This window comes from Medicago truncatula, chromosome 5 (assembly GCF_003473485.1).
Source record: "Medicago truncatula cultivar Jemalong A17 chromosome 5, MtrunA17r5.0-ANR, whole genome shotgun sequence".
In the NCBI taxonomy this organism is placed as follows: Eukaryota; Viridiplantae; Streptophyta; class Magnoliopsida; order Fabales; family Fabaceae; genus Medicago; species Medicago truncatula.
The window spans coordinates 17089796-17233974 of NC_053046.1; the positions used below are offsets into that span (position 1 = coordinate 17089796).

Below are 144179 nucleotides of genomic sequence, written 5' to 3' on the forward strand. Positions count from 1 at the left end.
TTGAAAAAGTGATAATCGAGAAACATATAAGTGAGAGGATCTAAAAATCTAATGCGGTAAATACTTAAGTAAAGATATATATGGTGTTCGACAAACTTGTGTGATTGTTCTTGACCCAATGTGATGATCTTTGAGCTCTCCTTATGACCAGCAAGTTGGAGTACTCATGATAATTACATATATATATGGTTATATCAAATATTCAAGCATGTTTTGGAGCAAATTAAAAAAATGATGTAAGAAGCTTTTTTTTTTTTTTCTTTTTTCTTCAGGTATCCTAGTGGCTAAAATTCATCTTTTTCAAAGTGTGGGTGTCTGGGTTCGAACTCCAGCTCCTATATATAACAATGCATGTCCCTGTCAACTGAGCTATGCTAACGGAGACATGGAAGAAGCATTCTATAAGGGAAAAAAAGTAATACAAGACAGTGACTAGATTCATTTGTGATAGCCCTTGTTATTTGATGATGTGATGGTCCTCCATACTCTGAAAATAACACATCACCAAAGAAAATTAATTACCAAGGTGTAAATAATACATATTTTTATATATATTTATATAACTTCAGATTATTAAAAAAAAAAAAAACTTTAATTATAACTATTTTTTTAAATCATACGTGATTAATGTGAATTGTTGACATATAAATTATATATTGAGGAAGTATATTATATACATATCTGCATGAACACTCACATGAGGAAAAAGTTTACACTTTACACTATTATTACTATTATACTTATATTATTACTAGAAGGTATGACGTAGGGAGCTAGAGTGCAATTTTGACTAATAGATTTCAGCAGTTTATATATTGGATAAGCTAGCTTCAATGTAATGTTGACCAATTTGTCATCATTGCCATAAAATCTATATAAGGGAAAAAGAAAGTGTACAAGAAAAGAGGTGAACAAAAGTGGAGGTGAAAATGAAATTAGATGAATGCAAGAGAGAGTGGGTGACAGTGATCTCACATGAAGGTGACCCTAAAATTGGTGTATAGTGAAATGAGTACTCTGCTCAAGTGCTCATCACACTAAATAAGTGGGTACGGCCAATTTTGGCTTGATATAACATAAAATATCTTTATTTACTATTTATCATAATTTAGTACACTATGTACCATGCAAGAATTTCAAAAATTATATCACATTAAAAAGTAAACATTTGAAATTAAGATAAAATTTATATCTTAAGATAATTGTGTTTTTTCTCATCAAGAATTTAAAGTCAAGAGACATAGAGTAATTCTCTATAACTCACTTAAAGAGATGACTTCTTAATTTAGAAATTAAATAATTGACATTTTTTTATAAAGTAACCTAATGACTAGATATTTAACTATTAAGGTGAAAAAATCGGGAATTTAGGATTTGAACTATGACCTGTATATTGCAATGTTCATGTCGATTGAGCTATATTCACGGAGACATAATTAACATTTTTTTAAGGAAAATTAAATAATTGACCTTGTTTTGTCAACAATATTTTTTTTTTTTTGACATTGTAATCACTCATGATTTATCCATTAATGATCGATATTATTCACTATATTCTTATAATTGAATTGCTCATTTACGGAAACTTTATCCTTCTAATGATTTTTTTTTTTTGAGAAAATATCTTTTAATGCTTGTTCTTCTATATATAAGAGTTTGAAATTAAATTATAACCACATGGATAAAGATTTGATTTGATATGTTTATAATTGAAAGTAGCTTTATTTTTTGACAATAATTGAAAGTGACTTCTACAATTATATAGTACATATTTAATATGTATCCGTTTATAATAGTAAGTACCTGAAAAAATTAATTTCATACGGTACACTTTCTTTTCTAGTTTTGTCATGAACAACAAAATCGACAATGTCTCATTCACGAGAAATGACCATTTCCAACTTTTTTTGTTTTCTTCCACTCATCCATATGTTTGTCTTCTTCTTCTCTTGGAATGTGTGTTTGATTCTCTTTCTTTTTTTATACAATATTTGTTAAGTCGTATAGATTATGTTCATTGTTGGTACTGATTGATGAAATCAGCAAAAATCATTAGAGGGTCTTTCTTCAAAGCAATATCAAACATTTTTACTATACATACGATTAATTAATACAAAGGTATGTTTCCAAAGCAAGCTTAAATAAATGGTTTAAGCAATGTAAGAAGAGAATCTACCCTTATTTTAGTGAACCATATAGTACTATATTAAGCATGGTTTTTTTTTTCTAATTCCATATTAATTAATTCAGCATGATAACTTCACTCAAAGTTGCATGAACTTTATATATATTAATCAAATTAGGTAATTCAAAAAAGGAAAAAGAAAGTGACTAGCCCTTTATTCATTCATATGAAAAAAATTAAACTCGACAAAAATAAAGAACGGATGTCACTGCTCAATGGTGCAACATCGGTAAAGATTTTAATCAAAAGAATTTTTTTTTTATCTCTTTAAGATTAATGGTCTTTACAACGGTTGCACCATAAAGTAGATGCAACGGATTCAAGTTGATCATAAAATTTCTATTAGATAAAATCTATTTTATACATGAATTTAAACTTTTCCAAAACAAGGCTTTCAATTAAATAACTCATAAAATATTGTGACAGATTAACACCCTTTTGATTTCACATTAAACAAAAAAACAACATTCAAATTTTAATTTAAATTAATTAATTAACTCTCCTTTTGATTCAATTGAAATGTTGTTGCTCCAACCATGGCCAAAATCCAGCTTGATCATCCATACCACAAAACATGTTGCTTAAACTTTCTTCTTTGACCATTTGATCAATCTTTTGGCATTGAATTTCTGGCCTTGAAGAAGTTTGGAAAAGCTGAGCAATTCCACTAGAAGGCCTAGCAGATGGTGGAAAGAAAGTTCTGCTTGTTGTATGTTGATGTGTAGAAAGAGGACTATCACTTGCTGGTGTTCTTGACATATCCAACTTGATTTCTGAACTGTTCTCACTTCTATTGCTGCTTGATCCTTCTGTTTCTTTGTTCAGGTTGATTGATTCTGTTGGTTCTCTATTTTTCAATGCCAATATCTGTAACAAATTTAAATTATCTAATTATTGGTTCGGTTCTAATTTCGCGGCAAGAAACTGCGCGCGGCTGATACGATCACAATTACAGTTGCGATGTCGTTGCAAAGACCTCAAAAACAATTATATTGAGGCCAAAATTGGAATTGTGATAATTTTATAAAATAAAATGTCTAGAAACTATATATACAATATGGTGAGATGAGACATTTTTATGTGGAAAACTAGTAACCTATTTAAGAGAAAGATGTCATTGAAGTGAAAATAAAATCATTGGATCTTGATTAAGTTACTTTTAGTTGATTGGAAAAAGCAGCTTTTGATAAAGTTGTTGTTAGAGAATAGGTGAAAGGAAAGGTTCTGAAAACTATGCAGATAGTCAAAAAAGCATAACTACATCAAAAAGAAGTATCATCATTACCAAATAGTATTATTTCTACAAAATTTGTAAAATAAAATCAAGCAAGGCTTTAGTTCTAGATCATTTATTTCTTTTTTCAATTGTTATGAAAAATAATAAATTAAGCAAAAAATAAAATGAAAGCAAGCAACTAAACTACAATATATATGATTGGAAATTGTGTTATTATGAGGACAATTTTGAATTTTGGTTAATTTTTTTTAATTGGAAAGTTTGTTAATAATTAAGTCTTTGCACATGACGAAGAAAGAACGGTAAACTTCGGTTAATTACGCTGCAAACTTTTACATTACAGCAAAATAAACGCAATTGCGGTTGTGATGCCGTTGCATAAACCTTTAAAATCCTAATATATTAAAACTATGATTATGAGTTAAGAGAAAACTACAAACCTCAGCTTGAAGTTTTTGGTTCTGAGCTTGAAGTGCATCATTATCTAACTTAATAGCATCATATTGTCTTTTAAGAACATCATAGTCTTTTTCCAACTGCTTTGTCTTCCATCTTGCCCTTCTATTTTGAAACCATATAGCAACTTGTCTAGGTTGCAAGTTAAGAGCTCTTGCAAGCTGCATTTTCCTCTCAGGCTCAAGCTTATTACCAAGTTCAAAACTCTTCTCAAGTGTCTTCACTTGTTCCATATTAAGCCTCCTCTTCTTCTCTCCAGCTTGTGATCCATCATCAGATAAATCTTCCTCAGGTATATTTGCTTCTTCTCCAAGTTCAATCCCCGATGAAAATGACATACATCTCTTCCCTAGAAATGATGGTCCCCCTACATTAGAAACCAGGAATAAGAGTTACAGTTTATGAAGCACTTGCACAAGACACATAGAGATTGGAAATGTTTTTAATCTCTGATACTGGTCTCTGTTCGCCTTGAGCAGGGATCATGTTTTTAATAAATTTTTCCGTTAAAAAAAAAACTGGAAATGTTTTTAATATGATGTGTTGATGCAACATAGGTTAGAGAGAATATGCATACCATGATAATCTTGAGGTAGAATTGAGTTCAGTGAAGATGGTTGATGATGATCATCATGGTGATGAGGAGTTTGTAGCATGAAATTTGCTTGGAAAAAAGCCATCTCATGCATTGTTGCTTATCTAAGCCTGCCACAAATCTTCAAGACTAGCTATCTGATATCATACATAAATCTATGATCACTACTTTGAATGCATAAATGAAGATTTAATATGCTCAAAAGTTAAAATAAATTAAACCAAGATATTAATTTTCAAAGAACAAGTGAGAAAGACAATAAGGCTTACTTCACAACATCTTGTAATAAATACTTATGAGAAAATTAAATTAGTCCTTCAAATTGAATAAGATGGAGAGTTTTAGGTAGAGCTTTTTTTTTCTTATGTAAATATTTGGAAAGGAAAAGAAAGTTCTAAGAGAGAGAGAGAGGTGGTGAGAGATGCTTGAATCTATAGGTCTATACATCAACTTCCATATATATCACTTTTTTTTCTTTTTTTCTTTATTTATGTAACCTATACTAGTGTCAAATAAAATAAAGAAAGCAAATATATTTTATGTGCATAAATAAAAAGAAAAAAGCATTTGTAGAAAAAATTGAGGTAATTAGATGTTAAAATGACGTTTAGTGTAAGGGGATGGAATAAAGAAAAAAAAAATTAATTGTGTTTGCGTCTATGCCTCAACTTGTCTAATATTCCAATGAATATGAAGTGTGTTTGCATGTGCAAACTATTAAGTCATAATTTTTTTTTTCCTTATGATATAAACTAGTTTCTTAGTCAGGAGACAAGTAGAGGGGTTCTTCTTTACAGAGACAGTTGTCTTTAATTATAATGATGGAATTGTTAATTTGGCTTTGTGGCTAGACCTTTTTCATGTCATCAATTCCATATTGTTAAAGGCTAGCAAGAGATGGAGATTCAGATATTATAATTTTTTTATTTTTTTGTGTGAGGTGGGTGACTTTCATAAAGGAAATAGTTTATGATGATGAATTTTTTTTATTAATAAAGTGATAAATGAAAGTCATCAGATGGGGCAAAGTGTTCACCTATTGAGAGGGAAAGATGGAGAGAAGCTTTTTTAGGTAGGGGAAAAAAACTTCTTTATGGTAAGGTGTTTTTCCTATTTTTTGGGAAATGGAAATGGATTCTATATATGTAATATGATTTTATTTAGTTGAAAATCTCGGCAGTTAGATAATGATCACGCACTCTACTTGCACCATGATTATAAGTAATGGAATATATCTCCTTACTGCATGTTGTGAGAAAGAATTTTGACACAGATCAAATATTGATTCCACCAGACCCGAGATCTCTCGATAGTGGTGTTGAATAGTCTTTAAAAGTCGAAAGTAGGACTTTCGTCAACAACCATCTTCTTGGACCGCGATGGAGAGTACCTGAAAGACACTCCAACACTCGAGTTAGTATAAGTGCCGTGGATCTATTAGGTAATTTAGTACTGAACCTCTACCTGAACAGTTGTCCCCGAGGGACAACTGTAAGGAGATTGTGAGAAGCTATCATTGGATCTAGATTGGATGGCCTAGATTGTTCCCAAGGGTCATTATTCCCCTGAGAACAAGGGATGTGTCCATGTCATGGTCCTTCTGGACTTGTGATGAGGGAAGTCCAGACTTGTCCATAGTTTGGGCCTTGGTCTTCTTCCAAAGATTTCTTCCATAGATTTTAGAGTGTGATGTTCGGCTTGTTCAAGTGGTCCAAATGTCGTTCGGTTCTTCTAGCCTTCAGACCTTGCGCTGTGACCTTGGGGTCGCCGGTCAATCTGCTAAGAGTTGATGACGTGAGATCCGGCCTTAAGCGCTCAAGCATAACTGGCTTCGTGACGAGTCGTAATTTGTTTAGGAGACTGTAAGAGATCGACTTGTCTTTCCACGGATCACCAGCCTGTAAGGATAGTTTTTTTATATGCTATGTCATGTTCGCATGTGTCCAGGTTCAGATATGTCATATTTACCCTTTGTTGCGCCTTAGTCGGATGATCGTTGAACCATGTTGGGGACTCAGTGCTGGCTGATGCATAAGATCTTTTGCTTTTTTGTCTTTTAAGTTTGTCGACAACGTCTCCATGTTGAGACCGATGTCGTAGATCATGGAGAAGCAGATTTATTAAGGCCTTTACTAGGAGTATGGAGCTTAAGCCATAGAAGGATGATGTAGGAATTTGAGCCGGACCTTTGACCTGTGTTAGACTTTGTTGCACCCACCCACCACATGTTATTCACACTTGTGTCAGGTCTTGGTAATTGATTCTTTGATCGTTTCTTCTTGAATTTTGATGTATATATGACTTTATTAAAGTCGAGGCGAATTATGTGCTCACCATTAATGTATTAAATGTTTCTTCACTCCTTTATTGCATTGACATTGTTATTATCGAGGGGAACTCTTTTTCTATAAACTAGGACTTCCCCTTCACATTCACTACATCATTTTTCCTCTTCGTTTCCTTTTTGTATGTATTCCCGAGTTTCTTTTTCTTCAACCCTCAATGGGTTTTCCATCAAATGGGTAAGGGTGGTGAATTATTTATGATGGGCCAATATTGATTAGACTTGTTATTCTTGTTTCCCTTTAATGTGAGTTCACATAATTACATGGTAATCGGTGATAGATATGTGGTGGATTCAAGATCAAAGACAATTGTTGTCTTCCTACTTCACAATGGGGGCCTTTGTTGTTGAACAAGGTGAAGGAAATTGATCTTGGTGCCTAACTTCGTAGGCACGAATTTGGTGTAAGATGACTTCCATTATCCACCATAGTGGTTATAATGGTTTTCGTTTTTTTTTGCTTGCGAAGGAGGCGAGTCGTTGTACTTTGATAGATTTAAGCGAGCTTCATTCCGTGATTGTTCACTGATCTTGTTAGAAAATATAGTGGAGTTAAAGCATCTCCGCCCTCCCTACCAGAGCTTCAAAAATTGGTTAATTGACCTTCACTTCATGGCATTGTGTTAACCAAGATATGCATAAGGACTTTGGTAATTCTTGGCTCATCCTTCTAGATAATGACCTTCATATCTCATGGCCGGATTTAGACAAGTGTACTAAATCATTTACCAAATAATAAAGTGATAAGTAGAGTATCGTATCTACAGGGATTGTCGTTTCAACCAAACAATTCACGTTACGTATTTGGGAATAAATAAAAATAAAGGTGATAAGTGTTTAAAGTTTTGCAAAGTTAATATGTATACAAAAGAGCAAGTTTAACTATTTGATTGCAGAATGTCAGCGACGGTTAAGATTCTTCGAATCCTCTATGTTTAATTGTTGGAATTACGTAACAGTCAATTCTTATTCATGTTATTAATTGTTCTCTATCCAAGTGATGAGTTTGTTGGATTTTACTACCTATCAGCTGTCAAGTTTAAAAACCAATTATTTTTCATCCCTCTTTGCTTTAAAATACCAGCCTTTGTAAAACTTCCAAACCATATAATATGATTATGGTTTCAAAAACCATTTTAATCTACGGTTTCAAAAATCGTTTTTATGGTCATCATCCGACATATTTATCCAGCATTTAACCATAGAGATTAAATCACCATTTTCCAAACATTAGAGGCTTCTCAAAGGCTAAAACTTTTCAGTTTCAACAACAATTTTTATTTTTAAATATGGCTTAAAAACCATTTCATGTACGGGGTATGTTTCTCTGATAGCATTTTTTTATGCATATAAAGTGTGGAATCACGCTAAACTTGAAGATTCACGTCAAGTTCACCAATTTGTTTACACTAATTTTTGGTAACGTAAACTTCATTATCCATCAATGGTTTAGGACCAGATAATGTCTTTTTAAAGTGGTTCGTTCAAGCCTCACGGTTTATGATATCACTTCATGCATTCTTTACGAACAAAATTATCGTTCTTTTTTATGTTAGAATTGCATCCGACATTGAAGAATGAGGTGGTATTCTGGTATGCCCACACAACGTGGAGAAGATGATCGACCCAATTTTCTTTTGCCTTGTCCAATCTTCTTCTAAGGTCTCAAAGTAGGACTCTATTATCGGATTCTTCTTGTCCATTGGTTTGTTGGTGTTCACTAGAAGTAAACTGATTTTTGATGTGCAGATCCTCCATGAGTCCCTGGAATCGCTTGTCCGTACACTGTGTTCCGTTATCTAAGGTCAAAGATTGTGGTACACTGAATCTTGCTACGATGTTTTTATTAAAACACTTCAGTTGTTGGTTGATGTAAGTTTGGATAGAGATTTGACCTCGACCCACTTAGTAAAATATTCCATTACCACAATCAAATACTTCAATCATCATAGTAACTTAGGAAAAGTTATGATAATGTCCACATGGTCAGTTAGAGAGGCCACATGTATATCCTTGTATTGTTGGTGTCTAGATTAATCATGAGCTAATAATATCTGGTCCTTAAGGCTTCCCTCGCTAAGGGTTGCGCCCCTAGGTGTTATCCGATGATTCCTTCGTGAATTTATGAGGACATTATTGCCTTCTGTTTGGTATAACCTATTAGTAATGTACTGTAACTTCCTGTTTGGTAAAGTTTTCCTTCGATCAAGTAAAAAGAACATGTATGGCGTCTAACATGAGAGGCTTCATTCTTGTTTATGGGTAAAGTATAGTTTAAGAGGAAGACTACTATCAGGGTCATCCAACTGGTGGGTGTCTTAATTATTGTTTTGAGGAGATCCTTTAGACAGGTCTCGACACTAGGATTTGATAGAGTCTTGTGTATAATTGTCTTCTTATTGCCTTTTCTCTTAGAACTTGCTAGTTTAGAGAGTTCATCGGCCTTGAGGTTCTTTTCTCAAGGGATGTGCTTGAACTATACTTCCTAGGATTTGCTAGCGTCCACTCTTACAAGGTTGTAGTATTTCTGTATCATGGTTCCCTTTGTCTTGTACTTGTCGTTGAGTTGTGAAATTACCACCTCTGTGTTGGATCTCAGTAATAACACCACTAGGCCCTTGTTTTTATGGCCATACAAAGTCCATATAAGCCTATTTTGTATTCATACTAGTTGTTGGTGGTCAAAAAACTGAACTAGAGAGACTTAGATTTTTAGGCCTTCTTTGTTCCCCAAATGGATGTTGTTACCACACCCATTGAAGTTTGATTTCCTGTTGATGTTGACTGCCTATTTATGGGATTTTTATGGTTCACAGACGCCATCTTTGTCACGAAGTTTGTAGCACCTGCACCTTTCGGCCCGTTCTTGACTCATGCCCCACATGAATTCATATAACTCGATTATCCATTTTCTCAACCTCTTGGCTAGACCTGGAAGTGGTTGATCAATCCAAAATAACATTTAGTGCTTAGTAAAGTATTGGTTGAGCTTCCCGGATGCATTGACTAGCGCTATAGAGAACTTTTCAATTTGTCGGTAGCGTGTCTTTAGTTCTTGAAGGAATTCTCTATTTAAACTCGCGTGCAAAAGTCACTAGTAACTTCACAAATCCCAAGGGTTATCATGATAATATGTCGAAACCCAGAGGTTTGAGGCCCTCATAAGGGATAAGGTCCATATTCGTAAACCATCGAGGGAAAAATAAATTGGTGTATAAAACGTCACATGAAGCCCCTTGATCGAAAATGACTCAATGAACGTCATATTTAGCCATTAAGACTTAGAATAATAATAGGATATGACCATTAGGTGTCGCGTTTAATATATTTTCATCACAAAAGGATAAGGATGCGCCTTTTCCTTTGCCTGCGGGAATTGTGGTGTCGTACTATGTTGAGGATAACATTTGGTTTAGCTTTATTTCGGGGAGTTCATCGAAGGACATCCGGATTAGAGGTAACCATCGGTGATGAAAATGAAGACTAGGGTTTTCCTTATCTTTGGGATGGTAACCGTTAGAGGGTCTTGTAAGTTTAGGAGATTGGATGATTTTCCTGCTCAGGTTACGCTGAGATTTTTCATTGGTTCCACTATGAAATTCACTTGATTGAGCAATGATTGTACGAGGAACAAATGATATGGAGGTGGAATCATGGCAACATGATGAACGCCTGGTGGGGGATTACGGATATTTCGGCGACGAATAGGGAAGAGCGGCGTAGTTGGATTACCATTGTGTTACCAAGATTTTTGAGATTCATGACACATATAGAAAAGGTCGTGATGGTTATGTCCTTTAGATTGTTCTTTCTTGTGGACGGCTATTGAATGGAGACGTGTTAACTATCAGATCTTGTTTGAAAAGGAATGGAGAGGTTATTTTAAGGAAAGGTCTACAACGGAGTTTCAATTGATTCTATCAACCTGAGATATCTGGATGGTAGTGTTGAATGACTTTTGAGTGTAGGAACTTCATCATCAACCTTCTTCTTAGATTGTTGGGGTGGTACTTGAGAAGACACTTGTACGCTCAAGTCAGTAAGCATCATGGATTTATTAAGTAGTTTAATGTAAAATGTGTGCGTACTTTGACCAATGTTGTTGAGTTAGTATTTATAGTCTAAGTTAAGGGTTTTAGTCTTTTGTCAAAAACAAAATATATCAAGGATCACAACACAACTGCAACCCCACTTTAAAATTTATTAGAGAGTCTTGAGAAGTCAGGAGTATCAACGAGTCAAATTCTTCGAAATCATACGATAGAGAGATACCACATCTCCATCTAAAATATTAAGACATTAGATATATGAATTGTCTTACATTTTCAACATCTTACTTATTAATAGATGTTGTGGAAGTTAATCACTCACACTTAAAATTCAACAAAATGTTGGTCATGTTAATATTTTTTTAAAGGAAGAGATTGCTTAAGAAAAAAGAGAAGTGAGTTGGCTAAAACAAAAATGGGTTATGTTTTTCTATGTGAATGGGAAGGAGAGAGAGAAAAAGGAGTAAAGGGGCAGGAATCTAGGGGGATGGGTCCAATGAGGAGGGGCAGGGTTTGTTACCTAACCTACCAACACCTATCGTGCGATTAGGACGAAGGCCTTTCGCATCAACCATTATCCTTTTGCTTGCATCAATTTCCTGCCCAATTAACCCTTATCAAATGGCTATATATGCATGAGAATTGTTTGTGATGATGGATGGTGGCTGAAAACGCAACCTATGTCCTGTTCTTGCTACCCTACCATTCCTTTGTCCTTTTCCCAACCATATATATGTTCATTTCTACGTGTGCCACACATTCTCACTAGTCACTACTACTTTCTCACCTTAACTCTTCCATAGTTACATGCATTTATACGTTATAAATCTTCTTCCAACTATCCATCTTATTTCCAATACAATCACATAGTATAAAAGAATTGTGTTTGTATAATGGTGTACAAGTAAGACAAATCTTGCATCATGTTAGCTCGATAAATCACATCTTATAATTAAATAAAATATGATGTGATTTAATTTATTGATGCAATGATGGAAAAAAAACATTTATACATGATATTATTACAAGACTATTTTACGTGTACATATCAGACAAAACCGTCTAAAGTTATTAGAAGTTCTAGAAACTTTGTAAATTGTATAAACTACACTATTATATTATCTCTTACAACAAAAATCAAGCATCTTTGTGTGCATTTTTAATTTGCAAATTCTTTAGGTATGTGTGAATTGTGATTAATCAATTAACGTTTTACTATTCAAGTCATCCATTATTCTATTTGATATTCTCTCACACACACATCTAACAACTTAGAAACTGTGTTATTGAGAGACTCCTATGCAACTTAAATACTCATCCTCAAACCTAGTGTGGGTCATGAGGCAAATTCTCACATTATCATCCTTATCCAGTTTGATATAATGTTAACAATGAAGAGAAAGAAGGATAGGGTTCAATAGTGTGAATAACAAAAGTGAATAGTAGGAGACATACAAAGAGTATATATAATAGATGCTAAAAGGACCAAACTACTCTTAATATATAGGGATCAAATACCATTGTGCCGGAATTTGGTCACCAAATTATTGGGTTATTCGGTTCAAGCACTCTTCGTTGCCATGTTCTTTGCAATAGATCCCAAAATCAGACCAAGCTATTTAATACCATGTTATATGGGCATATATCTCACTCCCTAAAGCCAACTTAAAGGATGAGTTGGATGTCTTAGCCTATATATATGTTTAATATATGTTTACCCCTATAATATTAACGGTTTTTAGTTTATCCTCCAGTAAAAAAATAGATTTTAACCATGTAATTTGAAGATATTTTGGTTTGAGAAATGCTATGAACACTCTCTTTCTAGCACTCTCTCTAACACTCACTTTCCTATTAGGTGAAACTTATGTGGGTCTCACCACTTTATGTGGGATCCATTTCTAATGTGTGGTACCCGCATGAATTTCACCCAACAAGAGAAAGAGAGTGTTAGAAAGAAAGTGTACATAGCACTTCTCTTTTGGTGTTAGACCTTCATGAATTTTGACTGTACAAAATCGATGATATGACAGAGTGTTAATCAAAATTCGCTCTAATTACAAGGGGTGAAAGTACCTTAAATTTTAAAATTTGATGTATCTAAAACTAAATAAATAGGGTTGGGATCTAAACAAGAAATCTTACACAGGATAAAACTGAAACCGCTAATATTACAGGAAGTAAACATATATTAACCCCTATATATACACACACAAACGCAACCTTGACAATGTGAAACTTCAATACAATTTTTATAGTGCAATTAGCAATTTGGACAATTAATCAAAGATAAAAAAAGTTGAATGTATGATTTGTTAAAAGCAAAAAATTGAAGCCTTTCTAACAGTTTACATGACACAAACTACGGTGACTAAGTAAAAAAAATTGACGGCAGAGAATTCAGACAAACAAAGTGTACATTATTTGGATACCCTTTTGGCATAGTATCTACTTTGGCATATTAGAAGGCAATTCATGATACATGTAAGTGAAGAGGGGACAGAAATATAGGCACCAGCAAATTACTGCCCTATTTCAAGCTGCACCATCTTTTATTATAAACTGCCAGAGAGGTTCAGTTATACAGTCCTGAATTTAATTTTGGAATTGAGGTTTCCACATCAACAGGTGAAAAGTACCTGTTCTATTTTTTTTGGGAGAACAGAACGTGTACAATTTTGCTCTAGGGTATTGTTTAATTTGCTAGTTTACACAGGGATGAATTTTTTCCCCCCAACAACACATATCATACTTGAAGCACGCAAGTGGTAATATCGTGAGAAATGTACCTTCATCTTCAAATGATTAAAACTACATAATTAGTTGAATGAATCTAAATGATTCATTTTTACTTATATTAGTGATCGAATTATGTATTTAATATTAGGGTGAGTTCAAGAACATTAGGTGAGTCACCCTAATTTTGCAAATCCAATACAGTGTAGCATATGCAAAATTACTCTCAATCATCGTGATTCTGGTAAATTCATTGTTAAGATTTTATGCATTTTTACAAGTAAAAAATAGCAAAATCAAATTATTTTATTTGATATATCACTTTAGAATATCAACGAAGTATTAATATTGAGTTTTAAACTCTTCTCCTAACTATTTGTTAATCTCTCTTTTCGTCTTTGCATGTTACTTATAAATGAGGTTAGTACATTTTATTAAAAGTATAACTTAAATCGTAAAAGATTGTAAAGATATTTCATATACCGAAAAGCAAGTTAAAACGCGTTAATATTCTCTATATTTTCCAAAAATTAATGTGTGTGTTTCGTTGTTAAATTATTTGAAAGATAAAATAATAAAGAAAACAATAAATGAGATTAAAATAGATAATATTTTTGAAAAATACGTTATAATTTTTATAATACATTTTTTTAATTTGTAAATTATTCATATTGCCCAACGGATAAAGTATCTTCCATTACTTTTATTTTTTTAGGGAATCTTCCATTATTTTTTGTTATTATCACTCTTTGCATGTTATTAGGGAAGTTATTGCTGACATATAGGAGCCAATAAGAAGAATTACATTTCTAACATATGGTCCCAAATTAGTTTGATCGGTCACCAACATGCACGACCACTTGTTCCTGCTTTGAGTTAATGGCTTTTTTGAGTCTGTCTTCCAGATCCATCAATTGATTTTATCATTCAACATTGATGGTATGATTATGACTTCAATAACTTACGCGTACGGAGTGGTGGAGTCAGAAATTTTATAAAGCCCGGTAAAAAACTTATTGCAAAAAGTTATTACTTCCTTCTGCAAATAATTTCATATTTTTGCAGATAATTTCACATTTTCTGCGAATATATCTTTCCTGCGGATCCTAAAATCCAATGGTATTACCTCATCTGGGAACCTAAATCCTTGACAAAATCTGCAGGAAATGTATTTCCTGCGGAATTGACACAAAAATCCGCCGGTAAATCCGCAGGAAGAGCTAAAAGTTCTAGTAATGGCTGAGCTTGCTACAAAGAAAGTTGGAGCTGAGCCTGGGCAGCTGAGGGGTGGCTCCGCCCCTGCACGTACGAGTGTATTTTAAGAAAATCTAATTATGTTATAAAAAGTGATTGATATGAATGTGAGATATGAATTTGGGTGGATGTGGAATTTTAAGTAGACAAGCGATATTTTTGTGAGGGATCTTGTAATTTGGGACCAGCATTGCTATATATAGTGCGATAAATTGTTTTTTGAAAATTCACGAATGCATATGTGTTTATTTTGCATTGGTGTAAAGTCCGCTTTTATCGAAATACAGAAGGTTGTGGTGCTATTTTTTTTTTTTTTTTGTATCAACAAGCCAATTGCATCGTGATTTTATCACTATACACTTTTTTTAGAGTCTGTTTTTTTTTAATGTGTGAATTTTTGAGTTTGGAGCAATGATTCTTCTAGTATTTATTCGGTGAAATCAACTTATAGGTTCCTTCATATGAAAGTTAGTGAGGTGAATGCGAAGTCAGAGAAATTGTGCAGTTTCTTTCAAGGGTGTGAGAGTGTTTGTCTTCTCTCAAGGTGAAGATTTTCTCATGGCCGCTGCTTCAGGATAATATTCTGACTCGCCATAATCTCTTTTCTAGAAGAATTATAGTTGACCCTCGAGGTATTTCTTGTGTTTTCTAAAATGAGTATGTAGAGCCGACTTGTAATTTTTTTGTTAGATGTCCATTTAAAACCAAGTGTGGTCAGTGGCGTTGCTAGGACCCTAGATCAGGGGGTTCAAACTTTTGACCTTTAATTAATAATTATAATAATATATAAAAATAATACATATTCAAAAAATTATATTGTATTAAAAAAATTACATACATTCTCTACAATCATCCTTTACGTGGTTTTCTGTTCTGGAATCATTAAATAATCAATTTATTATTACTATGTTAAACACATTTGATTATGCAATTTAGTCTTCGCAATCTTAATAGCAGAAAGTAATTTTTCAACTGTGGGGGCAACATGTAAAATCCCTTCACAAGTTGATAGACTAATAACGTATAAACGTACGCCTTTAAGTTTCAACTAATTTTTTTTTTTGTTGGAAAGATTACTTATACTTGTCAAATATGCAAATTCAACACTCACACGCACACATATAAATGATGTAAGTCGTAAGTTTATTAACAAGTATCGCCAACATAGTTGGACAAAATTCATTTGGATAGAACTTTGCAAATTCAATCGGATATGCCTTATCAAAAGCAGATAACAAAAGTTGGTTTGAAAACAAGCCATACAGATGAACAACTAACAATTTTCTCGTTAAAATGATTTATAAGTTCTTCAAGATCAAGATGCATGTTTGAAAATATAATTATATTATTACATTAAAATATTATGATTTTTTTAATCAGCTAAACTAGTTCACTTAAATTGACATTGGAGATAATCAAACTCGAGATTTTGAGAAGGAACATATTTTTAAAGTCTCAAACCATCATCATCACACCAATCTAATTCAGTTAAAAAAACATTATGAAGTATAAAGTAATACGTAATAAATAACCAAAACCTCGTAAATAAAATTATTAATTAATTAAAATCACATGTTTTTTTAGCAAGGAAAAAAACACACAAAATTTTGATTTTACATATTATAATTCTTGTATCTAAACCAATCCCATAGAACGTTGGTACACAATTTTATAGGTCAAAGTGTACAATCAATTCAGCAGTCATCGTGGTCTTCACTTTACAAAAGCAATAGAGGGTGCAACACTTAATTTCCAGGCATTCAATAACACAAAAGTATAATATGGTAGATGGAATTCTCATATTTTGAAGGGGTTCATGTGTATCCTCCGACTTTAATGTGCCTCCGCCACTGAGTGTCAGAGTATGGTATCATGTACTTAGGTGGCTGATCGGGGTAGGAGTATGATTTACCTTTAAATTTTACGAGTCTTATTAATATTCGGTCATATTTAGGTGAGGCAAAAAAGGAGATTGTTGAATTTTGACACAAAATTTAATGTTTGTGTTTCCGCAAAATCTTTATGCAATTTTGGAATCATGGTGTGATTTTGGTTCAGCTTTGGAGTTTCATTTTTTGAAATATCGTGGCACGAATGAAGGAATCGTAAGCTGCTAGCAGTAAGAACCGGAGGAAAAAGGCTAAACAAATTGCTAATCTGACAATTCTGTTATGAATTCTGCTGCTCTTTACCCAATAAAAATTGATCGATCTCAATTGAAAAGACTAAAATACCCCTATGTGAGTTAAGTCACGCACCTGTGGCCGGTGGTCTGAACTCAAGAACACATTTTTTGGATGGTGGTCAAGTGATTTTAATTGGTTTTAGACGTTTTTTTATATTGTTTTTTTCACGTTCTCTTCCTTAAAAGGTGCAAATCACTACCGATAAAGCTGATTTTGCATAATACATGTTGTTTTGAAAGGGGCTTACAAATCACTCCCTAATTTTTGAAAGGAACAATAAAACTTCTGGGTGAATGCTTGAGAGTTGTTGTTTAATAGGTTTGACCTTATCCAATTTCAAAGGTAAGACAATTGTTGTAGTTGGAAGATGCATTCCCTACCTAATCACGATCTTCTGGCGGAATCAAATTGTTGATAATATCTTTAGTTGATCTCAGCAACGTGACAAAAACATATCGATAAACGGAACCATGATGTGCTGCCAAAAAATGGAGAACATGCTCCTCACGTCGTCGTTCTTTAATTCTAGCCAACTGAACATTATTTTCTCGTCGTCCAACGTTTGACGTTCATACCTAATGTATTTCACCCTCCTTGTGTCTCCGGGGTTTAGTCCTTGGTTGATTTCATCCAGTTGATTCTTGAAAAATTTTAACGTGACATTAATATACCAGACCTTGAACATCTGAGGATTTCCACTATTGAAGCGTACTTGAGTGGTGAAAAAATCGGCCATTGTTTCAGATCTACACCATAAAAAATTACATTTTATCAAACACTTCGAGTGCAAAATATATAATCCTTAAAACTCATAACTATGACATAAACATGCAAATATTTTAATAAAATTAATCAACTTACATCTACGCTAAAAATAAATCATATACTCTTACTTGTAAATCTAGTGAAAAATTAAAATTAAAAAAAAAACACTAAAATTTAAATTAACCTAAAAATCATAACTATAACATGCAAACATCATAACAAAAAAGCAATATAAGTCATTTACATGTAACATTGTATCATTTCATGCATAAAAAATCAAAATTTAAACAAAACCATAAAACTAAAAAAATCTAATTTAAGAGAAAAAATAAAACATAACAACATAAATAGGTTAATGGTATTTGGTTATGAAAATTTACTTATTATTAAAGTGTTATTTGATTTGAACTTGAAAGATTTTCGAATTTGAGAGAAATTTTGGAATTTTATATTGGAAATGAAGAAATGAGGTTCTGCTTGGCCTTAAAATAGCACGCAGCGTGAGTTAACTCACGCATGGGAGCTAACTCACGCATGGGAATGAGTAAAAAGTGTTGGGTAAACGGCAGAATTCTTCTGTTATAATTTTACAATCCATGTGAAGTTTTCCCTCCTTTCTTCATTGGATCCCATGTCATTAGAGGTTTTCAAGATACTGGTTATTAGCTATTTCCAACAAATTGCTCAAAACAGATGGATTATGTGAGAGGTAGACTCGAATGACCTAGAGAAAACTCTCCATAAATTGTTGGAACCTCTATTGAATCAAACGTGACTCCTCTTGATCCAAACATGATTCATCCCTAGTAAAAGAACAACTAATTTTTAATATTAGGAGTCATTTTTAATATTAGAACCGAGCCTCTAATTTTATTGGGACGGCCCTGCGAAGGGAATTACTCGTACTTTTAAGTATTTAGATACAGGTTGATGATGCTTGGTCCCTTTATCTATAACACTCGTTGTGATATCAATCACTTATTTATAACTAGTCCACCTTCCCAACCTGCATAATCTAAATATGTAGCAGCACCTACCATAACCATATATAAACCATCCTCACCTCTTGATACTAATTCCATCAAAGTTTGCTAGCCAACAAGTAGAGTGTGACAAAGTGAGACATTCTTAAATTTTGATTTTGACATCAAAAAGGAAACTTTCCAAAACATTGATCATACAAAGTAATTAGACTCAATTCAGTTTAAAACAAAGTTCAAGGAATAAAGGGATTGTGTGTTTGTATTACATGTTCCTTGTTTCCTTTCATCAATGCAAATACATGCATGATTGAGGAAGTTAGGAGGATATATTATGCATAGTTCAGTGTAATGGCTTTTATACTTTGAAAGGGAAAAAACAAGTGCTCCTTAGTTTACGAAGAAAAAGGGGATGAATCTGGTTTTAAGAAAATCCGAAGGACCCACGAATGATCTAAGAGTAGGTAATTATGGGATGTTATTAGGACCCATATTAATAATATCAAAAGATCACTATTAAGTATTTTTCAAAGCTTAAATAATTTTGTCCCCCTATTTTTCCAAAATTGTAATTTTGTTCCACCATTTTATAAATTTGCAATTTTGATTTCTCTATCAATTTTGACATCCAATATTTTTATATTTTTTTATAAGGCAAGAGCAAATTGACATAAAAAAGAGTGGTTCCAACTAAGTCGGTACCCTACTCTAATCTTATGTCAAATTCTCATAAATATTATTAAAAAAAGGAAAAAGTATATAAAAATTGAGGGGACATGAACCTAACCTAGTAAAATCACACAAAAGTGTAAGTCGACCCGAAACAAATGATACAAAAATTAAAGGTCTTTGATATGGTGATTGAACCCTCAGTCAAACACACTGAGGACGGTTCATGTACCTCAACTCCTTGCAACAATGACAACAAGTTTAACGACCCTTTCGAGCCCCATAGTCCAAACCAAACGAAGTGAATGACGAATCTTAAGCTGACGTATGAATCGTCTGCCAACATAGAAACAATCCAAGATCCATCAACTCCCTGCAAAACAACAACAAGCTATAACAATTAACAGCCATTTCTAGCCCAACAATCTGAATTCAATCACTATGGACCGAACTGGATTTCACGACGAGGACGGCCACCAAACATCAATGTTGTGGCAACAAACCAAACCAGGAAAATTGCAAATCGCAACAGATCTAGAAGAATCAGAAATCAACAGGTGGTGCATCAACATGACGATGTGTTTGCGGCGGCATAACAATACACATTCAAACTCACTAAACAACAAGTCGTTGACAGCGCTGTTGTTGAAGGAGACGAACCCACCATAGCAAACCAATCTCGGTGTCGACCAATGAAACCACCACCGAATGAAAGAACATGAGCATACCTGTGAACTGTCGCCGAAAACAGAGGTTGCGCTGGTCAACTTTGAAAGAAAAACCACGAGGACCAAAAGCTTCCTGAGAATTTTGGAAACCGCAGATAATGTAATCACTTCATGAGAATTTCGAAAACCGTAGAAAATTGAACGAAATCCGCAGGAATTAGAGTCGGAAATGAGTCGATTCCATTTGAGTTTGGCTCGTTTAAAGTTCACAAACAACTCGGTTCAGCTCGTTAGGTTCATCTCATTAACTTGAAACAAATAATTTAAATAAAAGTAAATTTTGTTTTTTTTTTGGAAAAAAAAATACAATAGTAACTCAACTTTTTTGGCATCAAATCCTCTTAAATGGATTAAAGATTAAACTCTATGCACATAGAACTCAATCAACTCCCATGTATTTGTATCGTAAATATGTTTCACGTTCTTTGTTTTATAGTCTTATATGATTTATGGTATTTCTTATTTTGTTCAAAAAAACTCCACTAGAAGCAATTGCATATCTGTTAACTCACCAAAAGACTGGATAGGCATCCTAATAATGTTGACCAAAATAAGGCTGCATACCATGTAGAAGCTTATTAGTTTCTGATTTCCCCCTAATTTAGTAGCACTCTATGTTTTGTAGATTTTGCTCTTGATAAAAGTTTTACCTGTTAGTGAACTGAAAATTAACGGAGATATGATGTTGACGGCGGAAGTGATTCCTGAGAGACATCCTTGAACCATTCCCTAAATCAAAAACTGAACTTCTAAGCACATGGAGATGAAATTGTTCAAAGTTTTCTGATTAGTTTTCAACATTGTAATCCGAACTTTCCGAGCCAGTCTTGTATTCTCTAACATACTCTTTCAACATATTTCTATCATTAGATAAAATTCAAAAATAGATCCCTGTCATTAGGTCCAAATTGTTTGGATGCAATGCTGGTTAGCTGTGGCAATGGAAATGTGAGAGATTAGAGTACGATTCCGAAGTATTAAAACAATAACAAATATGAAAATATGATAGAGGGAGTAATAACAGATGTAAATCAATAAGAAACTTATAGATGGCCGCATTATAACACATTTATGGATACGGCTAAGCATAAGTTTCCTATCTCTTAATTGACTTGCTTCCACCTTCAACCACAACAATGCTAATGCCATCACAAATTACCGCACATCCAGTCAAACGATTTTCTTGAGCAACTCTAAAGCGGGCATTGGGATGAGAGAGGCCATTTACCCTGTAAAGTGAGACAAGTGTGTCCAATGTATTTGGCTCATCAAACAGTTTCCTTTTCTTCTTCTCGCGCAGCTCAGCAGGAGTAAGCTTGCGTGCAATATTCCTATCTATGTGAGCCTGCTCACGCTCAGCAGTTGCATTACGTACTTCCTTTTCAAGCCGGGTGGGATCTTGAGTCGCTTCTGTCCCTAGTACCTTATGTAAATTACTCATCTTGATCTTTGGTTTTGGCGGTTCTTTTACACCCTGTCGCTCTTTCTCCTTAGCTATACGCCCTTGAGTCCTTAGTTTCTTCTGCTCCTGTTTAGTTGGCTTGAGAGGTTGAGGTGGTGGAGGGGCGGGCTCAGCAGGCGGTTCAATAGGCCGAGGATGTTCCACATAAAAGTCGAATTTTTCCATTTTCAGATCGCCTTCATCTATAGTACCGTTGGCAATGTCAGGATAATTTCCGGAATGCAGAAGTGCCATGTCCCACCACTCAATATCTGGAATTGGGTCCTTCAGTTTTGCTTTCATTACAACTCTCTCTGTGCTTGTTTCGCCTTCTGCTCTCTTGTTGAGCTTCTCCAAATTCACTCTTCAATTTTATTGATTCAGCATCTCTTGACCATTTTCCATCCTCCACAAACAGAAAATCCAATACAGGTTTTAGTATTTCAAATGCATCTTTCTTATGTTTATTAATGTTGAGCTGCTAAGGTTGCTTGGCTTAGTTACATTAACAAAATTTCCATGTTCATCTATTTCACGTCCCTGGGCGTCAAGACGAAGAACAGGAGCCTTGGTTGGTTTCTGAGGAATTTTCTTCAGCTTCTCTGACAATAATTTCTGCTTTGGTTGACTTTTCTTTTTCGAGGTTAATCATGCCATAACTTTTGATTGATTGAATCGTCTTCGTGAGCGTAACTTGGTTTATAAGGATTGATTCAAGTGCAAATTATAAGAACAGATTTGAGAGGAAAATAAAATAAAAGAGTCCATGTTCAAAAGGAAGAAATAGTGGAAGATTAATTGGAACGACTGATGGAGGTGAAGAAGGAGAAATAGTTGAAGACTCGTTTGACAAGATAGAAGAACAATATTTACCAAATTGGCAATTGTTTATTATGAGAGAATGTGTGCAAAAAAAAAAAATCAGAAATTTGTTGCATAAAAAGATAGTAATTAACAAATGTTTGTTACGAAAGAAAGATAACATATTATATTTATTAGAAAGAGAAAGTGTGTACAACAAAATGGAAATATATTTATAGATTAAAATGAGGATATAATAAGAAGAAGAAATACAAAAATACACTTCACTATTTTAGATTAATATTCTCAAACGACGCTTAAAAATGTACAGAGGGAGTAACATTTTTTTTATGATCTTCAAATAACTTTTAACTTATAATTTTTTCTCTCTAAATATTACTCTTGTTATCTTAATTTAATTTTTTTTTGTTATTAATTAGATATAACTATTTTATGTCATACAATATTCATTACTTCAACTCTTAATTTTATCAAACACTATACATTCAATAAATTAATTTATTTAACCTTAACAAAATATATTATTTATAATAAGCTAACAAACTTATCGCCTATCCGCTATATACGAGCATGTAATTTATCCTCTATTTTTTACCAAAAAATAAAAGTGATTTTACTTTTTTTTAGGGGAAAGAACCTAAGTGTTAGAGTCAATGAGCAACTTCACAAAACATAAGGAGTTCTTTAAAAGAAAAACATAAATAAAAAGTTAATCTTAGCTCTTGTAAAAAAAGAGGAATTTATTCTTAGCTGATACTCCCTCGGTTCCTTCTAAGTGTCTTTTTAGGATGATTTTTCGTTCCTATTTAACTGTCTTTTTTATATTTTAAGGGTATGATTTGTCAATTATATCATTTGTCAATTACTCTTATCTTTTTCAATAAAACTAATTAATGCTATCTATTTGGAAAACTAAAGTTTTTTCTAAACAAAGTTTTTTTTAAACAAAGTTTGTTTCTTGTTATCTTCAAATTTAAACAAAATTTTGTTACAAACAATGATTCCAAGAAGAGTTAAAATTCTATAAATAAGATGAGTAATAATTGTTAAAATTTTAAGTTCGAACTAAAAGAACATATTTAAGAGAAGAAAATTAAAAGACTCCATGAATGTTCAAAAGAAAGAAAAAGTGGAAGACTCGTTGAAATTGCTGATGAGAGGTCAAGAGATAGCAATAGTTGAAGACTCATTTGACAAGATACAAGAACAAGAACATGAACAAGATGACAATGAAGAAGAAGTTTCATCAATATAAGAAAATTAAAAGACTCCATGAATGTTTAAAGAAAGAAAAAGTGGAAGACTCGTTGAAATTGTTGATGAGAGGTGAAGAGAGAGCAATAGTTGAAGACTCATTTGACAAGATACAAGAACAAGAACATGATCAAGATGACAATGAAGAAGAAATTTCATCAATATAATTTTTATATTGACTTAAAATAATTAAAAAGGTGCGCACAATATTTAAAAAATTGACAATTGTTTTTTATCCTTTTTAAGTGTCTTTTTAGAAAATTAACATAAAAATAGCGATGTGTATTTTTGCACATTTTCTTCCTATTATACCCTCATTTTAATCCACCAATAAATTCCTATTTTTTTACACAAACTTTATCTTTCCAATAAATTTAATATGTTATTTTTCTCTCGTAACAAACGATTGTCAGTTATGATCTTATTCTCCAACAATTTTATTTTTTTTGTGCACTATCTCTCTTATCTCTCTCATTACAAACAATTTTAAATTTTTTAAACTACATAAAGTCAATATAAAAATTATTGCAACTTCACATTAATCAAAAGTTAAGAAAAAATTAACTTTCTTTCAACTTCTTTAATTAAAGTTAAGACTTCAACTATGGCTTCAACCAATGGTAGAGTCACACTTGAAAGTTTTAACAATCGCTGCTCATTTAATTTATAGAATTTTAACTTTTCTTGGAACCATTGTTTGGAACAAAATTTTGTTTAAATTTGAAGATAACAAGAAACCAACTTTGTTTAAAAAAACAAGGCTTAAATATATATTTCATCCTTCCAATTAGGGGTCGTTTAAAAATTGGTCACTGTAATCGCTAATCCTGACAATTTACCCTTGCATTGTTTAAGCATTTAAAATTTCGTCCCCCTCCCCACTTAATCACTGCCATGTCACTAATTTGATGACGTGACAATCACTGCCATACATGAAATTCCAATTTTACCCCTGGATTTCCAATTCTTTCTTCAATATTTTGTCCTCTTCTTAAGGGCAAAATTGGAATTTCATGTGTGGTAGTGATTGCCACATCATCGAATTAGTGACGTGGCAGTGATTAAGTTGGTCAAATGACGAAATTTTAAATGATTAATGATTGCAAGACTAGTTTGCAAGGATTAGCGAATACAGGGACCGATTTTTAAACGACCCCTAATTGCAAGGATGAAATACATATTTAAGCCAAAAAACAAACTTTAGTTTTCCAAATAGATAACATTAATTAGTTTTATTGATAAAGATAAAAGTAATTGACAAAGGGTATAATTGAAAAATCATACCCTTAAAATACAAAAAAGACAGTTAAATAGGAATGAAAAATCCCTCTAAAAAAACACTTAAAAAGGAACGGAGGGAGTATAAGAGAGAGAGCGCAAAAAAAAAAGAATTTGTTAGAGAAAAATATAATAACGGACAATTGATTTGTTATGAGAGAAAGATAAGGTTGAGGCATCCGACGGTTTTACGACTATTCAACACAACTGTCATCTCATGGTTGTGTCTACCGTCTTTGAGGCTCCAATCACAACAACCAACAAATAATCTCTCACATGAAACTGACACTCACATTTAACTAAATCAGATATTTTGTGCCTTGACAACTTATACTCGGTATATCAACCTCATCTTTCGTATATCACTATAAAAAATGCATTTATGCCATTTCCACCTTTATCTAATTTACCGATAACTGTTGAAAATCCTAGCTTTCTTGGTTCCTCTCGAAACAAATCTTCTGTGTAGCAAACTTTTGTTTGGTGGTAAAATATTCTTGATGATCAATAGAAACAACAGTATATGGAGGTACAACAACCAGAGGAGCATCCTCTACTTTCGCATCGCCGAAAGGAATGTAAACTTTCGGTAAAACAACCGAAGGAGCATCCTCTATTTTTTCCTTTTTGAAATCATCTATAACTTCAAGTGCAACAACCGGAAACACAGCATGTGGTTCAATCTGAGGTGGAAATTCATTGGAGGCATCAACGGGAACATCCATTACTAATACGTGTGAAAGCATGGTTAGAATCCGAAACACCTTGTTGGTTGATCAGATTAGATAAAATCTGAAACATCCATTACTAATCTGTACTCATGGTTTTCAGATTGTATAATCTGAAACACCTTGCTGGTTTTCGAATTTTAGAATCTGAAACGTGCTAGTACATATTCATTGATATGATAAAAAATAAAGCGTCTAGATATCGAATGAGGGAGGTTTTATGTAAACATTACCTTTGCATACAAAAATGATGTTGTAAACTCCCCTTGATGACCAGATTGCTACTCCAAATCACGTTTCGGGCAAAATGGTGTATTTTTGGAGGTGTATGGAGTGTTTGGTGATAAAGGTGATGAACTTCTTCTAGGTCCTGGGCACACCTTATATATTCAAACTTTTCGGATTATATAACCCGAACTTTTCCGATATTTTTCTCGCTTTTTTTAAAAGTGGATCTTTCGGATCATACATTCGAAAATATACAAATAAAATTCAGATTATACAATCTAAAGCTGGTTTAACCCTACTCTTGTCAAGGATGGCTCACAGTCAGGCTGGGCTTCAATTTTTTTTTTTTACACTTTTCGGATTTTAGGTTCCAAACTTATTTTGGATTCTAAAATACAAACAAAGGATAATTTTGAAAAGAAAATAAAAATAGGGCTTGCGAGTTGGGGGAATGCCATAGGATGAAACCATTATTTAGGTTCCCTGATTGTCGTAGTTTTCATCTGTTTTTTATTTTCTCATCAAAGTAAAAAAAAAATTAACCGTTATATCAAGAATTTCAAAAGGAAAACGAATGAAATGGTAAATGATGTAACAGAGAATATGAATATTTTCAAACGTGAGTACAAGCCTGAAGATACTAGTAGGTGATTTACAAGCTTTTATAATAAAAGAATTCGTTAAATAGTTATAATATAACCTATTAAAAAAATAAAATGCTTATAAATAAGTTTATTTATCTCATAAATTATTGCGATCAATAAAAGAAGTTTTTTTTTTTTAAGAAATCAAAATGGAATTAAATATCAAAAGTGATTCATCGCATGAGGTGTGCAAAAGATAATCACCCAGTTAAGTTACAATGTTAATGTTTGATGCCAAAAAAACTCCACACACAAACAAAAAGGAAGAAAGCTACCACATAACACCCATACATAGTAAAGGGTGCCGCCACCGGTCGGTATAACTGAAGGCGGGAGTAAGCAATTTAGCTTTCATCCAAGCATATGACAAAAACTTAACGCTATCCAATAAATGCGCCAAATCCTGAGCTTTGTGGGAAAAAATTCTGCTATTTATTTTATTCCAGACAACCCAGCAGCCGGCGTGCCAGATCACTTCGAGAAAAGAATGTATAACCGCAGTAATCCCACCAAATGTCTAAGTTGATGAAGATATTCTCGAATGGACTGAGGAGATGTGAAGGTGATACCGAGCCACTGATAGATAAAAGAATATGTTGTCTACTCAAATTGAAAGCAAACAAGCATATCATTGTGAAATTGTTTTTGAATGAATAATTGTAATGTGTAATCTATTGATCCCCTAATACCATATATTGTTATCCTATTGGATACAAATTAAGTAGTATTGCAATAACAAGAAGTCAAATAGCTTCTTTGTCTTCCTTCAAAAAGATGAGTAACTACAATAAGAGGATCATATTGGCTTCTTTGTCTTCCTTCAACAAATATTCTTCTACCATTTGAATCCTCCTGCAAAAACCAATCAACAACTCAATAAATTTTAGGGGACAATATGAATTATATAAACTATATGATCAGTGGATTCAGGCAAAACAAGAACTTACAAATTTCAATCTTTCAGCATATCACTTTTCGAATAACAGTGACGAAGCTCTCTCAAATTTATGCAGTTTTCTACCACATGTTTCAATCCTTTTTCTGTGACATCATTACAATGTTCCAGTATTAGATGCAAAAGCATAGGAAAACACTTTTAGATGATACAGAGTGATTTATCATCAACATCTGTGTATGACAAGATTGAGTTCTTTGAGCAAAGGGAAACAATCGGCAATGAGTAACAGGTCATAGTTATCAACAAAATTTTTGGAACAGGTCAGAGAGACCAGAGTTGTAATGTTTTGTGATAACAACCCATATGTGGGAATTCTTTCGGGGAGTTTGAGGGATGTGATGTTCAATGATGGAAAACAAAAGATTTGGACAAGAAGAGCGTCGAGGTCACATGTGTAGTGTGAGAAGTCAAGGGATGTGAGGTTGGTGAACCTTTTGAAGAGGTGACCAAAGAAAGGGTGTGTTTGATCATAGACAGTGAGTGAGAATCGGAAACTGTCGGTGATAGAGAGTAACTGTTTGGAGACGAGGGATAGAGAATTTAAGTAGCGACGTCTGTCGTCCTTGAAGAAGGATTTTAAGATGCAATTCCAACATTCATCGGGTAAATATGAACCTGCTGAATCTAAAACCATCATCTGTTGTGGAGATTTGAGAGAACACGTTATGTTTATTTTCATTGGATGGTGTGAGTGCTTCCGGTGATGAGTTAGGGTTTTGCGGAGAAGTGAAAATCGAGAAGAGAACGATGACGAGAAATCTCAACTATGATTTCAAGTTTTACGCTTAATGATTTTCCTGTTACGCATTAAACTTTTATAAAAATAAAAAAATAAAAAACAATCTATTTAAACAGTGTAATTGCTTTTTGCCCTCTATATTGTTGTGAAGACCCAAATTTATCGGAAGATATTAAGAACAAACTAAATCCATCCTATATACTATCCTAAAAACTAGAAACAATAAAAACAAACAAAATCTTTTTGGTATTTTTGAAATAAGATAAGAAAATAAAAACTAACCTAATCTAAATAAAAACAAAAACAAATCTAACCTAATAATAAGGAATATAATTTGTATCAAGTAATAAAGTAGTAAAATAAATTGTCACCACAACGATTGTCGTTATTCGAAAATCAAATAAAAGAAAAGATTGAAAAGTGGCTCCAGGGTTTTAATTGTCCTCCTCAATGCGACATTGGAGTTAATTCAATCAGTTAATTAATAGTTTATGACTTGTCTATTTAAATCTGATATCTTGTTACTTACATAACAAAACAAAAAAAGAATATACCTTGTTACTTGATTTCGTTACTTTTATATAACACACTCAACACAACCTAACGCAGACGAGAATCTCCTTTTACAAATCACTGGAAGCCAATAATCAACATGAAAAGGAAGAGAAATTCTCTCAAATCTTCACAACAACAACAATCGCTTTCTTCCATAATAACAAGAAGTAAAGCACTGCATGCTACTGCAACAAAATTTTATTTACTAGATGAATGTTGGAAATCTATCTTCAAATTCATCATCAACAACCACCGCGACTTCAAGTCTCTCTCCCTCGTCTCCAGACAATTTTTCTCCATCACCAATCGACTCCCCCTCCCTCTCACTATTCGTAAACAAACATGTCCTTTCCTCCCTCGCCTCTTCCATAGATTCACCAATCTCACCTCCCTCAACTTCACATGCTACTACTACTGCGGTGATGTAAGACCCGTAATTTTGAAAAATAAATAAATATTAATAATATAATATTATGTTCCCATATCTATTTTAATTGTTGTTCAACTAAAAATAAATAACACCTTCAACGATGAATTATTATCACTACTCGAATATTTTGTAGTTTTTGTCGCAATAGCGACTCATGATAAATTTTTCGGAAACTTTCTCGAGAATTTAATTTTCAGTCTCCTCAAACAAACAGAAATTTGATCGCGCTTAATTTTGAAAACAAATTCCGTTTTGTACGGAATTTTTTGTATAGACTCATAAAATTATTTATGATAGATTAATGTAGTGAAAATAATTTTCTAGTCGTGATAGAAACTTGAATAAAAAGTTATTTTATCGGTAAAAATGATTTTGAACATTTTTATCGGTGCACGTATCATTATCAACCGCGATCATTTAAAGTTAAGTGGCGTGTTATAGAAATGAATATGGGAAAATAATCATGATGAGATTTTTCAAAAGTAACTAAGTGTTTATGCTTAAAGGAATAGGTAGAACTTATATTAATTAAAGAACCAAATGTAACTAATAAAGTCTAATGAAGATTGACTTTGCTGAGATGAAAATATCTACTCTTATCGTCTTTCTAATTACACGTCACACACATATTACATGGTCCTAATCTTTTCACTTAAGTTAAGTTATATTTTTTCAAAGCCCTTATGTTATATGTATTCAAAACCAGTGTTATATATATATATATATATATATATATATATATATATATATATATATATATATATATATATATATATATATATATATATATAAAGAAATTATTCACTATTTTCGTTTACGTTTTTACCACTTTAGTTTATTTATTATTAATAGAAGTCACACCTATATCCAATAGGAAAATGTTACGTGAACACCCTTTAATCATACACTTTATTGTACACCCCATGCATTAAGGACATTTTGGTAAATTCATCTCACAACCATACTTTCTCTTTCATCTCCTCTCCCTTTTCCTTGCCACATGTCAGGATTTTGTGTGGATGTAAGAGGTGTATTGTCACATAGGGGTGTACATGTATCATCAGTCTATCCAATAATATCTATCTATAAAGAAAAAGAAAATAGAACTATGTAGTCTACGGACATTTAGATAAGCCTTAGTGTAGTCTACGAACTTAAAAATATTTTGGAAATATATAAATATGTATTTATGTAACTATGGGATTGTCGAAAAAAAATATACACAAATGCAAAGTTAATTTAATAGACTTAGCTGTAGTCATGGACTTTTGTGTGAAAATAGATTATAATAAGGTTTACTATTTTTGTCAGTTTTTAGAGAATCTATAAATTGTGCCTTGTAACTGCTTTTAATCTAAAACCAATGACTTTAGTTAGTAACTAAAAAGAATAGTTATTAGACACTAAAGATACTAATATTTTTAGAATGAGAACTTTAGAATAAAACTTTATATCGGCTAGATTTCTTTTCTCAAAGTAACGATTTAGAAAATAATAATTTTACTATGTGTATAATTTAGTCCTTTAGAAATAATAATAAATAAATGATTTAAGGATGAACTTATTTGATTGAACAACCATGGAAAATAATATTCATATGTAGTTGATAAATTTGGGTAGCATGCTTAAAGATTTAACGAGCTTAAAGAATTTGGATAACTTTGTTTTGTCGATACCCATTCTCTCGTCGAAATGAGGATTAGATTCAGGATCGACATCCAATACAGGTTTTAGTATTTCAAATGCATCTTTCTTATGTTTATTAATGATGACCTTTAATGTGCTAAGTTGCTTGGCTTAGTTACATTAACAACATTTCCATGTTCATCTATTTCACGTCCCTGGGCGTCAAGACGAAGAAAAGGAGCCTTGGTTGGTTTCTGAGGAATTTTCTTCGGCTTCTATGATAATAATTTCTGCATTTGTAAAGCCTTCTTAGCCTTTGCTAAGGCATCACTACTAGAGAAGCTTCCAAGTTTTCCAGCAGTTGTAGATACCCTGATAAGAAAGGAAGGAGGAGGGGCCAAAGATGTCTTAGGCCCACCAGCAGGCACCACAGCAGGTGATCCCACGGCAACGCCGTTATGCAGTAAATCATTCTTGTCCTTGGAATCACCATTAGTAACTTCCTCCTTACCCCTAGCCTCATTATCGTAATAATCGTTTTCTTTCCTCACTTTATCCCAAAATCTCATACGTTCTTTCTTCGCTTCAGAAACCCTAATTCTCTTAGCATCCAATTCCCGGTCCTCGCTATGTTCTCTATCTTTCCTCTTATGCGAGGAGTATTGCGGTTTCACTGAATCCTCCATCTCTTCGTAGTGCTTCGATATATACCTACCTTTGTTACCCTCTCTTTCGTCTCTATCGTATCCCCTATCCCTGTTTCTGCTTCCTTCTGGGTCTTCTCTGTGATGGCGGTAGTCGTCAGAATCGTGGTGGCTCCGGTGATGGTTACGGTCGCGGTCACGATTCGGAGTGTCCATCTCTGTTTCTCCTATCGAATTTGTCTCTCTCGTCCATGTTAGGGTTTGGGAAATACTCACGTCTCTTCCCTCCCTTTCTATCGTTAATTGGGTGGGATTTTTCAATGTTTGTTTATATATATATATATATATATATGGATTTGCTAGAACACATCCATTAGTTTTTATGTAGGAGTGTTTTAGCAAGTTGTAACTAAAAAGAGTTAATAAATACACCTTAAGGTGTATGTTGCTATAACACACCTTCTAAAAAAATAAGTGGGTGTGTTCAAGCAAATCCTATAGGCATTTGCTAGAATACACCCACTTATTTTTTAGGAGTATTTTAGCAAATCAATAACTAAAAAATGGTTAAATACACCCTAAGGTGTAGCTTTGCTAAAACACTCCCACATAAAAATTAGTATTCTAGCAAACCCCATATATATATATATATATATATATACCTACTTAGAATGTGTGTTTTACCAACATTCACCTTAAGGTGTATTTACAACTTTTTAGTTATATCTTTGCTAAAACACACCTTAATAAAAACTAGTGGGTGTATCCTAGCAAACCACATACATATATATATATATATATATATATATATATATATATATATATATATATATATATAATATCTAATCTAATATCTATTACATTCCCTTTCAGCTCTTTTCGGTTGAATTTTTTCTTTTCAAAAATGCCCTTAATTTTGAATAAAAATAACAATGTAACAAATAGATAAGTATAAATTTAAATATTATAAAAAAAATGTAACAAACACGATATGAATATATATATATATATATGTCTGTTTCTTTTTTCTTTATCATTTAAAAAGTGTAACAAACTATATGAGCATATTTATACTTACTTTTTCATTATCTCAATTATACCCTTAAACAATTTTTTCTATAATAAAGATTGTTGTTGGTGTCATTAAAAAAACTTAGATTATATTTTTTTGTTATATTGTTAGTGTCATTGAAATAAATAAATAATCATGAGTAGTTTGGTTTTTTTTGTGAAGGTCGGAGTTTGAACCCCACACCTTGCATATATTATGCACTGTCCCTACCAACTGAGCTAAGCTCACGAGGACCATGATTAGTTTGGTTTGTTATAACTTGAAAGCAACAAACATTTATATTTTTAGTTTTAATCCAAATCAAAATTTCATAAAAAAACAAGGTTATGCTTGAAAATACTAAATTCAGTCATTGTGACGGTACTCACTCTATTATGGATTTCTGACTACATTCTCCATAAGGCCATCTTATCTCTTCCTTATTCGAGACGGAAATAGCAGCAACAACTGGGTTTATTACGGGGTAGCTTATGATGGTCATATCAATATATTATGTGCCTTTGTATTTGGCTTTGATTAGACCTCATACAATAATTGTCATAACTCTACCGTATCTTTTCTTTAATTTCATATACAAAAACGATAAACACTATAATTTGGATTCTGGATACAAGTTGGATTCTGGATACAAGAATTCAAATTCATGCGTAAATTTCGTATTTACAGAGTATTCTTTAACAATATTTTTAATTTTCAGTTATCAAACCCCTTTCTTTTCCTTTCCCAAGTTCAATCTTACTAAGAATAATGAATATTTATCTCTTTCGATCCAGCAATAAATTTTTATTCTTAATAAGTAGTTTTCTATGTTGCTTAATTGGTCATATCTTTTTGATGAAATGTATTCGATTGATATTATTAGTTTGGTCAAAGAAAAAAATTCGATCAAATCTAAGTTAACTATGCGATTTGATAAGTACATTCTATTACAATTGTGAAATTATGTGGGTCAAATATTTGTTGTTTTTTCATTTGTTATTGTTGCCCACTATTTAGGCAGAACACCGGTTCCATATTTTTTATACTGATTAAATCTTAGAATTATAATACGAAGAGAAGGGAAAGGTTGAAATCAATGTTGAAAGAGAAATTGATGTTGAAATTGATTCATAAACGGAAGAAACTAAACAAGAACAAAACGGTTCCATCGAAGACGAAGAAGATCTTATTTCTTATCTTTTCCCGAAAAAAGATAAGGCTTTGGACAACTTTGAGCAAGATAATAATCTCTTCGCATTGGAAAAACATCTTGTAACTACTCTTTTTTATTATCGAAAATGGAATAGGCCATTGCGATATATAAAAAACGATCACTTTGAAAGAGTCATGCGAGATGAAAATTCACAGTTTTTTTTCATATACGTTAAAGTGATGGAAAATAACGAATATATTTCACGTATCCACCTGATTTATCTAGTTTTCTGAAAACAATGGAAAAAAATGGAACTCTTCGCAAGAGATAAAATCTCCTATAATAATACTAAATTGTCTAATTGTTGGAGCTCTACTAATAAAGAAAAAAGAAAGAAACTAAGCAATGAATTTTTTAAAAGGGCTAAAAAGTTCTAGATAAGAAATATAAGAAATATATTCTTGTGGGAAAGTCTTTGAGATATAGGCATTGGGTGGCTCACCAAGCTTTTCAATTAGTGTATGAGGTCAAAGCTAATGTCAGTTTAGTCGAGAATAAGCACTTTAGTGCCGATCTTTAAGAACAAGGGGGATATACAAAATTGTGCAAATTATAAGGGGTTAAACTTATGAGTTATACCATGAAGTATGAAAAAAAGGGATTGAACCGAGAATAAGAAAAAAGATATAAATTACTGAAAACCAATTTGGTTTTATTCTTGGGAGGCCGACAATGGAAACAATATACTAATTACAACATGTGATGGATCTATATCGAATGGGTCAAAATGACTTGCACTTAGATTTCATTGATTTGAAGAAGACGTATGATAAAGTGCCTAGAGAGATTTTATGGAAAGTGTTGTAGAAGAAAGATGTCAAGTTTGCCTATATTCGAGCTACAAGGATATGTGTGAGAGTCTCGACTACTATGAGGACGTAAGGTGGAGACCACGATGATTTTTTCATAAAAATAGGATTGCATCAAGCTTCAACACTAAGCCATGATCTTTTCATCATAGTTTTGGATGTACGGAACACGTCTAAGAGCGAGCACAAGGATGCATGCTTTTTGTGGTTGATATTGTCCTACATGAAAAATCGAAGGAAAAATTAAATGGGAGGTTCGAGACAAACCTCACAAACATATGGTCGTCAAATCCAAATTGGTTGGTTGAAATGGAGGAGTGCCTCAGATGTTTTATGTAATGTGATAGTACCACTCAAGTTGAAGGAAAAATCTTATCGGACATCAGTAAGACCAATGATGTTGTATTGAATATAGTGTTGAACGGTATAGCACGACCATATGTTAAGCATATTAGATATGAGGATGTTGCGTTGAATGTTTAGTGGTAAGAATATACAATATAGAGTTAAAAATGACAACATTATAGAAAATTGAGGTAGCATCTATTGTAGAAAAGATTGTAGAAACTCGACTTAGGTGGTTTTTGCACGTTGAAAGAAGACGTGAATTTTGTAGTAAGGAAAGTGGATCAAATGAGAGGAGCCAAATCACTAGATGTGGGAGAAAACTTAGAAAAACTAGAAGAAAAACTATTAACAAGGATCTAGAGATTAATGAGTTAGAGAAAGACATAATTTTTGATAGAATATTTTGACGTGATTGATTCATAGAGCTGACCCCACTTACTGACTTGGTTGTTGTTATTTTGTTTAGTGTTTTTAATACTTGTTCATGTTGCATTTCTTTCAGCAAAAAAAAATATATATATATATATACTGATGTCTAGGGGCTAAATATAATTCAAGTACCACCAAAACAATGAAAACCAAAAGCAAATCAAATCATCCTATTTTTTACGGATTAAAACCGATACAAATTTTTGTAGAGACCAATACCAAATAAAAGTGTACAAGGTAGAAACTAAAAATTATACACTTAGGTACTGTAGAGTTAGAGAAGCTATATAGCAGAGGCTTATATACAAGAAAATATGAGAGTAAACCAATTTCAATGTCTCACTGCTTAGTACCGCGGTTACCCAAATCAGATGCAGCTTGAGCGGCTCTTGTTAGAGCACCAGACATCCACAAGGCTCCCTTTGAAAAATAGCTACTATTTACCACTGAGTTTGCAGCTGCTGCTACTGTTCTTCCGGTTGCGGATGCAGCTGCCATTGTTGTTCCAGAGACATTATACTTCTGATCGACAGACTTAACAGCATCATAACCAGCAGATAGCTTATCAGTGAGGCCGATTTTCTGGCTCAATTCAGAAACCTTGGCTGTTGCAGTGGCAGAAACCCGATGTGACTCGTCAAAGTCTTTAGCCTTAGATAATGCATCCTTACTAAGGACATATCCCTTTGCTAGCATGGTCTTAACGACTTCTTGAGTCATAGCAACTGCTTCTCCAGCAGAGGAAACAAATTGACTGCTATGTTGAGTCTGATGTTGTGTCTGAAATTGATCATGTAAAAAATTGAATGTCAAACCATGACCAGAAAGCCATAATAATTAGCAACATAGAAAGAAAACAAAAATACATACAGTATAAGAATTCTCCTCCTCATGGCTATAGGAGGGCCTGCTCCAAAAATCATGTTCTTCATACTGCCCCCAGCGAGTTATGCATACACGTTGATCTAAAATAGTGGCTCCCTAAGAGAACAAATTACGAAGAAAGCAATAAATAACAGAATATAATCCACATAGCATGGGGTTCTTGACAGAACATATCAATATAAAAGTGTTCTGGACAGAGTTAGATAAATACTCACACTGAGTAAACATGCAGTGTCTTGAGAATACGCATCTTTGAAGGTCACATAAGCAGTACAAGCATAATCACCAGACCTGTCACAGGAAAATAACCAAGTATCATATCAAATTCCTAAATACTATGCCAAAAATGAATCATATCTCAAAAAATAAAGAACAACCACATACAATACTACAGGTAATTTTAATTCCCTGACTCAACAGATATTATTACCAATTCAGCATCAATAAGCAATGTATGTTGTACAAGTTAAAATAATCCCTTCAGTGAAGCCTAATACTAATGGACTTCATAACAAATTTTAATACACTGAGTGAGTACTTACGATCAACTCCAAAATGCTTCATGGAGTTTGTTTCCAGGTTAAAAATTATACACCACATTTCGGTAAGCTAAGTAGCAAAAACAGAAAAAGGAAAAAACAACAATAAAATTAGGTTCAAGTCTCAAGAAGCAATTAGTCAATACAGTGTCTCCCAATTTGGATTCTTTTCCTAATAGGTAATTATATGTAGATGTCCATTAATATATTTTCAGTCTTGTGGATTTAGGACACTATTAAAATATTAACTCACATGTTTTGCACTCATTTGGGTTTTAGCCCATATTGTAACTAGAATATTAGTTTGATAGGTCTGTTATTGTTAGTTAAGAAGTTTTCAGTTAATTAGTGAATAGGTTAGTCAGTGAGTGTGTCGGGAGGTAGGCAAAACCTCAAAGTGCTGCCAATGTTAGTAATCAAAGGGGTTCCTTCCCCATTTTCAGTAAGAAAATAACAGTTGGTTCTATCATGGTTGCTATATTTAATTAAACTCATTTCTCTCTTGGTCTATATAGCTCTTTACTCGTTAAGATATTGGTTAGCAATGACCACAAGCCCTGATCCACACTATCAATTGATCAACTCTAACGAAATCAATAAGAAAATTTTGGTTTCACTTATTTGTTTGATTCAGTTGTCATAATGTCCAACCCGATGTGTTTAGCTAAGTATCAAGTTAAAAACAATGAGCCCCAATAAACCTGAATCAAGCCAATTGATGTTAGGCATAAGCTCCTCGTGTTTCATTCTCTCACTTCACTGTTCCACCATTCTAGATCACAACTACACACAGACACACACACACACAATCACACAGCTTTGCTTTGCCTCTTCATTTTGAGATTTCTCCCACTTAAGATTTCCCTTACCCTTGCAACTTCCCATCAGCAGCTGCACTCTGGCAGTGATGATCTGTGTTCAACCATTCATGTCCTTGTGTTTTGTTCCTACACTGTGGGATTCTACCTATTATCATTCTGCATGCCACTATATTAGTGTAGCCATTTAGTTTGTGAGAGAAAAATGAAACAAGTGGTCCCACCAGGTGAAATAAACGACACAAGGAGACTTTTCTTGTCATTTTCTTTCCTCACAACACAATACATTAATGCAGTTCATGTGCGTCTTTCAATTCAAACCACAGTGCTTGATCTTAGATATAACAACGAAAGGTGAACTCAGCTGTTTTCAGGTAATTCCAACCTGAATACAACATTTGCAGTCCTCTCTAGTCTCTAGCACCTTATAAGGGCCATATATACGTAGACTGAGCTTTTTATTAGGTTTTCGGGCCAACATATACATGTCTGGTGGTAGCTTTAGAAAAAGCCAACCCCTCTGTAAAACTCCAATTCTCTTTGGTACTTATTGGCTTGGGCAAGTAACCAGTCCTAAAATATTAATTGGTTAGCTTGCAATTCAGCAAATAACTCACCCCATTCATGTGTCATCATATTCACCTCTTCCTTAGAATGGACAGCATGTTGGTATCCGCTTTCAATAGTGAAGGTGGCTTTGATACCAATTGATAGAACTGGACAAAACTATGACTAGAAAAATGTGTCTTTACTGAATAACCCTTTTCCTCAAGATCACTCCGATGTGGGTACAGTTCTAGAAACCAGAAACTATAAAAAAGGATAGTTAATTAATTCGTAGATGTTAGAGGGATCCAAGTCCCTAAACCGTTATATAGCAACTATTTAACAACACCGGTAACTATTTGATTTCCACGTATGTTCCTATAGTTACCAAATAATACAACATTGGTCTCTAAACCTAAGCGACCAAAATCCAAATAAATCAATCTATTTTAATCTAATTAATAGAAGGTGGATTCATAGCATCTGATTGCAATTTTTCACAATATCAAGAACATGTAAAAACCATAACCGCGATTTAAAACCTTGGCAATGATAAAAAGAATATACGAACGAACATGGAATTCAATTCAATCATCTCTAATTTACTTCAACAGATTACTAAACCTAGTTAGTTACCATATTCAAAGACACTAGCTGAATCAGTTATAATTAGTATAACAATCACTTAATTAGTTACCCTAATTAATCCATTAACTTTACAGTTAACTGAAATTCAAGATTACATAAATAAATCTTACCTAACCAAAGAAAGATTAAAAGAACAAAATCAATAATTAATAATTACCTAATTTATAACACAAGATTTAAAATTATTATGATTATTTTTACCTGATAATTTCAACATGTTGAATAGCACCAGAGAAAGCGAAAAATTCATAGACATCTTTATCAGTGGCTTGAGGTGAAAGACCAGTTACTTCAACGGCGTAACCATCACCAACCGAATTCATGGTTTTCACTGAAATAATAAATTAATTAAAAAAAGATTAGTGAATTTGAGAATCGATTATTGGAATAAGCTAGGTTACGAATTAGATGCATGTACCAGTTTTGAAATTGAAGAAAACGATGGAACTAACTGGAACGAATAGAGAGGAGACTCTTTTTCAGTGTTTGTTGACAGTTTTTGAAGAAAGATATGAAACTGTTGAAACTATTGTTGACTTTTAATAGCTATATGAAATTTGCTTTTTTGACACAAAAATTTCCTAAACACACACGGAAAATACTAAAATACTTTCGGCGGTGGTTAACTACCCGCTTCGGGTTAAAAAATCGGCAGCTATTAACTACCGTTTAGCCCATCAATAGTTAATTACCGTTTCATATCAAAACATAAATCTTGCATTCTATTTTGTAATTCCAAGCCATTTTCAGTCTGCTTGATCTGTAATTTCAAACGGCAATTCTAGATGAAATTAAACCAATACAACAACATTCAGCAATCATAAACAACAACATTATATAATTTATATATGATTTTGTAATATTACACAAATACGATAATACGTTAACGTTACACAAATGTTTGAAATTCGACAAAAGTTCCACATTATGCAACACATTACACTAAATGACATCAAATCTCTCGTGAACATTCTACGCACCTGCAATTGGAACGAACATATAGATATAACACATTATTTTCAACAAACCTCATAAACATAAATCCTACGTCACTATTTCCACATGTCTTCCTCTCCCTCCCCAAGATCATAATGCGGTTGTTGTACAAATACATGCGATGTACTATGATCTTCACCACGAAACACAAGGTATTGTTCAGTTGTGTCTTTAGGTCATTCAGAGTATCCGTCGGAGTTAAGAAAACTTAAATCGTCTTCTTTAAAGCGGAATATGTCACATGACCTTCAATTTGTGCATTTTGAGACATGTTGAGAAAACTTTAGTGCTTTGCCATTTTATATTATTAACATGGATGTTGTGAGATTGTTCATAGATTCATCCTTTCGTTTTTAGCGAATTTTTATTGTATCGATGTACTCTATCAATTTGAATGAATGAATATCATTTATTTTTTTTAAAAAAAAAATCTCGATTTTGGAATCCAAACATCTCATTTACATGTTTCGGATCCTTCTTGAGACGTAATACAGGGCCCGTTTGTTTTAGTTTTTAAAAAATGGATTTTCCTTTGTATTTTTAAAAATGGATTTTTTTGAAATCTACTCAAAAATAGTAAAAATTATTTCAAATTCATTTGATATAAGTTAAAAAAGAGATTTTGACATTCATTAACTTAAATATTCATTGTTCGAGATTTTACATGGTATATTTTCAAAATGACATCTTTTAAAAATAATTTTTATGAAAAGCTATTTAGAATAGTTGGGCCATTATAGCAATTGTGTCTTACAAATTAATTCACAACTTTTATCCTATATCAATATGAAATTCAGAGACAATCATTTATATTCTTGTCTCTATTTAGATGCAATTTCTTGTCAACTTGAAGGACAATAGTTGGGCCTTTATATTTACTAATCTTTTACGATGATGATATGAAAACATTTGTTATTCTTATTTTCGTGTAAAACATAATTAAAAAGGAGAAACTATAGTATTCTAATTTTGTTCGATTTTTCAAGTTTTTCTAAAAAAAAAAAAAAAATTACATTTGTCATCACTTTTAATTTGCTCGTAAAGGTCCATTAAAAAAAAAAAAAATCACTTGAGTGGTGGTCGAAGCTGAACTTTTGAAGCAAAATCACTATTGGGTGCCTAATTGTTCACTGTTGGCGGTGTTGGTTCTTTGATGAGTTGTTGTTAGGGTATTCGGCATTTTGAGGGTGCTGGTGGTTTTTCTTTGGGGGTTTTTGGTGTTTTTTATTTTCTCTTTTTGATGTAATACTTGAGATTTAATTCCCTTATATATATATATATATGGGACATATCAAGTGAGAATGAGTATTTTATGTGAGAATGGTAGGAATGAATTTGAGCCATTAGATTAAAATAGGAAAGGCTGAGATTATAACATACACCTTCAAAGCATTTTTCCTTCTTCTCACGTTAACCATTATCCGTTCTTCTTCTCCTCACATTCCACCACCTGATTCGGCGCCCCCAACCTTCCACCACCGTAGAATTGCCGTCACCTCCTTCCCCCACCAAATCTGGTGGTTCATGACAGCTCTCTCTTCGTCTCTCTCTCATCATGACTACATGGTCGTCGCCGGTGTACCACAGGGTGTCAGTGATTGAGAATTGATTTTTTTGATTAATTTTTATATGGATTAAAGTCTGTATTTGAGAAAAATTGATTAAGAATTAAAAAGAATTATGCACAAATACATATCTTAAGGTTTTAAATTCATGTTAATTAAACTTTCTTCTTTCATGGCATTCCAATTTCTTCATTACGGTTTCAATGGTTGTGTGGTTCAAAATAAAATTGTGTTCTACAGGTTCAAAAAGAACAAATCAAAGGCATGTTTTTAATTTGAAAGTGTTCTGCAGATAGAAGAAAGAACGTAGGAATGGATAGTAGAAGATGAAATGTGGGTGTGCAAAACTCATAGATAGAACCGTTGGATAGAGTGGTTGTGGACACATGTGGTGTTTAATTGGACTCATTTAATCTCAACCATATATTTTTAATCTGATGGCTCCTATTCATTCCTACCATTCTCACATAAAATACTCATTCTCACTTGATATATATAAAATATTTTGCCATTCAAAAAAATAATAATAAAAAAAAAATTAGACTATTACTTTTTCCACCCTGCTGTATTCTACCGTGTTCTATTTTTTTCAAAAATACCCCTAGTCGGATTACATAATCCGAACTACGTTTGGATTATGAAATCCGAACAAATTCTTGTTTTTGGAACTTAAAGAACCCTGAGGGATGTTGATGTCAATGTGCAATGGATGGATTCAGATTATACGATCCGGACTGGTTTTATACTTTCCGGATTATGTAATCCCAAAAGTGTCAATCACGTCGTTGAAAGTCAACAAATAGGGGTGAAAAAGGATGTTTTCGGACTACATAATCCGGGATTATATAATCCGAATTGTATCAACACAGAGGCAGAAGCCATCTGTTTTGGCTGAGCCTCTGTTTTGGTGCATTTTGCCAACTGTTTTGGCATTTGACCATATGTTCAAACAGAAAATTGAATTTATAACATAACAATTAACAACACAACATAATTTTCAAACATTCAAACATTAATCAAACATAAAAATTAAAATTATCCAAATGTTATATAACTAAAAATCATCCAAAATATTCAAACATTAACATAATTAAAAAGTACGATCAACCCGATATCACTACACCCCTACCACCCCTGCCACCATCCCTTCCACCCTCAACATGTTGCCTACGACGGTAAACCTTCCCACCATGCACCTCTCTCAATACTTCCTCCAAATGTTGTAATGCCTCAGACCCTTCCTGCACCTCACCACTGGACATAACAACATACATATGGTCTCTGATACGGCCCAACCTTCCGCCCAACTCTAAGAACCCATGCTCTCCATCCTCCTGAGCAGCAATCTCATCAATGATCTCTTGCTCTGGTGGCTTCGGCACCGGAAGTTCAATGTCTAGAAGAATCATGCGTGGATGAAAGACGTCATAAAACCATTGGATGTATCTCTCTGCTGCCTCCACACCATGCAGTGCACGGTGACCTAACTGCTGAGATGTCAGAGCATAATCAAGAGCACGCTGAAAGCGGAGGGTGATATCTTCTAAGGTCTCCTGGGGAGGTGCACTCTCACATGGATGTCTCGGGACGGCCCGAACGTACCCAACCTGACGAAGCACCCGCTCCGGCAGATATCTCATCATGCAGTTATGGTATCTGAGTCATCAAGAGTAAAGGCTAACCCGCTCAAAAGGACATGCCTGATGGTGCTCAACATATGGGGCCATGACAACGTCCGCTAGATCCAGTGCATCCAGATGCCCTCTTTATGAGTCTGGTGTAGACAAACCAATCCGTGGTGCAAAAATGCATGGCTCGTGGATGCATATCATCCCGATATCCACTCCACGCATCCTTGCTGCATATAACCCTGAAGTGCTAATAAATCTAAGCCTGCAACAAAGACAACCGCATATAAATATACAAACAGTCAAAATTTACAAATGAAAAAACAAACATAATTATTTATTTATACCTGCAGCAATGTCAAGTATTCTGACAGCTGACTGCAGTTCCAATGGGCAACATGGTTAAGTTCCCTATACAAGTGAGATAGTGTCGTAGCTCCCCATGAAAAACAAGAAACAACCTAAAGGTCTTTGAAGTACGTCAGATAGACAACATCCACATAGGTGACACTCCTGTAAGTGAAGAGTGTGATCCCCACCAAGTACATCAAATATATGTGAAGAGTCTGGTCCCGCAACCTCTGCACCTCCTCCTCCATACCACCCTCATTATCTAACTCCAACTACAACAAAAGACGCTCCTTGAAAATCTTCCTCAAGAAGCTAAACCGTGCATGTGCACCTTTGGTCTCATTCACCTCATCAAAAGCAACTTGTGGAGAATACCCCAAATACTGTATCATCAACTCCACCGCATCGTCCCTTGAAATACTCTCGTGGGACAAAATCATGCCATCAATAGGGAGATGCAGCAAACAGGACACATCATCAAGTGTCACTGTCATCTCGCCAAAAGGAGGATGGAAGCTCGAAGTCTCCTCGTGCCACCTCTCCGCAAATGTTGATAGCTGGTCGTGGTCAATCTGGCTGTAGCTGGTATCCTGAAGAGACTGGTGACACTCAATCGATCACGCCACCACTGTGCGTTCATGATAGGCTTCGTATCGTCATCATGCATCGTATCAATCTTCTTCCCGTTGTTGATGCATTTTAAATTGGCTCGTCACTGAAAAAAATTAAAAACAAAACATCAACATCAGTTTCACAAAGATTAACATCAGTTTCAAAAAGATTAACAACAGTTTGCAATCATTCATTAAAGTATCACATTAATATGTACCACTCCCCAGATGCCTTCCTGGCCACGTGCACATGGTACGTCAGCAGAGTAGTGTCGTGTGGGCCATTGGGATAGTCATCAAGAGGCTTAGAGTCTGCCTCCACCACACATTTTCCCCCCCTCTGCCGTCGCTGCTGTTGGCCATCATCCACATCCTCCAATCCATTGCCTCAACATCATCATCCACCTGATGTTCCACGACCATCTGCTCGTAATCTGGGTCAGCCTGAGGATGAGGCTCGTCCTCATCAACAACATGGTGTGGCCTGCCAGGCCTATGCCTGAGAGCTTGAACTACACCCTTCGTCTCTCGAGCCTCTCGACGCGCTTGACGCTCTCTCCTAACGGATGCGTGCATAGCCTCATTATTACCCCCTCTGTGATCTATTCCTGTAACATGCATATTAGGGCACAACACAACAGAACAAAGGAAAAAAAAATACACAGGTGTATTTCGGATTTCATTTTCCGAACAACAACAATCTTGTCCTGAAAACGAAATTTGAACACCTTCGGTAAACCAGAAGAAAAAAGAACAACGAAAATTAACTTGCATCCGTAAGGATATGGAACTAACCTTCAGATTTATGTTTTATAAGGCTTGAAATGTTGTGATTTTGGGCAAAAAAAAACTCCAAATTTTGACCGATTTGTGCAATTCGGATTTTGGGATAAGGGAGAGAGAGAGAGAGAGAGAGAGAGAGAGAGAGAGAGAGTGAAAAGTGAAACTGTAAAATGGGAGGGGTGAACTTCCTTTTATACATTGAAGTTGTCCGGATTACGTAATCTGAATGACATGTTGGTCATTTTTGCAGGGCACATGAGTATGGCATAGGGTGGGAAAAGTAATATGTAATAAATTATTTGAGAATTGAGCCCACTAAGTTTGAGGTCCATATTTAAATATGTCCATTTATATTAAGAAAATCAAAGACCATTACTTTTCCCACCTGATGAGTTTCTCACGCGCCTTATTTAGATTCTAAAATCTGAAATATTTCAACGTGTTTTTGCAGGTTTTTATGAGGTGTGTATACTGTTCGGATTCTATAATTCAAACTGCATAGGAGACACGAGAAGCTCATAGGGTAAAAAAAGAAGCAATCAAAATCAAATCAAAAACTCATATAGTCCATTAGTCTTGAGTCCAAGAGAGAGAAAGAAAGAATAGAAAAGAGGACAAAAATGTAAAGTTAGAGACAAACCCACATCATTTTTTCATTCATTTGTAGATCACCATAAACCCTCCAACTTTGCAACACCCCAAGAACTACGTAGCTTTGAATTTTCTATCACATTGAGAGATATGTAAGAACAAGATACCACTCATGTTGCGCACACTAATTGATTTATATATTTTCCTCTCTATTTAAATGCACTTTAATTCAAAAATAAATAAACGAAACATTGACATTTAATTTGTACAAAATATATATTTTAACGTTAAAAATGTTTTGCACAATTAAATATTTGAGATATCTACACAAATTTGAATAAATTTTGGTGGCGACTTTATTGTTTTCGACCAACCCTCAAATTCTAGGTCATGTTTTCTTCATAAAGATATGTACATGAAGGTGCCTCAAGGCCTGACCCTCAGAAATCTAGCCAAGTTTGCCAGTTACAAAAGTCCCTATATGCTTTGATTGCAAGCAAGTCACTAATGGTATGAAAATCTTGCGATTTTTCTCATACATCTAGGCTACAAACAAGCATCATCATATCATACTTTGTTTCCTTTATCCTATGAGATATCTTCACAACCTTATGGTTGGAAACTCCATTTATGAGATTCCTAGAATGAAATCTCTATCTTGTATTTTAGTTTTATGATGAATTTTTTGGCCTAGAGGTGGCATATTCCAATCATGGAATTTATATTTGATAAAAAAATACTGTTTGGATCTTCTAAATTCTTCATGATTCGGATCCACTCATGTCCGTTATCATGTTACTTGTAAGTACTTAGACATCTAAAAAATCGCCTAGGAAAATGACTATTCTTCCACAAGTCTTTCTCTCTTCAACTTTTGGGTTTCATGCAGATTGGGCTGGCGGTGTTAACAGTCGAAGACCCATTCTCATGGCGTACTAAGAAACAAACCAGAGTCTCAACATCATCTAGTGAAGCTCAATATCAAGCCTCTTAATTAGCTGCTGCATGTGAACTACAATATCTCATTTACTTACCAGATGATTTTAAAGTGCATTGTTCTTGAATTCTTGTTTTTTAATGTTATAATTGGTGCCCCTTAAATACTCCTGCTAACCCGGTATTTCATGAAAAAACCAAGCACCTTGAAATAGATAGATTTCCCTTTTGTTCGCAATAAAGTGCGAGAAGGAATACTTAGATTGCTCTCAATTTCAAGCAGTGAACAAGCTGCCGATTTCTTCACCAATTCACTTGATCCCAAACTATTCCTTATGAAGAAGAAGTTACTTGATTTGCAAGTCCTACCTCCGGTTCTTTTTATAAGAGATATATTGGTCAATAAGATTTTATGTATTTGGTTCAAAATATAGAACAGATACACCAATTTTTCTTGACCCATATTCCCTTATAAAAAGGAACGGAGGTAATAACTTTCAATGAAAGCTAACTGATTCTGCCACATCAGCATTTGGCAGGTACAAACGGTTAGAAGTTGCTAGGATTCAGTTGTGAGGTATTGATCCAATTAAGAATAATGCACACTATGCAATGAAAGAACTTAACTACTCTATAAATAAGAACTTTCCTTTGACCAAATCAAATCTTTCAGTACATTTCTCTCTGATTTGAGAGTTCAATATATTTCATATGAAAAAAGGATGTCTGATATTCTCAAACTTGGAGACTGACATGTTTTGGAAATATTTTTTGGATATGAAAAAAGTCAAGGCAATGTCTCTTTTATGAGTGTCTATGGATCCCTTGGAATGCATCTATTGGATACCCTAGTCCAATGGATTAATGGTGTTTTTTTATTGATACTTCCCTGTGTTTGATTGGACTACCCTAGTCCAAGTGCTCTAGACTTAACTACTGCTCCCTCCGGTCGTTATTATAAGCAAAAGTTGACTTTTTAGGTTCATTCAATAAATGAAGCTAAAAAGTGAATTTTTGCTTATAATAACGACCGGATGGAGTATATTATATTTAGCTACTTAAAAAAAGGATAATTGAGTACCTCTTGTTCATTTTTTTAGAGCTCTTATACATGAACCACTTTAGGTGGCATACTCTTTTACACCCACACACATTTGTGACATGTGACAAAAACATTGAAAGAAGAGATGAAAAGAGGTGATGATGTGATGTGAAATTACTAAAATACCCCTGATACATGGGAGTGTATAAAAATTTAGAACTTGTATTTCACCGAAAAACAAAGCTTCAAGGTTTTTATTGCCGTCACCATTTTTATGTTAGTATGACTCTAAATTAATTTTAGCGTCCATTTTTTGCCGACGCTAAAACGCTAGTTTCTTGTAATGATAGAAATCCTTGACGAGAGGTAAATATATTCGTAGCAAAAACATTAAATGCAGACATTTATTGTAGTCAAAATTCGAACCTTGTATTTAGGAACAATAAATATTTGGTATAACATTGATGATATTTTTCTTTTCTTTTCTACTTTACTTTTTTTTCTTTATGTAATTGGAAACAATAAATAGATACTTTGTGATTATCCGTATACATATTTGTACATAGAAATGCAACTACATATATAGATATTTGATGGATACATAAATGTATGTTGCCAAATATCATATGGTTGGATCATAAGTTGGTTATTTTATATTGTGGTCCTATTGACAACATCAATATCACGGGTTGGCAAGAGCAAATAACCGAAAATGGCATGTGGGGTAATGTCACATGTAATTGGCACTGTCAACTTCAAAGCTTGACCCTTTCAATGGACCCTCACAACAAAAAGTTTCTCTCATTAGTTAAATTACTAAGATCAAATCCAAATATTGCTGCCTCCAAATTTGAAAATTTGAAAATCATTCATACACATAAGAACTAATCAAGATGTAGTCCATTTTATTTATAGCTATAGAAGCTCATCATCATAATCATAATCTCACTACAAATTAAGTGTCACATAAAATTAAACTAATTAATCTCAAGGACTAACAAAGGTATATAGTAAACCCTTTTGCCTTGGTCTACAAACCAAATTAAACCCTACACAGATAAGAGAATAACAATAAAGTGAGACAAGGACATGCACACGACAAACAAATGCAAGAGTAGTAGTAGTTATAAATATATATATAACTAGACACTATTACATAAGTAAGCTCCTAATAATAGCTGCTTGAGCACTGTTGGAATCTGTAGAAGCCAAAAGTTGTGACAATCTGTCACTTAAATCATCAACTTCTCTATGCAAGTTTTTTATGTAGTTGCAAGTCTCTTGCAATACCTTAGTAGCTGAAACCTATAGCACCATCAAAAAATGAAAAATAAATTTTAGTAGAATTCAAAATTTAATTAATTGTTTTTTAGTTTTATACACCACCCACTTGCATGTTGCAACTAGCTACAAGGTAGTAATTAATGCATGATTAGTAAATGAGTACAATACAATACAATACACAAGTTGTGGCAAAGAATTGAGGAAGAGTCATAATAAACATTGTTTATCTACCAAAACTAACAATGTCCACACAATATATGCATTGTATTGTATCATTCTTGTTGTGCATGTGATTGATGACTTGGGAATTTGTGAGAGTGTGTATGAAGGAAACTTTTTATAAGTAAAATATAATCTTATTTCTTATAAATTAAGTATCATCTGCATACAAGTATCATCTGCATACAATTGCAAACAGTTTAAAGAACGAAGACTAGGATATTTAAAAAATAAATACCTTGTTGGAGCGGCTAGCGTGAAGTTCGGGGATAAGTTGTTGTAACTTGGAAATGAGATCAGTGATTTGAGCATCAGTGATCTCAGAGGAACCACCGGATTGTCTGGAACGAGATCTTCTGCTAGACATTGTTATAATTAAGGAGGTAGTGGTAATGTAAAGTAACTATATGTCAGAAATATTAATTTGTGATACAAGAAAATAAATAAAGAGAAAGAGATGAAATGAGGTTGGTTGGTTGTCAGAGAAAGAAGGGAAGAAAGTGAAGAGAAGTTATGTGAAATGAGTATGGAGAGTAAGGGAATAGTATTTATTAAGAGAGAAATAAATAAAAGTGGTTATATGTTTTTTGTAATGTTGCTAAGGTATGATAATAAAATTAAATTTGGCGAAGAGAGTGAAGAGGAGTGGGTTGAAGTTGAATGAAGAGGACAAGTGCATGGGAGAAAGAAGTGGGCTATGGGTGTTATTAATAGAGAGAAATGAAATGGGAGAGGGGAGAGAGGGAGAGATTAGGCCATACTGTCCTTTCTGAATGTGTCCCCTAACTGGGGTTAGTGTTCAAGTGGCTTAAGAAAATTGTGCTTGTTTATCGGCCTACGATGTGGGACCTCTTTGTGTCAGTCACACCACGCAACCCCATGTTATCTTACTACTACTACTTCTTCTCATTATTTAATTTTAATCATTCATTATTCATATTCATTTATGCTTATTCTGGTCTAAAGTAATCGATACTCTTTTGCTATATGTGTCAGTGTTATTGATATAACATGTTTTGATCATATTTTTTAATAAGTGAAAATGGATTATCATAAAAGAAAATCTTTTCAGGCTAAGACGTGTCACAATGAGATACAATCGATCAATAAAAATTTTGTAATAACATAAACACGAAAAAGCAAAGCTTCTAAGAGATAGATAATAAGCATTGGTGACGTGAGGATGAAGCTTCCAAACATGGTATTAAAAATTAAAGTAGTGTATTTTGATTTCAACCATCCATAAATTGGAAGTTTAATCTTCTTGCTTAAAGTTTGCATATTTTCATCCTTATGCTGGAAAATATGGCAATTGCGTTTTCTAATTGTCCATACCATAGAAAACCAAACAATATTCAAAGAAAGACAATCTCTTTTCGAAAAACCACCTAAAGAAGCAAATTGTATTCAATGGTCAAAAAATAAGTTGTGTCCCACGAATTCAACACCTAACAATTTGCAACCAAGGACCATAATCTGCCAAACTCATTGCATCTGACGTATAAATGATTCATATCTTCGGTCATACTGGATCCTCCTATACATCAACCTTACTACTCACAGAATATTGTTTGGACGAATGTCACAACCAAATCTACCTATCCCCCTTAGCATCTTGCAAAACAATAGAAGTTACTAGCTCACAAAGCTCCCCCCACACGTGCTTCTTCCCATGCAAACAGACGCCTACGCCACCTCGTTGTCTCACCATCCTCACCCCACCTAAAAAATACATATTAGCCACCGTCGCCATTTTATTCTCTACTAAAGCATATAATCTGTTAAACCTATCACATAACCGACTCCCTTCCACCCACGGACTCCTCCAAAAAATGTTTAAGACCCACCTCCCACCACTGCCAAATATTATCAATCAACCAACTCCCCAACCCCACACTAGTTTCCACTCTCATCCTATGATTATTCTGCCACCACACATATCCACTTCCTTCGCTATGTCAAATGTGCCCCCTCTCACCGTACCGAGCAATTTAAATCCGATACCATAAACTCTCTCATTCCTCCAACATCATCCACCACCATTTACCCATTAAAGCTAAATTCAACTTCAGCAATCTCCTAACCGTAAAACCACCTTTCTCCTTTTTTGAACAATTGGTATCCCATTCAACTTCTCAAAAATCATTTTGGCCCACATATATCATCATATAGCTCAAATTCTTTTTTGATAATATGAATATTGTCAAGAATGGAAAATGATCAATTAAATGGTTGTTCGGTTATTTACATAGAGAAAAATATTTTTATTGATTTTGAAAATGAGAAAATCGTTGAGGAGAATTATTAATGCTACAAATTTTTATATATGGTACCATCGCTATTCAAAAATCCTGGATCCGTCTACAAATGAGAATGTTCTTAAATAGTTTTTTTTTTTCAACAAGCAACTTTTCGTGTTTGTAAATATATCAGATTTTCATATTAGTCTTTATAAAAAAAATTTAAAATTTGTAGTACCAAGAAAAAATCATCAGCTCTTTTGGTTTCTATTTTTAAGTCAACTCATATCTATCCTTCATAATTTTCAATGAAAATTTAAAGCAATGTTTATAACATTATGAGAATTTCTCCCAAAAAAGAATTAGAATTTTTTAACAAAACATGAATTAAATATGAATTTTAAGTGCCAAAAACATAAAAAAGTTCACATTTAATTCATATTTTTGTTAAAAAAAAAATTATAATTTTATAATATTATAAATATTGCAGGAAATTTTCATTCTAAAATATGAAAGTGACACATGAGTTGATTTAAAAGTACGAAGGAAAAGTGGTGGTTGAAAACTTTTGAAGAACTAAAACTCAAAGAAAAATTTTAGGGAGACCAAAACAAAAGTTGATATATTTATAGAAATCAAAACCATATTTAACTCTTATTTTTTTATAGAATTCATAAAAAAAAATTGTAGATTTCTATTCTTGTTTGACAATTTTATAGAATTACTTGATACCAAAGATCTTAATAATCACAATAGTTTTTTTTGTAGAAAAAGGGGTGTCAGACAACTTTGGTCATTCAAATAATAGTTTTATGACCAAACATTTATCAGTCCTATAGAAGGAGCCGGTTCCAAGTCATAGGTTGTATCTGCTTGAGTAGTTTACGATACTAGTGTGAGATTAACTCTAACTAACATTTTTTTTTTGTTGATTAAAATCTCTTAACATTATTATAAGTAATTACTATTTTTTTGAACTAGCATATGGTAATACAAGACAGTGTTGCAACTTGTGATCCAAGAGCACAAGTGGTTCATTGTGATTTTACCTCTACTGCAGAAATCTTTGTTGGTGGTATATTCTATTGCAAATATTAACACATATACCTGTCATGATTCCTAGGCTATTCCCAATATAGATACTAATACAAAAATCAATGTTGGTAACATAAATGAAGCAGTCCTAAAATTGAGAATATATACTTGATGATGCTGGTGAAGATATTCTAATTATTTCAGTCGTCAATGTTGAAATGGAAACACTCCTAATATATATCGGATGTGTTGTCCATAATGAAGAAGATTTAGTACTTATTTTTTAGACTCAATTAGATGATTACTTTGCTCACAATAAGAATCAGGTAACCACCAATCAGACCTCGTGATCTTAGCTCAGTTGACAGAGACAATGCATAATATATGTAAGATTCGGAGTTCAAACTCCGACCACCACCAAAATAGAAGGTAACCACCAATCATGTTATGAAAAATGATGTTCAAAATTCTTAAGAAGCTTTGGTGTTATATGGTGGAGGAAGATAAGTCTAAAGAGTTTGATGATTTTTTTGGATAAGGCAAGAACAAATGACATAAAAAAGAGTGGCTCCCAATGAAGTTGGTACCTAACTCTAATATGTCAGATGCTTATAAATATATTATTAAAAAAAAAGGAAAAAAAAACATAAAAAAAACTGGGGGACATAAACCTAACCAGTTTATCCACAAAATGGAGTTTTACCCAAACGGATAATATGAAAATTAAAAACAACACAAGATATAGCCTAGAAAAGGACCAACCGTCAACACGGGGCAGATCCACGTATACCATCCTCTCCCTACAAAGCACAACAAGATAAACACTCTTTCGAGCCCCAAAGTACGGACTAAATAAGACTCTCCTTCCGACGCGGGGTGGAATACTGGAAGCTATAGCCTAGAATCGCAACCACACGTAAATAAAGAGTTTGATGATGATAATGCAGAAAATAAAGACGGTTATACTACTTTGGAGGATGCTCCTTTCACCCTTTTTATATCTTAAAAAATAGAAAAAATAAATTAAAGTTCAGCTAACTAGGAGAACAATTGGTTATAACACCCACTTTAGGAGGGGTGGTCCTTAATTTTTAAATAGGGTTTTGGTATATTCCTCTTTTTTTTTCTTTTTTTTTTTTTAATAAATTTAGGGAGCCTTAACAAATGATTTTATGAAGTTAGGGATACCATTATATTGGAGATGTCTTTCATCTAATTTGATACTTAAGAGCTCCTAGCTTCTTAAAAAAAACCTAGGTGTATGATACGAATAATATATAAAAAAAATGCGAATATGATGTTCCTTTGATGAATGGTTTCTAGCTAAAATTACAATAGAAAAATCCAAGATGGTTAACAGGTAAATTGAAAAGGTTAATATTTATTATTTATTATGTATTTACTAGACATGGAAATGATGTAGGCTAAAGAGATAAATCCCTACCGCCTGACTGATAGGAGGGATCATACCAAATTAGAATGGAAAATGCATAATCTATGCAATGTCTGAGATTCAAATTATGGGATCATACCAAAATGCATAATATATTGCAATGTCAGAGATAAATCCCTGCCGCCCTGACTCATAGGAGGGATCATACCAAATAACATCAAATTGAAAGACTAAAATTAAAGATATAATTTTTGTTATTTTTTTTAATGGCCAAAATAAATTATATTAAATGACACTAGAATCCTAACCAATATAAGAAGTGTAAGGTGGGAAATCAAAAGTCATTACAAAGAGAAAGTAACACAAATAAATATCATGGATGAGTTAAAAGCTAGTAGCTCTATCGCTTCATCTGGTATAACCCTACACTCCTTGATATTTTTGACTATCCTGGGACGAAACAAACTTTCTTGAATATATCTCATGAATTGATCTAACTAATGTAGTGTCTAATTGGATCAGTCCCTTGAAATGATATTGAGCGAATATAGAGAATATGGTTCTTAGATCATTGGCATTTTGAAGTTTCATTTTGTTAAACAGGACAATTCCATTTAGGTTAATCAATGGGTGGCGAAACTCAACACATAGCAACTTTATGGTATCATTATTGTTGAGAAGACCATTTCAGTTGGATCTTCAAACCAGAAAGTGTAACATTGTCATTGATCCTAAACAAATTCGAGTTGCCACATAATGAATTACAGCTAGATTAGAACTCAGTTCTAATGGATAAGGTTTGTGAATGATAATGAATCAAACAAACCAATTTATACAAGTTTTAGTGCACCGTCGAACTTCGAATATGTTGATTCGTTCTAGGTTAAAAAAAATGTTGGTAAGTACCATAAACCATACACAACTACTTATTATACATGAGACATCTATTATATTATTAACATTAATTAAAAAATCATAATTTGTAATTTCGATATAACAAAACCGATTCAAATTAAATTGATTTATATAAGATCAGATTGGATCTGACTTTTTAAATCTAGATCAGATTGTATCATCTTTAGATCTGATTAGTTTTTTTTTTTTTTTTTTTTTTTTTTATCTCAAAAGTGATATAAACTTTGCCACAAACCCCCCTAATAATTACTAGAGTAATTTTGGATTAAATAAAGAAAAATAAAATTCCTGGAGTATTCCTTTATATAAATCAATCAATAATAACAATTATTAAATTGGCGACATAATCTTCTGACAACAAATTACAAAGTTTCAAAAAGATTTAATGGTGATAATGAGAGAACTTACACTATAACATAACTTAATTAAAATATCAATCGATGTACACATTTATAAAACCGTTCAAATCTAATATATATATATATATATATATATATATATATATATATATGTGTGGGTTTGCTAGGATACACCTACTAATTTTTATTAAGGTGTATTTTAGCAAAGATATAACTAAAAAGTTGTTAAATACACCTTAAGGTAAATGTTGCTAAAGCACACCTTCTAAAAAATAAATGAATGTATGTTAGCAACTCCTATAGGCATTTGCTAGGATACACCCACTTATTTTTTAGAAGGTGTGTTTTAGCAAATTATAACTAAAAGTGAAATGCACCTTAAGGTGTAGCTTGCTAAAACACTCCTACATAAAAACTAGTGGGTGTGTTCTACCAAATCCCATATATATATATATATATATATATATATATATATATATATATATATATATATATATATATATATATATATATGAGGTTTGTTAGGATACACCTACTAATTTTTATTAAGGTGTGTTTTAGAAAAGATATAACTAAAAAGTTGTTAAATATATTTTAAGGTGAACGTTGCTAAAACACATTCTAAAAAATAAATGTGTGTATGTTAGCAACTCCTATAGGCATTTGCTAGAACACACTCACTTATTTTTTAGAAGTTGTGTTTTACCAAATTATAATTAAAAAGTAGTTAAATACTCCTTAAGGTGTAACTTGCTAAAACACTTCCACATAAAAACTAATAGGTATATTCTAACAAATCGTTATATATATATATATATATATATATATATATATACACAAAAGAATTTGTTCATGTTGATCTTTCATTCTCTATTCTGTCAGAGTTCAAAATATTATCTCTCCTAATAAACTACTATAAAATCTATATTAATGTGTGTTGTCTGCTTCTATATATATATATATATATATATATATATTTGGTTCAATGTCCTTTTTTCTTTTATATCATGTTATAGATGCGAAGTTTCCATCATAATCAATGGTGATTAAACTTTATCAGAGAATATATGGAACACATATAATACATTCTTCTCTTTCAATAAATCTTTCTGCATTCGGAAGAATCAATGATCAAACACCTAACCATTTGTTTAAATAGTCCAAGTCCCTTATTACTTGAATTAGTTCATTATTGGTGTCCAATTCACTCTTACAAAAATAAAACCTAAATTAATCTTTGATGATTTTATATTGTGGATAAATTAGTCATTACTTCGTTATAATAGAAGAACTGATTTAACCCGTATATAATCTTCGGTGACTAATTTAAGTTTATCTTTTTGTCAGGAAAAACTGTTATAAGATTATAAATGATCAAAAAGATTTATGCTGTCCCTGTCCATCTATAATCTTTCTTGAGATTCAAATATTCAATCAATTAATTGATGGATGATAACTTAACAAAGACAAAGTTTGCAAAAACTATAGTCTTAGATTATCCTAGAACAACAACAACATGTTACTTTATATAACCCTTGAGCCTGCTGCAAAACCATCACTTGGAAGTTGGGAGCATCAAACAAGTGGCTATGTTACCGGTTTTGGTTGTCTCTCTAGCAACCTATTCAACAGTGATTTGTTGTTTTGGTTTTTGTCTTCACTTGAAATTCTAAAAAGCTTCAAAACACATTCCAAAATTTTTGAGATGGAATTGTTGACCAGTCTCTATCTATACATGTATCCATAATTCACGTAAATAAATTGGGTTGCAAATTATGGATCTTTGATCCATGCCGGATTATGTATACTTCTCCGTACTTCCTCTGTCACAAAATATAAGCAAAAATGAGTAATATAAATTAATGTATTTGCTACAAATTTTAAACAAAATATATTAATTTTTATTTACCAATTTCCGCTTTTATTTTGAGATGAAGGAAATATTTTTTAGAAAAGTGCAAAATTTTAAGAGAAAATATTGCGTGTTCACATGTATTTAGACACATTATTTGACCGCACAAATAAAAATTCATATCAATTAACTCTTCTAAAAATAAACATTACATATATTTCTCTCTTTTTATTTTATCTTTTCTGAAATATGAATATGTATTCAAATAGAGTGTCCAAATATTTATGACCAACTTCCAAACTTTAGTTATATATAGCATTCATGCACATGTCACGTGTCATCATGTTATGCATGTCTTTGCGGGCTTCAAAATCGATTCCCCCCTGCTACTAACATTAGCACGTACTTTGTTGTTGATGTATAGAGTATGCTTGGGCAAACGACAAAATAGATTACCAATGCATTGAAATCAAAACTATATAATATATATTATTCAAAACAAACCAAAACTATTCGTAAAAAAAAAAAAAAAAAAAAAAAGAACCAAAACTATGCCTAATAAGATTATAAATTTAAGGCTTAATTGTACTTTTGGCCCCCTATCTTTTCAAAAGTTGCGATTTTAGCTCCCTAATTAACTAAAATACAAAACAACCCCCTATGTATTGGATCTTTGACACTTTTGGCCCCCAAAGTGGAAAGATAGGGGCCAAAATTGCAACTTTTGAAAAGATAGGGGACCAAAAGTGCAATTAAGCCTAAATTTAATTGTATTTTTGACCCTTTAAATATCAAAATTGTGCAACCAACTCTTGTTATTTTGAGTATTTTGAACACATTTGTTTCTCTTTTTGATTTGGTAGTATCTTTCTCATTTTCTTCAAAATTTATGCTCATATGACATTATTTATTGATATGACATCCGAATCTCATACTCAACACGACTTTTCTACAAAGCTAGAAACTAAAATCGTAAGAAAATGTCAAACCCTAATTAGGAATTTTGTTCTCTCTCTCTCCCTCCCTCCCTCCCTCTCGCTCCCCAAAAGATTTATAATTAGTGACTTATAGAGACTTGGCAATTGAACCGTTAAAACTATTTTGATCATTAAAAGTTATGGTTTGGTAGAGATGGACAAAGTAAAAGGGTTGAAATTATGAATTAACCGATCGTGCTAAGATTAAGCTTCATTTATTAGTTCTTTAATGTATTTCCTTGATCGATTATATACTTCTTCTATTTCAATCATGTCTTCACCTATCTCCCTCCGTACTTCTTGATGACTCACAAACACCAGAAGATTCATTATATTCTCTAATATATGATGTCTTGCCCAATTAGCTAATAGAATGGAATTATGTAAACAATCATATCAAGCAATGTGAGACCTCTTATACATTTATCATTTCAATCAACAGAAATAATTTCTACCTTGATTGAATATGATTAATCATCTTCCATTCTTTGCATAAAAATTATAGTTAAAAAGACCTATCATACACCACTATAAAGACAATACTCATTTGATGTTAAACCAGGACAAGAATTTCTATGTGACAAAAATGAGGTTGAAAATCTATGGTGCAACTACCATATTGAAAGGAAGTTCTTCAATCACCGACATAATTTCATATCACACCCTTCATCAATGTACGCACAATATACCGCTAGCAATAATTCATCATTTCTCTTGTCAGTTAAATTTTTTGTGAGGACACACTTCTCAGTTTTCAGAAGATATCATCATCTCCCTTAACAAGGGAGACATTACTAGTATTCATCTTTGAACCTTTTTTGATGTTCCTCCATGAGATTACTTATACCTTAGATGCCCAAGGTTTCTACATTTCAAATATCTACCAACAATGAGTTTCATGAAGTGTTATCGTCATTTTTCTATCTTTGTTCTTAATGATTTTCCTCATAGCTTCTTCAAAGATCAATGTTTTCTTCCCGAATATTAAAACATGATTATAAGAATATGGAAGAGACGATGCAAGTCTCAACCTTTTATCTTCACCATGAATATTAACTTCAATAGTCTATAACTCAGAGACAATACCGTTGAGTTTAGATGATAAGAAATTTTCGTATTTTTATTCATGCATAAGTTATTGAATTTCTCCTTCAACAAGAATCAATTTGAGATATACTTTATCATATTAGTCCTTCAAGTTTTTACATGAATTTTTTCGTTGACGACTTACCAAGAACATTCACATGAATATTCTTAAACAAATACATGTGACCTATACTCGAAGCTCCCAAATTTAGTTCCTCCCACATTTCTCGTTGTTCATGTTGAAAATATTTCCTTTGAGTGTCTAGTGTAATCCTAATTGCATCAACATATCCTTGACTTGAATTTTCTACAAGGCGAAATTGATTATTCCATCGAATTTCTCAATCCTAAACTACACAACAAAACTTGAAATTATAGTTGTATGTATACCGTAAACCGTGCATCAGAGATGTTTCTTGGAAAGATAGGTGGTATCAAAAATTTCACACTTAAGTATCAAGTTTTTCCTAGAAAGAACCTTTTGAAAAACCACATTTTTACGGTACCACCATTTTTTTTCTGATGTGAAAGGTCATACAACATTGTAACCACAATGAACTCTTAATTACAGGATCAAACAAAAAGCTTTGATACTCGTTGTTGGAAAACACCCGCATAGAAAGAAAAAAATAATAAAGGAACACATTAAGAACAAAAAGTATGTAACGTGGAAAACTTTAAAATAAGAGAAAAAACCAAGGTCATTATGTGATTTTTTTTTAAGGAAAGAAGCTTATATCATTTCATTACTTAAAATGTGTTCAATATAATCTGGTATTTATACCAAAATCTGGAAACTAGCTGAGGATGTGGCCTCCTTAACTTATCTATGTGCTGCCTCATTTGTTTGCCTCCTCACAAACTCAACACTAGAGTTGACATAGTATTGTTTAAAGATAGTTTTACAGTTATGAATAATCATCCCAATTTCTGTAACATCATGATGTGGAGATGAAAAACTATCCACCACTTTTCTAGCGTCAAGCTCAAAATCGATAGGTCCCAAGTGTAAGTGATGAACCCATTCTAAAGCTGATAACAGTTCAAGAACTTCGTCAACATGTATGTATCTCACCGACTGGGGTAAACCATTCAGTTTTTGCCAAAACAAAAGTGTCTGTATCATCCCTTATACAAACTCATATTCCCACTCTATTAGAAAGCTAGGAGAAAGAAGCAACAATATTGCATTTAAATCTTCCTTCAGCTGGTTTGATCCATTTCACATTTCCTTCTTGTCGTGGATGTGCACAAGATGTATTACAAATCCTACGTGCATCTTGTCAATCATGAAGCATAACTTTTGCTCTCTCAACAACATAAAATGGATCGCATCAATTACCTCATTCCACACTCTGTTGTTTCTTTGTTTCCATATACTCCACAACATACAACAAAATAAAGTTGCATCCTTCTTAGATAAATCTTGTAATGTTTTGAAGATAATATTCTTGCTATCCATATCTTGCGGTAGCAAAATAGAAATAGAAGAAAATAAAGGAAGCATACTCCAAACATTTAAGCTACTTCGACATTGGAAAAATAAATGAAGTGCATCCTCGTTGCTCACCGTACACCGTGTACAATTCATAGAACATATGACTCCTTTATCTTTTAGACGTACATTACATGAGTTGGTAAGCAATTCCTATAAATTTACCACATATTTACTACATCTCACGACACTCTAAGACAATAATATAATAAAAAAGAAGAAAATTAAATTTAAAAGTTAAAATGTTTTTTATTGGTGTATCTTACAACAAAGACCTAGAGTTCATACATAGTTTTGGCCCCTCTCTTCCTTTACAATACTAAATAGTTCGAGACTTCTTCAACATTTACCATTTCAATCAACACTAACCCAAGGTCAAAACAGTCCTCAAAATCAAAGAACAATGATAAAGGTACTTATAAATTATCCACCAATAATTTATTAACCGACATCAAAAGTTGAACTCACATTCTTACGAGTCAAATTATTCCCGATTAAACAAACTGTTTTGCGGACTAGTATTAAAGAATCATGGTTTTATCAATATTTAATGATGTAGTAAGCGATGACCTAACATGAATCTCTTGAAACTGGTGACTGACAATGGTATCGGATATTTTAGATGCTGCATACAGATTATATAAACTGCCTACATTTTTAGCCATATGGAGGGCTACGAAATCCAAAATTTGTTTCCCATATGCATCATTATCTTTGAATTAAATTACAAATCCATTTCATCAGAGATATGTTATCGATGCTATTGTCTTCAATTTATTTTATTTTGACAGAGTGTTCCCTATATATACCCTATATGACTATTTTTCAAAATAGTTAATGCAATTTAGATAGTAATATAATTAATAGTATTTGAATTTAAAATAATTAGTATTATGGCTCCGACTAGTATGTGTTTCTGAGTCCAAAGCTGGACCTCCATTATTTTAGAAAAATGAGTTTTGTCAAAATAATATGAAAATGTATGTTGTACTTTGCAAAAATATATTTAACACATTTATTCAAAATATATATATATATATATAACACATAAATAACTCTGAGCAAGGTGTTGAATAATTCTGACTAAAATTTTACATTTTGAGATCAAATTAATGTAGAATCATAAACTCCTTCGCAAAATCGAGAGTTTACCAATTTTATAAGAATTTACTTCAACTCATAAGAGTTTACCAAAAAAAAACAGGTTTACATGTGAGTTAACCGGAGATTTTAGCGACATTCAATTTTTTTTTGTGGTGTTCGAGGTTCGAACTCCGGCCCTTACATATATTATGCATTGTCCATACCAACTGAGCAAAGCTCACAAGGACATCAACGGCAGTCAATAATCACAAGAAGAATATTAAAAAAGGTTTAATCAATATTAATTCTATAAACCTTTAGAAGTACAATATGGTTGTTGAGTCTATAATTCCTTAACTAGGATAGTACTAAAGCTAGAAGTATATACCTAAAAAATTGTCACAAAATCCAAACAATATAGAGGAACTAATTAATTTATTGATTTTCAATTGGGGGGCTGCAAGGAGTGTGCCAACCCTATATACTATTCTCCACTTCAAATTGAACTCACTTCCATTAGGTTTGACCAAATCTATGGGTTATTAAATAAAGCAACAATGAAAGATACCGAATTTTGCTCATGCTTCATCACATGCATGTCACAAGAATTGTACACATTAAATTGAATATATACATGGGGCCTAATTGAAGCTCAGTTTATAGACTTAAAACAGAAGGGACAAACCCCCTTACACTTAGCTTATTTTTTATTGAATGTAATTTCAAGCAATGTCTCAGCTAAAAATCATAAATTCAGCATGTATGATTGCCTCTTGCCATATATGAATATAACTCTGGTGGTCTAGCATGGTATCCAGTCCTACCCAAGCTATTTTTTATTAAATTCCTACACCCTATAAATTTATGATATTTATTAATTAATTGCATGAACTACTTTTGTTTTATACCCTATCATTTCAATTTTATTTTTTTTTCGAAAATTTGATCATGCTGTTCTTTTAAGGTATTAATTAATTGTTTCAGATTAATTTTAAGTTTTTATTTTCTCCCATATCCTCTTATAACGTACACACTATTTATTGACTATAGGTGTTCGCGATGCGGTTTAGATAAGTTGAGGGAAAAACTCATTCGATTAGAAAATATAATTACATGCGATTTGGTTCAGTTTTAGATGACTAATATAAATTTTTTGATGTGATCCAATCCAGTTTAATTTGGATCAATTTTTGCTTATCCAAATTTCAAATTTAATTTTTTTATTAATATTAATAATGCACAATAAAATAATAAGATGGATATATTATAAAATACATATAAAACAGAATATAAAAAGTTAATATTATGAAATGACAATTATCAATTATGCAAAATAAAATATATTATATAATGAAAATTATTTAAATTTAACTAATAGGTAGTATTAAAAAAAGGGGAAACAATCGTTTTGTTTTTTAGATGTGTACCTCGTTGTCATAATGGTCTCCGACTCAAGAAAAAATACAAAAGAGTCCCTGACTTCAAAATTCATTAGCCACTTTAGTCCCCGACGTTAAATTTGGCAGTAAAGTGTCCAAAAAAATTGAGTTGACATTTTTTTTGGCTGACAAAGATGATGTTTGTGGTATTAGGGATGAAATTGATAGAATCAAAATTGACTGTGTTCACTTTAAATCCCTAAATTCCTAGAATTCCCTCCCTTGTTTAATTCCAAATTGAAGGTGAAAAAACACAATAAGGGAGAGGGTTGAATTGTGTTTATAAAACAGTTCAAAATCTTATTTAGAGTCTGAAACAGAGTTGAATGCAGCGGTTTAAAATAAAATACACACACATGAGAGGGAGAGGGAGAGGGAGAGGGGGAGAGAGAGAGAGGAGACAGAGCAATTACACCGGTTCCTCCCATAAACCGAGAGTAGTCTAGTCTCTCATGCACTTCCAAGGGATTTCACTATAATAATCTCACATATTACAAATTGCTCAAGCACACAAGCAATAAACTTCCTTTTTAAAATCACACAAGAAAGAGACTTCTATGATCCAATCACACAAGAAATAGACTTCTACAATCTAACTTAATCGAATAAAAATCCAATCACACAAGAAATAGACTTCTACAATCTAACTTAATCGAATAAAAGATTGTTGGTTTTTACACTTTATATTCAATCAAAGGTGTAGTACGATAAAGTTGAGTTTAACTCTAAGGCTTAAAAACTTCTAAGATATGAGAGTTTATAAGAAATTATCTAAGTGATTGTGCGCTATTAATTTTAATTAAGTAAGGACACTTGTAAAAATTCAGAGTGTTATTCTATTTGTTCTTCAACTATTCAGGTCCTTATATAGAAGAAATTCTTAGAGTCATTGTTGAAGAGTGCCAGCACATCAAATGAGTCCTTGAGAAGCTTGATCAGAGATGTTGAGATGTTACCTCGAATGATTAATGTCATTGAGTAGTCATTCAAAACTCCTTTACTTCAAATAGAATGAACTATTACATTATCCTTGTCTTCGAATTTCTTTGTTTGTTTTTGCACATTGTTAGAAGAAGACAAATTTTAATACTCTGAGTCTGACAGTGACATTCCTTTCAATACAAGAAAACTGCAATTTAGCATCGATCAAAAACCTACTCTAATAGGGCAAAAGCCGACGCTAACACTGATTTAGCGTCGGGTTCGAGGGCAGGCTAAAAAACTTGAAGCTATTGGGTAGTGTCGGATTTCTGGACTCTGAAGCTAAATCAGCGTCGGTTATAACGAGTTTTAACCCGATTCTACAAGGAGTCGAGGCTATTATTTCCAACATCTAAAAAAATCAAACAAATCAAGTAGAGTCAGCCAAGCCGACGCTAATTGATGCATTTAGAGTCGGATAGGCAAACACGAAAGTCAACATTTAAATAGTCAATGAAATTTTATAGAGTCGGCCACACCGATGCTTAAGTCAATATTCAAAAGTCAACTAAAAGTTATAGAGTCGATCTGGCCGACGCTAAAGGATTTATTATTAAAAAAATTCCTTCACTTTATTCCCTAATAAACCAGTTAACACATCAAATCAGTTGTTCCTATCACTAATAATAAGGTTTAAAATTAAACACGAGCATAAAATGACAAGCTTGACATTATTTATCTTTTCTCACATGTAGTTTGGTTGGATCAACTTCTGATTGTAGTGTGTTCAAGGCATTGATGATTTGGTTGAGCTTGGCATTCATCCGTTCCAATACGAATGCAAACAGATAATGCAAGACATATAACAATGATGCTAGTGTTGTAAATGCATGGCAGAAATAGTATTTCACTTCATCATGTGACAAAATTCAAAAACCAAGTAAAAAATAAAATAAAAGACCTACAAAAATTGAAAAGTCACAGATGCATGGAAATAGTTCTGTTTGAATGGAAATACATGTTAAATAACCAAACAATAAGCCAACACATACCTAGAAAAACATTAAGCAAAACCAATAGTTATGAATAAAGTTAAATATGTTTTTTTGGTGTTGTTCGGGGTTCGAACCGCGGACCTTGCATATACTATGCATTATCCTTGCCAACTGAGCTATGCTCACGGGGATAAAAGTTAAATATGTTTAATTATATACTAACAATTATGATGGATTGAATAAAAAAAATTATTGTGACTGTGTATATGAATTAAAATAATTAATATTTATGTAAAAAAATATTTCACAATAAGAATGTACTCTTCGTCCCAGATTAAGTGAGTCATTTGCTCAAATCACACATATTAAGACAAATGTATAAATGAATGAGAGAGAAAAATGGTTTTTAGTACTCTTGTTAAGTATTGGTCTATTCTCTACTATCATAAATGCAAAGTGGAATATATTGAATTGAGAGTGATGAAAGTAGTATTAATTAGAGTTATAAAGGGAAAAAGTAATTAATGATGTATTAAAAAGTGAAATAACTCACTTATTTTAGGATACTTTTTTATCGAAAATGGCTCAGTAAGGAACTTTTTAAGGTAAGCATCTAGGATTTCAGTCGTAACTTAAATAACTTGTCAGAGAAAATTAAGATCCCCCTGTAGTGGGTCAACATAATACCTAATAGTTTGGCCAACTTGCATCCTTTCAAAATTCAGCAAGGTTGTGCATTGATCCATATATGAGGAACTACTTGCATGCAGTTTCAAATTACAAGTATAGTACGATCCACGTGATTTAATAAAATAGTACCTAACCTAAAGGACACTTTATATTAAAATTGTAATATATTTATTTCATTTATTAATTACATTATGACATTAATAAGCTAAGGTCTCAAGATCTTCTCCACATAGTTTTTTTTTTTTGAGGGAATCTTCTCCACATAGTTGGCATGTACTATTTTAAAATATATTAATTAACTAGTACTTTATGAATTATGAGTATATTAACTGTGGAAGAAATGTAATCAAATTTCTCAGGAAAATAAATGAATATAATATTGGGAATTTCCTTTTGAATCAAACAAAGTTGACCTGTCTGTAGATTAAACATTTGCAGCTTAATTAGACATATGATCGAGGATGATACACTTGATTTTTCTGTCAGTGCATGGAACTTACTTAAAAGCAAGTTGATATCAAAAGTTTAAGGATCTAAAACTCAAGATACCACTCCAAATGAAAACAAAAGCTATAGCTAGTGAACTAATTAAATTAAGGAAAAGCTGTTAAAAAAAATTATTTAAGGAAAATTCAATAGGAGTAATTTTTTAAACTTCTGTCGTCAACTTTTTAAATGTATGAAAGAAGCACTTTTCAACATAAAACTTTTTTGTTTGCTTCTTAATAACTTATAAATTATTCCTATTTTTTCACTTGTTAGCATGACTATTCATTTAATAACTCAAGTGAACAAAATTGAATAAACTAATGATAATCCTGCAATCATTAGCTGGGTGATTATTGGACATAACCTAATTATTGCAAGTTTCGTATATTAAATACATGCACATGTGGACAACATTACATGGTTTCTGTAACCTTAATTAAGGATTCTCTAACCTTAATATACCTCCTACATTGGTGGATCCATAAATTAAGTGTTAGGCACAATCAACAAAATATGAGGAAGATACATTGCTCACCGGAAAAGACGTCTTTATCTTATAAATGTAAAACCATGGATAGGGAGGGGTTGCATCCTCCTACTTATTAGATATAGACAAAATTATATAATTTATCTCTTAATTTAATTTTAGGTAAGACTTTTGTCTTTTATCTTTTTACCCTCTGATTTAATCATTTGTTATAAAATGTCAATATTGTATTATTTTTAATGGGATTTTTTAATGAAATCCAGGTTTTTATGTTTGTATTATGAAAATTTGGGTTTTTTTATCTGTTTGAGAGATATTTTGTAAGTTTTCTTTTTATGAATTTTTTATATTTTGGTTTGATATAAAAAAATAACAATGTTGACATTTTATAACATAAAATATTAAATTTGGAAAAGAAAAGGATGAAGGACGAAATTGTTATCTGATTATTATATAAAGGATTAAATCAGAAGAAAACAAAAAGATAAAGTACGAAAGTGTTACCTAAAATTAAATTAAGAGATCAATTATGTAATTTTTCCTATAAGATGTCATGATATATAGTGAAAAATCATTGAAGATGCTAGGCCTAAGTTTATTACCTATGTCACATGGCATATATACCCTTTCAAAGGACGGTCCCCTACTACATTTGATGAGAAGGAGCATATACGTGATTTCATAGGTTTTAATTGGATCTATCATCTATGTTATGAATGTACTCTATTAGATATCTTGTATGCTTTCATTACATGATAAAAAAAAATAAAAAAATATGAGACAATGGTTTTTGATAATCAACATCATCCGTCGACAAAATGATTTTCAATGGTCAGATCTATGGTTAATCGATGTTGGAGAGTCTATAAGAGTGTCAAGAACATCAACAGATCAGTGATTCAATACCATAAGTGAACTAGAGTCATATGTCCATCCAAAATTTTAACGTATTAGGTAAATGGGTCATTTCTTATAATTATACTCATTTATAAGTGATCTGGTGCTAACCATTCACACTTGAAACTCAACAACATCCCCACTCCCCACCAAGCCGGACTAGGGCATTAATACCACTTGTTTAGGACTTCGAAGGAACATCAAAAGCAACAATGGGCTGATGCTCTATGATTACAAGAGAGGAAGACGCCACATCTCCACCTAAAAACTTAAGGCATTAGAGAAAAATTATACATCAAAGTATTAGCTTCTTGAAAGTTTTCATAAATGAAGTAATGAAATCACATGAATCATTTTAAAATTTGTTTACACGTAAAAAACAATATCATGTTAGCAGAGGTCGCCACATATGTGATTTAAGGATAGTTGTAATGTCCTCGATCAATGTATGTTAGGTGAGCGTTGTTATATTCTAACAAGAGTTAGTTGGTTAATTCTTTAGCATACTAGAGTTTGAATATTGGATTATGTCACTAGATCATGTTCTGAAGTGTGAAATCTCATAGCCAAATGTGGGGCACCATGTGCCCCCCACCCTTCTCCTCAACGCGAGAAAACACATGCACTACCCATACAAATAGTCAAGCAAGGCTAATCAATGTAGACAGTGTTATTTTTTCTAGCAGGATTAGTATTTGCCTATAAATACTCATCTTTTACATTTAATTACACACATAATCAATCAATCAAACTCAAGATATTTACTCAAATAAGTTCTCAAGGACTTATTTGATGCGTTGGCACTTCTGATCAAGAAGGTGAGGTGACGTTGTTAGGGGTTTTGGTCGATGTGATGGTTTTTTGGAGGAGGTAAGAATGTTAAAGTGCAAGTGACTTATGAACACTTAAGAAATTCTATGATTGAAAGTTTATAAGAATTTTTCTAAGTGTTTGTGCGATATATATTTTGACATAGTAAGGACACTTGTAAAATGACAGAAGTCTTGTTATTTTTCTTCAACTGCTTAGATCCTTAAATAGGAGAGAATAAGAGAGTTGTTTTTGAAGAAGTATCAGCGCATCAAATAAGTCCTTGAGAATCTTGATCGGAGATGTTAAGACTTTCCCTCTTATGGATAATGTCAGTGAATGGTCATTAAAAAATCCTTTGTTTCTAATAGAATGATTCGTTATTTTCTCTTTGTCCTTGAATTTTCTTGTTTGTTTTCGCACGTGGTCAAAAGAAGACGACAAACTGGGTCAGACTCTTCAGATGCTGACGACATCTTCAGATGCTCCATTCTTCACAGTCCTTCATAGTCTGATTCCATCAAAAGCTTCTTACCAAAGTGCCTCTTCAGATAAAAGCATTGACTTTCAAGTTGACATTTCTTCGTATCTTGTTCTAAGTCACAATAATTTCTGCTTTTCTTCAAATGCTTTCTTATGTGTTCAGAGTCTTGATATTTTAGAACCAAAATTTGACTTAGATAGTTAGAATTTAATTGCATAGTCCTGCACACTTGAACAAACATCAACATATTCAATTGTCCTTTAATAGTTTATTATCATCAAAACTTCAGAGACATTGTTCAAAACTCATTTGTGTTAAAAAAAAATACAGCTAATAGACTCAAATATCTTTGTGTAACACCTCATAGACTTAATCAACAATATATAGGGTATGAGAAACATATTTGGGGTGTTACAACTTCATAGGTCTTCCCTTTCTTTTAGAATTTATTCTATATTTGTTATTGTTGATTTTTTTTCCAAGTGGATAGGGATAATGACCCTACCTGATAATGATGTGAAGGATGGTGACCAATTTTTTTCATTTAAAAAAATATTTTCAATCATTGAGTAACTTAAGGAGATATTTTAACCTTTTAATTATTTGGTAAGGGTTCAGTCCATAGCTAGCACATATGGAAAAAATAAGTTGTGAGTTGTTAATTCCATAAATGAATCTAAACTATGTAAGGGAAAATTCTTAATTTACCAAAAAAAGAAGAAGAAGTTAGGCCTAGAATTCAATTTTAAGGTAGTGTTTGGATGTAATGGAGAGGAGGGGACTAAAATTTCACTTCGCTCAATTTTGCCTTCCCTCCATTATTTGAAGAGTTTGACCATAATATATTTACATTAGTGAAACATCATTATCATTATAAAGGGGTAAAAAGCAACTCATTATTTTTCCTTTATAAAAAAAAGTCAAGATCCTCTCCATGTATTTTCCTCTCTATTTTCTCCATTTCAAGAGATAAAAAGACACATAAAAAGTAAAAAATAATTAATTATGATGGAACGCACTTAATGATAGAACCCACCACCTATTTTTTGCGTCTATCTCTCTCTAAATTACATCTTCCATTCATTTTTATAAATGGAGAAGATCTTAACTCTATAAAAAAAAAAAAACTCTCTAGTCCTCTCCCTTCAACCAATTACATAACAGTCGTTGAATCATTTTTTCGCTGTTTTATTTATTTATCTTTTTGCGAAACCCTTCTCATTCTATGCATTCATTAATGAAATATGTTATTTGAATAATCTTTTTTTATTTTTATAATTCATAAGACAATCAAAGATATACAAATAAATGTAGATATTGACACAAAAATTAAAGTAATAGAGAGAGTAAGAATACAATGAGAGTATGAGATAGATAGGATTATTCAAAAGTTATCACAAAATAATTGCAGAAATATCATTTCTTTTCATTAAAATCTCTTTCAAGATCATTTATGCTAATTGTGTTTTTATTGCTTTTATTGGTAATATAAAATTCAGAAATCGTATAAATATACAATGTTTATGTCGAATTTTGGGTAAAAATAAACATTTTCATTTGGAGTTACCAGAACGCATTTTTTTTTTGTGTAAACTTGTATCATTCACGCGTAATTGTAGAGATTAATCATTCAAGTCTTGTAAGATTCAAATAGACGATAAATTTTTTAACGATATTGCATGCTCAAACTCAAAAGTAAATCCTAAACCTTGATTATATTATAAGAGACTCATGTCATCTCACATAAGCACGTTTGGACAGCAACCACTAGTGTTATGTCTTAACAGGTTCTTGTGGCATCACCAACTAAATGTAACTGAAAAATAGCAATGTCTCTGTCATAAAATTGTCATGTTCACCAATGTACAAACCCGACACAGTTAACATCAAATTAATCTCCTCCTGAAAATCCATCAACTCACATAAATACCATATATATTATACATGAAACATAGATTGAAAGATGCCAAAAATGCTGTAACGGGACAAATTAATTCATACGACACAACCAATGTCCTCATTTTACAAAACACAAAGGATGTAGACTTGTAATGGCATGGACAACCCTAGTAGCTGACCAATGGTTTTTGCCACACAATCCGACATTTCGCCGCTAAAATGTTCCTGTCCGATTGTTTCCATTGTCAAATCAGTATCATATACCCTTGCTTCTTATCCCTCTCACGAAATCAGTTTCATTGGTTAATTATCTAGGTTGTTTTTGTTACTTAATTTGAACATTGTTAGATATGTGATTGGTTCAATATAAGTTTGTAGTTTTGATTACTTGTAGCAAAAATATTGGTTTGTGAAGACCACATATTTGTAAATGTTATGATAGTTGTTGGCATTTAGTGACCCAATTAAGAGTATGGACTTGGTTTATATTAAACTTGAGATGGTAGTTGCTTTATTGACACACCCATATTACTCAAAAGTGACTTTAATTTATCGGATTGGAACTCACGATCTCACAAAATTTATTGGAAGTTACGATCCGATTAATGTTTTTTAGATCGTAATGTAACTCCCGATCGGTTCATTTTAGAGGTTGGCAAATTTTATAAGCATATATAGAGCAATCACTGCTTGAGAGGTGTCATATTGTCTAAATATCTAGACGATTTGGAGTCAAACATTCTCATTTTAATTATGTACACATTGATGATCATTTGTTTTAAATATTGTGAAATTTATTCTCTTTATCAGTTTTCTATAGTTCAGTTGTGTTTTCTACTTGGTAATAAAGGCCTATCCGCATGACCAATGTCATTAACTTCCTCCACATGTAAAGTAGTTTGCACAGTCAACTTGATCGTATTTTTTGGGTTAGATATCTCAACCCTCTATGGTAGCGTTCTGGACCGGCTAGAACGCCCAATCCCATAAAGCCACGTGGATCAAGCCCATGAAATAGGGTGTAATGCCTTGAGGGAACATGCTAGTTCTGGTGTGGATAACCGTGCTGGAACGCGCCCTCGCCTCTTCTACGCCATCTACATAGCCTCCAACGGCTCCCTGATGAGGTGCCGCGTTTCACGGAAGTCGTCGGCGCGCCTCCTTAGCTCTTTATAAGGGTGACTCAACATCACCTCAAGGTAAGTTTCATTTTCAAACATATTCAACCTCATTTCTGACTTGGGCATTAGAGTGTTAACGTGCTCGTAGGCACCTTTCATTACATCGTGAAGACTGCACCGTCACCGGGTCAGAACACCGCATGCAACCGCTGTCTCTGTCTGATCACTACCAGACAAATCAGATAATAATTAGGGAAATTGATCAAACTTAAAAGTCCGCATTTATAATTAACATAACTTAATTGCAAACAAAATATAACATAAAAGATCAATTCAAAAGGGAAGAAAAGGTTAAAGGACCGGATGTATAACTTTGCCAACATTCAATCTTGTTTTCTTTTTTAAGTTCTTTGTTTTGACATCGAAACAACACTGTTAGGTTTGAGTACTTTTGTTTCATTCAACATGTGAAGATATAGTTCGTTGTCTTGAACAGTCAACAATCGTAGTCAATGGGACCAAATTTGAAGGCAACAACCCATGTAGTGGAAAACAAGAACCTATGGTTGAAAATTGACCAATTTATACAAAAATTTCTTCCACAGTACTAGGCATTTTGAGCCATGTGGTATGTTTCCCCTCTGCTGAAATTTAGGACAAATTTAGAGCATTCAAACATGAGAGAGTCAGCTCAGTATCTAAATCTAAAACTTGGTTCATCCAATAAGGATAAGAGTCCTAGTGAATAGGGTCCTCTCTAAGAATTGGTTCTTGATCATGTGCCCATTACTCATGATTTGGTATGTCACGTGATATGTCGAGATCACCTTTGTCTCTCCTGAATCTTGGTTTTTATTTTTCCTTCATTTCTTTGTTGGGAGCACCCCAAGCATATAACTTTTTCTTTTTGGAAGGTTATGGGAAAAACTATTTTGAATTTGGACCTCTTGTCATCATGCAAAAATGTATGTGTAGCCGACTAGTCAGGAAAATATTTAGGTGACTTTGAGTTTTGATGACTTTGATAACTTATGTATTTTGATGAAAGAGAATGATAGATGAATGATTAAAGTAAATTATTTTGATGAGAGAAAATGATTGATTAGAATAGAGATAGAGACAAAGTTATCAAAACTCGAAGTTACCCAAATAGAACAACCGACTAACGATGTGTTTAATTGATTAGTTGTTGGTTTCTTTGTCTCGTCGTTGTTTGCGCTACCGATAAAGATAATGTGTTTACTAAATTGCATGTATAACAATGATCTCCTTTTTTATCATAGGATTATGATGAGAAAAGATTGTTTTTAAGGTGCGAGTTTTTAGACTACTGCAAAAGTGATAGAGACAAAGTCACCAATGTTGCCGAAACTTAAAGTCATCATAATGGAAACCCCCAACTGGCAATGTGCTCACCTCATTAGTTGTTGGTTTGTTTGATTCGTCCTTGTTTTCTCCACCGATAAATATAATATGTCAACTAACTCGTATGAATAACGACGATCTCCTTTTTGATCCGACGATTATGACGAGAAAAGACTACGTTTTTCAGTTGCGGGTTTTTAGACTACTTCAAGGAGCATGTAGCGTAAAAGATTTAACTACTAAGGTTGCTAGAAAAATAGAGAAAATGGGTAAAATTAAGCAAAGACCAATTTAATCAATTGAGTGTGTAGAGAATGATATTTACGGTGGTGTTGACGACAAGACCTTAGGTCTAGGTCAATACATTATTAAGTTAGCACTGGTGCAAATTAAAGAAGATCGATACTGCATATATGAAGTCGACAAGACATATATTCGAAAGTCAAGTGGAAAAAACAAAGCTCACATAAATAATGTAACTTAGCAAAGAAATTTCCACGAATGTAGGGAAGTTATTTCATTCATTTTTATGTATACTTATGTTCTGAATCTCATTCTTAAACTGAATTCAAGCTATTAGAGTATAAGAATGTATGTCTATGTGAGCTTATATCACTTAGTAGAGACATTGTATAATATATGCAGGGCAGGGCTGATCTTTGAACCATAGACACCCCATTTCTTCACATTTAATATATGTCAGTTCCAGCCGCTACTTGACCAAATAAAAGAGTCTAAGGGTGTGTTTGTTTCAAATTTACCAAATTTATTCCTACAATAACATTTCTTGGAATATAAGGATAGGAATTTTTTTCCAAGGTATTTAGATAAAAAGATGTTTGGTTAACATTTTAATATTCCTAGAACCATAAAAATAGGGATTATAATATATAGTTACACATGAATTTATTTTCATCTTCATGGAAACTTTATTCCCATCATTTTCTTTGGGAAATTTTTTCTATTATCATGAACATTTTATACTCGAGAATAAAATTTAGTAAAATTATAACAAACATAAACATGTATATTTCTATCATTTTATTCTCAGGAATCTACGTATGTAACTCGAAACAATCGCACCCTAATGTCTTTTCTTTCCTTTAAAATTAAGTAATTCATCTCAAGTCAAAACTTTTAATTTCTTACCATTTATATTCCAGAATCTAATTTTCAAGCATTTCTATTCGCAATTTTGGTTTGGCAGGTCCGAGTTCGTTATAATTTGCATGAGGAAAACCGAAATGCTGATTAGCTTGCTAATTACAATTTATCTTTGAATTTTTATACTTACGTGGTGGAATCTCCTCCTAATGATCTCCATAGTTTGTTTTTTGACGAAATTTCTAAGCCTTGCATGCCTAAGAGTACTCGTCTAGCTTCTTAGTTTTGTTTTTTCTGAGCTTAGGCCTTCTTTTGTACCAAAAAAGAAAAAAGAAAAAAAAAAGTGTCCTAGTCTTTCATTTCAACAACATTTAGCCTTTTATATTGAGCTGCTATTGTTCATGTTTTTGCATATTTAGAATAATTTCTCATCTCTCATTCTTAACAAACACCAATATCTGGATATCATATAGTATTTCTCTTGGACAGTATACAAAAATCGAATAAAGCAATATAACATTCATTCCAACTCCATATTCTACGTGCTTCTATCAGGGGAAGCATTTCATTCTCTGCAAAGCAAAAAAAAAAAAGTGTTAACCAGTGGAACAAACAATATGATATTAGCTTATGACTTATGACTTATGTCTTAAAAATTTGGTCTCATTTATTACCTGTCTTTCAACTTCAATGGCTGATGCAGCTAACCTACGCTTCAAAACTGATCTGTCTTGCTCACAAGTTTCTGCCTCCGTGTCTAACAACAAATGCGGCGAGCAAGATTTAAAACGGGAAAGAAAAGAAACCAACTCATAACAAAAATTTCGGTAAAAGAAACAAAGACAACAACATCAATATAACCTTTTTTTAACAGCAAATGCTTTAGCTGTTGTCTCAAGAGAAATTGATATCTAGTCATTGATTTCCTTCGGCTCTTCAAACTTAAGCTTAAACTAGTTGAACTATTCAACCCCCACAACCAAATTATAACTAGATAACTAAGACGAGATGGCGTGCTATACATCTATTTGTCCATATATTATTAGAAGGACAAGCACATGATACACGATTAAAACCTGTTTCTCCAATAGCTAAGGACAACTTTTTTTATCTCATTATTGTTCAAATTTGGGCAAATATATCCACTATCTGGTGACTTGCTTTCTTGCAAGCAACCATGGATATATCTCATTATCGCTCTAATGCTCAAGTTAGATTAGGTATATGGAGATAGCTGTGACATGAGCGGTGTGCATACCTGAGTGAAGGAATGGTTCAACTCAAAGCGGATTCCCTACAGTCATTAGAAAGCCACATTCACACGGTCAGTGTGTTCAGAGCAGTCCAATCTTGATCGGATAGTCTAGAAAAATGCAGATTTGGTTTTCATATTACCAATTTAAAAATTCCGAACTTTAATGATCGGACGGCCCTGAACACACTGACTGTGTGCTACAAGATTTCTCTGACTGCAGGGAATCTTGGTCCAGTTCTACTGAGCTCATCTTACACAATAGGGATTTTGTCTCTCACTACTAAAGGAGTTCTGAAGGGTTGTGTGATGAAAACATAGTTGTATTTGGAAATGACTATGGTTGGAGGTCTATACCGATAATGGTTGAGAGATCATCTACATTAATAGACTCTGGAAAGTGTAGAACGGCCTAGCGTGTTTTGAATCTTTGGTCATTGTTAAGCCACATCCAGGTTTGTTTGAGTTAGATTATGGCTTCCACGGGCACAGGTCCTATCTTAAAATAGCTTAAAACGACTTATCCCAATCTGAGAGCAATGGGGAGTTTTTATTGCATATTGCACCCTTTCTCTGGGTGTATGTATAAAACATCCAATATGGTGTGATTAGTCAGTAGTAATGGCGGAGATCGGCCTTTATACATTTAGCATGTCTTTTGTCGGGTTTCCTGGAACCAAGATGTTTGTATTTAAAAATAAATGTGTATGCAAGTGATTCTTTTAGTGGCGATTTTCAAATGCTTGGCGTTCTAACAATTTTGCTTCTGTTTACAACAGTATTATTAATAACAAGGATTTTATGGTATGAAATGTTGCCCTATGTCTCTGTCTTGTATGCATATTTTACCAACATCAAGTGCTACATTTGGGTCAGCTAAGAATCCCAGTCCATCTAAATCTTATGGGAATGGGTATAAATGCAGCCATTAATTCCTTTTTATTTTACATCTAAAAATTAAAAAAGAATTTTGAAAAAATACATGGAATTACATAAGAAGTAAATAAAACAAAAATAAATAAGAACGCAAAAGGTACACATTACACACACAAGGTGTTGTCACAGGTGTTAACTAATCGTTTGAGGAAGGTCGTGAAATTGATAACAGAAACCCAGCTTCCTTTCTAAAAGGTAGACAAATTTTGGAATTTATTTTGACACAGGCATGTGAATCAGTGGAGCAGGATTATTTGATGTGGGTCGTGAAGAGAATGAATTTTCCAGAGAAATGGAGGAGCTGGGTGAAGGAACGTATTAGCTCAGTATCAATTTCAGTTCTAGTTAATGGGAGTCCTATAAAGGATTTTGGAATGGCTAGAGGACTCCCACAAGTTGATCCCCTGTTCCCATTTTTGTTTCCCATTGTTACTGAAGGATTGAATTCCATAGTAAAATCGTCCGTGGATTTGGGGTTGATAAAGGAGTACCAAGTGGTTCTAGGGGAAAATCCATACCCATGCAGCAGTATTTTAATGACACTTTGATCCTGGGTGGTGTTGGTCCAACATTTGGGCTATAAAAGCCAACTTACTTTTATTTGAATTGGTTTCTGGGCATACAGTAAGTTTCCATGGGAGTTCCTTGGTTTGGTAAATAGTGGAAATATGCCGAGGCAGATATTTATTTATTTTTAATTTGGTATGCGTGTTTATAAGGATGATTTGGAAACCTTGAAATATTGTAAAATTTTATCAAAAGGAGTGTGATGCAAACCAAACTTTGGAGAGGATAAAAATTTTGGTTTGGTGTTGGTTGAAGACTAAGAGTAAAAGTTTTTGCTATGCTTACATCAATGGTACATTCACCCTTTACGGTGCTTGGCATCAAGAGTTTTTTAAGGTGTGTTTGCAAGTTGGGTTTGATATCATGTTGTTCTCTGTATTTATTTATTTTTAAATATCAAATATATATCAAAATATAGACTTAACCCTCCAAAATCTTCCCCTCCCAAACCCTCCAAAAACCAACTTGCAAACACACCCTAGGGAACAAGTTTTTGATTGCAACTTTGTTTAAGCATGTGCTATGTCTGATTATACTGGTTGTGATTTTGTTGTCTGTGCAGTTGCGGTGAGAAGAAAATTCCGGCATTTTGGTTTGTATTAAAGTCGGTCAGTGGCTTTGTGGTTGCCATCATGTAGGGGCCTAGGGGGTATTAGTAGTTGGCCATGTGCAATACATGTTACTGAGAATTTTGGTGGATTTGGGAGTCTCTTGTGGATCTGTTGTGTGATCACTCGTAGATCTTTATCCATTCCAATTTGTTGTTTATTGTAATCTTCTTCAAACCCTTTCACTTAATTGGCCATGTACAAAAAATTTATAAGACAGTTAATCCATAGTTAGTTTCGCTCGATTTTTATATCAATGGTCCCTATATTATATTATTTTGGATATCAGACTCTACTTCCAATTTGTTGGATTTTTACTGACAATTAGGCTTCAATTTGGACCATATGTTACATTTTTATAAAGGTCTTGGACTCAATTTTCTATAAAGATTTGATCACTTTGTTTCAAATTTTAAAAATATTGGTCCCTAACACAATTCAGAGAGGGGTTGATGCTCAAATAAAAAAACTATTGGGGAGAAAATTTCAAATCAGGTGAAACTATAAAAGCCACAGATAAATATTTTTGTTTTTCCCTAAAAACAGACTTATGGTTGAAAGATTCTTACCATAGTAATATGATGAGAGGATAGTGATGCGCTCCGTTGGCTGGAAAAGGGAAAACAATATGATATAAGTACAAGTCGAGTGATATTGAATTTAACACTAAAAAACTTAAAAATAAAAGAACAAATGCTAAGCATGTGCACATTTGTTCTGATAGAAAACCAGCTAAACTAAGATTCAATTTAGACAATAAATATATCCATGAAACAGATAGCAACTACAGAGACGCAAGTTAGATGCCCCTTCATGTTCTATTCAAATTGGAGGTAAAGCCAATAAGGTACAAAACATATGATGCTAACTTAGCATTCACATAGAGTCATAAGCATAAGAAAAATTTGAAATACCGATGTAAAGTTATTCACTTCATGCTCAGATAAACATAAACGTTTGCTGTCATTTGATTATAGTTTTCTGAAACATTCTCTAATAAACCACCCTCAATTTAAGCTACATATTACTATATGAGCACTGCTAAGGTCACTCTCTCAGTCACTTCTAATAACACTCGCTCAACAAATGCAGCCACGTCGCCTACTTATTAATCGATGTACCAGGTGACCAAATCTACTTGTGTCTATAATTTTAAGGATTTTTATTATTAAAACCTGAAAACAATGTTATTCCAAAAACAAAACAAAAAAACCTATAAGCAATGTCACGCAGCCTTTGTGTTTGTCCTTTCTTCTTCTTTTTCTTCTAAAACCCTATGGAGAAAAACTCAATGTTATGGCAATTGACGAACTAGAAATGGTTTTTTTTTTTCTTTCTTTTGATGAAAACAAAAATGTGTTTTGATGGTTGAGTAACCAAGAGAGAGCTTGAATGAGATAAGAGGGATGTTAGTGAGATTTGTAACAGGGATACTGTAGTGATTGAGGAAGACACATATTACAACCAAGACATCATAAGATCTTGTGAAAGTATCTTCACTACCATCCCTAAAACTTCAAAATTCAATTAGAATTTTAAACGAAAAAAATTAGATAGAATGAAAAATAACATGTTTCATAGAGAAATCCATTATTTAGGGGAAGGGTGCAAGGTGTTGTGGGGTAATTTGTGGTAGGTGAAGTTGAGGGATGGTCGTGTCAGTGGTATCCAGTTTGAGAAAGATGGTGAGATGAGGGGAAAAGATTAAACCGGTTGCCAATTACAAGGGTTATGAAAGTGGATGTCGTGGCTTTAGGATTCGGAGAGTGTCCGAGAGAGAGAGTGCATGAGCCGTTGACGGCTTGACCCTAGCATCTCTCATTACTATATATACTCCCACACGTCTTGAATATAAGTAAAAAAAAAAAAACTCACTTTAAGAAAATTAGTAAATATCATTTAAGTTACTTCATATAATCAAAATATGTGTATTGTCCAAATTACACTAAATTGAAACTTGTTTTCATGAGAATAAAAGGTAATTGGAATCATAAATTCAAAATAAGTTGAATGGTATTATAGGGTTTCTACCATTAAATAATATCAAAGTAGTTCAAATTTGTTTATTTTTTAGACTAGAAAAGTTGGGTTTATACCATTATATATGCATTCAAATTCTAAGGATTTCCCGCCCCTCTTTATCCTTTCTCCCATAAACACACAAGTCTCAGTCTCCATCTCTACCCCTGGCTTTCACCTCAAAGTAAACAATCAAAGCATGCAAAAATCTATCATCTATGAACTTCCAAGAAATGTAAATTCATTTAAACAATGACTGAACATTAAATGAAGGGGGGAAAGGAGCAATAAACAAGAAAGATAAGATTTTCGAGTATACCATGACAAATATTCCCTCTCTACGGGTAGGTAGTTGCTCAAGCTTTGTCAATGTATCGTCACCTTTAGTAACTTTTCCAAATATTGCATACTGAAAACAGTTGTTATATCAGCATATCAATTACAAAATAGAATCCTCCGAAATGTTTGGAGTTTATAGTTACCTCACCTTCCCATCAAGATGAGGAGAATTTCCCAGCAACATTGAAAAAGAGGATCCACCACTATCTGGATCGTCATGCCTGTAAGAACAAACTGCATTCACGAGGTCTTCCAACAATTGCTCAAACCAAAGATGAATATAGTTTCAGAATTGTAGAGCATGAACAATATATATATGTGCGCACGCACATTTAATAGCATTAAAAGCGCAGCAGTGTGAAGCTCAAATGAGCTCTCAGATGATTGTTGAAACTGACTTGATGCAATATAGCAAGAACATTACATCAAAATTAAGCAACATGTAGGTGAAAATATTTTGATTTTACATTCAAGCATTTACCAATACTTGAACTAAAGTTAAATCTAGTACTGACTAAAACTAATTAATAAATTTGTAAGATCATATATGCAACTTAATGACGAACAAAAGATAAACGACAACACAAAACCAAGAAATCAAAAAGAAATAAGGTTACAACCAACAATCGGCATCATAAGAAAACTAACCTTCCCATGGAAAGAATACCCCGGACATGTTTGACATCACTAAATTCACCAACAACGGTCTTTTCAGCTACTCTTCTTTGTTCCTCATTCATGGGAGCAGATCTTCCATTTGCAACATCTGCTACTTGGGCTACAAATCCCTTATCTACCTGAGCATTGAATTAACCAAAACCATTCACTTGCACTGCAACAGCAATACTAAAGTCACACCCAACAACTTCATAAATAATCAATGCTTACATGCTTTGTAAATGTTTTGATAAGAATAATACCCGAAAGAAATGATTTGTGTTATAGCCTCCAAGTCTCACAAGCTTAAAAATGTGGTCAACGGTTTTCGGTGCAACAGTTGGATAGAAACCAAATTCAATATCTCCATAGTTTGTCTGCATTCATAAACACAAGAACCTGAGTATTCACCTTCAAAAATCTTACAAAAACAACAAACAAGTTATCTAAGACCCGGTTTGGATAAACAGATTAATTTTGTGCTTATAGCATAAGCCCTCGTCATTTAAGTGATTGGGCCTGTTTGGATTTGGCTTATTTGAGCTTATCAACTAACATAAGCACTTGTGACATTCTTTGGGAGAACCTATGAAAATAGCTTATGACATGTTCATAAGCTGTTTTCAGCTTATTTTCATAAGCTCTTCAGGATAGTTTATGAAAACAGCTTATTGATTGTACGAAAATAGTTTGACTTTATTTTGTCGCGTGTTATGGAAATGGCTTATTCATAAGCACTTACCATGATAAGGGTTTATGCTATAAGCTGCAAAAAAAAAAAAAAAAAATTGAAACTTGGTATCTGGTCCAAAGACCGACTAATCCGGGGCCCATTTAAAGGCAGCACAGCTCTGTATGGACTAGCCCACACAAATGGGCAACGGAAGGATTCGAACTTGTATGTATAACTATTTCTATAACAACAGACAAAATAAAGTCAAATTGTTCTAAAAAGCTATCTTAGAGAGTTTATGGAAATAAGCTTAGAACAGCTCATGGTCATGTCAAAAGTTGTTTCCAAAAGCTCACTCAACAAGTCTCACAAGTGCTTATGTTAGTAGATAAGCTCAACTGAGGATCTGTTTCGCAAGCCACATATTTGAGCTTATAGCTTATGTCTTATAAGCTCAATTGGCTAAAAAGACCCGTTTGGTAACCGTCGCTTTCATACGAGCTTAAAGATTATATTCACTAGCTTATAGCGTTTTTTTATAAGTTAATTCAAGTAGATTATAGCTTAAAGTTTATAACTTATCATTTTTCATCTCAAATTTACACTTGTAGCCTTAATTGAAAAAAATTAAGTATTAATTAAATATATCTTTTTTATGTCATTTCATACTTATAAGCTAGTTCAACCGCTAATTTTACTAACCACTGCAAATTCAATCAGCTATTCTATCCATTATAAGCTACCTTATCCGTTATAAGCTAGCTTATGAGTTATCCGCTGTAAGCTAGCTTATCATTTATTCCATATTTTTAACCAAATAGCGCCTGAGTCGATCCAAATTGGTCGCTATTCTACAAAGCAAGCAGAACTTGCACAGCAAGATGGGAATTCTCACTGATTAAAATACTAGATTTAAATTTTCACTCATACCCAGATGGTAACTAATTGAGATCTTCTCAATCAACAAAATGGGGTCTACAGTTTAAGCTTTTCAATCATTCAAGGACTTAACAAAGTACAGATAAATAGATTAAATACCACTCAAGCATTAAACTTTTACTACAAATTGAAACAATCAAAAGTAAAAAAAATGAAGAAATTTTGATAAAGAAAACCTGAAAGACAACACGGGTTGATCCCATTTGGGGTTCAAAAGAAGAAATCGAAGATGCAAAAGCCAACAAAAGAATGAATCTTAGACTCAACATTTCAACCAACGTTAGAGTTAGACACTTCTTTTCTGGAAATTGAAGTCAACCGTCGGAAATTCAAAAATCTGAAGCTTTTGTTTGATCGGTTGGTCGTACCAGGACTGTCTGAGGTGAGCTAACTGCATATGTGACAAGTAATTTTAACTTTATAATTTAAGGTTAATTGCACTTTTGATCCTCGTATTGTATTTTGATCAGTTCACAAAAATGGTTCTGCATCTTTCAAATCGAACAAAATTGTCCATAAATTATCATGTTTTTTGCAGTTTTAGTCCTACCCCCTATTTTCACATCTTGAAACCCTGATAAAATTGATTTTCCATTTTGACCAATTCAAAAAAATGATTTTTCATAAATTTTAAAAAGTTGATTTGATGACATGTTAATGTCTCTTTCCATGTTGGAATTGCCACCTAACCGGTTTTTTAGTCACCTCATAAAAAAATGCGACACATCAACATTTTTGGAAGCAAAAATGGGGGTAAGGAATAAAACTGCAAAAAAAAAAACGATAGTTTAGGGATGGTTTTGTTCGATTTGAAAGAGGTAGAATCATTTTCGTGAATTGGTCAAAATGCGAGGACCAAAAGTGCAATTAAGCCTATAATTTACTAGCGAAAAGACAAACACGTTTTTCCACTCTTTTTATTGGGTAACGTTTGAAAACTATGTACGGTGTTTTTTTTTTTATGAAATTTTGATTTTGATTAAAACTTAAAAAAATATAAATGTTTGTTGCATTCAAATTATAAAAAAAACAAATTAACCATGATTATTTATTTCAACGACATCGACAATAATACAACATAACAAAAAATATATAATCTAAATTCTATTTTATGACACCAACAACAATTTTATTATAGAAAAAATTGTTTAAGGGTATAATTTGAATATGACAAAGTAAGTATAAATATACTCATCTAGTTTGTTACACTTTTTAAATGATATAAGGAAAGAAAAAAAAAAAAATATATATATATATATATATTCAAATTGAGGGTATTTATAGGGACCATTTACTTAATTAATCCTTTAATATTTAAATTTATTCTTATGTATTTGTTACATGTGTTATTTGTATTGAAAATTGATGGTATTTTTAAGAAGAAGAAAAAAATTCAGACCAAAAATGCTGAAAGGGGTAGTTTTTTTTATATATAGTATAGATTTTTATTTTTCTCGTAAAATTTTAATTCTATTATAAATAAAGTTGTTAAATATATTTTTTTCGTCTTTCAAAATTAATGACTTTCGTTTTTCGTTTTCATAAATGTTTCAAATTTATTTATCTATTTTTAAAATTTTGGATGCAAACATTTTTAGAAGATTATAAAAAAAAAATTGAGTGATTTTATGTTGTCATGTTTCAAAGAAATTGTCCTCCTCTTTGAATAATTTACGCATGGTGCAATTATACTAAAACTTTACGACTGAGATACGAGAGAAAATATAAAAGCCTAGGAAGACAAATTATACTAGTATTGCCTTAAGGTCGATCAGCCTCCCCTATTACAAAATAGAAAGACTTTCTTCACCAAGGAAGACATCCCCAAGTCGGTCGAGCATTGTGATGTGTTTCTAGAGGCCCAGCATTTGATTACATACCTACCATAGATAGTCCTCGTGAGTTTAGCTCGGTTGGTATGGACAATACATAATATATGTAAGATATGGGGTTTGAACCCCGGCCATCACAAAAAAAAAATAATAATAATACCTACCATCGACAGATGTTCCATACCTATTATCGGCCGCCACACTTTTCTCTTTGAGAGACAAGGGCTCAGTCAACAACAACAATGATAGTAACCTGAAGAAGAAAACGAGAGATCGATGGCTAGAGAACTACGGTAAGGCTACAAAGTGGAGGAGAGGGGACAACAAAATCATAACAAAAACAAAGAAACAAAAAAAAAAAGACAGAGAGGAGAAAGCAAAGTCATAAGGGAGGAATTTGTGTACGACCACAAGGTACAAGTATTAGGCCTTATTTTTATTATTTTTGAAAGTTTAAGGTAAAAATGACCATGAAAATAGACTAGATGAGTTCAAAATATTCTGGAACAGGACAAAAATAGTTGGTTCCATTAAACAGTTTGAAATTTTTTAGCCACAAAAAGCAAAGGGCGAAAATGATCAAAAGTCCCAAGAATGATAGAAGAACCAAATGATTGACAGAAGATAGGAGCACAATGGTTAAAAAGTAAAAGAAAGCTAATCAACATTATAGGGGATTATAGGGGAAATGATGACAAGTGAAGAAGGGGGGAAATCAGAATGAATCATTAGGTTATGAAAATAAATGGTTTGGAGAGGAAGACTCAAAAAGCATTAATGTTGAAGTAACCATCGCCAGGAGAAATAAATAAGGGAGTTGTGACATAGAAATTATCCTCACGAAGGAACAACAAAAATAGATTGATCACTATTTCAGCCTTACACTCGAGAGTTGTGTGTAATACCTAAAAAATTGTTGTTCACACATGTGTTTAAACTGAAACACATCAGTAAATGATCAAATTATCTCTCGACACTTAACTGTCGTTAGTTTCACTATTTCTCGGCAGTTAAGTCTGCAAAAGGAATAGAAGCCTGGAGCAATGACTATTTCAGAGGAATGAGAAGGCATTGGATGCTTATCCACTGAAGAGCGCAGGTAAAGGACAATAGTACAATTGTACAACCACTACTCCACTCTCATGTCTGCATATAGTACTGCTACAGTTGTGTCTACATTGATTAATTCTCCAAACAAGGAATTGATTTCAAATTATTTCTTCCAAGGACATTAACCAAATCAAGCAACAGATCATTGGTGATTTGATCAAGCTTCAGTAATGACACTTTGATGTGTTGGCAATCTCTCAACGTCTCTTTCACACATCTATATAAAGGAGCGATGACTTGAAGTTTATGAGAGACTCTACAACGTTTTGATAGTACCAAAACTCTGCTGAAATTGTTGTGCATCATAAACCTAGAATTTCTTATTAACTTTCATATCTTAGAAATTGTGTTTGTTTAGAAGTCTCTTGCTTTTGTGCTTGAGCGTATGAAATCTCTTGCTTGTGTGCTTGAGTATTTGAAGTCTCTTGCTTGTGTGTTTGAACATTTGTAATCAGATATTAATTTTAGTGAACTCTTCTTGGAAGTGCAAGGGGGACAAGACTACGACCGAAAGTCTTACGCAGGATATTACAGAAACTAACTTAAAACATTTTCTCGGATTTTCTGAAATTCAATTTGGAACAAGTAATGATTGTATTACTTTTCATGAAAATAAATATGGGGTGAACTCATGCTTAATTCGGAAGAGTTGAAAGTAAGGGTAACAAATAAATGTGTAAAAAAAGTGAATGGAAAAAAGGGTAAAATTGAAATTATAATTGTGTTTCGTAGGAGTGAAGGTATGAATTAGAGTTGTCAAATGTGTAACGCTCTAACCATTATTTAATTATTTTTGATTATGTGGTGTCATTTATATGTTTTTTTTGGTGATTTATGTGGTGTATATATATTTATTATATGATTTATTTTATTAAATAATTAGCATAAGTGGAGAATATAATTAATTAGAGTTTGGGGGGTTATGTTATAATTAATATAGTTAGTGGGGAGTTATTTACTAATTAGGGGAGTTACAAGTTGGGAGTTAAGAAAGGAAAAACCAGAGAAACGTTTTACGTGAAAACAGACAAGTTTGGGAGAAAGCCAAGAGCAAGGGAGAGGAACCTAGGAACCGATTTCTGCTGTGTTATTTCTGCAATTCTAAGGTAAGGGTGAGGTTTACCGCAATCTTATAGGTTCTGAATTCTGATTTTGTTCTAACAGGTTTATGTGAGAATTGGGGGAAGTTAGGTTTTTGTTGATTAATGGGTTCTGAGTGTAGGAATCGTTGAATTGGGGTTAGAAATGGGTTCTGAGTGCATAAAACCTTTCATTGCATATCTGTAAACTAATTTGGGGAGTGAATTGAGGAAAAATGAGATTTTTGGGAAAAACCTGCATTCTGCCCGTACAGAAGTTCATCGCTCGCCTCGCGAGTAGCCTATGCTCGCCTTAGCGAGTGAACAACTTCATCGCTCGCCTCGCGAGTGATACAACTCGCCGTGGCGAGTAGCCTTGTGAAAATCTGGATTTTTAAAATGTTGTTATAAGCCGTAATTTGGGTAGTACTATGTACCTAGATGATTATAAGGATGACTGGAGCAAGTTTTAGGTTAAAAAGTTAACTAGGGAGCTTAGAATGGTTGATTTAGTGAGAAAAATATCATTTTTCCCGAGAGCACCATATTTCTGTTCGCCTAGAGTTCGCCTCGAACTCGCCATGGCGAGTACCTGATTTCCTGAGCTCGACATAGCGAGCAGATGTGCTCGCGAGGCGAGCTGCCAAGTATTTTGTTGGTTTGATTTCTGTTGTTGTTTGGATGATTTATATTGTTGAATTAAGCATGGCTTGTATGTTGATATATATTTCCCTGGATGTCCTGGTTGGTTGTGATGAATAGATGCTGACTGAATGTATGTTGTATTTAATTAAAATTCACTTAAATGTTGTAAATTGGATGGTGAATCATATATAAGTATATGTTAGATTGGTTGGTATGTAGATATACTCAAGGGGATTAGTTGCATAAACATCACAGTGGGAGAGCTTCGGCTCTGGAACGCTCGGTCGTTCAAAGTGGTGGAGTACTAGTTACTCAAAGTGGTGTTAGTGGTGAGGACTTATGTCCTGATGAGAATGCTTTAACCATTCGACAGCGGTGTGGGTCACGGCCCTGATTTTTGGTACCACATGCATGGGTGTTTAGAGGAGTCTTAGTGGAGTGGTGATGGGTTGCATATGTTGTTGAGAGGGTTATAAATTAATATTGTTGATGATACGTGAAAATGATGATATTTATATAATATTGTTGATGAATTATCTGATAGGGTGTTAGATTCAATTGATGCATTCTTTACCTATATTTTGTTGTGAATCTCACCCCTTCTGCTTGAAAATGTTGACCTTCCTATGGGTAACTTGCAGGTGATCCTGAGTAGTTGGTGGTGGCTCAAAGTGTCTAGGACTCTGATACGTGGGATGGGATTTATAGTTTAATTTCTACCTATGTATCAATTTTTGGAACAAGTTAATGTAGCCTTTGTTTATTGTTGAACTATTATGTTGAGGCCTAGTGCCAAGATTTATTGTTGGATAATGGAGTTTAATTTTGAAGAATATTCCGCTGCAATTTAATGAAGTTTTATGAAAGATGTTGTTAAATAGTTTTATTCTATTTAAGAAATTTTGTATAGTGGTGTGACATGCCGTTTGGTGTTGAACTCTGATTTTATAATTATAATTAAATTGATTTTGGGAAACGGGGTGTTACAATTGGTATCAGAGCAGGTTGGTCCGTCCGGCCAAGTAGTAGAGTCGTGTTGAGCCACCTAGGATAGAGTGTCAACTCTAATATTGTTGTGTTGTTGTTGTTGTTGTTTTGAATTGTTGTTCATTATGTAGAATCTTAAGATGGCTGGTAGGAACGATGCTGCTATTGCTGCTGCACTTGAGGCCGTAGCTCAAGCTGTTCAACAACAACCGCAAGCTGGTAACGGAGAAGTGAGGATGCTGGAGACCTTTTTGAGGAATCATCCCCCAGCATTCAAAGGAAGGTATGATCCAGATGGCGCCCAGTCATGGTTGAAGGAAGTGGAGAGGATTTTCAGAGTCATGCAGTGCTCTGAAGTGCAAAAGGTGCGGTTCGGGACGCACATGTTGGCTGAGGAGGCAGATGACTGGTGGGTAAGTTTGCTACCAGTGTTGGAACAGAATGGAGCTGTAGTGACCTGGGCAGTGTTCAGGAGGGAATTTCTGAACAGGTACTTTCCGGAAGATGTCCGAGGTAGGAAGGAGATCGAATTTCTGGAGTTGAAGCAGGGTGATATGTCTGTTGTTGAGTATGCTGCAAAATTTGTGGAGCTTGCAAAGTTCTACCCCATTATGCTCCGGAGACAGCTGAATTCTCCAAATGCATAAAGTTTGAAAATGGCTTGAGAGCTGACATCAAGAGGGCTATAGGATACCAACAGATTAGAATTTTCTCTGATTTGGTAAGTCGCTGTAGGATCTACGAGGAGGACACCAAAGCTCATTATAAGGTGATGAGTGAGCGAAGAGGTAAAGGGCATCAGAGTCGTCCTAAACCGTATAGTGCCCCTGCTGACAAGGGTAAGCAGAGACTTAATGATGAGAGGAGGCCGAGTAAGAGGGATGCTCCTGCTGAGATAGTGTGTTTTAAGTGTGGCGAGAAAGGTCACAAGAGTAACGTTTGTACCGAGGATGAGAAGAAGTGCTTCAGGTGTGGACAGAAGGGTCACATGCTAGCCGATTGCAAGCGCGGTGATGTTGTATGCTATAATTGTAATGAAGAGGGTCACATCAGTACTCAGTGCACACAGCCGAAGAAGGTTAGAGTTGGTGGAAAAGTTTTTGCTTTGACTGGTACCTAGACTGCTAATGAGGACCGTCTCATCAAAGGTACTTGTTTCTTTAATAGTACTCCTTTAATTGCTATTATAGACACTGGTGCTACTCATTGTTTCATTGCTTTAGAAAGTGCATATAGGTTGGGTTTGTTTGTGTCTAACATGAAAGGAGAAATGGTTGTTGAAACTCCAGCTAAGGGTTCAGTGACTACTTCTCTTGTTTGCTTGAGGTGTCCAATTTCTATGTTTGGTAGAGATTTTGAAGTAGACTTAGTTTGTTTGCCGTTGACGGGAATGGATGTTATTTTTGGGATGAATTGGTTAGAGTATAACTGAGTTCATATCAACTGTTTTAGTAAGACGGTACATTTTTCTTCCGCCGAAGAAGAGAGTGAAGTTGAGTTTTTGAATACGAAGCAAATGAAGCAGTTGGAACGTGATGGAATTCTGATGTATTCTCTAATGGCATATCTGTCGTCAGAAAACCAAGCTGTGTTTGACAAACTAGCAGTGGTGAATGAGTTTCCGGAGGTGTTCCCTGATGAGATTCCCGATGTGCCACCAGAGAGGGAGGTGGAGTTTTCAATTGACCTTGTTCCCGGAACAAAGCCGGTGTCGATGGCACCGTACCGTATGTCAGCTTCTGAGTTAGCTGAATTGAAGAAACAGTTGGAAGATTTGCTTGATAAGAAGTTTGTTAGACCCAGTGTTTCACCGTGGGGAGCGCCTATGTTGTTGGTGAAGAAAAAGGATGGTAGTATGAGGTTGTGCATTGACTATCGTCAATTGAACAAAGTTACAATTAAGAATAGATATCCGCTTCCGAGGATTGATGACTTGATGGACCAGCTAGTGGGTGCAAAGGTGTTCAGTAAGATTGACTTGAGGTCAGGTTACCATCAAATTAAGGTGAAAGATGAGGATATGCAGAAGACGGCCTTTAGGACACGATACGGTCATTACGAATACAAAGTGATGCCTTTCGGTGTTACTAACGCGCCCGGTGTGTTCATGGAGTATATGAATCGAATTTTTCATGCCTTTCTGGATAAATTTGTGGTGGTATTTATTGATGATATTCTGATTTATTCAAAGACTGAAGAAGAGCATGCAGAACACCTGAGAATTGTGTTGCAAGTGTTGAAAGAAAAGAAGTTGTATGCCAAATTGTCGAAATGTAAGTTTTGGCTAAGTGAAGTGAGTTTCCTTGGTCATATTATTTCTGGTGATGGTATAGCGGTTGATCCATCAAAAGTTGATGAAGTATCACAATGGGAGACTCCGAAGTCGGTGACTGAAATCAGAAGCTTCTTGGGTTTGGCTGGTTATTACCGCAGATTTATAGAAGGATTTTCAAAGTTAGCATTGCCGTTGACTCAGTTAACCTGTAAGGGTAAGTCCTTTGTGTGGGATGCTCAGTGTGAGAGTAGTTTCAATGAATTAAAGAAAAGATTGACAACTGCTCCTATTTTGATCTTACCTAAGCCGGAAGAGCCATTCGTTGTTTACTGTGATGCGTCTAAGCTGGGTTTAGGAGGTGTTTTAATGCAAGATGGCAAGGTGGTAGCGTATGCTTCTAGGCAACTGAGGGTACATGAAAAGAATTATCCCACTCACGATTTGGAGTTAGCTGCAGTGGTTTTTGTTTTGAAAATTTGGAGGCACTACTTGTATGGTTCCAGATTTGAAGTGTTCAGTGACCACAAGAGCTTGAAATATTTGTTTGATCAGACGGAATTGAATATGAGGCAGAGGAGATGGCTTGAGCTGTTAAAATATTATGATTTTGGGTTGAATTACCATCCGGGAAAAGCTAATGTAGTCGCTGATGCATTGAGTAGGAAGACACTGCATATGTCTGCTATGATGATAAAAGAATTCGATTTGCTGGAACAGTTTAGAGACATGAGTTTGGTATGTGAGTTGTCGCCTCAAAGCGTACAGTTGGGGATGCTAAAGATTAACAGTGATTTTCTGAGTAGTATCCGAGAAGCACAGCAGGTGGATGTCAAGTTTGTTGATCTGATGGTTGCTGGTAATGGCATTGAAGATAGTGACTTCAAGGTTGATGATCAGGGTGTGTTGAGATTCAGAGGTAGAATTTGTATTCCTGATAATGAAGAAATGAAAAAGTTAATCCTAGAGGAAAGTCACAAGAGTAGCTTGAGCATTCATCCGGGAGCTACGAAGATGTATCATGATTTGAAAAAGCTGTTTTGGTGGTCTGGGTTGAAGCGAGATGTCGCTCATTTTGTGTATGCATGTTTAACTTGCCAGAAGTCTAAGGTTGACCATCAGAAACCTGCAGGATTGTTGACACCGTTGGATGTACCAGAGTGGAAATGGGATAGCATTTCTATGGATTTTGTGACAAGTTTACCAAACACTCCGAGGGGACATGATTCGATTTGGGTTGTGGTTGATAGGTTGACGAAGTCGGCACATTTTATTCCTATCAACATCAGTTATCCAGTAGCTCAGTTGGCTGAGATTTATATACATAGTGTTGTGAAGCTACATGGAGTTCCTTCGAGTATTGTGTCGGATAGGGATCCGAGGTTCACTTCTAGGTTCTGGAAGAGTTTACAGGACGCTCTGGGTTCGAAATTGAGACTAATTCGGCTTATCATCCTCAGACAGATGGTCAGTCGGAGAGGACGATCCAATCATTGGAAGACTTGTTGAGAGTGTGTGTGCTTGAACAGGGTGGAGCTTGGGATAGTCACCTACCATTGATAGAGTTCACCTACAACAACAGTTACCATTCGAGTATAGGAATGGCACCATTCGAAGCTTTGTATGGTCGAAGGTGCAGGACTCCGTTGTGTTGGTTTGAGTCAGGAGAGAGTGTTGTGTTGGGACCGGATTTGGTTCAGGAGACTACAGAAAAAGTCAAGATGATCAGAGAGAAGATGAAAGCGTCGCAGAGTCGACAGAAGAGTTACCATGACAAGCGGAGAAAGGCCCTTGAGTTTCAAGAGGGTGATCATGTATTTCTAAGAGTTACTCCGATGACGGGTGTAGGACGTGCTTTGAAATCGAGGAAGTTGACTCCGAAGTTCATTGGTCCGTATCAGATTTCAGAGAGGATCGGGACGGTGGCATATAGAGTTGGCTTGCCACCACATCTATCGAACTTGCATGATGTATTTCACGTGTCACAACTCCGGAAGTATGTAGCAGATCCTTCGCATGTTATTCCGAGAGATGATGTGCAGGTTAGGGACAATCTCACAGTTGAGACTTTGCCGGTGAGGATCGATGATCGGAAAGTGAAGGCATTGAGGGGCAAGGAAATACCCTTGGTGAGAGTCGTTTGGGGCGGAGCGACTGGTGAAAGTTTGACTTGGGAGCTGGAGAGTAAGATGAGGGATTCATATCCTGAGTTGTTTGTTTGAGGTAAGATTTCGAGGACGAAATTCAGTAATTTGGGGAGAGTTGTAACGCTCTAACCATTATTTAATTATTTTTGATTATGTGGTGTCATTATATGTTTTTTTTGGTGATTTATGTGGTGTACATATATTTATTATATGATTTATTTTATTAAATAATTAGCATAAGTGGAGAATATAATTAATTAGAGTTTGGGGGGTTATGTTATAATTAATATAGTTAGTGGGGAGTTATTTACTAATTAGGGGAGTTACAAGTTGGGAGTTAAGAAAGGAAAAACCAGAGAAACGTTTTACGTGAAAACAGACAAGTTTGGGAGAAAGCCAAGAGCAAGGGAGAGGAACCTAGGAACCGATTTCTGCTGTGTTATTTCTGCAATTCTAAGGTAAGGGTGAGGTTTACCGCAATCTTATAGGTTCTGAATTCTGATTTTGTTCTAACAGGTTTATGTGAGAATTGGGGGAAGTTAGGTTTTTGTTGATTAATGGGTTCTGAGTGTAGGAATCGTTGAATTGGGGTTAGAAATGGGTTCTGAGTGCATAAAACCTTTCATTGCATATCTGTAAACTAATTTGGGGAGTGAATTGAGGAAAAATGGGATTTTTGGGAAAAACCTGCATTCTGCCCGTACAGAAGTTCATCGCTCGCCTCGCGAGTAGCCTATGCTCGCCTTAGCGAGTGAACAACTTCATCGCTCGCCTCGCGAGTGATACAACTCGCCGTGGCGAGTAGCCTTGTGAAAATCTGGATTTTTAAAATGTTGTTATAAGCCGTAATTTGGGTAGTACTATGTACCTAGATGATTATAAGGATGACTGGAGCAAGTTTTAGGTTAAAAAGTTAACTAGGGAGCTTAGAATGGTTGATTTAGTGAGAAAAATATCATTTTTCCCGAGAGCACCATATTTCTGTTCGCCTCGAGTTCGCCTCGAACTCGCCATGGCGAGTACCTGATTTCCTGAGCTCGCCATAGCGAGCAGATGTGCTCGCGAGGCGAGCTGCCCAGTATTTTGTTGGTTTGATTTCTGTTGTTGTTTGGATGATTTATATTGTTGAATTAAGCATGGCTTGTATGTTGATATATATTTCCCTGGATGTCCTGGTTGGTTGTGATGAATAGATGCTGACTGAATGTATGTTGTATTTAATTAAAATTCACTTAAATGTTGTAAATTGGATGGTGAATCATATATAAGTATATGTTAGATTGGTTGGTATGTAGATATACTCAAGGGGATTAGTTGCATAAACATCACAGTGGGAGAGCTTCGGCTCTGGAACGCTCGGTCGTTCAAAGTGGTGGAGTACTAGTTACTCAAAGTGGTGTTAGTGGTGAGGACTTATGTCCTGATGAGAATGCTTTAACCATTCAACAGCGGTGTGGGTCACGGCCCTGATTTTTGGTACCACATGCATGGGTGTTTAGAGGAGTCTTAGTGGAGTGGTGATGGGTTGCATATGTTGTTGAGAGGGTTATAAATTAATATTGTTGATGATACGTGAAAATGATGATATTTATATAATATTGTTGATGAATTATCTGATAGGGTGTTAGATTCAATTGATACATTCTTTACCTATATTTTGTTGTGAATCTCACCCCTTCTGCTTGAAAATGTTGCCCTTCCTATGGGTAACTTGCAGGTGATCCTAAGTAGTTGGTGGTGGCTCAAAGTGTCTAGGACTCTGATACGTGGGATGGGATTTATAGTTTAATTTCTACCTATGTATCAATTTTTGGAACAAGTTAATGTAGCCTTTGTTTATTGTTGAACTATTATGTTGAGGCCTAGTGCCAAGATTTATTGTTGGATAATGGAGTTTAATTTTGAAGAATATTCCGCTGCAATTTAATGAAGTTTTATGAAAGATGTTGTTAAATAGTTTTATTCTATTTAAGAAATTTTGTATAGTGGTGTGACATGCCGTTTGGTGTTGAACTTTGATTTTATAATTATAATTAAATTGATTTTGGGAAACGGGGTGTTACAAAATGGGCCGGTCCGGCCCAGCCCGCCACGACCCGATGGGCCAGCTCATATAAATAGGCATGAGTGGGTCGGACCACTTGATTCATGGGCTACCAAAATTGAGGTCAGCCCAATGAGTAGTGGGCTACACGACTAGATGGGCCAGCCCGGCCCATACTTCAAAATGTATTATTTTGTTATTTTTTGGAAGAAAAAAAAACAATGGAATGAACAATAAAGCTACATATCACATTTTTGTTTTTTAATAAAATCATATTACATAAATTATTATACATCAAATAAATCACATGTCTTCGTAAACTTAGTTAAATTATATATAAAACGCCTGTTAAATCAACATCCATAAAGATAAATAGCACAAAAAAATCAATGCAAAAGTAGAGTATTTATCATAACTCACAAAGTGAACCTTGAAGACAACAAAATCCAATATTACGTAATAAAATAATTCAGTCTTACCTAATAAAACTATTTATACACTATTTTTTTTTAAACGGACGGCTCATCTAAAATGCAGGTCCGATGGGTTGGCCCAAAAAGATAGGGTCGTTTTTTTCATGCAGTTTTTACGGCCCGACCCACAATAAAATAGAGGGCCGAAGGGCCAATTCGGTGGGCCTGATCCATTTTGACAGCTCTAGTATGAATACATGAGTTGTCCATTTGAAAGGTAGCACCCTAGTAAAAAAAACCTAGTTATCTCATATACGATTCCTTGGAGTACCTACTTGGGGGAGGGGGGAGGAGATCATGATTACAGTGGGTTCACAATAAAATATATGTATGGTTTTTTTTAAAATTAAGGGGAGTAGAGCGTTAAAACTCTTAGGAAGATTTTATTGATCATTTGCATTTCAAAAGGCTCAAAGAATCAGTCTCTTCAGTTGTGTGTGAAGGATAACCTATTTAAAAAAAAAAAAAAAAAAAAAAAAAAAAAAAAAAAGAGGAGTAGAGAAAGTTCCTCAAAAAACTGGTGCTTGAAAATTACTTTAAGCCAAGTTGTTTAACTTACACAGCACCCAACTGAGAGAAAGCCCAACTTGGTTGTTAGCAGTGGCGGAACCAAGAAAAAAGTTTGGGGTGGGCCGCTAAAATAAATGATAAAGTACAAACTTTAATATATAAACACAAAATTTACGTCGTAAATAAAAAAACAAAAGCACAAAGTTGATAAAAAAATTACATATCTTAAAATTTTTACAAAGACATACACATAAAACAACAAAGATACGGTAAATAAACTTTCAAATTTGAAGTGAAAAAACGGAGATAAGGAGTGTGAGAGAGAGAGACTGCGATGAGGGCTTTCAACTCGGTTATGGCAACGCCGATTGGGTGAATTTGAAGCGGAACAGGAAACGACGGTAAAAGAGATGAAGTTGAAATTGAAAATTGAATGAAACACCATGTTAGAAGAGCCTGAGGGAAGGAAGGACCATGCTCGGCTAGTGGAGAGGGTGGGCCATTTTGGATTTTTCTTTTATACAAGGGGTGTTTTAGTATTTTCCTTATAGAAAAAAATTGTTTTGTTTTTGGGAGGGTGGGCCGTGGCCAAGCTCAGCCCATACCAAGCTCCGTCACTGGTTGTTAGCACCCAAATGAGAGAAAGCCCAACTTGGTTGTTTTCACGCCCTAGATTTTTTTAATATGGATCAATGTATTGGGTTGTGCTAGTATATACTCACACATCAAATTCTATATCCACTTTAAAGGAGTCTAAGTTCTATATCCAAGCAAATTTAACAAGAAAATTTAAAGTAGTCTAAGTTTTATATCCACTTTAAAGGATTTATAAAAAGCACATACAAGTTTAACAAACTAGTATAATCGATTTGTAAAGTGTCAAGAAATGGGTGGGAATCAACATAAACCAAAGTTAAATACGACATAGAAGAGTTTTAAAAATATCATAAAATAGATTAAGGTTTGAAAGATTTTGTCAAGCTAATTATTCTCCATTGTTGCGCATTCCCTTCATATTTTTGGACCTGAAATATAGACGATAAAAAGAATTGTCAAACAAGAGTTTTGGTAAGTCTATAAGATATTTTGTTATCTCAATCAATAAATCATAAAATTATAAATTATGCTAATTGTGTTTACATAATTTTTAAAGGCAAAAATTTATTAACTAATGTTTTTAAAATTGAATTAGATTTTAAACTAATTAGACCTCCTAGTTATGGTTCAATTGATTAATTTTTGTTTTGACTTAAATTGATTAAATTGTTTGAATATGAATAAAATTGTAATCGAACTATTCAAGTAATTGAACCATAGAGAATATTGACTCAAAACTCTACCTATTTAACCTTTAGATTCATAAGCATAAAAAAAACTTTAGATTCATTTCGATTTTAAACACTAATATTTACTTCATAATAACATATCATGGTCATCAATTTAGTAAATTAACAACATTTTCTACTAGCTATTGGAAGATTTTATAGATGCCAAAAAAACTTAAGTATCTTTCTACTTACTGCAATATGCATTTCATTTTTTCTTTCCTGAAGTTGATCCTTTTCCATTGTCATCCTTTTTCTTATTGATTTTCTTCTTTGAGTGATAGCTTCAATTGTACATAGTTAATAGAAAATTAAACATACAGTTGTACAAGAAAAACAAGATCAATGGTGTTATTAGTATTATAATGGTTAGGTTGGAAATATCTAAAATAAACTAAGAAGTTTATCTAGCTGATTCCAAATATTACTACTAAAAATGTTGAATTACAAAAAGATTGACAATTTCTTTATCTTCAATTTAATTTGACTATTATACATTAAAACAATAAAATTAGAGACTGTTTCATCTTTTATTTTTATCGATAATTCAACTTTTTGTTAGAGTACTATGATAACAATCTATGTATACCTTTCATATAGTGATGGTTGAACTGATGAAAAGTCCTCACTCTTTGCCATACTATACAAAGCCTCAATTTGGGTCATGTATTCTATCCTTCCATCAACTTTGTACTGAACCTACATCCAAATAATTTTCAGTTAATAACTTATCTACCTTTTTTTTTTTTTTTTTTTGATAAAGCTAGCAATATATTGAAAAAGCAGGAGAGGCCTGAACCAATTACAATCACCAAATCATCAAAACAAAACAAGCAAACAATACAAACTACCACCTAAAGCGAGACAATAACAAACAAACACCAACGCAAACAAACAATACAAAAGTTGAGTATAATCAACATTTCAAATACTTTTAGGGAAATTAGTAAAACAACTTAGCTATATATATCAGAAACAAGATATAGTAATGTTTTAGTCCAAAACTTTTAATTTTTTTTTTTTATAGAAAATAAACATTGCAAAAAAATTAATAAATTATAAAGCGATAAACTAAGTAAGTTGCATATAAATAAATAAATAATCATACTCTGAGCTTGTTATCCTTTTTAGGACTATAGCCATCAACTGTTCCTATGCATCTTTTTCCTTTATATTCCTTGCAGATAAAGAGTCCCACAAATTGATAAGGCTCATAAGGTTCAGTTTCAGTCGCATTTTTTCTTTTTGAATTCCATGGTTTGTACTTTGTTTCCGCTTCTTTGTTTGTCTGAAATATATAAAAAAATATTTCATCAAAATTAACATTTAGTAAATTTTATGTTAAACAAATGATGAAAATAAAACATGTATAAAATCCAACCAATGAATGTATATTTTAGTAATTAAATTTAATCAAATGGATTCAAGAACATACGGAGTTTGCAGCAGATTTTGACTTCCCTTTCTTTTTACTCTCTTCAATATCCTTGACAGCACTGTTTGAAGAAGAAAAATCTTCAACAATAAAAGAAAATCAGGTTTAGAAATTAATATGATTAAATTTACATCGTATAAATACATAGTTTAATGGAGATAGATTATTGGTGTGAAGTAGTTTTTCGTGTTTCACGGATATTCACTAAGAACTGATCATATTGGCACAAAAATCTATATTGTGCCATTATTTTTCAAATACCAAAAAGTTATCTGATTCGTATTGAACATAATTATAAAACTAATTTATACTCTTGTACAAACAAACAAAAAACTAGTTTCCATTATTGCATCTTCCATTTTCTCAAATATATATGTACATTTATCATAACATGCATACACACACACATTTTTTATACATTGACAATATACCTTTACAACAATGATGTCCCTAATATTTTCTTTAAAAAAATGATGTCCCTAATATTGTGACCTGTAAGTTAATAATCATGGTTTAAGTATCTTTTAATTCTTTGTACTATAAATATGTAAAATCCATTTTATTGTAAACAAAAAATTAAAAATTTGAGGAAATTATATAGCATTACAATCATGAATCAAAGATTGGTTCGAAATAAAAAAAAAAAACATGAGTCAAAGATTATTGTTGTTATCTTCGAACATGGTATGGGATGTACCGGAAAAAAAAAATGGAATGAAGTGTTTTTTCTCATGTCAATCCACTGATGCCTTTTTTTCATGGATTAATAAAAAAAAAAAACTAACAGGTTCAAGGACTATAAAAAAAAAAAAAATCTGTTAGGTCATTTTATTATATTTTTGAAAAATATAGTTAAATTGACAAAACTATTCTTTATTTTTATTTTATTTAAAATAGTAGAACTTAATTTTATTTTATTTTTTGTCAAAACTAAGTGGGTGTAGGTAGCTAGCTTACTTCTTAATGTTTTTTTGGTGGAAGTAAGTTAGCGCCACACACACACACACACACACACACACACATATATATATATATATATATATATATATCAAATAAGAGGAGAGGTTATAATGAGAGGATGAGAGGAGCCATCTGTATCCATTGGATCTAATTTAATTGTTGAGATTAAAAACTTGTATTTAATGAAACATGCGACGACATCTTTTCGTAAGAAATACAATCACGCGCCTTCAGTTTCCTTTCTCCATTGACCCAACTACTCTTCATCTACCTTGTTTTCCAGATCAAACTGACACATGAGATTACAACTTCAAATTGGAAAGTTACGATTTTTTTCTCTCGTGTGCTTATCTCCAGAAATCTCACAATATTTGATTTCTTTCAAGGGGCGATAGGGAAATGATCTATTGGAAATGGCTGACTTAAATATTATCTGTATTTGTATACCTAAATCCCATATTTTCCCAAACTGCTAGTAGAACTCGTGTCGGTTGCAGCAAATGTAAAATTCAGAACTTGTGTCAACTATTAAATTCCTAATTGAAAATTGCAGCAATCATTTTCTCTACATCATCTCTCTCTCTCTCTCTCTCTTTCTCTCTCTCTCTCTAATATATACTACTATTATTTTCAATTTCCCTTACTGATTTCTTCATTAATAAATAAATATTTGGGAGATTTTTGTTTGTTTTAAATAAGTGCTGATTTTTACGGTTTACTTCAATATGATTTTCTATATTTTTTTTGATTGAATTTTGAAAATGATTTAAGATTTATTAAATTTTAATTGAAGGTTGTGTCTTTATGGGGTAGATGATTGTTGTTGTCTATCTGGGTTCTTCAGAAAAGAAAACTCGGCGTCTTGATTAAAGAAGAGAGGAAGGGAAATTAAGAGAAGACAACAAAAGGAAGAGGAAGACGTTATTGAAAACAACAAAAGTTTGAAGCCCGTGAGGGTATGTTTTATTGGAAAAAGAAGTCATGTGTTCCACTAAAAGGGATCTTTTAATCTCAATCATTAAATTAGATCCAATGGACACAAATAACTCCTCTCATTCTCTCATTATAACACTCCTCTCATTTGATACACCCTCTATATATATATATATATATATGAATGTGTATTTTGGACAAAAACACAATTTACTTTATTATCATTATTTGCATTTTTTAAATCATGCATGTCTTTTATAGAAATGTGTAATTATGTTCTCTTAAAGTAAATTGAATTAAATCCATTGGTCTATTACATATTTTGATGTTCATTTATAAATGTGCAAATATGTTCTCTTAATGTAAAATATTTCAATGTTCACAATCAATCAAAATTTTCTTACTTGAGATATCGTTCCTCATGTTGTTTGAAGTTGGTGACTCCCCAAGTTCAACAATCAAAATATCATTCTCTGAGCTATTGCTACAATCATAAACATATAATCATTAATGAATATACATAATGATAACAAATAAAAAAAAGCAAAAACTATTTACATGGCCCTAATGGATAAATTGATAGAATCCAACATCAAGAGAGATATTTGTTTATATTTTTTTATAATACCTTAATTGTAGTGGTGGTACTTGTTGAGGCCCACATATATCTTCATTATTTGTCAGATTTTTCAAAACTTCTCCAGGTTCCACATACTCCACTCGGTCATCATTATGGTAGAAAACCTAAATATCCAAATAAATAATATTAATGAACACGTTATTAATATAGTTTATAGTAAAATCAACAACTTGTAGGAAATTTAAAAAACAATTAGCTAACTACAATTTTATTTAAAGTTTTAAAATTTTATAATTTATAAATAAGAAAAAGTTAATTTTGATACAATGCCATTATACGTTTCAAATTGTGGATTGTATCATGGTATGTGTCCTAAATATTGGATTGTAGCAGTGCTTACAACCACACTGAGTCCTAATTGAAATGATATTGTAAATTAGAGTAAAAAGTGCATTCAAGGGGATGCAACGCCGTGGTTAACACATCCACAACCATGATATTATCATGTGGTTAGTGCAAAATGTTTACAAAGTCAACAAATCTTAATGTGACGTTATTAGTAGATATTATTAAAGTAAAAAAAAAGGTTATTAAAATCAACAAATTTTAAAAATATAACCATTATTATTGGTTGTTGGTGTAAATTATCCTTACAATACTACTTGAGTTTATATGAATTTAATCCTTTTTTTTTTTTGTCAAGTAGCTAGTAATTTATCTTTTTAAGATGAATAAGTGGGGGTCCGGGGTTGGAACCCCGACTCTTGCATAAATTATGCAATGTTCATACCAATTGAGTTATGCTCACAAGGACATATGAATTTAATCCTAATAATGTAAAAATTGATTATGTAAACAGACATGTAATTAAGATATAAATTAACTTAAAGAAAAATGTATAATAATTAATGCATGCATCACAATTGATCATTTTCATAAAAATGAAAGAACTCATACCTCAAATAGATTCATGGAGGGCATGTAGTTATTGACAGTCCCAAAAGCTTTAACCCTTTCAAATTCCTTGTAGATGTTACGACCTATTATACTTTTAGGCTCAGGAACATCTTTATCTTTTTTACGACTGTCATTTGGTTGAACTCCATGTGTATCCTATGCAAAGATATCATGAACAATTTCTTACAAGTAATTAATTTAATTCATTGTTTTGGAAAATTGGGTGCATATTGTAAACCAATTGAACCAAAACCATCTCAACTTAGAAAAGCTAAACTGAAATTGAGGGATCGAATCCACACATATAATAGAAGAAAAAAAACCAAAGACAAGAAGAATAACAAATAAAGTAAAAAAATAATAATTTAAATTCTCTATACCAAAGATAATAAAGAAAATGTACAATATTGAATATGTAAATTTTAGTACTTGTTTTTCATCAAAATCATGCAAGAAAATTACATTTCTACATAGTTTAGGCCTAACCTTTGATTTTCCGCTAATGTCCTCTGTTTTTTCACAAGTGCTTGAAGCTATGTTTTTGACAACTCCAACTGAAGAAGAATCAACTTCAATTATAAATAAAATCAACATCATAAATTAGTACTTCGAAGTTTATAGTTTGATAGTATAAATAAATATGTGTGTATATAACTTACCATATATAGGCATACATACATATCCTCTAAAAAAGAATGTACAGACAGATGTAATTATCAGTAGTAGAGTCGTACACAAATGATAACCTTAAGTTAATTGTTGGGATTTTAAGGGATAATAGTCTCTTCTTCTATTTCTTTATATATTTGTATGAAGTAAATTATTTAGAAAGAAATGATTTTATTTTAGTAATAAAATTGTACTATAATCCTTTGCATAGATATAACCATTAAGATAATACTTATTCTCCAACAATATCCCATGCTAATTGTAATGGAATTTTAAGGAGATAATGATATTTTGTTATTTGTCTTTACATCTTTGTATTGGAGAAATTATTTATATTGAACTCAATTAATTTTTTGCAATAACATGGTATCTATCTAAGATTATAAAATGGAACTTAAGATGATAACATTGAGGCCTTCAAGTCATGATTAAATTGCTTCAACCAAGATTGAACCAGATGACAAATAAATATGAAGAGAAGTAAATGAGAATTTAACAAAAGAATATAAAAAAAATGTAAAAGCAAATGAAAACCAGCAAAATAAAGAAAATCATTATTTATATGTATATTAGTCGATTTAGTCTCTAGTAGTGCCTCAAAGATGATGAACTCCAATGAAAAATCAAAATAAAATATTATTGAAATGGTCAACTTAAGCATAAGGCCACACAAACCATAATTCTGTATATTTAAGACAACACAAACCATGATTTTTATAGTCTAAGATATTTTCTTATATTGAGATGACCCATCTTGTCCACAAATCAATCAGAATTTCACCATAATATGAATGATTTGTTTTTAACGATCTTGTTTTACACAATGCTTTTAATTGATTTGATGAATTAAGATATAAGGACTCTAGGTTGATCAACTTGAATTCTCTTGCTTTTGATTTCCTATCTCTCTGTCACCTATTGAGGTCTCTCTCTCTCTATACTTGCTCTCTCTCTCTCTCTATATCTAGAAATATGTATATATATATATATTGCCCCTTACACACACATTGGTTCCTCTTCTTGTATGAAATTATTTGTTTTCTTAAAAAACTAACAAACATTTTAACGACATGATGATCTCGTACAATATATTAATTTCAATTTTTTGATAATATATCTGATAACTCTACTTTTTTTATTGTACTATCAAGTTAAAACCAAATCAAATGAAAAAAAAAAATCATATTCAGTATTCACAGTCTAATAGAAAACTAGAATCATACAAATAAAAGAAAAAATGTAACAATTAAAGAGAAAGAATCCAATTCATAAATTAAATCCAAGTTAAAAAGTTATATGAATGAGACATAAATATTATATAATGAGGGATCAAAAATAATTTACCTCCATTAACGAAGCATTGATCGTTATCTTTGTTGTCCATTTTGAAATCAAGATCTTCAAAACCCTAAATAAATTCCATTTAACAATCACAAAAATCAAATTTCGTTATTTTGAATGTTAGAAGATCAAGAACTTAGCAAACATGAAATCTATTAAAATTTTCCTAAAAATAAAAATAAATCTATTAAAATCATTCATAAAACTTCTCGCCACACCCTCAAGTATTTAAAAGAAAAAAATTACCTGCAGAATCTCTGAGAAGAAATGTTTTTTTTTTTTAAAAGATGGAGAAGAAACGTTTGTAACATAAATAATATTAATTTATATGAGTGTGATTGACCTCGGTACATACAATATGTCTCTAGAATTTTCCCCAAATGAAATTTAAATTTCGAAAATCTTTTTCCCCAATAACTGCCATATGAAAATTTATTGAAAAAATATATAAATCTATCAACTTTATGTTTAAACCAAATAAAATAATATTACATATGGAAATTAATTATTTTTTTTTCCAGTCAAAGAATTAATAATTCATTACCATATATAGTGTTTTTATTATATTTAACTATAAATTTATTAAATTTATATATTTTCCCCATATGTAATGTCTTTATTTGGTTTTTGTAAATATGACCAAGCCAACTTAATAGGTGCCCATTACATTTACTTGCAATAAGTTGTGTTTGTAATCTATTAAGGTCACATTTGATAGTTAGAATATGATAATGTGATAGATTAAAGCAGATGTATGTAGATATGATAAGATATAGACAAGATATATTTTTTCCTATCATATGTTTTATGTGAACAAGATAGAAAACTAATTAACGTTACAATATAATGTAGTTTGCGATAAGCTAATAATATTATAATATAAATAATTCGGAACATTAAATTACCCAAGTTGAAAAACTATTCGTAGTTCTATAATTTGAAGAAGTAAAAAAAACTATTTAATTATTGAGATTTTAAATTTGGATTTAATTAGTTCATTAAAAAAATTGTATTTAATTAGAAAAATTTGTAACACAATTGTTGCAGTGTAGCAGATTCCAGATCTACATCACAACATAATATGTAGTAATAACACAATTTGTTTTTCCATCTTCAATTCCAGATCTTCGATTTTTTTTTTGTACAAAGGGTAAAAAGAAAGCAAAAGGATAAAACAAAACAAAAAACAAACTACTCTCTCAAGAATCCATTGTAGGGATTTCAATAGAGGTTTTTTTTCAAAATTTTAATCCTCTTGGCGGAATAAATTCAGATGAATGGATATTGATTAAATCATTAATCAAAAATCAAACAACAACTTGAAAGGATTATGTGTTTACCTCAAAAGGAGACTGGTCACTGGTACTACTCAATCACAACACCTCCACTTAGCCCACACGAACAGTTTCCTTCACTCACGGTGTTAGCTTCTTACGAATGAAGGCTTGGAGAGAAGGGGCAGATTTAGGGTTTCAGAAAAGAGTGAATTAGGTTAAGTGTGTATTCTTGCTTCGGCAAAAGGGCTCTAATGATAAAACCACTTAGGTGCTCAACCAGTCAAGCATTATTGGACTTATGTAAGCCCAATAATCCATTTGCTTTTCTTGCTAACTAATTAGCTCCACTTACTAAATGCACCCTCAAAATAAGTCTCACTTATTTTTCTCATTTAACTTTCATTTTGTGTGTGACCCTGCAGGTTCTTGTAGCGTTGACAATAATATTAAATCCAATATTTAATATTATAAACAGTGAGCAGTGTCTAGCAGCACATCACTGCTACCCAAGTGACAAGAATGTCAAGTGATCTGACGAAACTTTTATGTGATAACGATGTTATATATAATTGTCATTTTGCCCCCATGTCTATATTGAACACAATGCATAGTATGTCACCCTTGTCCAATTCAATATTTGTCCCTTAGATATTTCTCCTGTTATGTAGGAGGGGCAAATTCCATCTAGGTCACTCATGTCCCTAAGCATGAATCATGGAGCACCCATCAACCGATTTTATAGTCATCTAGGTCACTGCTGTGTAACACCCCGTTTTCCCAATATACAAATTTCTTAAACATTTATCAGAGTAAAAACCATAAACGGGATATCACATAGAAACGTAATCCAAAAACAGTTAAATAATAATTTAACTTTCACATAATATCTTAACATAGCAGCGGAATATTAGTTCAGAAATCATAAATCAGTTTGGCACGCAGGCCCCAACAAAGTATCTCAAAAGAGTTAATCAAAACAGAAATTATCATAGCAGTTCACGTAAAAGAATGAAGCATGTTATAGCATATAACCTCATCCCGTTACATATCAGAGCGACCTAGACGACACAGAGAAGGCAAGGCCACTCACGACGGCAACTGCACACTAAGCACGATCACCTGCAAGTTACCCATACGAAGGGCAACATTTTCAAGCAGAAGGGGTGAGATTTCATAACAAAATAACATTAATCAGTGTAATTGCGAATCATAAATTAACATCATAATCATTTCTTTAACAACATTGCATAATTGCTAAACAGTTATCGCGTAATCATATATCTAATTATCATGAACAACATAACATAATTGATAAACACTTATCACGTAATCACATATTCAATCATTATCAACAAGGCATCTTAATCATGACAATGTGACAATGCTCTTAGACTCCTTATATGCATGTGGTACCAATCGTCATCATAAATATTAATATACTTTAATCGTGCGGAGGACAAAGCTCCTATAAAACGTGCGGAGGACAAAGCTCCTAATAAACGTGGTGAGGACTAAGCTCAATGATATGCTATACATGGACTCTTAACAACAAAACACCGTAATCAACATATCAACATGCATCCAATAATTTGGAGCTAAACTTCATCATATACCATATGCACTTAGTTAAATAACGGAAGCAGCATAAACAAGTCACATAACAAGATGATATCATTATATCAACAGCAAATCATTTGCATCATAATTAACTTTCATATCTTACATGATTGTACAATACATTAACCATGCTCAATTAACGACAACATGTCTTAAAGGCTTTACAGATCGCATTAAACGTCATCATTAGGTTTCATTACCAATTAGGGGTTCACTCTTGATCAACACGTGGGACACAGATCGCACAAACACTCAAGCATCTAAATTATGGTTGTGCTCGCGAGGCGAGAGTTCTTACTCGCCATGGCGAGTACCACTCATCTTCCAAACTAGTGTTGTTCTGGGTTCAATCTGATCCTACATTCATTCCTAATCAATACTAGGTATGTTCAGGCACTCTAAGGCATCCAAGGTCCAACTAAAAAGGTCGAAACACAAAATATGACATGCTCTCTGCCTAAGCTCGCGAGGCGAGGAAGGGTTGTTCGCCGTGGCGAGCGATGCCAGAAATGCTTGTGAGTCGAAAGGAAAGGGCTCGCGAGGCGAGCGATGAAGTTCATCACTCGCGAGGCGAGATTCATAGCTCGCCGTGGCGAGCGATGAATGTCGCTACGGCCAGGTTTCCTAAAATCACAAAAAATCTGTCGATCCACATGGTTCTAAGCTTGTTTTTGATTCCAAAGTTCGTCCTAAACATTATCTAAGGTCTAGGAACACTTTCTACATCAATTAAACCAATTCTCACCGTTTGATCATCAATTCTAAGGTTTTGACCTAGTTTTCGTTTTCTCCAATTAATCCTAATTCTTGCTAATTAATCATCAGAATTACAACAACTAATATTACTGAGTTATTAGTCTCACCCTTACCTTAAATTTGCAGAAAAATCGCAGCCTTCTTGGTCTCTTGCTCCTCTCTAAGCTTTTTCTCCCTTTTTCCAAAAGTTTTCACGTACAATCAGTTTTTCTAAAAATTAGGTCTTCCCTATTTATATCTTTTCTTATTTACTTATCTTATCTCACTTTCTCCCCTAAAACTATCTAAAATATCAAAACAGCCCTTAACTAAATATTTTATATTATTTTCAAATCTTTATTTTATTTAACAATAAAATAATTCTCATATCCTTATCAAATCTTCCAAAACTCATAACTTATCACGTCATCGATCAAATCATCGCAAATCATCAAAACATATCAAAATCATGCATATATTATATAATTATAATATAATCACCTAAACTCGATTAAATAAACGATTAAACGAAAGTGGGCGTTACAATGCATAGTATGTCACCCTTGTCCAATTCAATATTTGTCCCTTAGATATTTCTCCTGTTATGTAGGAGGGGCAAATTCCATCTAGGTCACTCATGTCCCTAAGCATGAATCATGGAGCACCCATCAACCGATTTTATAGTCATCCTATTACGGACAAAGTTTGTACGGAAACAAAGTACTCGAATCCTAAACCTAGGGTACATATTGATTTCAGGTCGAAGAGTGGAATATACCACTTATCACTATGATAATAACTTATGATATATACATAACTTTCTATGTAGTATTCTCATTGTGGGTCAATCCAATATAAATATTACTCTTAATATTTATATCTATGTAAAGACTTGATAACTCTTTATCCATGACCTGTGATATGTGATCATCAGTCTATATGCTTTAATACTATCCCAATTCACAATAAAGATCGACTATGAATACTTTAAGAATAATGTCATTTAGTTTACTAGGGTTTCACGATTAAGTCACACTTAATGTTCCATTAAACAGACTAACTATTCTCTGGAGATTATTATTTTGAAACATAACAAAATCAATAAATAAATGCCAAATATAAATATCATGATAAAAAGTTAAATCCAATAAATATAGATTAGCTATTAGGGCTTACTCTAACAATCTCCATTACTCAGAGAATCATACTCTAGAATGGAAATGAGACTAGGAGGAGGATCATGCCAAATGTATAACTTCTTAGAGCCAGGAAATCCTAATTTAACAAACATGACAACACCCTAATTACCTTATTTTAAGGTATGGATTAACTAGACATTCCAATAAAGCTTTAACAAATCTTGGATAGAGAGAATCTCAACCGAATAACAATGAAATTAATATTGTTTTAGCAATAATATTGAGTGCGAGCATGAGATCAAAGTAACATACAATATTCTCAAAATTTTGATTCCTAGCTAACTTTAACCCTGTGAATAATAATTGCAACCAACTCAGTATGAGTATTGTCAGAGTCACAAGGGAAATTGCTAGAAACATCAATCCAATGAGAAGTGCCTTTTCTAAAACAGTCCACGAAAACCTGGTCTACCTATATCACTAAAGGTAGCTTTCGTCTACGTTAAGTATAATTCAAGGGATACGAGAAGGATTCCACACAACAGAACGAGCTATTGAGTTAGAAAGCTCTATGACCTAAAAGCATTGATAAACCAAATAGGAAAGCTTAAAGATTTCAAAAATTACCGTGCCATCGTTAATTGGCTCAAGACCAACACATGTGGAATTTCTCACCTTCCAAATCCACCATAGAACAGCTAAAAAGAGAGATAAATAAGGGTCAATTCCATTAGATTTAATTCAAGAAATGACATCTACTTGGAAAAAGAAATTAATATCAGTAAAGCAGACAAAATGCAAAACCTTAGATGCAAAATTTTAGTCTTGTAAACAATGCAAAATAGTTTTCTCATATTATGAACCTCGAACACACTAGTTAGAGGAAGCCATAAGTCTATGTTGGAGTATAAAAAGGGTGGAGATTAATTGATGAGAAATACACCAAATAAAAATATTGATATCCTCAGACATTTTAATTTTCCAAATCCACTGCTAAAACATATTAGGGATCACAGATGTTTATTATTTAGCAAGCATTTGTATTATGAACCAGCCGAATAAATTCCATCATGATTTTCCACACAAGTAGACAAACCTAGGACCTTTGCATTTAGAAAGTTATATATGATACTAGATAACTGAAATAATATAGTTTAAAGAGTAAAATGATTATATATCTTAATCATTAAAACAAGATACAAATATGAGGTTTACATGTAATCATATTCATATGTTCTCAAATTGAATACAAAATAATAACTTTTAAATGCAACCTTCAAGAAATAATCCTAGATTCCACATCCTTTATCACATGTTCTTTTGAAAATTCATAAAACTATTTGAGGCACGATTATGGAAGGAGGGTGGAAACACAAGAAAGAAAGATTTGCATTTTGCACGAACCGTTCCTAGTATTAAGTAGTGAGTTATTTTCTCCACATGGATTGTTGCTTAGACTAGTAAATTTACTAAATTTATAAATTAAAACATTAAATTGGAGGGAGGTGGGGGTGTAGCGACATTGGTTTGATTACATTAAGCGAGTTGATGTGATTGCACAATAATAAAAGGGGGTTGATTCAAAGTTTTAGTGATGATTAAGATTCTTGATCCCTAACCTAATTTCAACCCTAAAGATTGTGGTTAAAATAAGATGTCAATCTTCAACCCTAATCTAAGTTCAGTACACGGGCTAGGTATGTCATCTCCCAATTGCAAAAAACCAGTAAGTGTAACAACCCGTTTTTCGCTAGGATTATTTTATTTATTTATTTATTATATCTGCGTAATTACTTGTTTGTGTGTTTGATTTGGGATTAGTAGATTTTGAGGCGAGAAAAGGTATTTTAGTCATTTTTTAGGTTAAGGATATTTTGGTCATATGAGTACTAAGGGTAGATTAGTAATCTTAGAATGGATCTTATTTTAGTATTTTAGCAAGAATAGTGAAAATGATGATGTTGTTGATAAATGATGAATTCATGATTTATGTAATAAGAATGTTGTTAAGTACATCTTGTTGATGAGAATTCATGAATTTGAAGATTATAATTGTGAAGTTTAAGAGTTTTTGGTGAAAAATGAGTGTGGTGATGAAAATTTGGTGATTTGATATTATGAGCTCGTGTTTGATTTAATTTAATGTTATTTTGATGTATGTTAACTGTTTGTGTAGTTTGTACAACATTTTTGGGTCAATTGGGATCAAAATTAGGATTTTGTGGAGAATTTTGTGGAAGTTCCCGAGATGAACCCAAAAATATAGGTTCCTGTTACTGTAAAACTCGTTGAGCGAGAGTCTGTGTGCCATGACAAGCTGGTCAGAACAGAACCCATAGTTTTGGATGTTCCGGGCAGTTGGGGTTGTTACTGGACATCCCCAAGGGTTTCTTTTCTCAAACAAATGCTGAGATTATGACTTGTTTTCTGTAACAATGGACTTAGAATAACCAAGTAGGATTGATATGAATATGAGACTTGATTTTTGTGAAGAAATGTTAAAATAGTTGACTTTGTGAAAATAGACGAACTTTGTCTAAATGAGAAATTATGACTTGATAACTTGCAAATGACTTTGTACTCATGATAATATAAGGAAATAAGGATGAATAAATGTTTGATTGTTGTATATTATGTAGGTTATCATGATTGGTAGATTGTCGTCTATTTGTGAATTGTGTTATGAAACGATGATTGTTTCCTTATGGTGATAAATGTTGATGATGAATCTTTTGTTGATCGTAACTTGTTGACATAAGAATCACATCTGTATGTTTGACTTGTTTGACTAAAGGGACAGAGCATAAGATCCAAGAGAGAGAAATGGGTAGGGAAAATGAAGGAAAAGTGTAACTTGACATATTTATATACAAGTGTTATAATAACCACAATGCCCTTTTCTATAAAATTTTGCTCAGACATACTTAAATGGCACTGACGACCGAGAAGTCTTACACAGGATATTACATAAACTAACTGAAAACATTTTCTCGGATTTTCTGAAATTAAATTTGAAATTGGTAATCATTGTATTAGTTTTCATGAAAATAAATATGGGGTGAACTCATGCTTAATTCGGAAAAGTTGAAAGTAAGGGTGACAAATAAATGCGTAAAAAAAAATGAATGACAAAAAGGTAAAACTGGAATTATAAGTGTTTCGTTGGGGTGAAGGTATGAATATGGGCGGGAGGGGGGGATCATGATTATAGTGGGTTCACAATAAAATATATGTATGTTTTTTTTTCAAAATTAAGGGGAGTAGAGCGTTAAAACTCTTAGGAAGATTTTATTGATCATTTGCATTTCAAAATGATCAAAGAATTAGTCTCTTCAGTTGTGTGTGAAGGATAATCTGTTTACAAAAAAAAAAAAAAAAGGAGTAGAGAAAGTTCCTCAAAAAATTGGTGCTTGAAAATTACTTTAAGCCAAGTTATTTAACTTACACAACACCCAACTGAGAGAAAGCCCAACTTGATTGTTAGCAGTGGCGGAGCCAAGAAAAAAGTTTGGGATGGGCCGCTAAAATAAACGATAAAGTACAAACTTTAATATATAAACACAAAATTTACGTCGTAAATAAAAAAACAAAAGCACAAAGTTGATAAAAAAAATTACATACCTTAAAAATTTTATAAAGACATACACATAAAACAACAAAGATACGGTAAATAAACTTTCAAATTCGAAGTGAAAAAACGGAGATAAGGAGTGCGAGAGGGAGAGAGACTGCGATGAGGGCTTTCAACTCGGTTATGGCAACATCGATTGGGTGAATTGGAAGCACATACCAGCCCATACCAAGCTCCGCCGCTCGTTGTTAGCACCCAAATGAGAGAAAGCACAACTTGGTTGTTTTCACCCCCTAGATTTTTTTTTTAATATGGATCAATGTACTGGGTTGTGCTAGTATATACTCACACGTCAAGTTCTATATCCACTTTAAAGGAGTCTAAGTTCTATATCCAAGCAAATTTAACAAGAAAATTTATAAAGTAGTCTAAGTTCTATATCCACTTTAAAAGATTGTAAAAAGCACATTCAAGTTTAACAAACTAGTATAATTGATTGGTAAAATGTCAAAAAATGGGAATCAACATAAACCAAAGTTAAATACGACATAGAAGAGTTTAAAAATATCATAAAATAGATTAAGGTTTGAAAGATTTTGTCAAGCTAATTATTCTCCATTGTTGCGCATTCCCTTCATATTTTTGGACCTGAAATATACACGATAAAAATTATTGTCAAGAGTTTTGGCAAGTCTATAAGATATTTTGTTATCTCAATCAATAAATCATAAAATTATAAATTATGGTAATTGTGTTTACATAATTTTTACAGGCAAAAAATTATTACCTAATGTACATTTTAGAATTGAATTAGATTTTAAAGTAATTAGACCTCCTAGTTATGGTTCAATTGATTAATTTTTATTTTGACTTAAATTGATTAAATTGTTTGAATATGAATAAAATTGCAATCGAACTATTCAAGTAATTGAACCATAGAGAATATTGACTCAAAACTCTACCTATTTAACCTTTAGATTCATAAGCATAAAAAAACTTTAGATTCATTTCGATTTTAAACACTAATATTTACTTCATAATAACATATCATGGTCAGCAATTTAGTAAATTAACAATATTTCCTACTAGCTATTGGAAGATTTTATAGATGCTAAAAAAATTTAAGTATCTTTCTACTTACCACAATATGCATTTCATTTTTTCTTTCCTGGAGTTGATCCCTTTCCTTTGTCATCCTTTTTCTTATTAATTTTCTTCTTTGAGTGATAGCTTCAATTGTACATAGTTAATAGAAAATTAAACATACAGTTGTACAAGAAAAACAAGATCAATGGTATCATTAGTATTATAATGGTTAGGTTGGAAATATCTAAAATAAACTAAGAAGTTTATCTAGTTGATTCCAAATATTACTACTAAAAATGTTGAATTACAAAGAGATTGACAATTTCTTTAACTTCAATTTAATTTGACTATTATACATTAAAACAACCAAATTAGAGACTACCTTGTTTCATCTTTTATTTTTATCGATAATCCAACTTTTTGTTATAAAGTACTATGATAACAATCTATGTATACCTTTCATATAGTGATGGTTGAACTGACGAAAAGTCCTCACTCTTTGCCATACTATACAAAGCCTCAATTTGGGTCATGTATTCTATCCTTCCATCAACTTTGTACTGAACCTACATCCAAATAATTGTCAGTTAATAACTTATCTACCTATATCTACATACGGAGAGTATAATCAACATTTCAAATAGTTTTAGGGTAATTAGTAAAATAACTTAGCTATATATATATATATATATATATATATATATATATATATATATATATGTATCAGAAACAAGATATAGTACTGTTTTAGTCCAAAACTCAACACAGCTTATAATTTCTTTTATTTTTAATAGAAAATAAACATTGCAAAAAAGTTATTAAATTATAAAGCGATAAACTAAGTAAGTTGCATAAATAAAAAATCATACTCTAAGCTTGTTATCCTTTTTAGGACTATAACCATCAACTGTTCCTATGCATCTTTTTCCTTTATATTCCTTGCAGATAAAGAGTCCCACAAATTGATAAGGCTCGTAAGGTTCAGTTTCAGTCGCATTTTTTCTTTTTGAATTCCATGGTCTGTACTTTGTTTCCGCTTCTTTATTTGTCTGAAATATATAAAAAAATATTCATTAAAATTAACATATAGTAAATTTTATGTTAAAAAAATGATAAAAATAAAACATGTATAAAATCCATCCAATGAATGTATATTTTAGTGATTAATTTTAATCAAATGGATTCAAGAACGTACGGAGTTTGTAGCAGATTTTGACTTCCCTTTCTTTTTACTCTCTTCAATATCCTTGACAGCACTGTTTGAAGATGTAAAACCTTCAACAATAAAAGAAAATCAGTTTTAGAAATTAGTATGATTAAATTTACATTATATAAATACATAGTTTAATGGAGATAGATTGTTGGTGTGAATTAGTTTTTCGAGTTTCACGGATATTCACTAAGAACTGATCATATTGGCACAAAAATCTATATTGTGCCATTATTTTTCAAATATCCAAAAGTTATCTGATTCGTATTGAACATAATTATAAAACTAGTTTATACTCTTGTACAAAAAAACAAAAAAACTAGTTTCCATTGTTGCATCTTCCATTTTCTCAAATATATATATACATATATCATAACATGCATACACGCACATATATATGTATACATATATACATTAACAATATACTTTTACAACAATGATGTCCCTAATATTTTCTTTAAAAAAATGATGTCCCTAATATTGTGACCTCTAAGTTAATAATCATATATCTTTTAATTCTTTGTACTATAAATATGTAAAATCCATTTTATTGTAAACAAAAATTAAAAATTTGAGGATTATAAATGGAATGAAGTGTTTTTTCCCATGTCAATCAACTGATGCCTTTTTTTTCATGGATTAATAAAAAAAACTAACAGGTTCAAGGATTATAAAAAAATTGTTATGTCATTTTATTATATTTTTAAAAAATATAGTTAAATTAACAAAACTATTATTTAATTTTTAGTTATTTAAAATAGTAGAACTTAATTTTATTTTATTTTTGTCAAAACTAAGTGGGTGTAGGTAGCTAGCTTACTCCTTAATGTTTTTTGGTGGAAGTAAGTTAGCCACACACACACACACACATATATATATATATATGAATGTGTATTTTGGACAAAAACACAATTTACTTTACTATCATTATTTGCATTTTTTAAATCATGCATGTCTTTTTTAGAAATGTGTAATTATGTTCTCTTAAAGTAAATTGAATTAAACCCATTGGTCTATTACATATTTTGATGTTCATTTATAAATGTGCAAATATATGTTCTCTTAAAGTAAAATATTTCAACGTTCACAAATCAAAATTTTCTCTTACTTGAGATATCCTTCCTCTTGTTGTTTGAAGTGGATGCCTCCCCAAGTGCAACAATCAAAATATCATTCTCTGAGCTATTGCTACAATCATAAACATTTCATCATCAATAAATATAGATATTTATAACAAATAAAAAAAAGCAAAAACTATTTATATGGCCCTAATGGATAAATTGATAGAATCCAACATCAAGAGAGGTGTTTGTTTATATTTTTTTATAATACCTTGATTGTATTGGTGGTACTTGTTGAGGCCCACATATATCTTCCTTATTTGTAAGATTTTTCAAAACTTCTCCAGGTTCCAAATACTCCACTCGGTCATCATTATGGTAGAAAACCTAAATATCCAAATAAATAATATTAATGAACAGGTTATTAATATAGTTTATAGTAAAATCAACAACTTGTAGGAAATTTAAATACCAATTTGCTAACTAACATTTTATTTAAAGTTTTAAAAATTTATAATTTATAAATAAGAAAAAGTTAATTTTGATACAATGCCATTATATGTTTCAAATTGTGGATTGTATCATGGTATGTGGCCTAAATATTGGATTGTAGCAGTGCCTACAACCACACCGTGTCCTAATTGAATTGATATTGTAAATTAGATTTGGATTTTATGAAGACATGGTTGGACAAGGCGGCAGTTAATGAAGATGAGCCTTTTTCCTTGGTCCTTTCTAAGTCTCAGAAGAAGAAGCTAAAGAAACAAGTTAAGGCTAGTTATCAAACCCGATCACAGGGTGCTCTCCCAACTTCTCAATGAATTTTATCTATTGGAACATTCGGGGGATCGGTAACAATGATTCCTGAGTAGCTCTTACTTACATTTTGGTTTAATTCCTATTATGACTGCTCCTCTGTCAGTTGATTTTGCAAGAGTTTGACATGGGCTTCTCAACTTTAGATTTCTGTAGCCTTGTCTAGTCTTTTCTTTTTTCCGTTTATTTTTATTTCGGAGGGTCTTGGACTAGTCCCCCCTCTATTGTACATAAATTTCCTTTTTTTTTTTTTTAATAATATTACGTATTGTAAAGGCGATAGAGGATGGGGGTTTCTGTTGGGTGTCAACCTAGTTGGAATGCTTCAGACTCGCCCGGATACCTAACCTTTCTCTTGGCCTTTATAAAAAAAAAAAGAGTAAAAAGTGCACCCAAGGGGATGCAACGCCGTGGTTAACACATCCACAACCATGATATTATCATGTGGTTAGTGTAAAATGTTTACAAAGTCAACAAATCTTAATGTGACGTTATTAGTAGATATTATTAAAGTAAAAAAAAAGGTTATTAAAATCAACAAATTTTAAAAATATAACCATTATTATTGGTTGTTGGTGTAAATTATCCTTACAATACTACTTGAGTTTATATGAATTTAATTCTTTTTTTTTTGTCAAGTAGCTAGTAATTTATCTTTTTAAGATGAATAAATGGGGGTCCGGGGTTGGAACCCCGACCCTTGCTTAAATTATGCAATGTTCATACCAATTGAGTTATGCTCACAAGGACATATGAATTTAATCCTAATAATGTAAAAATTGATTATGTAAACAGACATGTAATTAAGATATAAATTAACTTAAAGAAAAATGTATAATAATTAATGCATGCATCACAATTGATCATTTTCATAAAAATGAAAGAACTCATACCTCAAATAGATTCATGGAGGGCATGTAGTTTTTGACAGTCCCAAAAGCTTTAACCCTTTCAAATTCCTTGCAGATGTTACGACCTATTATACTTTTAGGCTCAGGAACATCTTTATCTTTTTTACGACTGTCATTTGGTTGAACTCCATGTGTATCCTATGCAAAGATATCATGAACAATTTCTTACAAGTAATTAATTTAATTCATTGTTTTGGAAAATTGGGTGCATATTGTAAACCAACTGAACCAAAACCATCTCAACTTAGAAAAGTTAAACTGAAATTGAGGGATCGAATCCACACATATAATAGAAGAAAAAAAAGCAAAGACAAGAAGAATAACAAATAAAGTAAAAAAATAATAATTTAAATTCTCTATACCAAAGATAATAAAGAAAATGTACAATATTGAATATGTAAATTTTAGTACTTATTTTTCATCAAAATCATGCAAGAAAATTACATTTCTACATAGTTTAGGCCTAACCTTTGATTTTCCGCTAATGTCCTCTATTTTTTCACAAGTGCTTGAAGCTATGTTTTTGACAACTCCAACCGAAGAAGAATCAACTTCAATTATAAATAAAATCAACATCATAAATTAGTACTTCGAAGTTTATAGTTTCATAGTATAAATAAATATGTGTGTATATAACTTACCATATATAGGCATACATACATATCCTCTAAAAAAGAATGTACACACAGATGTAATTATCAGTAGTAGACTCGTACACAAATGATAACCTTAAGTTAATTGTTGGGATTTTAAGGGATAATAGTCTCTTCTTCTATTTCTTTATATATTTGTATGAAGTAAATTATTTAGAAAGAAATGATTTTATTTTAGTAATAAAATTATACTATAATCCTTTGCATAGATATAACCATTAAGATAATACTTATTCCCCAACAATATCCCATGCTAATTGTAATGGAATTTTAAGGAGATAATGATATTTTGTTATTTGTCTTTACATCTTTGTAATTTGTAGAAATTATTTATATTGAACTCAATTAATTTTTTGCAATAACATGGTATCTAGCTAATATTATAAAATCGAACTTAAGATGATAACATTGAGACCTTCAAGTCATGATTAAATGCTTCAACCAAGATTGAACCAGATGACAAATAAATATGTAGAGAAGTAAAAGAGAATTTAACAAAAGAATATAAAAAAAAAATGTAAAAGCAAATGAAAACTAGCTAAATAAATAAAATCATTATCTATATGTATATTAGTCGATTTAGTCTCTTGTAGTGCCTCAAATATGATGAACTCCAATGAAAAATCAAAATAAAATCTTATTGAAATGGTCAACCTAAGCATAAGGCCACACAAACCATAATTATGTATATTTAAGACAACACAAACCATGATTTTTATAGTCTAAGATATTTTCTTATATTGAGATGACTCATCTTGTCCACAAATCAATCAGAATTTCACCGTAATATGAATGATTTATTTTTAAAGATCTTTTTTTACACAATGTTTTTAATAGATTTGATGAATTAAGATATAATGACTCTAGGTTGATCAACTTGAGTTTTCTTGCTTATGATTTCCTAACTCTCTGTCACCTATTGAGATCTCTCTCTCTCTCTCTCTATCCTCTCTCTCTCTCTATCTCTCTCTCTCTCTCTCTCTCTATATATATATATATATATATATATATTGCCCCCTACACACACATTTGTTCCTCTTGTTTGAATTATTAGTTTTTTTTAAAAAAACTAACAAACATTTTAATAACATGATGATCTCGTACAATATATTAATTTCAATTTTTTGATAATACATCTGATAACTCTACTTTTTTTTTTATTGTACTATCAAGTTAAAACCAAATCAAATGAAAAAAAAAAAAATCATATTCAGTATTTACAGTTTAATAGAAAACTAGAGTCATACAAATAAAAGAAAAAATGTAACAATTAAAGAGAAAGAATCCAATTCATAAATTAAATCCAAGTTAAAAAAATTATATGAATGAGACATAAAATATTATATAATGAGGGATCAAGAATAATTTACCTCCATTAACGAAGCATTGATCGTTATCTTTGCTGTCCATTTTGAAATCAAGATCTTCAAAACCCTAAATAAATTCCATTTCACGATCACAAAAATCAAATTTCGTTATTTTGAATGTTAGAAGATCAAGAACTTAGCAAACATGAAATCTATTAAAATTTTCCTAAAAAAAAATTAAATCTATTAAAATCTTTCATAAAACTTCTCGCCACACCCTCAAGTATTTCAAAGAAAAAAATTACCTACAGAATCTCTGAGAAGAAATGTTTTTTTTTTTTTTTAAAGATGGAGAAGAAAGGTTTGTACCATAAATAATATTAATTTATATGAGTGTGATTGACCTCGGTACATACAATATGTCTCTAGAATTTTCCCCAAATGAAATTTGAATTTCAAAAATCTTTTTCCCCAATAACTGATTTCCATATGTAAATTTATTGAAAAAATATATAAATCTATTAACTTTATGTTTAAACCAAATAAAATTATATTACATATGGAAATTAATTATTATTGTTTTTCAGTCAAAGAATTAATAATTCATTACCATAAATTTATTATTATATTTAACTATAAATTTAATAAATTTATATATTTTCCCCATATGTAATGTCTTTATTTGATTTTTGTAAATATGACCAAACCAACTTAATAGGTTTCCATTACATTTACTTGCAATCAATTATATTTGTAATCTATTAATGACACATTTGATAGTTAGAATATGATAATGTGATAGATTAAAGCAGATGTATGTAGATATGATAAGATATAGACAAGATATATTTTTTCTTATCATATGTTTTATGTGAACAAGATAGAAAACTAATTAATGTTACAATATAATGTATTTTGCAATAAGCTAATAATATTATAATATAAATAATTTAGAACATCAAAGTACCCAAGTTGAAAAACTATTCGTAGTTCTATAATTTGTAGAAGTAAAAAACTATTTAATTATTGGGATTTTAAATTTGGATTTAATTAGTTCTTTCAAAAAAAAAGTATTTAATAAGCAAAATTTGTAACACAATTGTTGCAGTATAGCAGATTCCAGATCTACATCACAACATAATATGTAGTAATAACACAATTTGTTTTTCCATCTTCAGTTCCAGATCTTCGATTTTTTTTGTACAAAGTGTAAAAAGAAAGCAAAAGAATAAAACAAAACAAAAAACAAACTACTCTCTCAAGAATCCATTGTAGGGATTTCAATAGAGGTATTTTTCAAAATTTTAACCTCTTGGCGGAATAAATTCAAATGAACGGATATTGATTAAATCATTAATCACAAATCAAACAACAACTTGAAAGGATTATGTGTTTACCTCAAAAGGAGAGTGACCACTGGTACTGCTCAATGACAGCACCTCCACTTAGCCCACACGAATAGTTTCCTTCACTCACGGTGTTAGCTTCTTACGAATGAAGGCTTAGAGAGAAGGGGCAGATTTAGGGTTTCAGAAAAGAGTGAATTAGGTTAAGTGTGTATTCTTGCTTCAGCAAAAGGGCTCTAATTATAAAACCACTTGGGTGCTCAACCAGTCAAGCACTATTGAACTTATGTAAGCCCAATAACCCATTTGCTTTTCTTGCTAACTAATTAGCTCCACTTACTAAATGCACCCCCAAAATAAGTCTTACTTATTTTCCTCATTTAACTGTCATTTTGTGTGTACCCTGTAGGTTCTTATAGCGTTGACAATAATATTAAATCTTATATTTAATATTATAAACAGTGAGCGGTGTCTAGCAACACATCACTGCTATCCAAGTGAAAGAATGTCAAGTGATTTGACGAAACTTTTATGTGATAACGATGTTATATATAATTACCATTTTTCCCTCATGTCTATATTGAACACAAGGCATAGTATGTCACCCTTGTCCAATTCAATATATGTCCCTTAGATATTTCTTCTGTTATGTAGGAGGGCCAAATTCCATCTAGGTCACTCATGTCCCTAAGCATGAATCATGGAGCACCCATCAACCGATTTTATAGTCATCCTATTACGGACAACGTTTGTACGGAAACAAAGTACTCGACTCCTAAACCTAGGGTACATATTGGTTTCAGGTTGAAGGGTGGAATACGCCACTTATCACTATGAGAATAACTTATGACATTTACATAACTTTCTACGTAGTATTCTCATGGTGGGTCAATCCAATATAAATATTACTCTTAATATTTATATCTATGTGAAGATTTAATAACTCTTTATCCATGACCCGTGATATGTGTGATCATCAGTCTATATGCTTTAATACTATCCCACTTAACAATAAAGATCGACTATGAATACTTTAAGAATAATGTCATTTAGTTTACTAGGGTTTCACGATTAAGTCGCACTTAATGTTCCATTAATCGGACTAACTATTCTCTGGATATTATTATTTATAAACATAACAAAATCAATAAATAAATGCCAAATATAAATATCATGATAAAAAGTCAAATCCAATAAATATAGATTAGTTATTCGGGCTTACTCCAACAATCTCCATTCCTCATAGAATCATACTCTAGAATGGAAATGAGACTAGGAGGAGGATCATGCCAAATGTATAACTTCTTAGAGCCAGGAAATCCTAATTTAACAAACATGACAACACCCTAATTACCTTATTTTAAGGTATGGATTAACTAGACATTCCAATCAAGCTTTAACAAATCTTGGATAGAGAGAATCTCAACCGAATAATAATGAAATTAATATTGTTTTAGCAATAAGATTGAGAGCGAGCATGAGATCAAAGTAACATACAATATTCTCAAAATTTTGATTCCTAGCAAACTTTAACCCCGTGAATAATAATTGCAACCAACTCAGTATGAGTATTGTCAGAGTCACAAGGGAAACTGCTAGAAACATCAATCCAATGAGAAATCCCTTTTCTAAAACAGTCCACGAAAACCTGGTCTACCCATATCACTAAAGGTAGCTTTCATCGACGTTAAGTATAATTCAAGTGATATGAGAAGGATTCCACACAACAGAACAAGATATTGAGTTAGAAAGCTTTGTGACCTAAAAGCATTGATCAACCAAATAGGAAAGCTTAAAGATTTCGTAAATTACCATGCCATCGTTAATTGGCTCAAGATCTTGAGAGATAAATAAGGGTCAATTCCATTAGATTTAATCCAAGAAATGACATCTACTTGGGAAAAGAAATTAATATCAGTAAAGCAGACAAAATGCAAAATCTTGGATGCAAATTTTCAGTCTTGTAAGCAATGCAAAATAGTTTTCTCATATTATGAACACACTAGGACCTTTGCATTTAGAAAGATATATATGATACTAGATAACTGAAATAATATAGTTTAAAGAGTAAAATGATTATATATCTTAATCATTAAAACAAGATACAAATATGAGGTTTACATGTAATCATATTCATATGTTTTCAAATTGAATACAAAATAATAACTTTTAAATGTAACCTTCAAGAAATAATCCTAGATTCCACATCCTTTATCACATGTTCTTTTGAAAATTGATAAAACTATTTGGGGCAGGATTATGGAAGGTGGGTGGAAACACAAGAAAGAAAGATTTGCATTGTGCAAGAACCGTTCCTAGTATTAAGTAGTGAGTTATTTTCTCCATGTGGATTGTTGTTTAGACTAGTAAATTTACTAAACTCATAAATTAAAACATTAAATTGGAGGGAGGGGGGTGGGGGGTAGCGACTTTGGTTTGATTACATTAAGCGAGTTGATGTGATTGCAGAATAATAAAAGGGGGTTGATTCAGAGTTTTAGTGATGATTAAGATTCTTCATCCCTAACCAAATTTTAACCCTAAAGATTGTGGTTAAAATAAGATGTCAATCTTCAACCCTAATCTAAGTTCAGTTCACGGGCTAGGTATGTCACCTCCCAATTGCAAAAAACCAGTAAGTGTAACAACCAGTTTTTCGCTAGGATTATTTTATTTATTTATTTATTTTATATGCGTAACTACTTGTTTGTGTGTTTGATTTGGGATTAGTAGATTTTGAGGCGAGAAAGGTATTTTAGTCATTTTTTAGGTTAAGGGTATTTTGGTCATATGAGGACTAAGGGTAGACTAGTAATCTTTGAATGGATATTATTTTAGTATTTTAGTATTTTAGTGAAAATGATAATGTTGTTGATAAATGATGAATTCATGATTTATGTAATAAGAATGTTGTTGGGTATATGTTGTTGATGAGAATTCATGAATTTGAAGATGATAATTGTGAAGTTTTGGAGTTTTTCGTGAAAAATGAGTGTGGTGATGAAAATTTGGTGATGTGATATTATGATCTCGTGTTTTGATTTAATTTAATGTTATTTTGATATATGTTAACTGTTTGTGAAGTTTGTACAACGTTTTTGGGTCAATTGGGATCAAAATTAGGGTTTTGTGGAGAATTTTATGGAAGTTCCCGAGATGAACCCAAAAATATAGGTTCCTGTTACTGTCAAACTCGTTGAGCGAGAGTCTGTGTGCCATGGCAAGCTGGTTAGAACAGAACCCATAGTTTTGGACGTTCCGGGCTGTTGGGATTGTTTATGGACATCCCCAAGGGTTTCTTTTCTCAAACGAATGATGAGGTTATGACTTGTTTTCTGTAACAATGAACTTAGAATAACCAAGTAGGATTGATATGAATATGAGACTTGATTTTTGTGAAGAAATGTTAAAATAGTTGACTTTGTGAAAATAGACGAACTTTGTCTAAATGAGAAATTATAACTTGATAACTTGCAAATGGCTTTGTACTCATGATAATATGAGGAAATAAGGATGAATAAATGTTTGATTGTTGTATATTATGTGGGTTATCATGATTGGTAGATTGTCGTCTATTTGTGAATTGTGTTATGAAACGATGATTGTTTCCTTATGGTGATAAATGTTGATGATGAATCTTTTGTTGATCATAACTTGTTGATTGTATGGATGTAAATACTTGATAATGCAATGGTGAATTTGATGAAGATATTATATGATGGTCAAATTTAATAATATAGAATTGGTGATTTGTGCACTGTTGAGTCTTTACTTGAAAGTTCATGCATTTTATAGTCATATCGAGTCTATGGTGAAGAACGTTTTCCGTAAGGAATGACATTGGTTATGGTGAAGAACACTTTCCGTAAGGAATGACGTTGGTTATGGTGAAGATCGAAATCCATAAAGGACTACGTTGGTGGAATCTCGGTAAAATTATCTCTGAATCCAAAACTTGGTACCACATGCATGTAGAGGTGTCTAGAACATTGCATGTACTTGAGATTTGTGAAACGTGTCATACTTGACTATGTGATTTGGTGATTATGTGTATAGGTGAAATTTGATGAATGTTGCGAATATGTGGAAACATGAACTTGTATATGTGTGAATCGATTCAGACACCTAATTTCAAGCCTGGTGAACTCTGAAGATTGATACGTACTGTAATATCCTGCTTAAATGTTTAGACTGTAATGTCCTTTTAACATGACTGAGAGGAACTATTTCATGGAGGGGCATTGTGGTAACTACTACATGTGTATATAAGCCTAGAAATGTTCATTTTTCTCATTCTTCTTTCATTTTAATTTCCCAAGCTGAAGCTAAAACTCTCCCACTTTCTTCTTCACTCACGGTTCCCACTCTCACTTCACCATAGTTATCAAATGATCATCCAATCACAAGTAAAGCCAACATGCAAGCTTAGAAAATCAATTTTGGTGACATTTTAAAGTTAATGCAACCATAATCCTCCTTCTATTTTTCCTCTTGGCCGTGCCTCTCCCACCCTACACCCATTGGACTCTTTTTCTCATTCCAAGCAAGAGAAGTATTGTGTATGTCTCTATGTGGTTCCGATTATAGCATATTTTGGTGATTAGAAACAAGTTTTGGAAGAAGGCATCATAACTAAGCTTGGGTGTTTTAGCTTTAGAGTTGGAAGCATAGAAAGACTTCAGATTTTGTCATGTGAGTTCCTAGTGTTATTTTTCCCACCCTTGGGGTCTTACCTTACGTAAATAAGTTGTTTAAGACATTAATGTGGACTGTTGTTGCTGTAATAGGGGCTGGTGTTGTTGTCAAAACTGATTTGTGTGATTAGAATGTTTATGGCTGAATTATATGGAACATTAGTTAAAATTCGTACGGACATTTTCGTCTTGACCTTGTTCTGGGTAAACTGGAAGTGAATAATTGTTGAAGTTTTAGATTCTACGTTCAATTCCCTTCAATTCGGATATAAATTTTGTATGATTCGGATTAGAAATGAATTCAGAAAACATATTCGAAGTTTGGTAAATTCTGTTGGAAAATACTTACGGGTTTTGTCATGGATTTTGAGAAATAAGCTGTTTTGGGAAGATGAAGGCAGAAGTGATTATGGGGAATTAAACAGAAGCATCAAGAAGGATTAAAGATTCCATAAGTGATTATCTAGGTAAGTTCCTTTAGATAGAACCCACCATTGGGTGTTGTGTGTATATTGTGAGAAATTAACACTTTATAGATTTAAATGTATAAATTCTAGTACCCATAAATGTTATGCCTGAGCTTCTATGCTAACACTCACTTACAAGTTGATTTTAGAACATTTAGACCATTCTGGAATTACTGAATAGGTATTGGTAGGCTTGGGTATGAAGATTGGATCGAGAATAGAATTCTGCAAATTTTCCACAACTGTCATGCTCGCCGAGGCGAGTTAGAGCTGCCAGAGCGAGCAAGTCAAGTTTCACTACTGACTTATCTCGCTATGGCGAGGTTCTAACTTGTCGAGCGAGCCTCTCAGTGGTTGGCTCTCCAAGAGAACAAAGCTCACTGAGCGAACAACTCAGTACCATAAATAATATTTTTTAAAATGTACATTATTCACATCCAGAGACCGATTTGCAAGATTTCAGTAGGGCCATTTTATAATAGAAAATAACATGTGTAAGTGAGTCCAGGCATAGGTCATCATTGTATAACACGTGAGAATTTAATAGTTTATTTGTATGAAAATACTTGGGTAGAATTCTAACCCCAATTAAAAGGAAAATCCTGAATGTTTCATTGAAAGAGAGCGGGGCAAACCTGGGTAACATTAGAACCCCAGTTAAAAGGCAAATCCTTAATGTTTCAATAATTATGCATAATTAAGTTGTGTCCCTCGCAGGCTCCAGATTAGGCTGGATGGGATTTCCTTGAGAAATCTACACAACGACAAGAGGACTTCTGGTGATTAGCCTCAGATAGGAATTTTCACCAGATGGCAGTGGGATTGGGATGGTGACCGGGGTTACTCCACTCGGGATCCATTCCGTAAAATGAACTCAGATAATTATGTTTGTTCAACGCTAACTTTCTAACATTAAGATGAACGGTTTATGAATCAGAACATGTATATGCTTATGCATCAGAACATTTTTTTAATAGCACACAAATGACAATCTTAGTCTACCCCTGATTGTCCAGTTTTCAGGATATGTTAAGTAGTTCAGATAACGATCTTAGTATCTCATGATCGTTGAGGTATTTAGAGCACACACGCACGTATAAACTCGAAATGGGTTGAGTATAGTCAAATGGCGATCGTAGGTTTCCCCAAAGATTGCCTACTGCCTTGGATAGGTGAAACTCACCGTGACATTCCATCTCATCCCAATCCATTTATTAGCAAGAGGTGGCAGTTTCGTAGTTGAATGGATTATCGTCAAGTGCCCGTTCTTACCAGTTGCAGACTATTCTTATGTACTCAAATACGTATTAGATATATGTATTTGACAGCTAGCATTTTCTTTATCAGGTGTACGAACTTGTATTGATGTATATTTTCATTTGGTCGAAATTATGTTGTAATTTTAATGTATCCGGTACTAAGTTAACGCACATTCTAAATATTCTAGACAGTTTAGTATGTGTGTTACACGTATCACACAAGATTTGAATCGATTCATAAAGCCCGGGAAGAAGATTGAAAGGATTCAAACTATTTTGAATCGATACAATATAAATCAGAAAGATTTCATGATACGATTCAAACTATTTTAAATTGATTCAGGAGTAATAAGATTTAAAATTTCATGGAATGAATCACCCCAAGTCAGAGACTTTTGGTGACATGATTCAAGCAAGAATGAATCGATTCAAAAAGTGCAGAAAACCAGTTTTGACAGCTGAAAAGAAGTTATTTGGGACATAAGCTATGTATGACACAAAAGAATCACAAAGTATAACGAGGCGCAATTTTTCTAGGTGCTTTAACATAGTTTATGCTATACTACCAAAATAAAAACAACATCTAAAAATTCTTATCAACATCAAAACATCATCAAAACATAAACTAAGACTATGCAGGCTTCATCTCCCATACCCAAACTATTGCCTTGATTCTTTCCTCCACTTCTTGCCTCTAATTACCAAACTAAGCCATATACAGCACCAAACACACATGTGCACATCTTCTGACTGAACCTCAAACAAGCAGAAAAGGGGAAGATTTCGGCCAGGAGAGGAAAGGGAAAAAGGAAGTAAAATTAGGCTTGCATGCATTAAGCTTCAATTGACATAAGAATCACATCTGTATGTTTGACTAAAGGGACAGAGCATAAGATCCAAGAGAGAGAAATGGGTAGGGAAAATGAAGAAAAAATGTAACTTGACATATTTATATACAAGTGTTATAATAACCACAATGCCCTTTTCTATAAAATTTTGCTCAGACATACTTAAATGGCACTGACGACCGAGAAGTCTTACACAGGATATTACATAAACTAACTGAAAACATTTTCTCGGATTTTCTAAAATTAAATTTGAAATTGGTAATCATTGTATTAGTTTTCATGAAAATAAATATCGGGTGAACTCATGCTTAATTCGGAAAAGTTGAAAGTAAGGGTGACAAATAAATGTGTAAAAAAAATGAATGGCAAAAAGGGTAAAACAGGAATTATAAGTGTTTCGTTGGGGTGAAGGTATGAATAAGGGGGGAGGGGGGATCATGATTATAGTGGGTTCACAATAAAATATATGTATTTTTTTTTTAAAAATTAAGGGGATTAGAGCGTTAAAACTCTTAGGAAGATTTTATTGATCATTTGCATTCCAAAAGGTTCAAAGAATTAGTCTCTTCAGTTGTGTGCGAAGGATAACCTGTTTACAAAAAAAAAAAAAAAAAAAAAAAAAAAAAAAAAAAAAAGGAGTAGAGAAAGTTCCTCAAAAAATTGATGCTTGAAAATTACTTTTAAGTCAAGTTGTTTAACTTACACAGCACCCAAATGAGAGAAAGCCCAACTTGATTGTTAGCAGTCGTGGAGCCAAGAAAAAAGTTTGGGGTGGACCGCTAAAATAAACGATAAAGTGCAAACTTTAATATATAAACACAAAATTCACGTCGTAAATAAAAAAAAAAGCACAAAGTTGATAAAAAAATTTTATAAAGACACACATAAAACAACAAAACACCTATCAATTCAAAAAACAACAAGATACGGTAAATAAACTTTCAAATTTGAAGTGAAAAACCTGAGATAAGGAGTGTGAGAGTGAGAGAGACTACGATGAGGGCTTTCAACTCAGTTATGGCAACGCCGATTGGGTGAATTGGAAGCGGAACAGGAAACGACAATAAAAAGAGATGGAGTTGAAATTGAAAATTGAATGAAACACCATGTTAGAAGAGCCAGAGGGAATGAAGGATCATGCTCGGCTAGTGGAGAGGGTGGGCCATTTTGGATTTTTCTTTTATACAAAGGGTGTTTTAGTATTTTCCTTATAGAAAAAATTTTGTTTTGTTTTTGGGAGGGTGGGCCGTGGCCCACCTCAGCCCATACCAAGCTCCGTCATTGGTTGTTAGCACCCAAATGAGAGAAATCCCAACTTGGTTGTTTTCACGTCCTAGATTTTTTTAATATGGATCAATGTATTGGGTTGTGCTAGTATATACTCACACGTCAAGTTCTATATCCACTTTAAAGGAGTCTAAGTTCTATATCCAAGCAAATTTAACAAGAAAATTTATAAAGTAGTCTAAGTTCTATATCCACTTTAAAGGATTTATAAAAAGCACATACAAGTTTAACAAACTAGTATAATCGATTGGTAAAGTGTCAAAAAATGGGAATCAACATAAACCAAAGTTAAATACGACATAGAAGAGTTTAAAAATATCATAAAATAGATTAAGGTTTGGAAGATTTTGTCAAGCTAATTATTCTTCATTGTTGCGCATTCCCTTCATATTTTTGGACCTGAAATATACACGATAAAAATTATTGTCAAACAAGAGTTTTGGTAAGTCTATAAGATATTTTGTTATCTCAATCAATAAATCATAAAATTATAAATTATGCTAATTGTGTTTACATAGAGGATATTGACTTAAAACTCTACCTATTTAACCTTTAGATTCATAAGCATAAAAAAAAACTTTAGATTCATTTCGATTTTAAACACTAATATTTACTTCATAATAATATATCATGGTCATCAATTTAGTAAATTAACCATATTTTCTACTAGCTATTGGAAGATTTTATAGATGCCAAAAAAACTTAAGTATCTTTCTACTTACCGCAATATGCATTTCATTTTTTCTTTCCTGGAGTTGATCCTTTTCCTTTGTCATCCTTTTTCTTATTGATTTTCTTCTTTGAGTGATAGCTTCAATTGTACATAGTTAAGAAAATTAAACATATAGTTGTACAAGAAAAACAAGATCAATGGTATTATTAGTATTATAATGGTTAGGTTGGAAATATCTAAAATAAACCAAGAAGTTTATCTAGTTGATTCCAAATATTACTACTAAAAATGTTGAATTACAAAAAGATTAACAATTTCTTTATCTTCAATTTAATTTGACTATTATACATTAAAACAACAAAATTAGAGACTACCCTGTTTCATCTTTTATTTTTATCGATAATTCAACTTTTTGTTATAGAGTACTATGATAACAATCTATGTATACCTTTCATATAGTGATGGTTGAACTGACGAAAAGTCTTCACTCTTTGCCATACTATACAAAGCCTCAATTTGAGTCATGTATTCTATCCTTCCATCAACTTTGTACTGAACCTACATCCAAATAATTGTCAGTTAATAACTTATCTACCTATATCTACATAAGGAGAGTATAATCAACATTTCAAATAGTTTTAGGGTAATGAGTAAAATAACTTAGCTATATATATATATATAAGAAACAAGATATAGTACTGTTTTAGTCCAAAATTCAACACAACTTATAATTTTTTTATAGAAATTAAACATTGCAAAAAAGTTAATAAATTATAAAGCGATAAACTAAGTAAGTTGCATAAATAAATAAATAATCATACTCTGAGCTTGTTATCCTTTTTAGGACTATAGCCATCAACTGTTCCTATGCATCTTTTTCCTTTATATTCCTTGCAGATAAAGAGTCCCACAAATTGATAAGGCTCATAAGGTTCAGTTTCAGTCGCATTTTTTCTTTTTGAATTCCATGGTTTGTACTTTGTTTCCGCTTCTTTATTTGTCTGAAATATATAAAAAAATATTTCATCAAAATTAACATTTAGTAAATTTTATGTTAAACAAAGGATGAAAATAAAACATGTATAAAATCCAACCAATGAATGTATATTTTAGTGATTAAATTTAATCAAATGGATTCAAGAACATACGGAGTTTGCAGCAGATTTTGACTTCCCTTTCTTTTTACTCTCTTCAATATCCTTGACAGCACTGTTTGAAGAAGAAAAATCTTCAACAATAAAAGAAAATCAGTTTTAGAAATTAATATGATTAAATTTACATCGTATAAATACATAGTTTAATGGAGATAGATTGTTGGTGTGAAGTAGTTTTTCGTGTTTCACGGATATTCACTAAGAACTGATCATATTGGCACAAAAATCTATATTGTGCCATTATTTTTCAAATACCAAAAAGTTATCTGATTCGTATTGAACATAATTATAAAACTAGTTTATACTCTTGTACAAACAAACAAAAAACTAGTTTCCATTATTGCATCTTCCATTTTCTCAAATATATATGAACATTTATCATAAAATGCATACACGCACACATATTTTATACATATATACATTGACAATATACTTTTAGAACAATGATGTCCCTAATATTTTCTTTAAAAAAATGATCTCCCTAATATTGTAACCTCTAAGTTAATAATCATAGTTTAAGTATCTTTTAATTCTTTGTACTATAAATATGTAAAATCCATTTTATTGTAAACAAAAAAATTAAAAATTTAAGGAAATTATATAGCATTCCAATCATGAATCAAAGATTGGTTCGAAATAAAAATTAAAAAAAAATGAAACAAAGATTATTGTTATTATCTTCGAACATGGTATGGGATATACCGGAAAAAAAATGGAATGAAATGTTTTTTCCCATGTCAATCCACTGATGCCTTTTTTTTTATGGATTAATAAAATAAAAAAACTAACAAGTTCAAGGATTAAAAAAAAAAAAAAAAAAAAAAAAAAAAAAAAAAAAACTGTTAGGTCATTTTATTACATTTTTGTAAAATATAGTTAAATTGACAAAACTATTCTTTAATTTTTAGTTATTTAAAATAGTAGAACTTAATTTATTTTTTTTGTCAAAACTAAGTGGGTGTAGGTAGCTAGCTTACTCCTTAATGTGTTTTGGTGGAAGTAAGTTAGCGCCACACACACACACACACACACATATATATATATATATATATATATATATATATATATATATATATATATATATATATATATATATATATATATATGAATGTGTATTTTGGACAAAAACACAATTTACTTTAATATCATTATTTGCATTTTTTAAATGATGCATGTCTTTTTTAGAAATGTGTAATTATGTTCTCTTAAAGTAAATTGAATTAAATCCATTGGTCTATTACATATTTTGATGTTCATTTATAAATGTGCAAATATGTTCTCTTAAAGTAAAATATTTCAATGTTAACAATCAATCAAAAATTTCTTACTTGAAATATGTTTCCTCTTGTTGTTTAAAGTGGATGCCTCCCCAAGTTCAACAATCAAAATATCATCCTCTAAGCTATTGCTACAATCATAAACATTTAATCATTAATGAATATACATAATGATAACAAATAAAAAAAAGCAAAAATTATTTACATGGCCCTAATGGATAAATTGATAGAATCCAACATCAAGAGAGATATTTGTTTATATTTTTTTTATAATACCTTGATTGTAGCGGTGGTACTTGAGGCCCACATATATCTTCCTTATTTGTCAGATTTTTCAAAACTTCTCCAGGTTCCAAATACTTCACTCGGTCATCATTATGGTAGAAAACCTAAATATCCAAATAAATAATATTAATGAACACTTTATTAATATAGTTTATAGTAAAATCAACAACTTGTAGGAAATTTTATAAACAATTAGCTAACTAACATTTTATTTAAAGTTTTAAAATTTTATAATTTATAAATAAGAAAAAGTTAATTTTGATACAACGCCATTATATATACGTTTCAAATTGTGGATTGTATCATGGTATGTGGCCTAAATATTGGATTGTAGCAGTGCCTACAACCACACTGAGTCCTAATTGAAATGATATTGTAAATTAGAGTAAAAAGTGCATTCAAGGGGACGCAACGCCGTGGTTAACACATCCACAACCATGATATTATCTTGTGGTTAGTGCAAAATGTTTACAAAGTCAACAAATCTTAATGTGACGTTATTATAGTAGATATTATAAAAGTAAAAAAAAGGTTATTAAAATCAACAAATTTTAAAAATATAACCATTATTATTGGTTGTTGGTGTAAATTATCCTTACAATACTACTACAGTTTATATGAATTTAATCCTTTTTTTTTTGTCAAGTAGCTAGTAATTTATCTTTTTAAGATGAATAAGTGGGCATTCGGGGTTGGAATCCCGACCCTTGCATAAATTATGCAATGTTCTTACCAATTGAGTTATGCTCACAAGAACATATGAATTTAATCCTAATAATGTAAAAATTGATTATGTAAACAGACATGTGAATAAGATATAAATTAACTTAAAGAAAAATTTATAATAATTAATGCATGCATCACAATTGATCATTTTCATAAAAATGAAAGAACTCATACCTCAAATAGATTCATGGAGGGCATGTAGTTATTGACAGTCCCAAAAGCTTTAACCCTTTCAAATTCCTTGCAGATGTCAAGACCTATTATATTTTTAGGCTCGGGAACATCCTTATCTTTTTCACGACTGTCATTTGGTTGAACTCCATGTGTATCCTATGCAAAGATATCATGAACAATTTCTTACAAGTAATCAATTTAATTCATTGTTTTGGAAAATTAGGTGCATATTGTAAACCAACTGTAGCACCCTAAATATATACAAATAAAAGAAAACATGAATAAAAGGAGATGAGATACATGAACCAAAACCATCTCAACTTAGAAAAACTAAACTAAAATTGAGGGATCGAATCCACACATATAATAGAAGAAGAAAAAAACCAAAGACAAGAAGAATAATAAATAAAGTAAAAAAAAATTAATTTAAATTCTCTATACCAAAGATAATAAAGAAAATGTACAATATTGAATATGTAAATTTTAGTACTTACTTTTCATCAAAATCATGCAAGAAAATTACATTTCTACATAGTTTAGGCCTAACCTTTGATTTTCCGCTAATGTCCTCTGTTTTTTCACAAGTGCTTGAAGCTATGTTTTTGACAACTCCAACTGAAGAAGAATCAACTTCAATTATAAATAAAATCAACATTAGAAATTAGTACTTCGAAGTTTATATTTTCATAGTATAAATAAATATGTGTGTATATAACTTACCATATATAGGCATACATACATATCCTCTAAAAAAGAATGTACACGTAGTTATAATTATCAGTAGTAGACTCTTACACAAATGATAACCTTAAGTTAATTGTTGGGATTTTAAGGGATAATAGTCTCTTCTTCTATTTCTTTATATATTTGTATGAAGCAAATTATTTAGATAGAAATGATTTTATTTTAGTAATAAAATTGTACTAAAATCCTTTGCATATATATAACCATTAAGATAATACTTATTCCCCAACAATATCCCATGCTAATTGTAATGGAATTTTAAGGAGATAATGATATTTTGTTATTTGTCTTTACATCTTTGTATTGGAGAAATTATTTATATTGAACTCAATAACATGGTATCTATCTAAGATTATAAAATTGAACTTAAGATGATAACATTGAGGCCTTCAAATCACGATTAAATTGCTTCAACCAAGATTGAACCAGATGACAAATAAATACGAAGAGAAGTAAAAGAGAATTTAACAAAAGAATATAAAAATAATATAAAAGAAAATGAAAACCAGCTAAATAAAGAAAATCATTATTTATATGTATATTAGTCGATTTTGTCTCTAGTAGTGCCTCAAAGATGATGAACTCCAATGAAAAATCAAAATAAAATCTTATTGAAATGGTTAACCTAAGCATAAGGTCACACAAACCATAATTCTGTATATTTAAGACAACACAAACCATGATTTTTATAGTCTAAGATATTTTCTTATATAAAGATGACACATCTTGTCCACAAATCAATCAGAATTTCACCATAATATGAATGATTTGTTTTTAACGATCTTGTTTTACACAAAGCTTTTAATTGATTTGATGAATTAAGATAGAACGACTCTAGGTTGATCAACTTGAGTTCTCTTGCTTATGATTTCCTATCTCTCTGTCACCTATTGAGATCTCTCTCTCTCTCTCTCTCTCTCTCTCTCTATATATATATATATATATATATATATATATATATATATATATATTGCCCCCTACACACATATTTGTTCCTCTTCTTGTTTGAAATTATTTGTTTTTTTTTTTAAAACTAACAAACATTTTAACGATATGATGATCTCGTACAATATATTAATTTCAATTTTTTGATAATACATCTGATAACTCTACTTTTTTTTATTGTACTATCAAGTTAAAACCAAATCAAATGAAAAAAAAATATCATATTCAGTATTCACAGTTTAATAGAAAACTAGAATCATACAAATAAAAGAAAAAATGTAACAATTAAAGAGAAAGAATCCAATTCATAAATTAAATCCAAGTTAAAAAAGTTATATGAATGAGACATAAATATTATATAATGAGGGATCAAGAATAATTTACCTCCATTAACGAAGCATTGATCGTTATCTTTGTTGTCCATTTTGAAATCAAGATCTTCAAAACCTAAAATAAATTCCATTTAACAATCACAAAAATCAAATTTCGTTATTTTGAATGTTAGAAGATCAAGAACTTAGCAAACATGAAATCTATTAAAATTTTCCTAAAAAAAAAATAAATCTATTAAAATCATTCATAAAACTTCTTGCCACACCCTCAAGTATTTAAAAGAAAAAAATTACCTGCAGAATCTCTGAGAAGAAATGTTTTTTTTTAAAGATCGAGAAGAAACGTTTGTAACATAAATAATATTAATTTATATGAGTGTGATTGACCTCGGTACATACAATATGTCTCTAGAATTTTCGCCAAATGAAATTTGAATTTCAAAAATCTTTTTCCCCAATAACTGCCATATGTAAATTTATTGGAAAAATATATAAATATATAAATCTATTAAGTTTATGTTTAAACCAAATAAAATAATATTACATATGGAAATTAATTATTTTTTTTTTCCAGTCAAAAAATTAATAATTCATTACCATATATAGTGTTTTTATTATATTTAACTATAAATTTAATAAATTTATATATTTTCCCCATATGTAATGTCTTTATTTGGTTTTTGTAAATATGACCAAACCAACTTAATAGGTGTCCATTACATTTACTTGCAATAAGTTGTGTTTGTAATCTATTAAGGTCACATTTGATAGTTAGAATATGATAATGTGATAGATTAAAGCAGATGTATGTAGATATGATAAGATATAGACAAGATATATTTTTTCTATAATTTGAAAAAGTAAAAAACTATTTAATTATTGAGATTTTAAATTTGGATTTAATTAGTTCTTTAAAAAAATTGTATTTAATTAGCAAAATTTTTATCACAATTGTTGCAGTGTAGCAGATCCCAGATCTACATCACAACATAATATGTAGTAATAACACAATTTGTTTTTCCATCTTCAATTCCAGATCTTCGATTTTTTTTTTTGTACAAAGGGTAAAAAGAAAGCAAAATGATAAAACAAAACAAAAAACAAACTACTCTCTCAAGAATCCATTGTAGGGATTTCAATAGAGGTTTTTTTTCAAAATTTTAATCCTCTTGGCGGGATAAATTCAGATGAACATATATTGATTAAATCATTAATCACAAATCAAACAACAACTTTAAAGGATTATGTGTTTACCTCAAAAGGAGAGTGATCACGGGTACTGCTCAATGATAGCACCTCCACTTAGCCCACACGAACTGTTTCCTTCACTCACGGTGTTAGCTTCTTACGAATGAAGGCCTAGAGAGAAGGGGCAGATTTAGGGTTTCAGAAAAGAGTGAATTAGGTTAAGTGTGTATTCTTGCTTCAGCAAAACGGCTCTAATTATAAAACCACTTGGGTACTCAACCAGTCAAGCACTATTGGACTTATGTAAGCCCAATAACCCATTTGATTTTCTTGCTAACTAATTAGCTCCACTTACTAAATGCACCCCCAAAATAAGTCTCACTTATTTTTCTCATTTAACTGTCATTTTGTGTGTAACCCTGTAGGTTCTTGTAGCATTGACAATAATATTAAATCTTATATTTAATATTATAAACAATAAGCGGTGTCTAGCAACACATCACTGCTACCCAAGTGAAAAGAATGTCAAGTGATCTGACGAAACTTTTATGTAATAACGATGATATATAGTTGCCATTTTGCCCCCATATCTATATTGAACACAATACATAGTATGTCACCCTTTTCCAATTCAATATTTGTCCCTTAGATATTTCTCATGTTATGTAGGAGGAGCAAATTCCATCTAGATGGGTAGACCTAAGAGAATCTTGGCCTTCATTGCCTTGGGAAACACCGGAAAGCCAATTTAAGTTTATGTCTCAATTACCTTTGAATTAACAAGACCCCGCATGTAAGGATCATCGTGCGATCAGCAGGTGCAGCTAGCCATTGGAGTGAAAGGTCTAATTAGTTACCCAGTGGCTAAAACCCATTTGGTCAGGTAGTGCTCTACCTATTTAGGAAACGCCCAACGGCCTTATCACTTTTGATAGTCACCAAAAGATAAATAAACGCAACATTTAGATTACATATTATCCAACAACGAATATACAGAGGGGATTCAAAGAATCTTAACCGCTGCTTACTTTTTTGCAACCAAAACAGGTAACTTCGCTCTATTGCAAAAAGATAAAAATTGTAACTTTCTTTTATACCAACAAACTTACAAAAATAAGTAACTAGAATTGTTCGGAAGAAAGGACAATCCATGTGGATACGATACTTTACTTATCACTTTATTACTTGATAAAAATTACTGGTACACTTGCCATTTTGCAATTAACGCTAATAGTTTACATCAATCCTCATAAACATATTGTGATAGTATGGATGTGGTTCGCATTTACGCTACACCTCCTCTGCTATGTCGTAGATGTTCCATATAACCTGAAGTGGGTCGGGATGCTCTCTGGCATACTCCTCCTCAATAATGACCTCCTGATTATGAGGCCTAGGTGGTGGCTTCTTAACAACCTCAGCTAGATGGCTCATGCGAATGAGAGACACGGTAGAACCAATAAATGTATCTCCCTGTAGTCCGCCACGGATCCCGTGCCACACAATTTCGATCAGCCAACGATATGATATCGATAATAAAATCTCTGAAAGGCCAGGGCTATCTCCTCTAGGTCAAGAGGTTCCACATCCGTATGAGGCCTTAAAACGTTCTACACACGCCCGTACTGCCTCATCACCCGCTCCGGCAAGTGTCGACACTTCGTCCCAGTGTTGGTTATGATCCAACAGGAGTACCAAAATATATCCTGAAAAGGCACAATGTCCCGGTAATCATCGTACAGACTCCATATGCCATCGTCCATCGCCAACCAATCTAGGTAGCCTCGATAGTGATTTGCTGAAGCATGACCCCTTGTCCGAACAAATCGGTTGAAACGTGGGAAGGATGTTCATAATTCTCATTAGGGTTCTACTGATATAATTTGGTGAAGTGCTTCGGAGTCCATGCCTAGAAATACAAAAAACAATCATATTAACACATGTATACACAAACAATCATCATCACAACTATTTACAAACACAATAATATCTATGCATTTATAATATGATATGCAACATGTTAAATTACTACCTTAAGTAGAGATATGTATCCGACAATGGAGCCAACCGTAGGGACGTAGCCGAAGAAAGCTGGGTGTATATATACGCCAATGCCATCCCACCCCAAGACCACTCGTGCACCCTGTAAAAATTCCTCATGCCTTCTAGCCATATAATGAATTCCTCATGCCTTCTAACCCTGTAGAGATACGCCAATGCTAACTACCGTTGTAAGATAACCGATGGCAGCTAATTGTCGTTGCTCAATAACCGGCGGCTGCTAATTGTCGTTGGGATTATATTAGTAATTTCCTGGTGTTTTTAAGCATTTTTTGAAGTGGGAAAAGCAAATTTCCAATTGGAGAACTTCAGCCTTCTTTAAATTTCCTATGTGGCCCATATAGGTTTGTAGCGATTCATTATAAAAAATTTCTCAAACTAATATGCCATAGAATTTTGTTTTATAATCGAATAAAATATAAAAACTGAATGAAATGAAGAAATAATTTAAAATATAAAAACTGAATAAAATAAAGAAATAATTTTGAGAAAAATTACAATGATGGTAAACTAAAATAATCATTCTCTAGTAAGCTTCTTTTAGTCGATTAATATAAAGTGAACAACATTTTTTTTTGTGTGAACCCAGTATTGTCAAGTACTCCATAGATTAACAATTGGCATATAGATGAATAATTCAATGATAATGCAGAATAAAGAAACACCATAACAAAATATGCATTTCTTAAAATAATTGTTTCACTTTATGATTATTCACTTGAGTCAAATTTAATTTATTCTTTGATTGTTTCACTTAACAATTAGTCACTTTTAGATGGGTGAAATCAAAATCAGTCACTTTTAGATGAGTGAAATTAAATTTGCCAATAAGGGGTTCAGCATACATTATAAACATCTATTTACCATTCACACAAAAGAAAAACTATAAACATCTATTTCTCATGGTCCCTAGTGTTGTTTCCCATTTGAGGTTGGTCTAGTGATTTGGCTCGAGATCTTGAAGTTTGTTTCTCTCAAGTTCGATTCTCTTATGTATCAATTTTGATGGACAAATTCATATAGAGCTTAAGCTCTAGTTTTAAATGGACCCCCACAAATGGACAGTTGGATTGCTCCCATTGAATAGTCGGGTATTAAATCGGTTATCGAATTTTGAAAAAACTAACCATTTGAGTAGTGGAATCTCCCTAAACAAGTAAATCTAAGTAAAGTTTAATTATTTTTTCACAAATCATAAATAAAGTTTATTGAGAAAATAAAAATCATGGTTTCTATTGGCATCCATTTACTAGGTGTTTGTAAACCCTACTTTACACTTTATTTTTTATCGGAGAATGTTAACGAGTGTCCTTGAGGCATTGGTTAAAGTGTTAAAATTAATAAATTTGCATCAAAAAGTGGTGTGATTATTATTAAGACAAAGGTAAAAGTTTGTATTTCCAAGACAAAGTTTCTATTAATAAATTTCTTAACAATGCTCTTATAACACTGATTAACGATACTTTTTTTATTTTACTTAAATGTTTGATATCTACAAACATTCATCTACTAGGTGATGCAAACATACAAGTACATAATTGGAGAACAACCCCCCACCCTCAATATGTTTTCGCTAACGAATGATTATTATGAAGACTTTGAAAAACAGAAAAGTAATATTAAAGGAACCTGACCTTTATCGTATAGGCCTAGCCCTTAATTTTCGGTACCTAATGTTTAGGTTCGATATTACAATATGGATATGCACTTAAACACCACTCTAAGAGGATGGTGTACAAACTAGTAAATCAATAAGCACAAAAATTCAATTGAAACTAATAAATAGTATAAGTTAACTTAATAAATATGTTTATTTATCCTTTAAAAATATATGTTTATTTATATTTTTTTTAATTATATATATTATTTTTCTCATTTTTTTTTGAACAATCAAAAATGAAATATATATTAACAACACCGCAACCGCATCTTCAACACAAGATGTGTGAAAAGAATACAGGAAAAGTTACACAAGAGTCCAATGAACAAAATGACAAGGCTAACTAATGCCTAGAGAAGCAAGAGGACATGAAAGCTAACTATAAACTCCTAAAACATGAACAACATTAACCACCTTCATCCAACAATAGGAATGAATTTGCTATTTTTCCAACATTTGGTGAATGGTAGTAACCTTAATTTTAAATAATCTATTATTATGTTCAGAACGTATACCCAAACACACAAAAGCCACAAGAGTTGAACAAAGGATCTCTTAGTTGTTGACCCGCCTACCAAAAAATAAAATTGAAGAAAATGATCAGCACCATCAAACGGATCAGCCCCAGAGACCCCAATCCAAGCACGAACTATATACAATAAGTCTCTGAATATAGAACATGAGAAAAATAAATGGTTAGTTGTTTCCACTTCACCGCACCCGGTCACACACATTTGCACCTCTTGAGAGATGATCCCACGAGCCACAAGATTCGCTATGGTTGGTAAACTGTTACGGAGAAGTCTCCAAACAAGAATAGACACCTTAATGGGGACATGTCTGTGCCAAATCATATCCGAAACTGCGTCCACAACATGACTGACATTTGTTGTGAGCATATGGTAAGCGCTACGCACAGAGTGAGCACCGCTATCCTCAAGCCTCCACCTCCACTGATCAGAGAGTTGAACCTGCAAAGTAACATCAGACAAGAACAACCTACACTCCCCTAATAGCTTCTCCTCACACTCCCACAACCTCCGCCTCCACTGCCACGCCACTCCCCCTCCTCCCAGCCAGACTCAAACATATCCCCACCGACACCAACTTATTGACATTTAACTCATACAACCGTCTAAACCGCACCGCCAACAGAATACCACCAAACCACGGATCAGTCCAAAAAAATGTATCCCTACCATTTCCCATCCTTATTTTTGTCATTTTAGTTTATACATTTGGTTTAATAGTATAAAAAGTCTGATAATGTTTGGAAAAAAATTATTTTAAAATTTTAATGTTAATTTTCTTAAATTTAATTTCGTAAGGAATGAAATTGGGTCTTTTTTTTTTTTTTTTTTTTGTAGAGGATTAATTTGGACCCTGCACATTTTTTTAAGACTAAAATGGATCCTTACTCCATCATTTTTATTGAACTAAACTAACCTGATTTAATATGTTTGATTTGGATGAAAAACAAGTCGGTTTGTCCCGATTTCATGAAAAATATTGTAAAAAAACCAAATCAAATCGACTAATTTTGGTTTGTCCCAGCCCAACTCCCAACTTGTTTTATTTGTTCAAATTCTTTCTAAAGAGTCAAACAATTGGCAAAATTTACTCAAAAAAAATTATTAACATAAAATTGTCAATCATTGGTATCAATCAACTATTCACTAAACATGGGATAAGACTACATAACAGTTCCCTCTTTTCCCTTAGAATATGCTAATTTAAGTGCGCAAATAGAAACCCAAGCAAGATTCTTTGCAAGTAGATGTGGAATTTCTTCTATTAAGAAAAGGGTTGGCATATGTTCCTGTGATCACATTTTGGCCAGGGGTGCCAATGAATGAAAACTTTATTCTTTGAATAAATGTTTGGTATTTAGCACATTTCTCAATCAATTTCATTTCAATCATGTCCGTCAAAAACAATTCTATTATATTATATTCTATTTTTATTTTATAAAATATTTTATTCTTTGTTCAAATAGAACATGAACCTCATTCTAAATGACAATTTCTTTTCACACCCAACACTTCTTAACGGTTCATAGGTTATCTGAATTTTAGAATTCAGTGTAAAAATTTGGATTCAAAAATTCAGATAAAGCAGGGACTTCTGAGAAGTGTTTGAGGTGAAAAAAGAAATGATCATCCAACTGATGCTAGACAATTGTTCTTTAAACTTATAAAATTACTCTCATGTGCTCAAAATTACCTTCAATACCTCAAACAGTAGTTAACTATCGTTCGCTTCTTAACATTTAGTTTAGGAGTGAACGGGGTATTAAGATAATTTTTGTGTGTGTGAAAGCAATTTTAGAAGCTTAAAGGAACAATTTTCCTGATTCTATTACATTTTGGCCCACAAGCCCAACATTGTTTTTCTTTATAAAATAAAAGCGCAACATTATTTCCAAAGCACCTTGAAAATTACTTTTCTCACTTACGAAATGACTCATTCCCTTATATCAACGGTAGTTAATTGTCGCTCAACATTTTTTAGCGGCAATTAACTACCGATGACACTTTTAAAAAATCGATTGAACCAAAATGCCATTAACAGTTAACTGCTACCGCCGTTAAAAAATGTCGAGCGACTGTTAACTGTCACTTAGAGCTGTCAAAACGGGTCGGGCCTTACGGGCCGGCCCGTTTAACCCGATTAATTACAGGGCTTGGGCCTTAAATATTGAGCCCGGATTTTAATAGGGCTTTTTAGCCCGGCCCTAAAAAGCCCGGTACCCGTTAGGGCTAGCCCGAACGGGCCGCGGGTAGCCCGTTAGCCCGCATAACAAAAAAAATCCTATAAATTATATATATTTTTCAAATAATTCTTTACTTAGTTGATTATCAAAGTAAAAAATAAAATTGAAAATTCAATGAATTAACACATATGAATGTAACATAAAATTATATTTATTCGTTTCGTTATTTATAATTTTAAAGATCAAATATATAAATATCTATAACTTTTTTTTAGGAAAGTAAATATCTATAACCATAACGTATCTAATTTATTTAAAAAAAATTTCCTCGCCGTTTTAGTTTACGACTAGTGTACGAAAATGTTTACAATTTATTTTTGTGCTAGATATTATTTAAACATATTAAAAAATTATTTATAAAAAATTTTATAGGAGTATTTTATAGTACTTTTTTATATAAAAAAAATGTAATTTTAATACGGGCCGGTCCGTTAGCCCGCGGCCCGTGTAGAGTCGGACTCGGGTAGTATATTTCAAATCCGTTTTTTCAACCGGGCTTTTTGGCCCGGCCCGATAAAGCCTGAAGCCCGTTAGGGCCAGGTCGCCCGTTTTGACAGCTCTACTGTCACTAATATATAAGAAAATGAGCAATTTTATAAGTGAGAAGAGTAATGATCAACGACCTTCGTTGCTCCAATTTTACCTAGCAAATTAAAACAAAATATTGCAACTATTTATCTTCAAATGTTTTAAATAAAATACTTTTGGATTTAGACCAAAGGAAAAATCACAATTAATATAGACATGTCTTCTTCTTGTTGTGCATCTCTCATTTAAGATTGACACGTCATCATTATGGAAGAGGGAATAACTAGTAAATATTTTCCTATTATTCCCTTATTTGTCTTATCAAACCTTTCTTGGGGAATATATGTGATTTGAGCAAAGTCCTAGAAAGAGGCTAACCAAGCTGGACTTGGGTAAACCGAGGGGGGACACCAAAGCTTGGCCTTGTTGGGATAACACATGTCCTTCCAAGTCTAACTTCTAAGTATGAAAAGGAAAAGAAAAAGGACGATTACTTAGAGAGCATGAGTTCCATGTAGTTGGAGTTATACATAGTATCTATATAGCTCCAAGTCTAAAGGCAAATGAGGTTTGATGGGTCTAAAAGCATTTGTATAGTTGGAATGAACCACAAGCCTATAATTTCAAGCCTAAAAGGAACAAAAAGATTGATTTGTTCAAAAACATGAACCTCGTGGATAGAAACAACCCACTTGATTGTATATAAGGAAAGATTTCCTGATAATCTAGAGTCCGATCATGCGGTAAGTATAGTTTGAACAATAATTTTTTTTATTAGTAACTGAACTCATGTGTTCTCTCGTTCGATTTGACTTTTGATGAAGCTAATTAAACGTTTGAGTTCAACTGCTTGGGTTTATCTGATGTTATATGATAGTAGTATATAATTATATTTGTATTATATTAATTTGAAAATCAACGTAAATTTACTAAAAAAAATCAATATAAGGAGATGAAATTGAGGCATACTTTTAATTACGTGAAGAATAATTTTAGTTTAACATATGAACCGTATGGATCACTTTTTTTTCAAAAAAATAAATTTCGTGTACGACTTAATTTCAATAGGATGGTGGAATTAAAAGGACTTTTCCTTTTGTTATTGAAAGGATAGCGTAACCAAAATG

At 32.5% G+C, this 144179-nt stretch overlaps 7 protein-coding genes, 1 long non-coding RNA gene and 2 pseudogenes across 9 annotated transcripts; 1 reads left to right on the forward strand and 9 right to left on the reverse strand.

The window, feature by feature from the left end:
- Positions 1-2525: 2525 nt before the first annotated feature.
- On the reverse strand, positions 2526-4922 carry LOC11411421 (homeobox-leucine zipper protein ATHB-13). The gene is made up of 4 exons (XM_003613594.4): positions 4743-4922; positions 4456-4610; positions 3863-4245; positions 2526-3052 (listed from the first exon to the last, which is right to left on the reverse strand). Exons 2-4 carry the CDS (start codon positions 4565-4567, stop codon positions 2696-2698), a joined length of 852 nt encoding a protein of 283 aa, XP_003613642.1. The 5' UTR covers positions 4568-4610; positions 4743-4922; the 3' UTR covers positions 2526-2695.
- Positions 4923-21280: 16358 nt separating this feature from the next.
- Positions 21281-25704, reverse strand: LOC11413973 (protein RDM16-like; annotated as a pseudogene).
- A 1458-nt stretch (positions 25705-27162) lies between these two features.
- LOC120580605 (uncharacterized) lies at positions 27163-27715 on the reverse strand. Its single transcript, XR_005646398.1, has 2 exons — positions 27527-27715; positions 27163-27431 (listed from the first exon to the last, which is right to left on the reverse strand). It is a non-coding gene; the product is annotated as an uncharacterized lncRNA (long non-coding RNA).
- Positions 27716-31782: 4067 nt separating this feature from the next.
- LOC112422052 (putative protein TIC 214 N-terminal part) lies at positions 31783-33716 on the forward strand (annotated as a pseudogene).
- A 1785-nt stretch (positions 33717-35501) lies between these two features.
- LOC11417543 (binding partner of ACD11 1) lies at positions 35502-39396 on the reverse strand. Its single transcript, XM_003613606.4, has 5 exons — positions 39236-39396; positions 39019-39148; positions 36482-36557; positions 36252-36362; positions 35502-36161 (listed from the first exon to the last, which is right to left on the reverse strand). The coding sequence occupies exons 2-5, from the start codon at positions 39138-39140 to the stop codon at positions 35721-35723; spliced, it is 750 nt and encodes a 249-aa protein (XP_003613654.1). The 5' UTR covers positions 39141-39148; positions 39236-39396; the 3' UTR covers positions 35502-35720.
- Positions 39397-48200: 8804 nt separating this feature from the next.
- On the reverse strand, positions 48201-49551 carry LOC11419079 (transcription factor PRE6). Its single transcript, XM_003613609.4, has 2 exons — positions 49062-49551; positions 48201-48625 (listed from the first exon to the last, which is right to left on the reverse strand). The coding sequence occupies exons 1-2, from the start codon at positions 49188-49190 to the stop codon at positions 48473-48475; spliced, it is 282 nt and encodes a 93-aa protein (XP_003613657.1). The 5' UTR covers positions 49191-49551; the 3' UTR covers positions 48201-48472.
- Positions 49552-74313: 24762 nt separating this feature from the next.
- On the reverse strand, positions 74314-82351 carry LOC11414741 (peptidyl-prolyl cis-trans isomerase CYP23). Its single transcript, XM_003613612.3, has 8 exons — positions 82126-82351; positions 80601-80714; positions 80329-80477; positions 79829-79901; positions 79661-79750; positions 77892-77931; positions 74634-74716; positions 74314-74531 (listed from the first exon to the last, which is right to left on the reverse strand). The coding sequence occupies exons 1-8, from the start codon at positions 82216-82218 to the stop codon at positions 74511-74513; spliced, it is 663 nt and encodes a 220-aa protein (XP_003613660.1). The 5' UTR covers positions 82219-82351; the 3' UTR covers positions 74314-74510.
- Positions 82352-96572: 14221 nt separating this feature from the next.
- On the reverse strand, positions 96573-104752 carry LOC120580709 (uncharacterized). 2 transcript variants are annotated; one of them, XM_039834813.1, is made up of 10 exons: positions 104589-104752; positions 103252-103315; positions 101725-101792; positions 101239-101394; positions 100330-100445; positions 100106-100185; positions 97809-97888; positions 97482-97661; positions 96963-97072; positions 96573-96657 (listed from the first exon to the last, which is right to left on the reverse strand). In XM_039834813.1, the coding sequence occupies exons 2-10, from the start codon at positions 103289-103291 to the stop codon at positions 96582-96584; spliced, it is 906 nt and encodes a 301-aa protein (XP_039690747.1). In that variant the 5' UTR covers positions 103292-103315; positions 104589-104752; the 3' UTR covers positions 96573-96581. The 2 variants fall into 2 exon arrangements, with proteins under 2 accessions (XP_039690747.1, XP_039690746.1); XM_039834812.1 differs by having other exon boundaries at positions 101725-101807.
- Positions 104753-112741: 7989 nt separating this feature from the next.
- LOC120580628 (uncharacterized) lies at positions 112742-118734 on the reverse strand. Its single transcript, XM_039834652.1, has 9 exons — positions 118695-118734; positions 117140-117222; positions 116654-116809; positions 115216-115331; positions 114992-115071; positions 113869-113948; positions 113543-113722; positions 113130-113239; positions 112742-112817 (listed from the first exon to the last, which is right to left on the reverse strand). The coding sequence occupies exons 1-9, from the start codon at positions 118732-118734 to the stop codon at positions 112742-112744; spliced, it is 921 nt and encodes a 306-aa protein (XP_039690586.1).
- Positions 118735-129258: 10524 nt separating this feature from the next.
- Positions 129259-140960, reverse strand: LOC120580629 (uncharacterized). Its single transcript, XM_039834653.1, has 12 exons — positions 140790-140960; positions 140484-140722; positions 140359-140417; positions 134895-134957; positions 133369-133436; positions 132822-132977; positions 131913-132025; positions 131688-131767; positions 130354-130433; positions 130027-130206; positions 129654-129763; positions 129259-129343 (listed from the first exon to the last, which is right to left on the reverse strand). Exons 1-12 carry the CDS (start codon positions 140958-140960, stop codon positions 129268-129270), a joined length of 1395 nt encoding a protein of 464 aa, XP_039690587.1. The 3' UTR covers positions 129259-129267.
- Between the last annotated feature and the right edge of the window lie 3219 nt (positions 140961-144179).

Excerpts from the sequence above, each read along its gene's own strand:
- LOC11411421 (XM_003613594.4), bottom strand. The coding sequence starts at position 4,567 with ATGCATGAGATGGCTTTTTTCCAAGCAAATTTCATGCTACAAACTCCT. Across the intron at positions 4,246-4,455 it reads TCTACCTCAAGATTATCATG|GGGGACCATCATTTCTAGGG; the intron begins GTATGCATATTC and ends TTTCTAATGTAG. Across the intron at positions 3,053-3,862 it reads ACCAAAAACTTCAAGCTGAG|ATATTGGCATTGAAAAATAG; the intron begins GTTTGTAGTTTT and ends AATTTGTTACAG.
- LOC11417543 (XM_003613606.4), bottom strand. The coding sequence starts at position 39,140 with ATGAATTCGGTTGGTGATGGTTACGCCGTTGAAGTAACTGGTCTTTCA. Across the intron at positions 36,558-39,018 it reads CAACATGTTGAAATTATCAG|GTCTGGTGATTATGCTTGTA; the intron begins GTAAAAATAATC and ends TTCCTGTGACAG. Across the intron at positions 36,162-36,251 it reads AGGAGGAGAATTCTTATACT|ACACAACATCAGACTCAACA; the intron begins GTATGTATTTTT and ends GATCAATTTCAG.
- LOC11419079 (XM_003613609.4), bottom strand. The coding sequence starts at position 49,190 with ATGTCTAGCAGAAGATCTCGTTCCAGACAATCCGGTGGTTCCTCTGAG. Across the intron at positions 48,626-49,061 it reads ACGCTAGCCGCTCCAACAAG|GTTTCAGCTACTAAGGTATT; the intron begins GTATTTATTTTT and ends ATGGTGCTATAG.
- LOC11414741 (XM_003613612.3), bottom strand. The coding sequence starts at position 82,218 with ATGTTGAGTCTAAGATTCATTCTTTTGTTGGCTTTTGCATCTTCGATT. Across the intron at positions 79,751-79,828 it reads CTCCTCATCTTGATGGGAAG|TATGCAATATTTGGAAAAGT; the intron begins GTGAGGTAACTA and ends AACTGTTTTCAG. Across the intron at positions 74,532-74,633 it reads CCATTGAAGTTGAAAGACAG|AGAATGAAATGCTTCCCCTG; the intron begins GTAATAAATGAG and ends TTTGCTTTGCAG.
- LOC120580709 (XM_039834812.1), bottom strand. The coding sequence starts at position 103,291 with ATGGACAACAAAGATAACGATCAATGCTTCGTTAATGGAG. Across the intron at positions 97,889-100,105 it reads CATGAGGAACGATATCTCAA|ATTTTTCTTCTTCAAACAGT; the intron begins GTAAGAAAATTT and ends TTATTGTTGAAG. Across the intron at positions 97,073-97,481 it reads AAAAGGATAACAAGCTCAGA|GTTCAGTACAAAGTTGATGG; the intron begins GTATGATTATTT and ends ATTTGGATGTAG.
- LOC120580628 (XM_039834652.1), bottom strand. The coding sequence starts at position 118,734 with ATGGACAGCAAAGATAACGATCAATGCTTCGTTAATGGAG. Across the intron at positions 115,332-116,653 it reads CCTCCATGAATCTATTTGAG|GTTTTCTACCATAATGATGA; the intron begins GTATGAGTTCTT and ends TTGGATATTTAG. Across the intron at positions 113,240-113,542 it reads AAAAGGATAACAAGCTTAGA|GTTCAGTACAAAGTTGATGG; the intron begins GTATGATTTTTT and ends ATTTGGATGTAG.
- LOC120580629 (XM_039834653.1), bottom strand. The coding sequence starts at position 140,960 with ATGGGAAATGGTAGGGATACATTTTTTTGGACTGATCCGTGGTTTGGT. Across the intron at positions 131,768-131,912 it reads GTACCACCGCTACAATCAAG|CAATAGCTTAGAGGATGATA; the intron begins GTATTATAAAAA and ends TTATGATTGTAG. Across the intron at positions 130,434-131,687 it reads CAAGAGGAAACATATTTCAA|ATTTTTCTTCTTCAAACAGT; the intron begins GTAAGAAATTTT and ends TTATTGTTGAAG.